A 140000-nucleotide genomic window follows, 5' to 3' on the forward strand; every position below is an offset into this window, starting at 1 on the left:
TACAAAAAAAAAAATAAAAAAGAAAACAAAAAAAAAAAAAAAGAAAAAGAGATAGAAGAGAGAGAAAAAAAAATAGAAAAAATTAGAAAAAAAAAAAGTCGAAGAAAAAACGAGGAAAAAACGAAAAAGAAAAAATATAAAAAAAATAAAAAGAAAAAAAATGATAGTGTTTTTGACAAGACTAAATATGTAGTGCATTTATGTTTTTATGTTTTTATGAATACAGATCACTAAGTAAAAGTGAATACAACAGCTGTGAATCAAATACAACAGCTAAATGGTACTGTATTTATATTTTATATGAATACAAACTATTGATAAAATCGAATACAGCGGGCGTAAATTGAATACAGCGGCTATAAATGGTAATTATGTAAAATATGGCTATGAAAGATGAGTTTTCCAGCAAAATGTAGCTATTTTTGAAAGATCCTCTACCTATATTAGAAGAGCCACAATTTATCGATATAAATTATAGATATATAGATATTGATATAGATTATAGATATAGATATAGATATAGATATAGATATAGATATTTTCTTTGGAAAAGGATTGAAAATATTTTTGAATTATCTGAATGGAGCACAAATATCCTTTGTTAGCTTTTTAAAAATACTAGTTTAGATGTATGCGCTTCGCGCGTGTACCTCACTTTATTTAGTTGAAACGTTAGAATATTTGTTTAAATAATAAAGATGAATACAATAATTAAATTCAACATCTTTTGGAGAATCTATTTAATTAAACTTTACTTTTACCAAAAAAAATTCTCAAAGCTGATTGACATTCATCTACCACCTGTAAACTGCAACAAAACAATACGATGATAGAGTCATCAAAACAATGTAATTAAATCTAACCTTTGCACAAAAATTTTCTCAAAGTCGTCTGACACTCATCTACTATCTGTAAATTATAACAAAATAATACGACAATAGAGATATCAAATAATACAACTAAACTTTACCTTTACACAAAAAAAAAAAAAACTCAGAATAGGGATATAAAAACAATACAATTAAACATAACTTTTACTTAAAAAAATTCCTCAAAGCCGACCGACATTCATCTACCACCTGTAAATTCATCTGCGGCCTATAAACTATAATAAAATAATATAATAGTGATCACAAAGCTTCAGTTTTGATGAAATAATTCTTGTCTGGGGAAAAATTTTGACACTAAAAAATAACTTGAATGAAAACAAAGAAGATATATATATATATACATATATATATATATATATGTATATATATATGTATATATATATACACACACACGTTGAATTCTATTATGTTGATAAAAATAGTCTAGTAAAAAAAATTACAACAACTAATGCCTTGTTAAAATAGGTAAGAAAGATTAATTTACCTAAATTAAAGAATATTACTTGAGTTTTATACCTAAACCAATTTTATTCATAATAAATCCTACATTTAAAAGGACTCATAAATTAAATTAGTTAACCTAATAAAATTAAATAATAATTTCAAAAAATAGTGAAAAGATAATTTTATCTATTAAGGAGATTTTTTAATGAAGGATAAAAAGTTTAAATCACTTTCTAAGGGTTTTCACACTTTTAATATATTATAGATATAGATATAGATTATAGATATAGATAGATTATAAATTATAGATTATAGATATAGATATAGATTATAGATTATAGATATAAATTATAGATTAATGAAATAGCCTTCCAGTATATTTAGGATCGATTTTTAATATCATAATTAAAAAAATTTAATATGATTGGTCTTTATTATTATTCCATATATTATTTATTAGTATTAAAATAATATAAGTTCCAAATAAACTAAACTTTACTTATAGGAAATTTAGTCTTTTTTCCTTTTATTTTCTAGACACTAAAGTTCCGTTTTTAATTTGGTTCAATTTTGTATTATACTTTATTAATCTGAGTTTTAGCTTTCTTTTTCCTTTCTAATTTCGGAGGTTAAAGTTGGATTTTAAATTTGGTTCTATTTTGTCTTCTTTCTTTTTTTTTATTTCAATTCAAGTAATGAAATAGAAAGTCTTATTTTAAGAGTATTTTTCTATCCTATTTTAGGAAAAATATTAATTGATTCTTCTTCCATATATTTTAAGAGTCCCACATATTTTAGGAGTTTAGTTAATATAATAAAAATAATTAAATAATAAATTAAAAAAATAGCGAAAAGATAATTTTATCTAAAGGAGAGTCTTTTAATGAATGACAAAAAGTTCAAATCACTTTTCTAAAAGTCCTCACACTTTTAACATATTATAGATATAGATATAAATATAGATATAGATTCCTTTGTTAACTATTTAGTTAAAAAATGTCCCTCTCTCTAACGAAATACCATCAAATACACTACATAGAATAAAATTATCACATGTTCAATCCGCGTCAGCGTTCACATGTCAAATCACCTGTTTAAATATATCAATAATTTATTGATCTAGCCATTTTAAAGGAGTAAATCAAATACACGTTATTACCCATAATTGCACGTAATTAGAAAAAATCTAAGCACTGAAGAGCATTTCTCAGTTGTCTTTCTTACTCTAAATATTTGATATTTTTGAGCCAAATATTTAACGAAAATGTATTTTTTAGTAAAAACTAAGAAAGGATATTTTTGCTGCATTACAGATAGTTCAAGGATATTTTTTATCCTTTTTCGTATTTTTTAATTGTGATCTTCTTTTACGTGAATTTATTGCACTTAAATCGAGGGTCTTTTGAAAAAAGACTTTGCACCTCCATGAGATAGTAATAAAATTTACGTACTCTATCCTCTCTTAGATTTCATTTATCGAATTTCACTAAATATGTTATTATAATAATTTATATCGTTTAAATTGATCAGAATGTATAAATATGTTTGACATTATTTATATTCAGAAGTTAAACTATTATGCTATGTATGTTCGTCATAAAGAGGTCGTTTGGTTTGAAGACAATTTATGTTGGAAATAATTATGTTGAGATTATTGTCATGTGATTAGTTATTCTGCTATTATTTTCTTTAGTGACGATTTGAATTGTGATACAAAAAATAATATGAATTGCAATCTTTTAAAAATATATTGGTTATTTACAAAAATACCTTTCACCTTATTAGGTTAATTATTTTTATGTGTATTACTACAATTTTTTTTGTATGTTCAATTATGTGCTAATATATTAGATTCATGCATATTTGTTTAAATATATTTTTCTTATAAGTGAAAATCAATATATACACACACATAGAGCTGTCTTTTTTAACCAATGATGTGGTTGCATAATGTTCATGGGAATTTTTATGTTGTAAGCGGTTGAAAGTTTTGAGATTCTGAAAAATGTCGATTTTAAAAGATATCAAAATAATTCATCAATTACTTTGCAGGTTGTAATTTATCATTTATCTTCAAATTTTGTGTTATGCCTTCTTTTTTTTTTTTTTTTTTGGAGGGAGGAGGAAGAGTTTCATTCATAATTTAAAATTTATATTTTTTTCTTTTTTTCTTTAATAACATTAAAAAACAGTAAACTTATAACAATTCTCTCTTTATTTTATTTTTTTGGTAATTACTCTTTTATTAATCACCAAAAGTGTGAATCATTACAATGCTAATCTAAACCTACACAACTCGCTTCTTAGGTTTTAATTGCTAATCAATGATCATACTAAAAGCTACATCTGTCTAATTATTCCTTAAAGGCTTAGTAGCTCGCATACAACAAATACAAGCGATTTACCTTGCTATAGTGTCTACCGTGCACTCCTTCTTTTGAAAAGCTCTTGCATTTCTTTCCTTCCATAGAACATATACAAATTCTGCATACATCAATTTCCACAACTATGGTTGGTGGCTCTTCCCTTTACTCCTGCGAATGATCCAATAATACATAGAACCCCAGGTGGATAGATGAAGTTGGCTATGATGTAACAAATTTAACAGTCGCAACCAAAGTGCATTAGCAAACCTGCATTCTATAAATAAGTGGTCCCGTGATTCATTTAGTTGCTTGCACATGATACATATAGGATCAGCCTATACATGTCATTACAACAATCTATCCACCGTTAAAAGCCTATTCTTTAGCCGCAACCAAGTAGTGAAAATTTCTTTGGGCCTTGCTAAGTTGCGGCAAGTGATGGCTCTCCAATCCACCTTTGGAAATGTACCCAACAACTTCAAATATGCTTGCTTAATGATACTGATTTTGGTTCCTGGAATATGTTGCATCAGGTGTAAATCACAATTTGCCCCAAGTGCCTTTCTGACCATCCAACTAACCTGAGTAGGAACAACTAAATTTTTCAGGTTGTGCCCCTTTATATAATAGCTATGCACCTATTTAATTCATAACTTGTCTTTCTTTTGTTCAATATTCCAGCATAGTTCAGAATTGTAGCTTTATTCCACAGCTTAAGGCTGATCAGATTCATCCCTCCTACTACCTTAGGCAAGCACATTTTCTCCCATAAAATAAGTGCTCTTTTGGTAATGACATTTACTCCAGATCATATATAACTTCTACAATATGCTTTAATTGTTTTCATCACTTTTGCTACAATTATAAATGATTGAGCCCAATAGGCTTGAACTTCAAAGATTATTGACCTTACAAGATAAACTCTTCCTGAATAAGAGAGTTTTTCTATTGTTCATGAAGAGACTTTAGTCACAATCTGCTCAATTAAAGGCTGCCACTGTAGTAGATTAATCTTCTTAGTAGACAAAGGCACTTCTAAATACTTGAAATAAAGGTCACCATAGATGTATCCAAGCGCTTGTTATATTTTAGCCTTTATTGTATCTTTCACCCCCTCCAAAGTATAGAACACTCTTGGCCTGATTAGCTTGTAGCCCAGACGCTTCAGTAAATATTGTAAATCTGTCATGTAGCAGTTTAATAGAAGTATATTATCCTTTAGCAAACATAAGTAAGTCATCTGCAAAGTTTAAGTGAGTGATTTCAATTTGCTACACATAGGGTGATTTAAATTATTTCTGATGTTCCAGATCATTGAGGTTCCTACTTAGGTATTCTATTACTATGGAAAACAGGTATGGCGACATCAAGTTACCTTGCCTTAGTCCACTGGCTTCCTTAAAAGGCTTGGTTAGCTCTCCATTAATTAAAAAGGAGTAAGAAACCATAGTGACATATTACATCACCCACTTAAACAAATTTCTGAGGAAATTCAAGACAATCCATAACCTGCTTCAAATAGTGTCAGTCTACAGTGTTATATGCCTTCTGAATATCTACCTTAAACATGCATCTAGGTGACATTTTTTCTGTTGCAGGATTTAACTAACTCATGTGCTAATATTATATGCACTTCTTCTTCCTGGAATAAATCATGCATGTGCTTCTGAAATTACTGCAGCAATCATTTTTTGAATTCTGAGAGATAACACTTTAGCTATCAGTTTGTACACCATAGAACAACAAGCTATAAGTCTATACTTTTTAATGGTTGTAGGATTCTTCACTTTAGGAAGAAGGGTAACTGTAGTACAGTTAACTGCTCTACATAATTTTCCTATTCGGAAGAAACTCTTTACTACTGATAACACATCTTTGTTGGTCATTCGCCAGGCTTTTTTTGAAGAAAACAACATTGAAATCATCCACCCCCTGTGCCCTATCATCACCTATTAAATACAAGCCTTTGTATATTTCTTGATCAGTTACATTAGTGCATAGTTCAACCTTTTGCTGCTGAGATAGTGTAGACCCTTTTTCATAATACTTTTACTAACAATTGCAGTGTTTTGCAATGCAGTACCCATTAGAGATTTGTAAAGATCAATAATCTTATTTTTTATATCTTCAGGCTCTCCTAGTTTATTACCTCTCCACGAAGTGAGCTCCATTATTGATTCTTATTCCTCCTATATCTTATTACAGTTGAGAATTATTTGGTGTTAGAGTCTCCTAGATTGATCCATGAAGCCCTTGACTTTTGGTGCACAATGCTTTCTTCAATATGGTTCCCTTTCTCCAGGCTAAACAATAATTCTTTCTCTTCCAAGGCCAAAGAATCTGAGTATTGAGTGGATATCATTTGTTGAATGACCTGCAGCTTTTCTCTTATATGAATTACCTTGATTGTCGCATGTCTATATTGAGTGTTATTCAGCTCTTTCAAAGCAGATTTTAATCCTTTCAGCTTAATCCAAAGTTTTTGTAGAGTGCACTGCTGAGGTTCTTCTTGCCAGTGACTTTGAATTAACTCTATAAACTTCTCATGCTCAACCTATACATTGAAGAAACTAAATAGGACTTTGGTAGGCACTGATACAGTGTGAAAGTTCAAGATCATAGGTGAATGATCTGATATGAAAGAAATCTGATAATCTATCAATAAATGCCCATAAGTAGTCATTCAATCATCATTGTCCAACACTCTATATTTTCTGTTACAAATTCTTTGGGTTCCCATTTGCTTATTTGACCATGAATATTGCTCACTTTTTCAAGTCACCTCAGTGAGAAATAGATCCTGCATATAGTTTTCAAAATCAACAATTTCAGCTCTGGTAACAGGGTATCCATGCAGTCTATCTTGACAGTGGAGTAGGGCATTAAAATCATCCAAAATTAGCCAAGGTTTGTCTATCCGTCTTGCTATAAGCCTAAGCTATGCCCATAGAGACTTTCTTAGCTCCATAGTGTTAAAGTCATATACTACTGTCATATAACATTCTACCTTTTTGTCTATACTTGTAACATGATAATGAATATACTGAAAGTCTTGAGCAAGTTGATTAATCTTGTACACATTATCATCCCATAACATTTATATTCTTCCATCCATAGCATTATTGTAATTATACAACATACTCCAGCCAAATACTATTTTTGAGCTATATTTGTAGCGTTCTGAATCTTTACTCTAATTTCTATCATTTCCACCAGCTTTATATATTTTTTCTTTTTATATATTTACTAAGTTCTTTCTATTTATAACGTTTATTGATTCCCCTGATGTTCCAAGTCATCACAATTTTTCAGTTACAAAATTGACTAAAAATTTCTTAAATCAATCATGAGTAGTTCAAGTTAAAGTCTAAAACTAAAACAAAAAAATTCTTACTTATCTACAAGTCATGAAATGTATATTAATGCTATATAGAATTTAGATACATGGCTTGACCACGATAATTCTTGAAAAATTTATTTCATATCTAATGGTTCATTCTATTTATGCAAAATAATCCAGTAGTGTAATATAATGATGCACCACATAAACTAAAAGCATTGTGTCATTTCTCTTCTGGCCAACTAGCTTTATTTTTTGATTGAAATTTTAAGTATATTCTTTTTTATATATATGAAAGAAGTTAGAAAGTATAATATGTTTTATATAGTTCTAAGATATGTTAATTTCTTTTGTAAATAAATATTTTAATTTTATGTCTAATAATTTCAAACACGGTTTTTCTTTCAGTGCAAATTAGAACAAAGATCATTCTATATCTAATTGCTTATTCATATATTTTTTATACTAATAATTGAATAGTGCGTATATGTTAGTTTCAAGTATGCAATGTACCTCTATTTGGAGTGTATAATTAAGATGGATTCGTTCACATGCTCTACTTATTTATTTTATTTGGCTTTTTGCTACAATGCGTATAAAATAATCGAAAAATCTAAAGATCTAACTCCTTTTTTTTTTTGTATCAATATTGAGAAAAATATGATAATTATAATCTTATGTGTAGTTCGTACTTATAACCTCAACAAACCTAAAGCTATGAATGTGAAGATCCAAGTATAATTTAGTTCAACCCAATACCATGTAGGAATGTTAAAGTAATAATGAAAGAATTTGGAGGATAATTTTGTCATTTTATAATTTTATCTCAAGATAAATTATGTTGAGATTATTATGCCACAAAAAGGAGCATAACTTATTATGGTAAGAGTAAATTTTATTAATTTTGAGATAAATTATTCTGAACTTGACAACTAAACAAGACAATAAAATTTTTATTCCTAATTAATTATTTTATTCCGAAACTATCTGTTCTAATATCTTACCCCAACTAACCCCCTAAGATTAAAATTTTGACTACTCTATTTTAATTAAAATATTATTTTTTATATAAGTGATTATAAGGAGGGGTTGCTTACGTGTTCCGCACGTGTGTATCATGTTAGTCAATTATAAATATATATAAGAAGGATAAATTAGCTAGTTTAATTATTGTATATATATAACTATACTTTCAAAACAATGAAAGAAAAAAATTACAATAAAAAAATATTCTTAAACAAACGTGGATGGAATTATTTTTGAATGTACAAAAATGAGCAAAAGTAAGAAAGAAAGGTGTGAAACTAAAATTTGGTCAACTTCATATAACACTATAAGTCAATTCAAATAAGAAATGACAAATTGTTAAATTCATCAATAATATATAAGGTATAGTGTTAGCCGAACCTACAATAGACACAAAGTAGAAAACTATCCTCGACATTCCTCCTCTATGATCCACAAGTTATGTCTCAAACCATAGCATTAATTTGTTGAATTCGTTAAGAATATGCACAAACATAATTAATTTATTTTGTCATTATTGTTGTATAGTGATCCAATAACCTATAATATTTTTTAAGTAAAATTATACTACCATGCTGATTTCTAAAATTCTAATAGCATAATATACGTGGACTTTTGTAAAAAGATAAAATTGATTAATAATGGTAATAGACTAACTTGAACGAATGCTTGATGTAAAAATCTGATTCTACATTTAGTATATGAATCAAAAAGAAAGAAAAAAGAAATACTCTCTCCGTTCAATTTATGGCGTAGTTTTTGAATTTTAAAATTCAAATGATTAAATTTTACCTTTACATAAAAAAAAATCGTCAAATTTCAATCAAATATTCTATCTACCACTTGTATTAAACAGAAAAACATCATATAGTAACATAACATAAATTATAATATGATCGCGTTACTAGAACAATATGATTAAATATAATTTTTACAACACAATCAAATTATAAATTGTATTCAAATTAAATACATACATTAGGAACCAAAAATAAATATAAACAAAACTAGGCAATGTATTACAAAAAAATTGTGAAAAGGGACATATATAAATTGTATCATAGAATTCATTATAAATTAAAATAGCATAATTGAGAGTCGGTTGCTAAAATAAAGAATCGCATTCATATTAAAATAGAAAAGAAAAAGTAAAATAAGTAAAAGACCTTAATTTATTTATTTTTTTTGTAAAAAAATAAACCAAAATCTAACTAACTAACGCTAGAATACAAAAGAAATTAATAAAGTAAGTGAAGACTCCAATCAAAAGAACCTAACTAACTATAATGCTAAAATACGCAAGAAAATAATAAAATAAGTAAAAGACCCCCAACCTCCTAAAAAACTTTAACTAATGAATGCCTTGTTAAAATAGGTAAGGAAAATTAATTTACCCAAATTGAAGAATATTACATGAATTTTATACCTAAATTAATTATATTCTTAATAAATCCTATATTTAAAAGGACTCATAAATTAAATTAGTTAATCTAATAAAATTAAATAATAATTTAAAAAAAATAGTGAAAATATAATTTTGTGAGATTTTTAATGAAGTATAAAAAATTTAAATAACTTTTTAAGGGTTTTAACACTTTTAATATATTACAATTTATATATATATATATATAGATAGATTATACATATAGATGTATTGTTATATGTATAACGTGTTATCTGAAATACTTTTTTTTTTCTTAAAAAAATCAAAGTCATAAAAGTTTATTATACAAATAAATATTAATATATTGGAATCAAATAAACTATAACTATCAGTGTACATTTCGCAAAATATCAATATCAAAATTCAAAATATTTAACTATACTGATTTTGACTTAATATGCTACTGATATAACAATTTTAAAAAATCAAATTTCAAAATCACCGTATCAAAATTTTAAATCTATATAAAATACAAAAGAGAAACATGAATACGCTGATGTGGCGCCTCTCTATGACTAACATTGTTATTTATCTTTTTTCTCCATTTTTGAGCTTTTTTCCATATATAATATCTATAAAATTTGTTGAAAAAAGAAGAAATCCTCATTTGTTTAATTCCTCGGGGGTTTCATTTATTTCATTAATACACCCACATATTCATCATTAAGTTTAGATAATAATGTTTCAGTAACCTGATAGAATTAATATTCCACCAACCTAATTATTCACGCCTTTTTAATACCCACTTATCTCTCCTTATAAAATCTCATTATTTTGATCATTATGACTTAAAAAATAATGGCAACAATTAAACAAAAAAAAAAAAACTCAAACTTCTTACCTATGAATAAAAAAACCAATATCATTTGGTTTCAATTACACAATCCTCTTCAAAAGATTTACAAGACGATAGGAAAAGAATTTTGTGCAAAACATTCGCAATTGTTTTTCAAAAATTGAATTAATTGCCCCAAAGAAAAAAGATGAATACGAGGATGATAGAAGGTCGAATTTATTGCGCCAAAGAAAAAAAATGAATATGAGGATAAAAAGAAGATACTCATAATAAAGGGTCTGTTGATGAAGTTAAAGATGACGAGTTTGATAGACACCTAATGACAAGAGAGTGTTTAGCAATTTTTTGTTCTCAAATAGCACATATGATACAACAGTATGATAGTTCTATTCTTTTTCCCTTCTTATTTTTTCTTTCTTAGAAATACTTTATATAATATACCCTCAATAGATTTTTAAGTAGAAGTATTGAGATAGCATAAGATATAAAAGAAAGAGGAGAAGATTTTGCATAAATTTTGAAGCAAAATTGGAGATTTTACCGATTTTAGGAGAAAAATCAGGACAAATGAAGAAACAAAAAGAGGTAAAAATGAAACAGAAAAGAAATACGAATAAGATACGTTTTACCTTCTGTTGTTACCTTCATGATTTATGTTCTATAAATAACTACCATTCTTTCTCTATTTTATTGCTTTTTTATTTTCATTTTTAAAATTTTTAAATTAAAAATATATTTTAAGTAAAGAATATTATGATTGTGTTTGAATTGACTTAATTTTAAGTAATTTTAATTTTTAAATATTTTTTTTTATTTTAATAGCACTTGATAGAGCTAAAAAAAATGCTAGACACCTTTAAATAAAAAATATATAAAAATAAGTCAAAAATCAAAAGTAGAGTCTCTCCTATTTATGATTTTTAGCTTATATAAGCTATGTTTTAAAAGTTCATCTAAACATCCTCCATATTTTAACTTATGGCATATATTAAATGTGTTTACATAATACAAATATGTACAAAAATGTAAAACCAGCTGCATATATATATTAACAGAAAAAAGATACTCCCCCGTTTGAAAATGAATGACCTACTTTTTTTTAGTTCGTTTAAAGAAAATGATCCTTTCCATTCTTTGACAATATTTTAATTTCAATTTTTCACATGACATGTTTAGAACCATAAGATTAAAGAATATTTTGATATATTTGACACAACTTTAACTTAAGGTGATAAAATTTAAAGTATTCTTTATTTTTTAAAACTTGTTAAGTTAAAGTAGATATTTTTTTTTAAATAAGGAGAATATAATAATAAAACAGCTAATTTCACCTAAATTTAATATTTGGCGAAATTTGATATAATGATGAAAAGTTTAAAACTAGAGGAGAATAATGCAAAACATATTTTGATGTGAAAAATAATTAATGTGGCACTATTATCAGGGAGAATATGTCATAGCCGCCGAATTTTATAATGACTGCAATTTTAAAAATTTTAAAAATTAAATCAATCAAATATAAATTAGTTATTTATCTCTGATGGTTATTGTCCTTTATATTTTCATAAGATTATATTATGATTATAATCTTTTGCTTTATTTTTATAAAAGTAAAAAAATAAATTCATAATATAATCTTAATTTGATTAGGTAAAATTTAAATCAAAAACTTGTATTTTAATTTATTATTTTAAAATAAAGTTGAAGAGATTTTAGTTATTATAAATATTTAAAAACAAAAAGCAAATAAAGTATTTATAATTCATGTATTTGAAGTGTTTAATAACCGCACAAAACGCGAGCCTATTTACTAGTATCATGAGTACTATATAAGACGATGTTCTAAAACAACGAGGTGTCCGATTCTTCAAAATTCCATTATCCCACCACGTGTCCTCTTGCTAAACACTGAGGTCAAAGCTCAAAACAAACAGTGAAAGCCGCCTCCTATCACGTGCCTCTCACGTGGTTTCCGTTGCTTCCTAGGACCACGACAAAGCGCCGTCAACAAACGGCGACTAACGCCGTTGAATATCTCTCCACCCACACCAATAACTGTTGTCTCTTTCTAAAACAAACCACGCGTCAATGTACCAAACGGTGGGCCCCACAAAGCAAACTCAGCTTGTTACAACCCTGACACGTTGAAAGGTGGTCTTCAAAAGCTTTTTCAAAAAGCACATTAATTAATTAAACAGGGTGTCTTTTATTAATCATGTTTATCATATTATTGTATTGACTAATTTGCCCCTTATGATGTGGAGTAATTACGAGATTGACATCGGTGGACCTAAGGGGTTTTGGTGAGTGAATGACTTTTTGTGTAGATAAGTAATCTCGTTTTCCATTTCAACATCACTCACTAAAGGATTCATCATTTGCTTAAAGTTTCTAGAGAAGTTTACTTGTCATGATGTTTTAGGATTAATAGCTTATTTGAATTTGATTATTTTAGGTGTTTTAAGATTAAAATAATTTAAAAATATTTTTATAATGTTTGAGTAAGATTAAAAAAACATTCGAATATAATAAAAATTAAAAGCCAAACTTTATGCGCGTGTTTGGTACGGAGGATTTTTTTTTTTCTAGAAAATATTTTTAATTTTTCTTTTTTTATGTTTGGTTCGTATGAAATTTTGAAAAATAAAATCTCTAGGAAGCCAGTTTCTTCAAAAAAAGAAGAAATTACTTTTCTAATGTAAATAGAGAAAATAAGTTTTACAAATGACATTTCACATAAAATATATTTTTCACTTATATTTTCATTTAATATACCTCATCTTCACCCACCCAATTCTGTGGCCCCAACCTCCACCATCCCTACCTCCCACAATATTTATCTAGATTGTATATACAATAATACACATATTTTTAATTCTTTTTTACTTATATACTAGACAAAATAAATAAATATAAAAGCTGCTTATCTTTTTAAAAATTAAACATTTTTCTGCAAAACATTTTCTTCATATAGACATCCTAGGACTAAGATGTATAAGTAACTAGTAAAAATTGTTTCTTCCACTTTAGGATTTAGTTTATAGATAACTTGTTCCTTTATTGTATCTATATTTAATTTTCATGTTTAATTGTTGGCTAGAGACTCATCAACATGTATCATATTTTTAATTAGTTGACACTCAAAAAAAGAGTTTTCTTCTTTCTTCCATTGTGTATAATATATTACTTGATTGACTGAACAATGACTAGATACATGTCCACATTCATGATAATTTCATCCTTTGAATTTGAATTAAGATTATGAAAATTCAAATTAGTGTTTCGATTTATTTACCAACAATGACATCGTGGATGATACAGCATCCAATTTTTGACAGTATCATTTTTATTTATAATATATTCTTTCATTAATTTTCTTTTGATGTATAATCTTTTTCTGTACTCTTCTTAATTTGACAAAGGCTGAATAACTTAATAGTACTAGAAACTAAAGGATTATTGTTTAAACATTTTTTTTTTCTAAAAAGAAATATTCTGTAAAATAATTGTTGGACACTATTTTAAAGCCTAAAGACATGGTATGAAAGTGATAGTGCGTCTGAAGGAACATGCACTTTTGAATAAAGTGTAGCTAAAAGTATATAGATAGGTTAAATACAAAAGCATTATATTGGAGAATTTTGAAACTTTTTGATATAAATAAAGTCGAGATATCTTTGTTGTGACTTGTGGTCATCTATTCATCTAATTATCTCTTCTTTTATCCTTGTAGTTATATGATAGTAAATAACTATTGGTGGACATATAAAATTTTATTGGAGGCCGGCTAATGGATAATAGTGGAAACCAGTTGCTATCTAAATAGTTCAAATTAAAGTTTAACTTCCATATTAAACAATAAAGTGTTTCATGAATTTATGGGAATTGAGAGAGCATATGATTTGCTCTTTTAATTTTATACCATGATATACTTGTCGTAAATGTCAACGTGCACTTTTTGTATTAAAGGGCATCAAAATACATAGAGATGATAACTACAAAAGCATTGGATAGTTTTGAATCTTTTGGTATAAATAAAGATTCAACACTTCTTGATAACATCTTATAGTACTTAATAACGGTTATGGTGCAACATATTCGATTTTTTCACATTTTAGAATTCAAATCTTGACTATAAAAAATATTCTGTTAAGAAATTTTTCTTCTTAAATGAATATTTCGCGACATGAATTAATTAATTAAAACTTCGATACAAGTGTCACATCTATGAGCTGCAAAATTAATTAAAAAGAACACTTCTAAATAGTCACCAATTTATTCCCTCCTCATGGTAGTTTTGTGACCATCATTTTAGTGGATAAATTTTATATTGGAGGGCGGCTAATGGATAATACAAATTAAAACAAAAATGGTAGTAAAAAATATGATTCGTGCATAAAAAATTTCTCCTGGTGTTATTTTAATCATTTTTCCTTACCATGTCATAGATTCATAATATTTATTCAATAAACGAAGTACATAGATTCTCTTTAGCAGCATTTTATATGTTTATAGGATGTTTTATTTTAAGTATGATTCTATTGGGCTGTCTTATAATTATATGTTAGGTTGTGGAGTCTGGTTAATATGTGATGTACTGTTATATATTAATGTTCACATTTCAAGTTATTAATATAAATAACCTGTTCGCCCTGAAAATTACCCACGGGTGTTACCATGAAATTAATTCTCTCTCTCTAGTTTTCTTTATCCTCTCCACAAATTTAATGTGTGTGAACTGATAATCGATTCTAACATTATCCTCGTGAGTGCATTTGACTTTTTCAAGAACAAAAAATGGTTCGAAATAATATTAATTTAAATTTGTAAGATAAGTTATGCACTCAAAAAGTCAATAACACGTTCCGTTGACAATAACAATACAATTAGGGAGGAAGTATCACAGTACAGTATATGGAAAAAAAAAAAAAGAAGAAGAGATAAGGATGGCCTGGAATCTCCTTTAAAAAAAAATAAATTGAAATGAGTTTTAAAATTATAAAATAAAAGAAATTCTAATTAACAAAAGAAAATTAAACTTGACTAATGAAAGATTTAGAAATATTTCAAAATGATTCTTGTTTATTTTTTAAAAAGTTACCTTCAAAAATAAATTAAATCACGAATTTTAAATTAAAACCCTCGATATCAAATATCCATCCAGTTTAACCATTACTTCATATTATTTAGCAAAAACGATTACTTTCTTGTTATGTTGAATTATCATTCTATGCGATTTTTTCACCATTAACTAAATAAAAACACATCAAAAATCATTATAATTTTTTTTTTTTTCAAAAATAGCTTTGAGTTTGATTCTTATGCAAATTAGCAAGCAAAAAAAAGAAGCATAATTATCATTTCAACCAAAGAGAAAAAGTATTAATTACTTTACCTCAACCTCAGGTTTGGTAAGTGGTCCTTAAACCTCTTTCTATTTTTTTTTTTCAAATTAATAAACAAATCCAAGTCTCAGAATTTCAAAATAAAAAAAATAAAATAAGTGTTAGGTATTTCAGTTTATTATCCTCAAGGGCATTTTAGTCATTAAACAACTCAACAACATAATTAAAATGTAATTAATCAAGAATTAGCTAATCCTATTAAAAAAGTTTTTCCTTAACAGAGACAGGGAAAACGACTTTAGCGTGACCTATACACATAAAATTCCAAAAACAAAAACACAGTGAAGTCTCTTAACCCCCCCACCCCCACCACTTTCTCTGTGTGTAAAAAAATAAATTAGGCCTACATATCTACTTCTATATATAGATGCATGTATAATCTTGAGAATATTTAGTCAAAAAATAACTTTTTTTAGCTTTGCATATGAATGTATAGTCACAAAAATAAAATTTGTGAGCTTAAGGGGGTTTTTCTTCAGTTTCTGTCATCCCAAAAAAGAAAGGTATTTTTTATTTTATTTTTTGTGTTGTTATTTCCTGGAATTACCCAATTGGGGTTTCTAAATTGGGTGACTTTTTAATTGGTAGTGGATCTTTTGTCTGACCAATCTTTGGAAGGGGTAAAGTTTTTGTCTTTAATGCTCTGATTGGGTAAAAGTTTGAATTTTGTGTGAAAGAAGTGTGATTAGGGGAAGTCTGGTAATGGAAATTGTTTGGTTTCTGAGCAAAATGGTTGGTTTATGCATCTTTATTTGACTATTGGGGGTTTGTTTTCTTGTTGAATTCTAATGCTTAATAAGGGATCATGTAAATTTTTGTTTTGTCACACAGTGGAAGCCACTGTTGGGAAATTCTGAGTTAGATATATTTATTCTTGCTTGTGTATTATCATTTGTTTGCAGAATTGAGGTTTAGGTGTAATAATTTAACTGATTTTTAGTTACAGGTGAAGTAATGAGATCCTTTCTTAACTTGTCAAACATCTGTTAATGGACCTTAACTATGACATGATCTGAAACCTGGAAGCTGAGAACTACTAGAAATACCTGCAACCAAAGGAAAAATAGAAAGATGAGCTTTTTTTTTGTGGATCAGATATGTGCTTTTTAGCTTTTCTGATACCTTATCTGTATTGTCTGGTTCTCCTGGGATTTATTCAGTTTGCATCTTAATTCCACTTTACTAATATGGTTCACTTACAATGCGGAAGATAGCTTGCCTACCAAGCCGGTCACTTGAGAAACTAGTTGCTAAAAAAACCCAAGCAGGATTCAGATGTCACATAAGGGAGTTCCATTTTGTCAGTTCTCTGATTACGAACGAGAAAAGCTCTATTGGCTCTCTAAACCAGGATATTATATCATAATTAAAGAAAAAAAACTGATTTTTGTGATGGTCTAGATATTAAAGGAGTAATTGTCTCTTGTCATGTCATTAGAACACAGCGCAGTATACGTCCAGTTCCCTTTATGGGTTTATAGCGAGATGTGGAAGCTGTGGACAATGCTACTGTGTTTGCTCTAAGTTACAAGTTTAAGGTGAAAAAAATGGCAAAACTTGTTTGTTGGGCATGTAGTCCTAGAGAAATTTCTTTATGCATTTGTGCAAACTTGATAATGCATTAGTCTGTGATAAATCATAGCCAGAATTGGCAAATGCTTCAACAGTTGGTTCGCGTTGTAAAAATCTTTAAGAAAAATCAAGTGCCTGAACGTAGTTGGTTGACAAAGTTTCAGATATCATGTAGTTACTTGAAATACCTGTCTTTAGCTCTGTGTAGCACCAAAAAATGAGTTTCGATGTCTGTCCAAGTTGGATTGCTTCTATTATTCAGCTTTGAGAGATATCAACTGTTCCAAACTAACAGTGTCTATACTGTAAAATTTTGAGTAGATCGTAATTACTTGGGGCAAGTCTAATAATGCCTACTATTGCTAAACATGATGGACGGCAGCTGGAGACTGGGTTGCGAATTACCTCACTATCAACTATCCAAATGCAACCATGGTGGCAGGGTTATGGTGGTAATACTATGCCTTTGGCAAGTGAAAATCCCGTTGCCCAGGGCAAATCTGAAGGTAGCAATAAGGAAAAAAAAACAAAGTTCCTAGCCGTGGAATCTGGTATGATCCACATTACATATTACAGTGTGAATGTTTCATCCCTTAGTTTCTACCTGTATCTAATTTATGAATCTATGACACTGCTGGCTTCTGATGATATCCTGAAAAAATGTGAAAACATTAGTTACAAAAATAGAAATGAAGTCTTCTTTCCACTGAAATGTACTCTATTTTGATATTGTAGAGCAGAAATCTATGTCATGCAACCAAATTTAGCTGATTACTTGCAGCTTGAGCTAGAACTAGTCAAGCTCAACGTGTTTCTGCAACTATTGTCCACTTCTTTTCTTATTCTTATATTTTGCTGTAGTCCAGATATTATGCTAGTGAAGATAGGACCAATTATTTGAGTTCCATGCATATTATTCACGGTTGGTCCAGCTATTTATCGTTTCCTGTGTTAGATCTTCACATTCGGAGCACTCCATCTATTATTTGTGTTTTGCCTTAATGTTTTCCTTTCGGAACTGACTTGGTAATCTAATGATGCTGAACCAATAGTTTCATAAGAAGTCTGATTTTTATGTAAATGGTGATAGTCCCATACAACTGCTACACGAGGCCATAAACAAACACCTTACTGCATGACATTTGCCCCTGCTAAGACACCTACTAACTTTGTGCAACTCTATGAAGGGTTCTGGAAATGACTTTGGTCCCAACAAAACAATTAAGGGCTGATACCTGAGATCCAGATGCCCCCCAAAACTTTTCTCTTGTGGTAAGAGCGCAATGCATATGCTATGGGTTCTTGTCCTGTTGCAAACATATCCCTAGTATTTAATTAGAGAAGCCCAGAGGATTGGACCATTACCCACCGAGTTTCGAACCATGTGCCCCTAGCAGGATTTCTCGGTTATTAAAAAAAAGGAAAAGGAGAGGAAGTTCAGTTATGACTTCGAACACTTGTAATGTTTGCATATCTTGTTTGTCAATGGAAGTCAAATGAGGATTCTACTTGAGTTGTCAAACTGAGTAAAGAGGTTCAAATTTAGGCATTTAGGGGATCCATTATGTAGGTTCGTTTTCTCCTTGTTTATGTAAAAGAAACTTAATTTAAGGCTATTTAATTGGGCTGCAAACTACATCAGTTACTACTGCCAGAAGACCAGAGCAAGAGTAATTTTCCGATTGCAAGAACAATCCCAATTAGTAGGGGGACTTGGGGGCGTTTGCTTTTTTAAGATTGAGGAGTCTTTAATTTGGAACACACATCTGAATAATGAGATGTTGTATTTTGATTTGAATACTGGATGGTTAAGGCTTTTTTTATTGGGTACTTAAGCATTTTTACTGTCGCTAAAGTAGGAAATACAAGAGAAAATTGCAGCTAACACAACCAACTATCCAAAAAGGGAAACCAACAACAAGCCAAAGTCCAAATCTCCATGACCTTACCTGAGAAATATAGGAGTACAAATAAGCAAAGAAACCTATCGCAAAACGCAGCAAGAAACAAAAGGACATGGAGCTCTAACAAAATCCTAGTGTCTAATATTGTAAATCCAAGCAATACTCTTGGCACTTTTTGGATAAGGTCAAGTTTTATTGGTAAAGTAACAGAAGGTACAGAGAAAAATATAAAGCAACAACAGAACACTCCTGCCAATGCTATCCTCTTCTCTGCTAACCTTCTGAAAAGTTCTTTGATTTTCCAACCAAATAACATGTACAATCTTTGCCATTGCGGTGACAAAAGAAAGATATGAATTTTAATGTTCCAGACTTAGGAAATTTTGAAAGAACAAACCAAATCAATAGAGAATAAAAAAAGAAAAAATAATTAAAATGCCAGAGGTGACACCACTAACCACTAGAGAAGTGCAATTCTAGAAAAGAAAGAAAAAAACAATATGATGGCCGTAAGTTTTGAACACACAACTCCTAACCTCACTAAGAGAGGTACATCCAATTACCATTGCATTATATGGTACTTTTAAGTTTAAGCCCCACACGTATATATATTTAAGTATTTTTGCAAAAATATAACATTACTATACAAGATATAGAGAGGGGAGAGAGGGAACCCCCGCCTTCTCTTTCCTCCCTCCTCCTCTTCCATCACCCCTGGTAGGCCACTGGATTTAGGGAACTTCTAATGATGAATTATTTGGTGACCTTAACTAGTTTGAGTTTGAGGTGTAGGTGATTGATTGCATATAGTTATCATGAAGTATCTTTACATTTCCATATGTGGTGTAAGGTCTTACCCCACTTCTCCTTATAATAAAAAGGTCTTACCTCTCTTCTATGAATTCCTTCGACTCTATTCAATCTGAAGCTTTATTTCTTTACCCATACTCTGTCTCTGCCAGTGTTTCTCTCTTTGCCTATCCATTTTTTCTTATGGCTCCATGTACTAACAATGTTTATCTTGCTTTTTCGTTTTCCAAACCTTGATTTGCATGTGGCTTTCTATTTGTGATGTGATTTATATTTTCAGGATCAGATGGAAATAGCGAGCAATACAATCAGAACCTCAAGAATATTGCACCCACAACTGCTGTCATCATGGCTGAGCAGCAGAAGGAACTCACAGGTCATTCAGCTGTAAGTCATTTCCTCTTCCCTCTCTCTCTATCCACAACTGATGTGCACAATGACATCTAGCTAGTTGTGCTGGTTGTCATCAGTTGAAATAAAATTGACTGTCCATTCTTTCCATGATTGGCAGTCTAGTATGTTTTGAAAGATTTATTCAGTTACCTATTGTTGCAGATGTTGACGCCGTATCCATATCCAGATATGCAGTATGGGGGAATGATGACTTATGGGGCACCTGTAAGAACAGATCTCTCTAGCGTCTTTTTTCAGATATTGATAGTTATATTCCATCAACTTCGGATTCTGCACTCTCTCTTTTGTCTATGTAGTCAGTGCTAGTGTTATGTTTGTGTTCTCACTTGTCGTCTATAATAGTGAAAAGAAACAGAGCTGTGGCTGCCATTGGATAAGCAGCAGCAACTTTCTTAAGCACTGTCTTTGTCAAGTAGAAATGAGTGCTTTATTCTGTTTTTTTTTTTTTGATGTGAGGGTAATACATTAGTAATGGACTGCTTCCAAGTGATATTTTGTTAATAATGTTTTTGTTATCAAATTGTTACGTTTATTCAAGAGTACTTGTTTGCTTGTAACTCAATGCTATATTTGTATATAATAAATTGCGTTTAGTTCTCACCCTCATTGATTGGTGAAGTTGTATGCATTTGTACATGGTACTAGCCTTTGGCCTTTAGCTTCTGCACTTCTAACTCTATAGTACTCCACAATTGAATTGCAGCTATATCTGAAGGTAAATTATAGGTAAATAAAAACGTTACCTAAAAATGTTGTATGTCGTCAGGTACATCCTCACTTATTCGAAATTCATCATGCCCGAATGCCTTTGCCTCTTGACATGGAAGAGGAACCTGTCTACGTGAACGCGAAACAGTACCATGGTATTTTAAGGCGAAGGCAGATAAGAGCTAAAGCGGAGCTTGAAAGGAAAGCTATTAAAGCGAGAAAGGTATAATCAGTATAGAGAAGTACTTTACCTTCGATCTTTTTTTACCAATGAGGAGCAGAACTGAATTATCATGCTCTGGACATATTCTTCGTATCACCTGAATTTTCAGATTATTGGTATTAGTAAATATGTGAAGTTATAATTGGAAGGCATGCCCAATGTTGCTTCACAATTGGCTTAGTAACTAATATTGTTCCACAGTCTTGTGAAGCTGAACAGTTAATGCTAACAAAGTAATGCTGTCTAATGCTAAGAAAATGAGACTATTAGGAAAGGAAAGTTTGAAATGGGTCGCTAATAGCAGTAAATAGTAGTTTTTTTTTTATAGGAATCTTTGGTCTCCATTTCATTTATTTGGAGCCTTTTTCGTTCAATACTTAATAATTTGTCTTGCAAGACAAATCAAGTTTTCTTCGCTTAAAACTAGACCGACACCGGCACACAATACAAACCTGTAGACAAAGTAAAAAGATAACTAGCAAAACGTGGGTCTAAAGATAACTCTACCATTATACCAACCGGTTGGTGTCACCCATATGAGTAATTTTTTTTTGTTTGAACTCTTTGCTAAGTTCAATGGAGTTTAAGAGATTGTTGGTCTAAAGCTTACATGGCTAGTTCAAGACCCAGATAAAAGGAGAATTGAGCAAAGCTAGTCAAATTATGCTGAAACATGTTGTTTCTGGCTTTACACTGTATGTGAATGCGTCATCTGCTTTAGAACATATGATAAGATGCTGGTTTATACAATAAATTTGTGGTTTTCCGGACAATCATGAATATTTATGGTAGAGACAAGCACCTCTTTATCCTGCATAGAGACTCTTCTAGCTCTGTTAGTTTCAACTCAGATCGTATGGAGTGAAGCTTCTGCGTGTTTGTTTTTTTCTGCTTGTATAACTGGAAGTATGGCCCGATACAATTGAAATGGGGGATGAGAAGCTTTTATAGTTTAAAGTTATCCTGCCTTTTGCTTCCATTTGAAGAGCTCAGTTAGTTTCTCAAGGTCCCGATTGCACTGTGAATGTTACTAGCCTTCATAATAAGGAAAATTTGATGATACATCTTAATGGACAAATACGGTGCTATAAACTGTCGTTGGAAGAATTGACTTAGTTCATGCACATGGAAACGGTGATAACTACATGGAAGTGGATGTATTTGCCTTCCATGAATAATAGCTGAGCTATTGCTATGCAAAAAGAGAAGTCTGAGATTTACAGTAATTGCTGCATGTTGTTTGGAGAGCGGTTTTCCTGGTGATTTATTGTGTGGTTGAGGGAGGCTCTGTTTTACAATATCTCATTCAACTGATGTTCTACAAGGGAACTAAGGGAGGGAGTCGAAATGAGAGAGATTAATGGAACTCTTGAATACTAATTATGTTAATATACATTTGCAAACAATCATCTATTAGAACAATGTGGAATTGAGTTCTGACATCAGTTTTATGTAGAATAGCTACCTTGATTATGACGGTGGTGCAGACACCGTAGAAAAAGAAGAAACAAGGGCAGAGAGAGATAGAGCAGATTAAGTCTTCTTAGGACTTGTGACCAGCTTTCAATATATAGCCACCTTATATATAACCACATCAGTGTGTGACTTCGATTTCTGCTTCATATTAACAAGGTCTAATACATCATCCCCTTAATCTTGCCAACAAATTTCATTTTAGACACTCAAACTATGGCTTGTTCCAACTGAGCACAATGTTTTTGCGTGTGTTCTCAAGTGTCTATTAGCTAGTTAAGTTAATCACAGAAAATTCTTGATAAAAAAAAAAAGTTAATCACATAAAATATATCACCTCCTTTAATTATACACATCCACCTCAAGTGAAACATGCCTGAGATTTTACGCTTTATTGAGTTTAATTAATGCATATAACTAAAGGAGATGACTTATTTTAAGTGGTTAACTTATCTACATAATGGATGCTTGAGAATACATGGAGAAACTTTTTCAAAATTGGGGCTTGAAGTGCCTAATAGGAACACTTTATCATGTGTTCAGTGCTCAATTGGAAGAGGTCATAGTTCGAGTGTCTAAATGAAATTTATTGACTAATTTAAGGGTCCGTCGATGTATTCTATGCTTTTTTCTTGTACTTCTAAAATCAGTCTTATGCTCTGGTTCCAGTGATTCTTTTTTATAAATTTGCTATGTAGCATGGGGATTGCTGAAAGTTTCTGTGCTTGTCAAGACCCCCAAGCTAACAACACACCGTTAATTGTGTCGGAGTAATATTGTTTCTTCATCGTTTAACCATCTGGCATGTTCTTGACATGCTTCAAACATGCCAGATGAGCAGTTGTTACCTGTGTTTTTTCGCTTCCCTTGTAAGGTCAACCTAGGCTTGTAAATTACTCTTGACGCGATGAGCAGTGCCACACTCACAGAGAGTTGGAGAGGGAGAGAGAGAGAGAGAGAGAGAGATTGATATGTTATGTTGGTTTGGTATGTGTTGATGTGTCAAACCACTTTTATTCTCTGTATGGTTTATAAATGTAGTATATGGCCTTCTCAAGGCAAATTTCTATGTTCTGATTTGTTATATCTTGATTTATTGAATTCTAAATCAGTGGGCTAAACTCTCAAGATTTTCTCTAGGATATTATCATTCTTATAGTTTTTTCATATACTGAAGTAGATGAATTCTTGACAGTTTACTCTTATAAGTGCAGAATTAACTTATATGTGATGTTGCGCAAAAGGTGGCTTTTAAGCACTTCTCTTTTACATATGCTGAGTAAGAACATTAGGTCAACAATTCTGTATGCAGATTGCTGCATTTTGGCATTTAGTGCCTATGATATGCTGTCAACGGTTTCAGGGAGGCTTGTTGATTAAACTGACACTGGTTGGTTTGTATTTGTTAGCCATATTTGCATGAATCTCGGCATCAGCACGCTATGAGAAGGGCAAGGGGATCTGGAGGCCGTTTTCTGAATACTAAAAAGCCCAATGACAAGGACCATACACCTGAGGAGACTCAAAAATATGGGGCAACCATTCCAACTCACTCTGGCAACTCATCAGGTTCCGGGAGTTCTGACCAAGGGGGAAAGGAAGGATATACAGTTCAAGATATGCACAAAGGAGACAGACACAGTTTCTCAACTGGCAATGGCCATGGTTCATCTGTGTATTTTGCCCAGAGCGCTGCAAGTGAGCAAGGGAATGGCCACTACAGTCGTGGAAATTGGAGCCTGCTGGTCAATCAGGCTTCTCAGGGGGCAGCATCCAGAAATTAAGAAGCTCCTCTCCGCTGATGGAGGGGTCAGCCCAGCATTTTCTCATGCCATGGGGTCCATTTTTTGCATCGTTCATGCAGGCAATGCTGAAACTACATGCGAGGTGATTTCACCGTGACATGGTCTATGCTCAGGCAATTCATTCTTGGCTTGGTTACTTGTACTATATGAGCGGCGATGGGGAAGAGAAGTGTATATGGCGAGTATGACATGTTACAAATTTGCCATTTATGTGTCTCTCCCCTTGACCTTTTATGTAAATAAAGAAAAATATATTTCAGAATGTAGGACTAGAAGCAGTATGGAATCTGATAATGCTGCAGCATCTTGAATGTGTGTGGCTATTTGTTGGATGAGTTTGTAAAATTGACGTACTGTGGAATTGCTTTTCTGCTGTTTGCTTGATTTCTCAATGAGGATCTGATCCTCTCGACCATTGAAAACTTCTACACCATTGAATGATTATGCCTTTTTATCTATTAAAGGTAAAGTGTGTCATCTAATTCACCCATTGGTCATATTTTTTGGGACAAGTAGGGGGTTTTGGGCTGTAGGTGATGAAAGAGTTTTAAAATGAGGTGTGGGTGACACAAGTCTTAATTAATGAGTGGAGGTGACAATTACTTTATTATTGATTAAGAAAGTTTGGTAAGTTTGAGAATAGCCCATATGTTTTTAAATTTACACTTTGATTTAAATGTTTACCTAATAAAACGGGAAATGTAGGGAGAAAAAAGCGTCTTTTTCTTTTTTCTCATCCATTGTTGTTTTTTCTGTTAGCTATTTTTGTTGTTTATTGTTGTTGCTGCTTTATTCATCATCCTCTGCTTCATTATCATCTTCATCTTCTTCTTGTTGATCATTGTCGTTGTTGTTGTTACCGCTACTGTTGCTATTTGACCAATTTATTAGGTCAAATCTTGTTTCTTACATCATATTCCACTATGGCATTACTTCATAGGAGACTTTGGTAAGTCAAATTATGATTTTTAGTTGAATTTTTCATCTGGGTAACTGCTATTGTGTTGTTTTTCCAACAATGGATAGAACCTGATCATGAATCTGTTTAAACAGATAAATCATTTGTTGCGACAGATGAGACATCTGTTTCAACGGAAGACTGATATGTTGGATTCATGTTTATGGCTTTATATGTCGTAACATGAATTCGTAATATGAATCGAACAGATGAGTCATCTGTTGCAACAAATGATTTATCTGTTTAAACAGATTAGTTATCTGGTGTAACATGATAAATATCTGTTGGAACATATTATAAACCTGTTGCAACAGAACCTGAACTCAATTTTAACAGACGTGTTGTCTATTGCAACAAATTATTAACCTGTTGCAACAAAATCTGAACTCGATTTCAACAAACGGTAAATATCTGTTGCAACATATTAGTAACCTGTTGCGATAAAACCTGAACTCGATTTCAACAGATCGTCGTCTGTTGCAACAGGTAAGTCATCTGTCGCAACAAGTTAATTATCTGTTGCAACATGTTACTCATCTGTTGGAATCAGCTTCAAAGGTGCCTCAGTACTGTAATATTAATCCCAACAGATATATAATTTGTTGCAACATATGATTCACTTGTTACAACAGATGACTCGTCTGTTGAAATTAGCTTTAGGAGCATAACATGAATCCCAATAGGTAAGTAATCTGTTGTGACTGATTACACATCTGTTGGGATTCATTAACGGCACTATGAAATCACCATTAACTTTTTTTAACAAATGACTTTATTTAGGTACCACTAATGAAGGGATCAATAACAATAAGGGTGGATTATCATGGTCAATGGATTGAGAAGAGCAATCGATATGTATGGCGTTGGAACGAGGGTGAAATGCTAGAGACGATAGCTATGACAGTCCAAAGTGATTTCATATGATGATTTTGTGAACTTAATCATTAGTTATTGTGGACTGAATTGTCAATTGAAAGAACTCGTCATCAGCTACATGCACAACTCCTTTGAAAATCAGAGGGTACTGCCTTTCAAGATAACCGATCAGGTTCGGTTGCGTGCTTATCATAGTGATTCATCCAGGCCGATTTAAGGGTGTACGTGGTTGAAAAGACAAGAGAGAATGAGAACCAGAATGTAGAAGAAGAAGAACAACAACAAGACATATTTGATGATAAGTTGGATGATTTGGACATGAATATTTCTGATGATGATCAAACACCTACGCCCGTTGATGTGACCAATACGATGTGCAGTTCTTCTCAATCGGCACAGTCTGGAAATCTTTAAGACGATGTGACCAGCTTTTTTATTGGAATGTCATTCAAGGACAAGAATGAACTATCTACCACTTTGTTTATTTCTTGTTTGAAAAAAGATTTTAGAATAAAGAAGGTGATTAATTCGAGCAGTGTCTGTTGCTTCAAATGTACTAATTCGAACTGCAAGTGGTGCTTGAGAGCGGTGAAGTACGCAAGTTCTGACAGATTCATCATTCATAAACATGAAAAGTATCACACATGTGGTTCGGACCACATCTCGGGCGAAAATCCTCACGCCACGGCAAAAGTTCTCGGTGAATATTTCAGGAGTAGTTTTCCCAATGGCAAAGACCCTACAACAAGAGTTATGTCTAATCAACTCCTTACGGAATTGGGTGTCCTAGTCAGTTATTGAAAGATATATACGACTATGGGGATTGCTAAGGACTTGGTTAGGGGGACACTCGAGCATGGGTATGCAGTCCTGGATGCCTACCGTTATATAATTGAGTCCACAAATTCCAAGAGTAAGACAACATTGCATCTTGATGAAAACGGAAGGTTCAAGTACTTTTTTGTATCCTACGGTGCTTGGATTCAAGATTTTCGATATTTGAGAAAAGGGATAGCCGTCGACGGTACCTTCTTGAAGAGCGGTTATAATGGAGTTCTGCTAGCGGCGGTGGCGTAGGATGCGGAGAATCACATCTTTCCTATTATTTTTTGTGTAGCGGACAAGAAATGTGATGCCTCTTATGGATTTTTTTTTTTAACAACTGTGAAGCTGCGTCGAAGATATCGACGAGTTGTGTTTTGTATCGGATAGGCATCCAAGTATTCCAAAGATGGGTTCATGTTTCTTCACTTCAGCTTACTTTGGTTGTTGCATCAGGCATCTTGGAGAGAACATTCGGACCAACTATCACAATGAAAGGGTAGTGACCCCCTTTTATAGAGCAGCTAAAGCATATAGTAGAGAGGAGTTTTTATACCATTTCAATCAAATAACGAATGTGCATCCCAAGGTAACAGAATTTCTCGTACGTGTCGGTTTTGAGAGATGAACCTGGGCATTCTATCTGGCAGATAGGTACATTCTTATTGATTTAATGTCTTATTAATTTAATATCTTGTTTGAGTTACAAGTTTACTGTGATGCCGTGCTAAGTGATTCTTTTGTATAGGTACAATATTATGATATTAAACATAGTTGAATCGGTGAATTCATTGTTTGTCAATAAAAGAGAATTTCCCATCAAGGCTATGTTTGAAAAAATAATCAAGAAGTCTGGCGAATTTTTTAACGAAAGAGGTGTACAGTTCAAGTGCCCAAAAAAAAAAGATCCCGATTTGTTGTCGAAATCGAAAAAATAATATTAACAAACGTCAGTTTGGGGAATAGGTTATTATCTTATAAAATAGCAGATTACAAATTCAATATCACCGGTCATGGTGATGTTGCCACGTCGATCTTCAATCAAGATCTTGTACGTGTAGAGTTTTTGACTTGGACAAAATACCATGTCCACATGCTATGGCAGCGCTTCACGCTCAATACGGTCATAAATATGGAGCTGGAGTTTATGAGCACTCCTTTTAATATTATTCGATGGAAAAATATGAAATGGCATACAGTGAACATATTACTTCGGTGCCTCCTGAAGAATCTTGGGTTATTCCTGCAGAGCTTATGGGGAGATTAATACCTCCTCTATATATTGACCCAAACACTATCAAACCAGAAAGAAAGCCATATAAAAGGAGTCATAGAGTCGGAGAATCATTTTCATCAAGAAGAAACAAGTGCTTCGTATGTAAGTGCGCTGGCCACAAAAGAACTACATGCCCGAATCATAATCCACTATGGTCATTGTAATTGCAAAAACTTGTATAGTTGTTTGTTGTGGACTTTTATATATTTAACTCATTGTTGTGAACGTAATGTTATCATTTATTATATATAAAATATCTTTTTAATAACTTGTGCATCAATAAAAAAAGGCAAAACATGAACTGTTAAACAATACAGCAGACCACAAGTATTTTCAACAGATTACCCATCTGTGGAAACAGATGGACATTAGCTGAAAGAACACAACACAGTTTCATAAAACTGGAATGTTTTCCTCCAACAGATGATAAATCTGTCGCAACAGATGGATAATCTATTTATAGAAACCCAACCGATGACCAATCTATTCCAACACATGCTCCTTACCTCCAACTGTCGACATGTTAACATATAAAATGTTTAGAAGAAGAAATAGACAGAATGAGAATTGAATAAGAATTAAAAAGTCAAAATCGACTAAAAATAATTTTTTCATTAAACGAAAAATAAAATACATTAGGTATAGATTCGATATAAAAAAATTAAAATACATACGCTAAAAGGAAAAACACATTCTAATTATTATTATAATTATTATCATCATCATCATCATTAATGACAGTCGGCCAATCAACTCGCAGCAGCAGGGTCCTCATCAGCCTCTGCATCTCTCTGAACATCGTCGCTCTCATGGCAACGAACTCCCTCTGCAGGTCATTAACCTGCCTATGAAGTTCCCGCACTTGTCGCGCAGAATAGCAATGTCCCAGACAGGATCAACCATATCTAGAACACGCATGAATTGACAAATATAAAGAAAAGAGTCCAAATGTAATACAACGTATACTACAAACAGGTAGATTTACATCGGAAAAAACCTTACCTCAACGATTAAGGAATATGCTCTTTGAAGAGAAGTTGTTGAAGATGTCACTCGAAAAGAAAAAATGCAAGAAATAAATAAAGTTTAGCAGAATGAAGATTAAGGAGGGACTTATTTATAGAGGATTGAATCTGGATGTGTAAGGACAAAAGGCACGTCTGTTAAGCTCCATTATATTAATTACATTCAAACTGGTGGCATTTTATTTTCTATGAAAAGTCGTGACTTTTTTGTTTACATTAATACTTTTCACCTTTTCAAAACGGTTTTGAGAAGACTTGATAACAGCCGTTATTATGGAGTTGTTGCAATAGATCGTCCATCTGCCGCAACAGATTTACCATCTGTTGCAACATATAGATTATCTGTTGCGATAGATGGACCATATGTTGGGGATGTTTTGATTTCTTCTAACAGCTGATTCATCAGTTGTAATAGATAGAGAATTCAATTTATCATCTATTTTGAATGTGTTAGATCAAAAGTCACGACTCCACCTCTTTTTTAATAGTCATCACAAGTGTGTAAATGAATAAACAATGTATGATCTGTCGCAACAGATTTACAATCTGTTGCAACATATGGATTGTCTGTTACGACAGATAGACCATATGTTGGAGGAGATATTTTGATTTCTTCCAACAGCTGATTCATCAGTTGCAACAGATGGAGATTTTGATTCATCAGCTATTTTGAATGTGTTAAGATAAAAAAGTCACGACTCTTCGCACCTCTTTTTTAATAGTCACCATATGTGTGCAGATGAATAAACAACCCTTTAGTATCTTTAATGGGGTAGGAAAAATAAGGTGCGTGTAATGGATCCACTTTCATGCGTGGGAGTTATGTATTATTAATCAGTCTACCGCGACAGACACACATAAAGTGCAATGATTTTGTTAATGCAGTTTTTTACTGATTAGACACTATCTTTCAAACAAGATCCTGTATTGTACAGTTTAGTTTGATAGGTGCGAACTGATAAGGCCGAAGGGTTTCAAGACGGTGGTGTCGATACCCTGTTATAATTTAATGACGGTCTATGGTCATGTTTTTGTGTCAAGATTGGAGAAGGGTTCAAGTTTTTGGCGGCAATGTAAATATCCAATAGTGTTTGGACCGGTTTTAATGGCTCAATGGACTTCTTGAAAGGCCTCCGAAGCCTCGCACTGTAGCAAACAATGATGGAACCAATAGAAATTTCTCTATTCCAAATTTATATAGATGGATTGTTGGAGGAAACTTTTATACAGCAAAAGGTGCTTGGGAGAATACCTGTGTGGGAAGGAGGAGGTGGAGAAGACCATATATCATCTCAAACCTTGTTTAAGAGGAAACATAGGGGAGCAAGCAAGAAAATTCTAGCAAATCTGGCCAATGAAATTGATATGAGAAATGAAAAAACTGGATGAGCTTTAAATGTGGAAGTGTATCCAAATATAAAAATTCGTCAGTCGTTGAAAAAAAGAAAAATGGTCAACAGGACTGGAGCTGGACACTTTGCTAAAGAATGCAACTAGTGAGCGTGGCCTCAATGAAGACTCTCACAAAGCGCAGGACCAGAACTCTAAGGAAGAAGTTACGTGAGCATAGGAAATTGATACGATTGTCGGTCAGTTGAAACCTGAACCAACTACTCCTAAATTAAAAATACGGGATCAAGCTAAGATAGTAATTTCTTAAGTTAAACTTGCATCCCATGCCTCCTGTTTATGGCTCTGTTCAAGTTGATGGCAGCAGAAACAAAAAGGTCTGAAGTTGGGCAGAAATCATATGCCTTGTTGTTTCCACTGCCTTTAACCTGAACAGAGCCATAAACAGGAGGCATGGGATGCAAGTTTAACTTGAAAAATTGCCACCTTGGCTTGATCCCGTATTTTTAATTTAGAAGTAGTTGGTTCAGGTTTCAACTGGCTGACAATCATATCAATTTCCTGTGCTCGTAAAACTTCTTCCTTAGAGTTCTAGTCCTGCACTTTGTGAGAGCTTTCATTGAGGCCACGCTCACTAGTTGCATTCTCTAGCAAAGTGTCCAGCTCCAGTCCTGTTGACCATTCTTTTCTTTTCAACGGCTGACGAATTTTTATATTTAAATACACTTCCACATTTGAATTTCATCCAGTTTTTCCATTTATCATGTCAATTTCATTGGCCAGATTCACTAGAATTTCCTTGCTCGCTCCCCTGTGTTTCCTCTTAAACAAGGTCTAAGATGATATATGACCTTCTCAACCTCTCCCTTCCCGCACAAGTATTCTCCCAAGCACCTACTGCTGTATAATAGTCTCCCCCAGCAACCCATCCATATAAATTTGGATCAGGGGAATTTCTCTTGGTTCCATCGGTGTTTGCTGCAGTGTGAGGCTTCGGAGGCCTTTCAAGAAGTCCATTGAGCCATTAAAACTGGTCCAATCACTATTGGATATTTACACTGCCGCCAAAAACTTGAACCCTTCCCCAAACCTGACATAAAAACATGAGCATAAACTGTCATTAAATTATAATAGGGTATCGACACCACCTACTTGGTCTCTCAGCCTTACCAGTCCGAACTTAACAATCTTAACTGTAAAATGCCAAATCTTTTTTGAAGAATTAACGCCTAATAGGTAAAGAACAAACTTTCACAAAATCATTGTACTGGATGTGTGTTTTCACGATAGGTTGATCAGTAATACATACCTTTCACATATGAAGTAGTTCCATCTGCAAGTAGCTTATTCCTCCGAACCCATCTTTACTCTGGCCATTAATGCTGGTCGGACAAAAATGGATCCAATATCACTTCTTTTTATCTACAAACAACAGAAATACATTCGATATCAAACAAGAGAAGAAGAAAAAAAATTACAAAAGGGTAACAAAAAATTGAGAAAATCAACAGATGACCAATTTGATACAACAGGTTACCCATCTACTCAACCGATGAGGCATTTATTGCAGCAGATGGATGACATGTTGCAACAGATAGGTCATCTGTTGGAATAAATCAAACCAGCCTTGCTACTGGTTTGATTTCTTCAAATAGTTGCTCCGTCTGTACAAAGGGTAACACAAAATTGAGTGAATCAACAGATGATCAATCTGATGCAACAGATTACCTATCTATTCAATCGATGAGGCATTTTGCAACAGATATAAAAATAACAGTTCATTCATTCATGACTTAAAAGTCATCTTTTCTTCAATTTTCTCAATAAATAGGAAACTGGTAATGGGTAAATCATCAATAGCAATAAATATAAATATTTAATTTAAATGACATACAAAAAAGAAGACGAGATGGAAAGAGCAATAGTGAACCATACCTGTAATGTGAAAAAAAAAGAAGCAAGGGGATCAGAATATCCAGTGCATTTGAGAAAATATATTGATTGGTTGAGATCCGAAAGGATCATCATCTGAAAGAAGAAAGAAAAAGAGGCAAAAAGAAAAGAAAGAGAATTGAGAATAAAAAAGAAAGAGTGATAGATGAGTTTAGTTGTCTTGAGTCTTACTTATGTTATGGATGAACAAGAAAGTATTCTTCTAGATATGGGTTTTAAATATTCATTAATAACTTTTGACTTTTGAGGGGAATGAGGAGACAGTGACATTGAAAAGACCAGATAAGACTACTCGCTCAGGAGATTTTTGAGTTATCTAAGTAATATTTTTTACCGCTTTAGTATTTTAATTTTTTTCTCAGATAGGAAATATCTAAATTGATTTAAAAAAAAGGTCTTAAAACATCTAAGTGCAACAGATAACAATTTCTGTTTGAAAATTTTCAAAGCTCGGTCATTCATCGCAACAGATGCGTAATATGTTGCAACAGATGACTTAATCTGTTTGATTAATTCCAACAGAAAAGAAATCTGTTGCAACAGGTTGAACATTTTCTTTTATAAAATTTCAATTGATTTCACGTATTAGACTAATACCTTTAGGGGTTGTTTGGTAGAGTGTATTGTAAAATATAATGCATGCATTAGTAATACACTCTATTGTGTATTGAAGTGTACAGTGTATTAGTAATACACTCTATTTCCTATGTATTAGTAGTACAAAGACTTTAAATATATGCATTAGCTTATTAAATGACCTTAATACCCCTCAATTTCCCTCTCAAAATATTTCACCATTCCTTTTTCCGCCATTTTATTTTGCACTAGTGAATCTTTTCAAAACATTTCACAATTTTTTTTCCACTATTTGAATTTACAACAATGAATGGTTGATTTAAATAACTATAACATATTTTTGCTTTGCTTTGAGAGTCATTAAAAAGATTTTTAAAAAAATTGAGACTATTTATTAATTTTACGTCTTGTATTTTATTTTTGTTTCGACTATGTTAATCCGTCGACGTAACATTTTTGCGCAAAGACGAAGGTCTTGCAATTAATCCTAAACCTCAATATAGTAGTTCAACAATATTAATTATGATTGAAATAACAAAAGAACTTTGTTGCAAAAAAGTGTACAAAATCAAAAAAAGGTATTTTTGTAAATAAAAATTTCTTTTATAGAAATTATGTAAGATGTATTATTTCTTATACATCAAACCAAACAATGTATAAGAAATAATACATGCATAACTAATACAAGCATAAATAATACAAGTATTACTCATGCAAGCATTACTAATACACTATATTTTGCATTATTCTTATACGCTCTACCAAACGACCCCTAATTGATGAATCTAGGACCAAGGGTGAGTTCTCATAGGGTCAACCACAACTTCAATTGAGTCTTTTGGCAATTGAATGATGAGACGGTATTGCGTTTCTTACGACCAGAGTCGTCGATCGATCACTCTGAGCTGAACCAATTCATACCTCCTTATATGTCAGACTAAGACCCTAATTGATTAATCTAGGACTAAGACCCTAATTGATTAATCTAGGACCATGGGTGAGTTATCATAGGGTCAAATGCAACTTCAATTGAGTCTTTTGGCAATTGAATGATGAGACAGTATTGCGTTCCTCCCAATCAGAGCGTCGATCAATCACTCTAAGCTGAACCGATTCTTACCACCTCATATATTAGACCAATACCTTAAATTGATTAATCTAGGACCAGGGGTGAGTTCTCATACGGTCAACTACAACTTTAATTGAGTCTTTTGGTAATTGAATGATGAGACAGTATTACATTTCTCCCGACCAGAGTTATTGATCGATTACTCTGAGCTGAACCGATTCTTACCACCTCATATGTTAGACTAAGACCCTAATTGATTAATCTAGGACCAGGAGTGAGTTATCATAGGGTCAACTACAACTTCAATTGAGTTATTTGGCAATTGAATGATAAGATGGTATTGCGTTCCTCCCGACCAGAGTCATCGATCGATCAGTCTAAGATGAACCCATTCTGACCACCTCATATGTTAGACCACTACCTTAAATTAATTAATCTAGGACCAGGGGTGAGTTCTCATAGGGTCAACTTGTAATACCCCAAACTTTCGTCAAGCCTAATTTCATCTCTAGAAGATTAAGGGGTGACTTCCAAAGTGAGTAATATTTAAATCATATAGAATTTTCCTAATTTTGAATTTTTATCGTGTGGGAAATTGAGTTAGCTTTCCAACGATACCTATTTCTCCAAAATCCAATACCAGAGTAAAAAGTTAAGGCCATTTTACCGAAAGCTGTCCGAATTGCCCAGGTGCAACAAGCAGGCTGATGAACCGTCGAGCTAGCGACAGACCATCGCCCAAGCTATTGTAGCTAAGACAATGAACCCATATTTTGGCCAAGTACGATGAAAATGCCGACGGACTGTCGAGCTAGCGACGGATCGTCGCCCAAACTGTCGTAGCCGAGCCAGAAAGTTCATGTTGTGGCCAAGTACGACGAAAAGGTCGAAGGGCCGTCAAGCTAGCGACGGACCATCGCCCATACCGTTGTACATTTCCGATCAGCGAATCAAAGCCATTTTTAAAGGGGCTTTTGGGCCTTTTTCCACTCTTTTAACACCCACTTACATCAGATCAAGGCTCATAACTCCCTATTCACCCATAGCATCAAGATTAGGGTTTCTCTCTAAATTAACCCTCAAGAGCAAGATCCAAATTCTTCTTCAAGAAACTTAAGAATCAAAGCATCCCCATCCAAGAACATGCATGAAAAGTCTCCAAGAACTTTCTCAAGGCTTCAAAAGTCATCTTGTCCCATTGAATCAAGCCAAATAAGGTATGTGGGATTTAAACAAGGGTAACTCTTTCACCCTTGTGCCCAAAGGCTTATTTTAATTACAAAATTACTGCAATTTATGAGATTTTCCATGAAATTCAAGATAGGGTTTATTCCCATTACTATTATTTGCAAGATTCTGAGATTTTCCATGAATTAAAAAGTGAATTACATGATTTTGTTTATATTTCCATGCCTATTGCTGAAATTTAAAGATTTTAAGATAATTATGAATAATTGCATTACAAAACATAAATTGTTACGATGTCTTGATATGAGATTGATGTTTGGGTCAATAGACCCCATTTAAAGATTGTTGTTTCAAGATTATTTGTGCTATAAGCACCCTATGACTAGATTTTTTTTTCAGATTTTAGATAAAGATTTGACCTTTTGGTTTAAGCTAAGATGGGAATCCACATATTTCATGCAATTTATGATTTAAAGCAAAGGTAAGCATAATTGTCTTTCATTTTAGACCTTATGCTATGTTTAAGGTGGATTTTCCTAAAAATTTTGAGCCTAAGTATGGGAGTAGTATTTAGCACCGAGTGGGCTTGATTCCAAGGTCTCATGCCCCAGAACTACGAGCTACTATAGGATTCTAATTTACCCCAAGTGGGTTAAGATAGTGATCACTAAAGTTAAGGTTCTATTCCGATGGCAAGGGTAGAACAACTCTCCCCAACGTGGTTAAGACGTTGGAATCATGTCATCTCATATGAAAGTCCCGAAATCCAAGTTCCTAAGTCAAATTCCCTAAGTCCCAAAGTCCTATAATCTCTAAGTTTCAAAAGAAGTCCCTTATTCTCCATAAGATAAAAGTATATGTTTTGAAAGCTATTGTTTTAAGATTTCCTTTGCTTATAAGTTTTGAGAATAATATAGAGAATACAAATTTTAGAACTAAGTGTAATGACTCATGAGATTTATACTATATGCTTCATTATACATGATTTATGAGATTCAGATTTCAGTTTTACTCAAGCTATGTGAGTCATTTATATCAGCATGCATGATTTTATAAAGATTAATAATATTATTTACTTATTGCATACACCCCCATATACTTAGTACATCCTCAAAGTACTGATCCATATATATGTCTGTGTGCTACATTGTCTCATAATGTAGGTTCAGGTGCTCAGTTCCAGCAGTGACAGTGATCTCCGAGTACCTTATCTACACTTCTGCAGTTGGTGAGTCCTCATGGTTTGAGGACCTATTTCCATGATTTCAGTATTGATAGCAGTTGTTTATTGTTTTTATTTCAGTTTGAGTCAGTTGTAGGTTTGTCCCAATGACTCTCTGGTCCCTTAGTAAGTAGAGGCTTGTCGGACTGTTAGTAGAGTTCCAGATGATTAGTATTTTGTTATCCAGATATTGTTTTGAGTTATTTCAGTTCAGATTTAGCATGATATAGTATTATTGTGTTGTTTATTCATCCTAAAGTAAGTGTTAGAAATAGTAGCAGGCCCAAAGGGTTAGCTTAGGGCTACTTGTAGACTTAAGTGTGATATCTTGGAATGAGATTTCGGGGCGTTACAAAACTACAACTTTAATTGAGTCTTTTGGGAATTGAATGATGAGACGGGTATTGCGTTCCCCTCAATCAGAGCCGTCGATCGATCACTCTGAGCTGAACCGATTCTTACCACCTCATATGTTAGACCAATACCTTAATTGACTAATCTCAGACCAGGGTGAGTTCTCATAGGGTCAACTACAACAGATAGCAGCCCCTATTTGATAATTTACAACAGATGGGTAATCTATCGCAACAAATTACATAATTTGTTTGATAATTTACAGCAGATGAGTATCTGATGCAACAGGTTGAATATTTATTTTTATACAATTTTAATTGAGTTCATATACGTAAATTAATTAATCTAGAACCAGGGGTGGGTGAGTTCATAGGGTCAACTACAACTTCAATTGAGTTTTTTGGCAATTGCATGATGAGAGGGTTAAAAATTACGCATATCTTTTATAATTTTAAAATATAATTAAGATCAATTCATACCAAATTAACATTTTCAAAACTTGTAATTCTTTTCCAAAATACAAATCAGCCCATACAAATCATCCATTTGCGAGAAAAATGTTTCATCATTTCAAATCTCGAGTTGTCACTCTTTTCTCTTTGTCACTCAATTATACAGTACAGACAACAACTATAACTACTCAACAAATTGCTCTACCCTTCACAACAAATCAATTTTCTTCTCATTTCTGACCATATAGGTGTTATTTTTGACTTCATTCTTGCTTGTATCAATCGTTTTCTCTATTTTTAGGTAATAGAGTTTGAGAAGAGTTCTATATTTGTTATTTTTTCTAAAAAATAAGGGTTTTTAAGTTAATGACGAAAAAGAAAACTTTTAGTTGTATTGTCTTCGAGAATAGGTTTACAATTTTAAGTTTTGATGGTAAAATCATAGGAAGAACTCGAGAAAATCCTAGTTTCTATCGCAGTGTTCCATTGACTGTCGTGGTATTGTTGGATGGTGTTTGTGGTGGTGGTGGTCGTCGTCGTCTTCATTGTGGCACTGGTGGTGGCTGTTGGTGGTGTTTGTGGTGGCATTGGTTTGTGGTGTTTGTGGTAGCTGTCAGGGGTGCCGGTATTCGTGGTATTTGTGGCATTGATTGGTGGTGTTTGTGGTGGTGGTGGCTATTGGTGTGTCATTATTAGTGGTGTTTGTAATGTATTTTTTAAAATCTATGCATACATTAATTATAATGTAATTTTTGTTTTTCTGTTGTTTGTAGGTAAAACATGTCTCCCAAAAGAAAAGAAAGTCAAAGTGGATCAATATCTGACCACCCCCCAAAAAGGCTACAGTACAGAGGGATTCGGAAAAGCTTCCTGAATAATCTCAGTCAGGGAAACAAAGTGAAGTTTAGGAGAGATATGAAAACAACATTGAGGGAGGTGGAAAAGGGTCTGTAGATGGTGATGAAAAAAATCAAAGTGAGAAAGAGGAGGAATTAGAGAGTGAGAAAGAAAAAAAAAGGATGATCATCAATATGATGATAGTGGATCACCAATGGGGCGTGAATTAATATCTACATCCCAGCATAATCCTGTCAAAACTTTTAGTATTGACAAGTTTCAAGTTACGATGCCAATAAATAACAAAAAAATAGAAGAAGAACTAACTGGTGAAATTGTCCTTAAATGTCAGATGGGGAGTAAATTTATTTGTTTTAGGAAAATTATGAAGGATGAAAACGTAGACGGACTTTTTAAGAAGAGCTGCTTTGGACGCTTTCTTGAGGTGGCTGAGGACGCCTCTGCCCATTTCCTAATGAGGATAGTATATGGTCTTTGCAAGTGCAAGATTAAGTACGTGGGGGGTGATGAAGATTCGAAGAAGGAGGGAAACAAAAAGATAGATGAAATCTGGATCAACTACTGTGGCACGCCGATTTGTTTTGGCTTGCAAGAATTTGCCATAGTGATGGGCTTGAGATGCCATCGTCCAGAAGAAACACCTATCGCCAAGGGAACACCCTGCAAAAGATCCAAGGCAAGAAAATGCAAGGAAAAAATTGATGGGTTGTTTGACATTGCTCGACGTGGCTACAAAGCATTGGATTTATTGATAGATCTCATGGATAAAACTATACCAAAGCAGTACAGGGAGCAATTATGCTTAGTTTGGTTTGCCCATTCGGTTATATTGGCAAGAGACGTCAACAAGGTCATAGAAGATGATTTGTTGGCGCGTGCTGAGGATTTTGATAAATTCAACAATTATCCTTGGGGATATGACAACTTATACTTGACTGTCCAATATTTAATAACAAGCTATCCTCAGGGATGACCACATTATACGGCTTTCCTTGGGCTTTCATGGTAAAATTAATCACTATTTTAACTCATCCATTAAGTTATATTGAATATAGTTAGTTATTATGACTTTTCTTTGCTTGCTTCCTGTTTAAATTTTTTAGGCTTGGGCATTTGAAGCCATTCCTCCCCTCCGAAAGTAGATAATGGATTATCCGAATAAGGTTTCTCATCCAAGGATGTTTAGGTAGTTGGCTGCAAAGAGCAACACCAAAATTAAGGAGGTTGATCTCTTTAACCCTCCAGATGATGCAATACGTCTTCTTCAAGTAAAATAATTTTACTCAATGAAAGATATTAAACAAATGTTATATCTGGTGTAACAGATGTTATATCTGATGCACCAGATGGGACATCTGTTGCGACAGATTACCCATCTTATGCCAACTATTGCAACAGATGAATAATCTATTGCGACAGATGATTTATATCTTGCATCAGATTGTCCATCTATTGCTTTGGTTCTCTGAACCCGACTCCTAACAGATTAACCATCTACTGCAAATTATGCAACAGATGTGTAATCTGATGTAACATTGTTAATATACATCCAGATCATCTATTGCATAACATATAATCCAACAAATTACTCATCTTATGCAACTGGTGCAACAGATTGGTAATCTATTGTGACAGATGATTGATATTTTGCATTAGATTATCCATGTATTGCTATGGTTCTCTAAATCGGACTAAAATAAATTTAAACCATCTAACTACAAACTATGCAACATATTGTTAATCTGTTGCAGAAGTTGACTGTTAAAATGTTAACCCAACTGCGAAAATTATTATATTATATGATTTAAATGTATTTGTCTTTTTTTTGCTAGGTTGCGCATCCATGGATCGTGCCTACTGAGGAGGAGTCATTTATGACTTCTTATATTACTTTAGGTCATGTTGATACTATAACAGACCCAACGCTGGAGTTAATAAGGAAGGAATTGGCTGGAGCAACAACCATAAGAAGAGCAATTAGGCAAGGTCAGCCTAATATTGAGGCTCTTCATGACCAACCTACTAAGGCAGATCCGGGTGCTTCTTCTGGTGGAGTTGTTGGTGTTGGTGACAGGCATGTTAATGCTGCTACCACTCGTGATGATGAGAATGTTGATGCTCAAGAAAAAATAAATATATTTGAAAATACCCTTTTTAACCATTACACGGGTCCCTCTCACCCCTCTCCACCCTCATGTTCTTATTGTGAATACGAAGAGTGTAGGGACAGCTAGGATAAACTCTTTGAAAAAGTAGAGGTTATCTCTAAAGCTGTTGAGGAATTCAAATCCAAGAGGGGTTTCATACCATCCAAGAAGTTGAGGGAGCGATACACTCCTACAGTGTTGGTTAAGAGGAAGAAAAGAGCAATAACCGATGTACTCTTCTGTCAGAAATAAAAAATAATTGCAACTCCTCCCTCTCAAAAAGCTGTTGAAGTTCAGGGGCCATTCAAGAAGGTGGATATATACGCAAAACTTGGCGCCAAAGAGAAGATGGATCTGCGACAGGCCAAGATGCCAAGCCAGGCGCACCAGATGACCCTAGGCCTCCCCCCCAAGACTTCCAGACTATGACAAATATGCATATGTGTTACGAGGACAAGGAAAGATTACTTTTCCTAACCCAGCCTTCTAATCTAATCTACCCTATGAAGAAGAAGCTACGTAACAGATGTGAAATCTATTGCAATAGCTGGGTATTCTAGTGCAACTGGTAATGGTTCTGTTGCAACTTACTATCCATATGTTGCATAAGTTGCGTTGGATTATTGATTTAGAGAACACTATGCAATAGATGGAACATCTTTACAATTACTAACCTATTTAAAAATTGTCTTCTTATATAACAACATGTTGTCAAAATTCTCTGCCTCATGAGGAAAAGACAATTAACGTACCCGAAAGCTTATGACGCTGTCGATAGGATAATGGACCTCGACTTCTGCAAAAAGCTCAAGGATAAGTACGATCAACTCAATAATGTTGCATTAGAATGTGGCGCGAGATTTGATTTATTAGTTTCTACGTTGGACTGGGATGAAGAAGAAATGATAAAATACGTTAGAGGGGAGAGGCCAAATCCACACGGCAAGAGCTGGACCAAGGCAAAGAAGATTCTTGCTGTCATTAGCGTGAACAAAAGATATTATTGGGATGTTGAGATACTCCTCGAGGAGGGAAATATCAAAGTTTATGACTGCAACAAACCTCTCGTCAACTATGTCGATCTTTTTCTACTTGTACAGCCACTGATGGAGATGTTGCCCATCTTATTGAGGGAGAGAAAAATGATGAATCATTTATCAAAGAAAGTGTTGATAAAGAAATCATGGAATTTTGAAGGTCAAAACAAGGGCATGACCCTTCCAAAAAAAGATGTCGGTTATGCGAGCAGCTTGCACGCTCTTTCACAGATCAAATATTTGTTGACCGGTACAAAAATGATCAAGCCAACGACCTTTCTGTGCGACAACGCTGTGGTAAATCTGCAAGAGGTCTGGGCTTATGGGGTACTAACTGGACGCTTGAAGCCTGTGTATATAGAAGAACCTGTGAAATAACTATTTTTTATTTCAAGTCAAACTTCACTTTACTTTAAATTACATGTACATATAGTGACAATAATTTTTTTCTGATGAATGAAAGCTGAGTTCTTTATAATGCAATAGATTGACAATCTGTTGTAAAATATATTCTATCTGTTCTATCAAATAATTTATCTGTTGCAATAGGTTGGTCATCTATTGTATTATGCCGATGTTATTTCTATCTAATCTGAGTCTAATCTGTTGTAACAGCGGGAAGACCTATTTGATAATTTCTAACAGATGACCTAAATTTTACAACATATGCCTAAATTTGTTTGATATTTTACAATAATTACACACTTGAATATCCATATGCTCGACAACACCAAACCAGTAGCAAATACACCACCATAAAAATTTTAGAAATTAGGCTTGAAAATTCAAGTGCCCAACACCATCAAACTAGTAGCAATAATGACAACAATGTAGTATCTTCTTGCTCGATTTTGTTTCTCCTCAGAAGCCTTGACTTTCTTCAATAAACCCCAGATTACACGGTTTGATTGTAAAGGGTGTCGTTCTTTATACTAATCAAAGTAATCGCATCCACCCAATTTCTATAAAAATAAGAACACAATTATAAAACAATTACAAGTCAATAATTAATCAACTAATTAAATAAAAAAAATATTACCTTTGAAATCTTACAAGTAAAAAACCTACGACCTGGATTTTTTTGAGACCAAGAAGTCTTCAATAGAGCATCATGACCGCACTTACAATATCAAAAATTGTTATCACAAAAAAAAATGGAAGATGCGCTCGACATTGTCAAACTCAGTTGGAAAAAATGAAAAAAGGATAAAAAAAAAAGAAAGACCAAATGAAAATAATTTGAAGAATTTGAATAGATAAAAAAGATGACGAAAAAGAAGATTTGGGAATTTAGAATTAAATTTTAGGAAGAAGATGAATCTATAAGACATTGGGGGGGAGGGGGATGACCGTTGATGGCAAAATCAGATGCCAAGTCAGCAAAAAGTGTCAACCTGACACATTTGTGCCTATTTTATTTTACGTGTTTAAAATAAACACTGTCTACTTTGTGCCTATTTTATTTTAGGTGTTTGAACTTAACAATTTTTTTATGTTCAATGAAAGTTGAATTTTTATAATGCAACAGATTTTTTATCCATTGTAACAGATATTCTACCTGTTCTGACATATAATTTATCTGTTGCAATAGGTTGGTCATCTGTTGTATTATGTCGGTGTTTCATGTTTCTAAGTCTATCTATTGCAGTAGTGGAAAGACCTGTTTGATAAATTCAAATAGATTACCTACCTGTTGCAACATATGTTAAATCTGTTCGATATTTTACAACGGATGTTCCATCTGTTGCAACAGATACATTATCAGTTGCAATATTTGAATCTAGTATTTCATTTCAATTAACAATTTCAAATCTAAGGAAAAAATAAAATTCATAGATAAAATAAAATATATCGAAGACTTAAGAAATCAGCTGAAATAAAATCAACGAATAAATGAAATGTAAAAAAATTATTATGGGTACAGATCTCAACAAATACATCAACAATTTAAGTATTGATGCCAAGGATTTCTAAGGAGGGGTGAGGCTATTACTTTGACAGACTCAACTCAAGCTATAAAGATCTACTCAATATGGACAAGTTGTTCTTCATCCGGTGCTATGGAATTCGGCTTTGCTCGTCGTGGATCTTTATTGTCGCTTACGTATGATTTCTATGCTTTCTGTTCTCTGTATTTTCATAAAAAAAGTAGAGTAGCATATTGTCATTGCTGTTCAACAGTAGCTTCTACATCCATTTGGAAAGCCAGAATTGATCAATGCTAATCACGGAGATACAACAAAATGAAAAAGGATAACTCATTTGTTCTAGTAAATCAAACAGGTCTTCACCCTGTTTTAAATTATCCCAAACAAATTATAATTCTGTTGCAACAATGAATCAACTGTTGGGTCAAATTTCTACATGAGGAAGACCTGTATGATAATTTTCAACTAATGAACCATCTGTTGCAACATATAACTCATCTATTGCAGCAGATAGGTCATCTGTTGGTACAAATAAAAATAGTATGAAGAGCTATTTGATTTTCTAAAACAGACTAGACATATGTCATAACAGATCCTTTATCTGGTGTAACAAATTAGTCAACTGTTACAACAGATGTATATATCTGTTTGATAATTTTCAGCAGATGTGTCATACGTTGAAACAAAAATGTATATGTTTGTTAGTTGGAAGACATATATATTTACCTTGTTCAGCTCGTGCTGCTCTTCTTTGGACATTGTACATTGCTCAATGCAACACACGGACAGAGGAGTTGTAATTTCTCTCTTTTGGATGTTTGATAATGCCTTGGAAATCACCTTCCTTCTCCTCTTAGCCTTAATCTCTAATGGAGTGGATGGAAATAAAATCCTCTTTGATAGAATGACACCCCTCTTAGATGTCAATTCCTTTACAAAAGCAGTTAATGCATTAATAAAATTAATCACTACATCATGTTTAGCCTCGTAGTCTTGACATTTGCATGCAGAACATTCGCTGGGAGAGGTAAAATTTGTATAACTAGTATGATCATACTCATAATGGTTTATTTTAAATACTGTAAGAGGAGCATCATTAGCACCAACAACATCACCACTACCACCACCGACAGCTCCATCACCACTAAGGCCATCAATAAAAACAAGTCCACCCTCCAAAATTATTTTTCTTGTAATGGTTGTTGCTCCAAATAATTCCATTTTTATTTGTTGATGACCTTTGGATCCGATAAAGTTTGCACAGACAGTAAAGTAAGAAAAAATGACATCTTCAACTCTCGATTGGTCGGAACTAGCGACAGATGCACAATCTAACATAAATCATTACATATATTAGAATGATGATTAGATCATTCAAAAAAATCATTAATTAAAATAAAAACTTAATTATAATTATACTTATTGCATCCTTCAGGGGGTTGAAGAGATCAATAAATTTTATATTTTTATTAGTTTTGACCGACAACCATCTCAAAATTCTTGGACAGGAAATTTCTTCCTGGTAGTTCACTTGTTGTCTCAAATGAGGAATGATTTAAAACGCCCAAGCCTATAAAATAATGCCAATAAATCAAAACCATTATTGAGTAAACAAATGAATGATGTCATAATAAAAGAAAGAAATGAAACATTTACTATGAAAGCCCATGGAAAGCCATATAAGTTGACTGTCTTTGGCGCTAACGGAGTCAACAAATATTGGACAGTCATTTTGAAGCTTTCATAACTCCAAGGATAGCTTTTAAACACCTCAATATCCTCAGAGAGCTTTATTAAACCAACGCTTATGTTGTTGTTAACGTCTCTCGCCTAAAGAATATTATGTACAAACCAAACCAAACACAATGACTGCTTGTGCTTCTTTGAAAGTTCTTTACCTTTCAACGCTTCTATAAAATTTTTATTTTTGAATCTTCGACCAGTAATGGACACCAGGTCATCACATCACACGACTTGCCTTTACCTTTTTTGGGCGTGGGGGTGTTTTTTTGGGTTAGAATAGGTATAACTTGAGAATGAGGATAACATTTTAATACGGTAACTATGGTAAACTCCTTCCAACCAAAACAAACAGGCATGCCACAGTAATTTATCCACACCTCATCCATCTTATCTTTGTTTTCATACATAAACCTACGCTTAAGAAGTTTATGTACCATTTTTATTTGAAAACGAGCATTGTTTTCCTCTGGCAAATCAAGATATTTTTGAAAGCAGTTGTCCCTAAAATATGCATCCAATTTTTGTTCTCAAAGTATTTTTTTTGAAGGCGTCGAAAGATTTTTCCATGGCTGACTTAATCACGAAACGCCCATTAAATCTGTGGCACCATCGCACTGCATTCTCACAAGATAACGATCAATGCTGAAGGTTTTAACCAACTCTTTGGTGGAAGGGCTATTAGTATTTTTGACCAACTCTTTAGTGGAAGGGTAGCATTTGGATCGTCTCTTTTAAAACATTGCTCCTCGTGTTCATCATATTCTGCCCCTGATTGAGATAACGCTTGAAAAGCAAACTCATAGAGTGGTGGATGTAACCTAGCTGCTTCACTTGTTCCTTTACTTAGACTTGATTCGGCTTTTGTTCTTTTGGGAGCCATATCATCTAAAAATAATATGAACATAAAAAAATATATTATAGTTGATTAATGCATCGTTAAAAGGATACAGTAAATCTAACAAGTAAAATAGTAAATTAATAATTCCACCAGATCACTTATCTGTTGCACCAGGTGGTATATCTGTTGCAACATATAAGAAACCTATTATAATGGATGAGCAATCTATTGCAACAATACAAAATGTATCACTCATTTTTAAAATAGATGAATGGTCTGTGCAACAGATCATACATTATTGCAATATAAGTGATCTGTTGGAACAGTTAAAATAATCTGTTGTAATGAACGAGTAATTTGTTGCAACAATACAAAATATATCACTTATCTGTTAAGAAAAATAAGATATGTAGCAGATCACACATCTGTTGCAACATCATCTATTCAACATATGAGTGACCTGTTGGAATAGTTAAATAACCTGTAGTAATGGCTGACTAATCTGTTGCGATAATACAAAATATATCACTCATCTGTTGAGAAAGATGAATGGTTTGTGCAACAGATCACACATCTGTTGCAATATATGAGTGATCTGTCGGAATAATTAACTAACCTGCAGCAACGGCTGAGTAATCTATTGCTACAATACAAAATATATCACTCATCCATTGAGAAAAATGAATGGTCTGTGCAACAGATCACACATCTGTTGCAACACATGAGTGATCTATTGGAATAATATCAACGGTCAATATTGTTTAGATTTCTTCCAACATTAGGTCGTCTATCGCGGCAGATGAATGATCAGTTGGAAAAATCATGTCTTGGACATGTCCTGTTGGAAGAGTTGATAGAATTTATCCAACAGGAGGTTCATCTATTGCATCAGATCATTAATTCGATGGTTCTTCCATTGCATTAGATGGTTAATCAGTTGCATCAGATTTTTTATCAGATGCTTAATCTGTTGCAACATATGGTTAATCTGTTGCATCAGATAGTTAAATTATTGCATCATATGCTAAATCTATTATATCAAATAATTAATCTGTTACATCAAAATCATAATCAGATGATTCCTCTGGTGCATCAAATGGTTGATTTATTGCATCATCTGACAAATTTGTTGCATCAGATGGTTAATATATTGCACCAGATGGATAATCTGTTGGATAAAACAAAAAAAAGTAGCACGATTTTGTTCAACAGAAAAACAGTAACATCACCATTTTTACCAAGAACAAGAACAGAACAAATCAACCCAAATCGTTGTTTTGTTTTTATAAAACATAAACAACAAAAATCAAACTTAAAAAAATGCAACAAATAACAAAAAATCATAATTCACTTCGAAAAGAGAAGAGAAGAAATACCAGAAATTAGGATTTTGTTCAGACCATATTTCAAATTAAAGCAACAAATATTAAAATTGTTAACCAATACTATAAGAGAAGTTGGTTCAAGTTCCTCGTTTTCTTCAAAACTAAAAAGGCCATAAATTTTTACCTGTGAAAGAAGAAAAGGAACAATAATAAATTTGAAGCTGTTGTGGTTGGAGAGCAAGGCTGTCACGTCAATTGAAGGTTGAAGAATTCAAAGCTGTTGTGGACGGAGAGAAAGGTTGTCACGTCGATTCAAGGTTGAAGTCGAAAAGGAACTCGAAGCCTAACTATTTGTCATCGGATGTTAAAGTTGCTGAGGATTAAAGGAGAAATTTGCAGAACTGTTGGTTGGGAGAGAGTTGAGAGAAGCTGTCAAGAGAGAGGAGAGAGACTGGTTGATTTGGATTGAAGAGGGGTGTGGGTTGGGTTGATTTGTATTTTTGAAAAGATTAGAAAGTTTTAAAAATATTAATCAAGTCCACAATTAACTTAATCAAGTTTCCTAATGATGTGTGACCCTTTAAGTTGGTCAATATAATCAATCCTTCATTCAAGACTTAAAAGACACCTTTCCTTCAATTTTCTCAAGTAAGTGTATTCATGGACTACTTTTAGCTTTTAAAAAGATGGGAAATGTTACGACTTATAACTGAAAGTAAAAGAGCAGCTGAGAGCTGGAGGTCAGTTTTCTTAAAGCTATAAATTTTGCTAGTTTTATAATCAGTTTCGACTAGTAAAGTTGTTGTCATGTGATCAGGTTATGAGTTTTAAGCCCTAGAAAGAATTTATTGTAGAAATTTAATACCTTTGTGATTGATTTTTCTTGAATTCCGCGCATGAATGGGAGCGTTAGTGCATTTGACTGTCCCTTTTTTTTGTTGACAATCACCCTAAAAAATGTATAAAATAGTAGAAAGCAGACTCCTCAAATATCAGCACATCGTTTAGGCGATTGTTTCCTCGCTTATGTAAGGGTTTTATGGGTAGAACTATCTTTGTACTTGTGATGGTATTTGGTAGATTGTATTTTCAAATGTTGCTATTAATGAAAAATGGAAAAAGGTCAAAAATTTATCTAAAATGGATCAAAAATATCCCTCGTTAGTTTTTTAGCTCAAAAATACCCCTCCGTTAAATATTTGGCTAAAAAATATCCCTTCCCTTAACAGAATTTCACCAAGCATGCCAACTAGGTAAAAAAAGCCACGTCACCTTTCATGTGTAATTTTATTTTTTTTTTGATCTCACAAGCTTATTTTTCTACTCCAAAAATTGACTTTTTACTATACAAAAAGGTATTCGATGTTGGCTCAATCAATTTAGCTTTTGATTGAAGACTGAGAATTTGAATTTTTAGTACTAGAAGTTGTGGTTGTATGTCTTTTTCGATGAAAATATGTAGCTACTTTTCTCATTGCCTCAGCTTGTGAAACAGCTAAGAACCCAATTTGCTTCAACAAAGCTTCAGCTAATTTCATCTCCTCTTGTTAAATAGCTTTTGCACATGCCATTAACGTGCGCACGAGTCGTACACCATTGTCTTGCGAGTCGATTAGTACCACCGGCCGAGTTAACTCAACCGGCCGCGACTCGCTTAAATAACCATTATACTGAGTTTGATAACCACCCCAAATACAAATACTTGAAGACGAAGACGACGACACCTCTGTTGTACTGAGTTTGAATCTCTTGCTCTGTGGATTCAATAAGGGACCATCAATTTGGGGGGAAACAACTTTACCTGGAATAACAGTTAGATCTGAATCGAAACAGGAATCGTTATCATAAACTTGAGTTGCTGTTATGAGTGAAGAAGGATGATTATTTGGGGTAAAAGGGTGTTGTAGGTTGAGTTCAAAGATCATAAATTGAAGCCAAGAAGAGAGATCTGAAGGGTTATAATGAACAGTATCATAAGCAAGAAAAGTAAGATTATCAAAAGCAACACGTGTAAGTAAAATTTTACTGTACATGTGGATGGTGTTGTGGTATGGCCACGTGACTTTTTTTTACCTAGATGGCATGCTTGGTGGAATTCTATTAAAGGGAGGGGTATTTTTTATCCAAATATTTAATGGAGGAGTATTTTTGAGCCAAAAAAATAATGAAGAGTATTTTTGATCAATTTTAGATAGTTCAGGGGCATTTTTGACCCTTTTTCGAATGAAAAATGTTGTAATTTTGTAACTGTGCAGGGAAAATGATTTTTAGGAAAATAATTTATTCTTATGGTCTTTACGCAAGTAGGAAAATATTTTCTAAATGCATTTGTATGTTTATTTTAATATAAAATAATGAGAACAAATAGGGTAAGGAAATGGGGTAAGAAAGAAATTTTAAATTTTTTTCAAAAAGTAAATTTAAGAGGAGGTCATAGGGGTGGGGGTCGGGTAGGGGTGGAGGTGGGTTGAGAAAAAAGTTTTGAATTTTCTTAAAAAAATAAATTAAAAAGAAAGTTTGCATTTATTTGCGTGGATGAGGGGGCTAGTAGGGGGTGGGGGATGAAGTAAGAAAAATTTGAAATTTTAGAAGATCACAAATTAATTTTTTTTTTGGGAGGTGGAGGTTGGGGCTAAAAAAAAATTGAAATTTTAATAAAAATAAATAAAAGATATTAACTTTTGATTTTTGAGGGAGAGGGGTGGGTGATTTTGCGGATGGTATGAATATTGTAACTTATTTTTTCTATTTTGATTTAGAAATTTATTTTTCTTAGTTTGAAGTAATTTAATTTTCTAGTGAAAATATTTTTCAAAATTTTTAGTCAAACGATCGTGAGAAAACAGAAAAAAAAAAAATTTAGAAAATATTTTTGTTCATACTGAACACACCTAGTGTTTGTGACACATAATCATTAGGACTTGAAAATGCAACCAAACCTTCCTATAATGTCATTTCGTGCACTATAGCAGCTTGATATTTTTAGAATTGATATTTCATGTCATATTTTTTACTTCTCTATAGATATTCCACCAATAATAGCAATGTTGTTTATTATAATGGTACACTCTTTATAAAATTATCTTTCTATAACAACATATTCAAATATAATAATATTTTATAAGAATTATGGTATGTAAGAAATAAAATACCAAATAATAATTATGGTAATCATTATCAAAGTCAAGCACATGGTAAATTTTAATATAAATATTTAATTTTAAAAAAAATTATATTTAAATATTGCACATCGGTTATATCAATTATTTCATAACTTTACAAGAAAAAGCCTATTAATAATTATTGTTTTTATATTCATACTTTTTCTAATTTTTACGTATTTTATAATAGTTAAAAGAGATTTAAACGTTATATATATATATATATATATATATATATAATAATAATACCTTTCTAGAACAGCCATAAAATTTTAAATTTATAATAATTAAATAAGATTTAAACGTTAAATATCAATATATATAATAACACTTCTCTAGAACAGAAATTTTGAGAGAAATTCACAGTATAATGTTTGAAATCAAACTGTTAGTCTGTCGTATAATAATAAACTACTGTCATATTAATTTGTTTATGTTGACATAGTAGGGAAACAGACCACATCTCCCCTATAGAATATTATTCATGTTTATCCTACATTATATTTTTTGGTCATATCTATCTTTTTTGTTATATTTTAAAAAAGAAATATGGACTGATTTTTTTTAAAAATAATTCATTTATATTTGGTTCATTGGATATTTATAGTCAGTCGATTTAAACAATTTTCATATTATGATCATTTTATAATTTAAATTATTTTAACTCAGATAGTTCAAATACAGTTCATATATTATATTGATACAATTCATATAGCAAATTAATACAGTTCATAAAAAAAATAAAACATTAAATTTTTGGATAAAAATTACATTGTTGTTACATAAAATTTACATTTTTAATATGATGTGCATATAATTTGTATCATTATTGTATATAATATAATATTATATATATATATATATATATATATGTATATATATATATATATGTATGTATGTATGTATGTATATATATATATATATGTGTGTGTGTGTTGTGTGTATGTGTAAAATGCATATAGAAATTATATCTTTATTATATAGAATACATATCTATGTAAGATATATATTAAATTTATATCAGTATTGTATAAAACTGTCAGTAAATAGTCAGAAAATGAAATTAAAATTTAGTGTATTTTCGTGTCAATAATTTCATCCGAAGTGTTATTTATGTCTTCTTTTCTTATATTATCTTCATAATTGTATTTTATTCAAATATACTCCTCGTCCTAGGCAAGGATACATAAAATGTCTAGGGGTAAATTTTACCACTTCTCAAAGTACAAGCATAAATTTGACTTTTTTCTTTAACTACACGAACTGTCAGATATAATGTCTTATTTTTTTCCTACACAAAATATGAATATTTTTTTAACTTAGAGGTGTTTGGAAGTTAGAAGTGTATCAGTGACTTACATTAAGGTGATAAAGAATATGTATGATAGAGCTAAAACGTTCGTTAGAACGGTAAAAGGAAACTCGGAGCATTTCCTTGTTCAATGGGATTGCACCAAAGATAAGCACTTAGCCCATTTTTCTTTTTCGTGGTGATGGATGTATTGACATGATGCATTCAAAATGAAGTGTTTTGATGTATGTTATTTGTAGATGATATGGTATCGATTGATGAGATTCGCAAAGAAATAAATGATAGGTTGAAGGTATAGAGACATACTCTGAAAGCTAAAGAATTTAAATTAAGTAAGACCAAAATGGAGTATCTAAAGTGCAAAAATTCAGTGAGACATTACATGAGGAAAGCGTGGAAGTGCAGCTAGACATAGGCTCTCCCCAAGAGCGACAATTTCAAATATCTTGATTCTATTATTCAGGGTGGTAGAAACATTGACGGTGATGTCACTTGTCGTATTGGTGCGACATGGATGAAATTGAGGTTTGCCTCTGGAGTCTTGTGTAATAAAAAGATACTAGTTGAAACTTAAAGGTATAAAATGGTGATTAGATCAGTGTTGAATAGAATGGTCGTTAAATCAGTATTGTTGTATAAAGCGGAGCGTTGATCAATAAAAAAATTTAATTTTCATGTTCGGAAGATGCATGTCGCAAAAATAGTGATATTGAGATGGATCTGTGAGCATGGTAGGTGTGATAGAATCAGGGGTGACTCAAGGATAATACTAGTAAATCGTTTCTTTAGGCGTTCAAAATTTTGAGGCCTAAGAAAATTTAATATGAATTTTATAATTTTAATTTCACTTAAAATAATATTGAAGATTGTAAAATATAAAAGATAAAAAATTTAATTTAAGAAAAAATAAAAGAACTGTCTACCTTTTATTAAAAATATTTAAAACTTTTTATCAAATCTTCACATTAATAAATAAAGTTTTCACAATAATATTCAAAGTAATACATTGCAAATAAAGGACTAACATCTTATTAGTTAAAATCAGTCCTTGCTTTTATAAATAGTAATATTACTATTTGAAGTTAAATGTTTAATGTCTTCTAAGAGTACTACACTAAAATAAGTAGTACGTAAGAATAAAAAAATGACTATATTATTGATAATTATTTTTTCTCGTATTAAAATGTGGTATTAGTTCACTAATTTTATTAAGACGATGTTGGATAGAATTAGTAAAGAGTTCATCAGATATAAAGTGAGAGTGACCATCGTAATGGACAAGATTAACAAAGTGAGTTTAAGATGATTTGACTCAGACGCATGAGGAGGTGTGAGAGGCTGAATATAGTGGATAGATATGAAAAAGAACAGAGATGATCAGACAAAATATGATACATATTTAGATTGTCGAAAATATGATGTTAGATAAAAACAAATATTATTTTTAGAGTAAATAGTGTCCTATATTGTCATATCAGAAAAATTTTATGATGTGTGAGATATGTCACATCACAAGTGTATGAGGTATGAGGATTTCATTATTTAACAAATATATTATGGTCTCACTTTATTTTAATTACTTCTTTTACTTCACCTATCATTCACCCATCTCATACCCTAACTGCCCCCTCAATCCCTCCCCCGCACCTCAACATAATCTTTATTTGATTAATTTGAAAATTTACTTTTTTTTTATTTAACTGCACACATTTAGATCACACAACAAAGCACAGGAAAAGAATTAGTAATGTTTTGTAAATCATAATGTAATTAATTAATTAAGATAATTATGGAGAAGATTAAGAACAAAAATAAAAAGGAAAATATAGACTTATTTTTTTAATTATTAATTTAAATCTGAGAAAGAATAAACGCTCATAAAAGTAACTTTTGTGTTACTTAACGTGCAATTGAAAATGTCCATGATAACTTGATCATCTTATTAAAAATATCCTTGATAATTTGGTCATTATACTAAAAATATTTATTTTAATTTACTTGGCTAATTTATAAAATTAAGAGAAATTTAGCATGATTTTTCAACATAAAAAAAGATAATTTTTTACACTAAAGTGCCCACTATACATAAGATTCGGAGAAAGATTCCACTATAAGAATGTATTTACACAACTTCACCTAGAATTTTTGTCAATGTTATTTCCAAGGTTTAAATCTTAGAATCCGTGACCTACTGCGATGACAACTTTATTAATTGCTTCAAAACTTTTCTTCTTTTATTTTTAATATAATTTTTATTATTAAATGATTACATATAATATTCAAATTTATAAATTTAAATTATAAATAAATTCTTGATAAAATTTTGTTAAAAGAAATGTCAAGTAAATAAGGATTAAAATAAAGGAATATTTAAAACAAAAATTCATAACGAAAAAACTGATCTAAAAATCAGATGGTAAATTTTATTTTATTTTTGAAATAAAAGTAAATAAATGGAGAAATGAAAAGGAGGATGAGGATTGAGGAGGGCAAAAGTACGCTGAAGGATGATTGAGATGATAGTGGGTCCCACATAAATTTTTTACATAAAAAAAGTACGTGGCAAGTGTGCTTTATGCAGGTGAAAGGTCAAATTACAAATATGCAAAAATATAAGGGCTTACAAGACAACAAATGCATTCAAATATATAGAACTAGAAGTAGGGATTAATAACAAGCGGCCGTCACTCTGTTCCATCCGCCACAGCTCTGTCCCATTCGCCGAGCTGAATATCCTTCTTCGCCGGCGGCCACAGGTAGCACGCCGTCTGTTAACAAAGGTTACTTTCTGTTATGTTTTTTGTTTTCTGTTTTTTTTTTCTTCTGGTGTATGTGTTTTTGGGGTAATCAAAATTGTTATCAGGTAATTGAAAAATTACGGGTTTAGACCGTGAAAATAATTTCTCGGTAACATTGAATCCTTTTTGTCCTTTCATAAACTGCACATAGCAAAAAATTTAGTACATTAAAAAAGAAGTGTTCAATACCAAAAGTGGGGCACTGTAGAGATTATCCCAGTGATGAATCATTTAGTAATCTGAGATGTTATATGGATTGGTGCTCCCTTTTACAAAAAGGTTGAGGAACCGTGTTATTTCAGCAATGTAGATACTAGGCATTCTGAGGGATACGCTTTTTATTTTTAATTCAGTCTGACGGTTTCACAGGATTGGAACTTTTCTCAAAAATTGTCCTATAAATTTTTGAAATAATAATTATTAGCTGAGCAAATAAACTAAGGAAACTCTTTTAAATTTCTGTATCCATTGGTTTCAATGAGTTAATTTTCACTAAAATCTTTGTATTTAGTTTTGATCCCTAAGAAGAATTAGGGGAGACACAGTTGAAGTTAGGCTGGTAGTTTTGGTATTTCATTATGTCTTTAGCTTCAAAGCTGTTGCACTTGATTTATGTGTGTGTGTACTTTCCCCTTAATTGACAAAACCTTTTTTCAGTGGGCCCCTATTGAATTATAATCTGCAGTTTCTGAACTCTGAACACTCATTTTGACTTCTTTTTCTTTAGTTCTCCTTCAAATAGCCATGTTTATATTTATGTTTTAAGGGAAAAAAGCTGGACAAGTTAAGCTTGTATTGTGTGGACTGTGGAGTCCATCCAAAGAAAGGTCTCATAAATTAAGTAAAGCTATTTATTTTTCGAGCAAAGGAAGATGGTGAGTGTCAATAAAAACTATGATTAGATAAAGTATAAGTAATCTAATTATTTAGACGTGGAAATTATATAAGTTATTTTCTAACCATACTTTCTCAAGAGTTAGATTGACTTTTTAAGAAAATGTTATTTGAACTTTTATATTATTGGTGAAGATTCGATTTCCCACCTTTTCTTCTTAATTTTTCAATCCTATTATGTACGGAATCTGGGGAAGCAGTGAGTGTTATCCTGATGCCTATGACGAAATCTGAAGACAAGATTTTAGTCCCTGGTTGTTACACTTTGCTCAATCACCTCGTAGTCTATCATTCTTTGTACAAAATCATCATGGCTTTGCTCCATTATTACTAGATTTCTGTGGATTCAACACACTCCTATTCATGCGAGGCAAGCTGATCGGACACCATTGTCATTAAAAAGAAAAGAAAGAGAAAAAAAAAAGACAATAGGTGCCCATCTGGCCGGGCATCAATAAATGAAGACAGTTGAAACATATTCACCTAGGACTTGCTTACACATTCATGTCAACTTGGATCAATTAACACAAACAATAATAACAATATAAACTTCTATGTTATTGCGCCAACCAGATTCTAGAATTTGATAATTTTCTGGGATTGTATTACATATCAAGTGACTAATAAGAACATTTGCATGTTGAAAAAATATCTAGAAGAGTTGATATTCGACCAAGTGTTTGCTCTCTGCTGAGCCACAATACCTTTTTTCTGACAAATGTTTGCAGGTCTAATTGGTTTCTGATAACTGATAGATGCCATCAGTAGAGACTGAAATTACACTGTACATCCGTACATTTAATATGTTTTCAAGTTATGCGCAACCAAATATCCAGTAGCTATTTCAGACAGCAACGTAGATGTGGATATGGCATATCGGGGTGTATAGGTCGCTGATCACCATCACAGTTTGGCTTGTTCCAGAATTTGTTCCTGTTCAAAGTATAATGAATCCAGAAAATGAGTTTTAGAGACAAGCCATTAACATGCAGGCATGATACTCTTGATAATATCTCTAAATTCCGTTGAGTGATATACTCCCATCGATACCAAGCAGAATTCTTTCTTCTTCACTTCAGGGAGTTATTTTCTCAGATAAAAAGGTCATTAAAATTTCAATTTCAGATGGGAAGCAATTTCCTAGAGAAACGTAGTATAAAGCATATGGAAGTTCAATAGAAACAACAATAGTAGTAGCTTTTGGTTGCAGTGCTGATGTTCCAGAAGCACCAAGCACACTCTTAAGGTAAAATAACCAAAAAGTAAATGGGGATGACTCACCTCTGTGACAAAGAAAGCATGGAATCCATAAGGAACTCTTTTTGGCAATTCAACTACTGCCACAGGCTCCGCGGACATTGTTTTTGCATCAATTACATTCACAGCTGACTTTCTGCATAAATTTATAAGAGAATGGTTCGGTTAAGGTGATTCTGTTTTAAATTTAAGTTAGAAACTTTGAATTTCCTTATAATTTCCTTATGCGCCTAAGAACAAAGATAGGAACGTAATTGACAGATGAAGATAGACCATAGACCATGTGCAAGGGAAACAAGGAGATACACCCACTTCCAATTTTATGTAAATAAAGTCCAAAGAATATTATAACTAAATAGTGAATACTCTCTCCTGTACGCATTTTTCTAGCTATGCTCATATCAATGTGGACAAGAAACAGACAATTGAGCATCATATGACCTTAAAAGCATGTAGCTTCAGTATATTATGGTTGCAAACTTTCTACACACACAATTCTAAGAAGTAGAATACGTTATGCTCTTTAAATTATGCGGGTGCAACTGTTAGACACAGCAAACTTCTTAACTGACTCTTTGCCACTGTCACTTTAAACAGTAGAACAGAAGAAATTTTCCTTATTTCCTAACATTTGGAAGACCACTAATGCAGAATGGTCTTAGTGATGCTCATGATAATGCAAATAAGAGAATGGAAGACAAGGTACCCAGTGTTCTCATCATGTACAAAGAATATCAAGAAGCCATCGTCCTCTTCACATTCTGTATCAGGCTGACTAGGAACAAATACAGCCTCCGAACCAAATCTGCCAGGTCCAAGATCAAATATGCCTTGAACATTTCCTCCAACTTCAAGCTGTGATTTTCCAGTCTTTGGTTCAGCATGCAAATCAAATTTGATGATTCCAGTTACCTTAGCAATGCTGTTCAAAGTGGTTCCATATACATAACGCTGCTTCCTAAATTTCAACAGAGTTACTATTATTAGACCAACAAAAGAGAAAGGCCTACTGATACAACTCTAGGTAAACCACATCAAGCAATCAAAACCAAAGAGGAACATAAAGCTACTACATACGGAAAGCACATCTTAGCACTCATGAACAAAATTACAAGCAGACAGAAGATAAATGAAGGTGTTCATCACCAAGCATTTTATATGACCGATACTTCTGCTACGTTGATTAAATTGCCTGATAATTTTAGGATCCAGCTGACCTGCCAGTGTAGTTCTCATTGATCCTTGGAAAATCAACAGCAGACTCCGATAGTTTCTTCTGTGAAGCTGCACCACTCTTCATGTTAAATCTCATTTCATATCTGTTAAAAAAAAAATGAACAAGGACTGAGACAGATATAAACAAGGTCAATTTAAACAATCTTAGTCAGAGTCTCCTAACAGCTCATTGCAGAAATTCTCAAGCTTTTCTTTAACGGCTCCATTGACCAAGTCTAGGTCTGGATTCATAAGGCGGCAGGTGATCAGCACAACTTCATCTCCCTCCTCCCAAGCGTTGGCTGGAAAAATAATCAAAATGATAAAAGCAGTCAGAATAAAAAAAAGAAGACAATTGAAAGACACAAGATATTGGGAGAATATTCTTCATGATTGAGTTAGTCAAGAGATAATTATGGATGTTGTGTATTCTCATTGATTTTCATTTTTGATAGTAGAATATTTTCATCGCTAGTGTTTTAGTTAAGAATCTTAGTACTAGAAGAAAATTTCTCTATGTTCTTAAAACCAATTTTAACAAAAGTTTCCCCTCTCCTTGCTTTTTGAAATGGTGCTCGAGCCCCTAAAATCTTAGTAGAAGCGTAAGTACTTCTTGCTCACTAGTGGCCATCTAACACCGCACTCGGCTAAAGTTTTTAATAAATCTTTTCTCTTTCCGATCATTCTAATGGCAGAACTTATTTTTCACAACCTTTTCTCTTTCCGATCATTCTAATGGCAGAACTTATCTTTCACAACCCTTTCTGTGCACCTCTTTTTGTTGGACTGTTCCGGCATCACATAACCATATCTCGTCATTAACTTTATTTGGATGTACAGTCTCTTCCTATCAATTTTGACAATTATTCTAGCAACTTTTCAAGAAAGTTATTAAAGAAAACAGAATCAATCAAATTTCCCCAAGGAAGATTCGAACCACGATCAATCGGTTAATCCTCAGCTTCTTCTTCTAGATATTTTTTGTGAATAATCCCTTTACTATATCAGAGTCTGGCATTGAGTTCCTTATATAGACATTGAATTTTTCTTTTGATAATTTGAAAAAAGTCTTCATCTCCTCTTTTTTTCATGGTATCATTGCTCGGATGTTTGAGTCCTTCTCTGAACAACTTCAATAATCGTCCAGCAAGTCTTCTTTACATTGAATTTTTCTGTCGATGATTCGAAAGAAGTCTTCATCTCTCCTTTTTTTCATGGTATCATAGTTCGGATGTTTGAGTCCTTCTCTGAACAACTTCAATAATTGTCCAGCAAGTCTTCTTTACTTTTTTCTTCATTGTACTAGTACGGTTAAGGGCATTGACGACATTGTCCACATCATATTTCCTGTGATTGTTCTTGTAACTTTTTCATCTACTCTACAGTCACCAATTTAAAAGACGCAGTATCGTGAAGATTTCCACCACTGTACCTCCCATGGCTGAGTGATAACAACAACATACCCAGCAAAATCCCACAAGTGACTGGGGAGGGTAAATTGTACGCGAACCTTACCACTACTTCGATGAGGTAGAGAGGCTGGTTCCGGAAGACCCTCGGCTCAAGTATAGCAAATCCAGGTACAAAGAAGAGGAAAACGGCAAAGAAAATATGACAACTAACGAGGGAACAATGTAAAGTCTACCTGAAAATAATAGTCTGCCACAAAATATTCCTATAATCGAAACACAACAACAAACAACAATGATGGATATCTACGGCTAAACCCTAAGCTACCATACTATGGTGCATGACAACACCCCTAACCGACTAACCTTTTAGTCTAGTACGCGTTCTCCACACACCCCCCCCTTCCCACATCTAATCACCTCATCCCAATACTTCTTCCGCCTAACTCTATCTCTCTTCGTACCCACTATATCCAACCTCTCACCTATTGCTTGGACTCCTCGAAAATGTCGACGGATGCATGTTAGATTCTCCAAAAAGGAGTGTATTTTTGAAGTATCTGACACGGGTGCACCATCGAAAGTGAAGATACCGCGGAACTTAGCCTCTCACACCTCCTCACCAGGATGTCTGAACCTCACCTTATCACATGTCCAAACCATCTCAATCTCGCTTCCCTCATCCACTCCTACCTTATCTCGAATAACCTCATTCCTGATTCTATCACATCTAGTATGTCCACACATCCATCTCATCGACATGCATCTTCTGAACATGAGAGTTTTTGATTGGCCAACACTGTGTTCATAAAGCAACGTCGGTCTAACCACCACTCTATAAAACTTACCTTTAAGTTTTGATGGTTATCTTTTTATCACGCAAAACTTCGTAGGCAAGCCTCCACTTCATCCACGGTGCACCAATACGATGAGTGACATCACCGTCTATGAGCCCACTACCCTAGATAATAGAGCCAAGATACTTGAAACAGTTGCACTTGGGGAGAGTCTGTGTCCCCAGATGCACTTCTACGCCTTCCTCATGCAACCCCTCACAGAAATTGCACTCCAGATGCAGCTACGGTTGAGGGATAATAGATTTATTTTCATTGGTGGTATAACCAATTCAAAACACTCCTCTCTTACTTTGTAATGATTACCGACTGACTGGAAGAAAGAATTCCAGCATATATATATATATGGGTGTGTGCGTATATATACGTAAGATATCTTATGTTGCTCGCACCCGAGTCCGAGCAACATAGCTTAATAGGAATCAATTTTGACTGATTAATCTTGTAAAGGAAATAATCTGTCTCACACACACACATATATGAATCTAACCAAATACCCAATCAATCCATATTTCTCAGTCATAGAATGTAGTCAAAGTATCCAAGGTAAGTTTACCAATCAGCTATGGATCCCACACCTATGTCGTGTCGACACGAGTGCTGCAGGGATTGAAAAGTCCATTGCAACATAGCAATTAAGCACTGTATGCATGTGCGATGTACTGGCTAGTTACCAGCTTTTCTGTTAAGGGTAGAGTTATCTTTAAACTTTTCAAGGAAAATACACCACAAAGTTGCTTACCATTATGGAATATGAAGCAATTAGGAAGCTCAAACCACTTGATTAGGGCCTCATTGTTTGCATATCGTGCAAGGACTCCAAATCGAGCCTTTTTAGTAGCATCAAAGGTAAATGCCAGCTTATTGTTTTTCACCATTTCCTGAATAGAAAATTCATAAATAAGATATTTCACATGTGAAAGAATCTGATGATACAGCCCAAAATCTTAATGCAATGGATGGAAAAGCCCAAAACCTTTATAAACTTGTTGAGTTTTGCATTTAGTTACTGCAGTAATTTTAGTTTAACAAATTGTTTAGTTACAAATGAATTTAAATTTTAAATTTTAGATTAGGTTGTTTTAGTTGTTGAGAAATTTTAGATTATTTTGAAATTCAAATTATGCTGATTTTTTTTGTTTTACGTTTAAAGCCCCTCAATGCTCAATAAACTTGTTGAAAGCTTATTGAAAGCTATTGAAAGATTTCAATCCAATGAGAGTCATTTTAACCATCTTTTTGTTGCCCCATCTTTTTTTAAAAAAAAAACAGTGGTATCAGAGCTTCATTGATCATACGGGATCTGTGAATTCTTCCAAAGCACTACCATATCATTTTTAACCCGTAAGGGCCACCTTTTTAACCCGTCAGGGCTACCATTTTTAACCCGTACTTATTTTCAAAGCGTTGGGCTATTTTCAACCAAAAAGATGTCAAACAGCAGTCTCTCATTGAATGCCCCAAAAATTTTCACAGACAAAAATAATCAAATTTGTTCTGTGAAACTCATATCTTGAAATCTATGCTTTATGTGATGTTGCGATGAAAGAAAAATTCTTACAATATTTTATGAAGCCTATGAAAGCTCTTTCAAACAAGACAAGATTGATGATGTTGTTCTTTAAGCACAAAACCAAAAGAAGAAAAAAGAAAGTCCAAATTCAAAAAAGAAAAAGATCAAGAAAAATCCAGATCAATTGCAAGAGCACAAATTGAGGAGGAGCAACTTTTAAATTGCAGTAACTAAAGCAAAGGAGTGTTGAGTTTTGCATTTAGTTACTGCAGTAATTTTAGTTTAACAAATTGTTTAGTTACAATGAATTTAAATTTTAAATTTTAGATTAGGTTGTTTTAGTTGTTGAGAAATTTTAGATTATTTTGAAATTCAAATTATGCTGATTTTTTTGTTTTATGTTGGCTATTTAAAGCCCCTCAATGCTCAATAAACTTATTGAAAGCTGTTGAAAGTTTATTGAAAGATTTCAATCCAGTGAGAGTCATTTTAACCATCTTTTTGCTGCCCCATCTTTTTCTAAAAAAACCAACAAACTCTTTAGGAATAAACTCAACTCTGTCCCTACAATTAACCCGATTATGGATACGAGAATGGGTCTCCTTCTCATTTCTCTCTTTTTCATACGGTATCCCAGCAAGCAAACATTTCTGGGTCCAAGTCTAATGTCACCCCATCTACATCTAAGTCTCGTTGCTATCCATTATCAAATAAATAAATAAAAATTCACATTCTTAGTCAAAAACGAGTTAGGCATACAAGTGAAAGGATGTGTGTTGCAGACCTAAAATGAATAAATAGATAAATGTTGTTTCTAGAGTTTTTGTTTTTTGACCAAGGAATATATTCATCAATAAGGGGAAAAAACTCCCATATACAAGAGGTATACCAAAAAAGGAGAGAGCCTACAAAGTCTTTACAAGTAAATTTTTTTTTTTTACATAAGATGATCGCTCCCACTGTGAATGTTGCTATGTAAGATTGAACACCATACAACAGAAGCTATGAAACCAAAGGGATCTCCACTACACGTGACCATAACCCTATTCTAATTTTTCCAGAATAAGAGAACATATGACCAAGAATGAGAACATGCCACACTATATTTGAGACCTAGACGATCAGGAAACTGAAAGTAGTGTGCTAAAGGGGAACAGAAAATAGTACAACCATTTCGTATTGAATGAACATAGCGATGTCACATAACGTCAGTAACAAAGTGTCACATTCTTTTTAAGGCCTAGATAAAGAGTAACCTAAAGTGAGCAATGAAAAGAAAATAAACCCAGAACGAAAAGAAAACTGCACTTGTCCTAAATTTCTTGGTCAGTGTTAATTAACTAGATTTACGTAACCTAAGATGTAATTCACTGGTTACATGCTTCTTCTGATCATACTTCAGCAGTGTTTAAGAAGTGTCGATTAAAAGATGCATACTTCTTAGATAAGGCAGGTTTCGAAGGTCCTGAAATAGTAAAAATAATAATCCAATATAATCAGAATCACAATTTCTCATTCTTAATTGAATTTGGAAACAAGTATTGCTACCAAATTATAAAGAGAAACGTGTAATTTGGGTTGCCAAATTGGCATTAAAATTGCTCGTGTAATGTTCATGAAACGACGTAACCCAATTGGTAATTTATTGGAGGACTAGCATATAATGGTAGCTATGGCTCTTGTTTCTGCATTCTCAAGCATCAAACTATTGTCAGCAAGGGCGGGTCTAGGGAGTCGGGAGGTGTTCACCCGAACCCTCTCGGCAAAACATTACACTGTATCTATAAGGTAACTTTTTTTTTTTTATTTTTTTATGTATTATAGATTTTGAATCCCCTGAACACAAGACGAGAGGTCGGCTCAGTGGTTTAGGGGGTTCAAAATTTATCTTGAGGTTTCAAGTTCAAATCCTAGACACCACATTTTTATTTTTCGAACCCCTTAAGAGAAAATCCTAGATCTGCCACTGATTGTCAGCTAGTTTTATGCTATATTTTAGTGTGTGTTTTGCACGTTAAAGAAAATCTGCGGTATCCATCTTTGAAATGTTGTGCTACCCATCTTTGAACTTTTGAGTATCTAGACTGATCAAAACTATCTTTTACCCATTCAAGGGACATTAGATTAATTTGTTTCTCTTTAAAAATTTAAGGTATGTATTTCAAAGTTCAATTCGCTTTCTTATAGTTCTTTAAATGCTCAATTGAATACCATAATTTCTCACAACATACTTTGGATACAAGAAGAATAAAAGTAAAGAACATGCATATGTGCTGTATTTCAATATGTAATATCTGTAGAAGCACTAGTGGACATGCAATCATCATGAAGTTCTATTATGAAATATTTGGACAAGCAGTTACCTACGACTGTTTTTTTTTTTTTTATAATCTGCCAACTGTCCTACAACGACTGTTTTTAAAAATTGAAGTCCACAAACTAGAAACCTTTCTGCAGTTCTCTCCTATAGAACTCCAATATGGAGGTGGACTGATGTAACAAAACTAAAACCTCTCTCATTGACTCAACTCTTCAGCCAAAATGTTTGAAGCTTACGTTATTCCCATCACAGAGGAAATCTGATAAATACAAGAGCAATCAATAAATTGCGACAGGTCATATAATTTGTCTCATACCTTCGGACGAAAACACAAAGGAAGATCCATCATGATTGCATAATTTTCAGTAATAGCAAAATCATGCATCATGATAGGCTCTGGTATTGTTATTGGAACCGGGTCCTGCATAATTCCATCCTTCGATATAACCCTATAAGTGATGTAAGGTGGATCGTGAGAGTAGCCAAAGGTAAACATCTCACCTGCATGTAAAATTTCAAAGTCAAACTCTAGTGTGTTCTACCTACACAATGACGGAGAAACTCATACTTTGAACTTGTACTAAAAGATCCAATTTAAGATGTTTTTCTCTCACTTTTGAACACTGAACCTTGAACTAAGATTTAATCAGTCTCACAGATGCACAACATAAGCGCATGACTGGTATCAGAGATAACATAGATTGACAATTGCAGAGTTACATTTAGAGTGAGGACCCTAATCTTGTGGCAACGTACATGGAGAACTGAAGTCTGTATGAACAAATGGACTTACCAGCCTTGGTCTTTACAAAGGGCGATGCAAAAACACCTCTGATTTTTTTTCGCTTTTTCAATATGAAAATGAAAAAAAATGCTCTCTTTCCACCTGCACTACAACCCGAAGTGAACCATGCACCATCTTCGGTTCACCACCCTATCCTTAATTCCAAAATAAGGCTTGCCATGGAATTCAGTTGTTGAATTGGTTTGACGAATTAGTACTGTGTTTGGAAGAAAATAGAATTTTCCTTTTTTGTTTATTGAAAATCAACATCATGACTACCAGATGGGCAAGCCAGGCATTTATATTGGAGGAAGAGAAGTCGGCAAATTAGAAAAGAAGGCTGAACAGATGTCTCAACTAAAGGAGGTTATGCAGTTGCAGGATGCCAGGATTGCAGGTGGTAGTTACAATTATTAGAAGAATACACGTAACGGTAAAAATTTTGAGTTTATAGATGGTGACATGCAGAACTAGGATGATTGCTCTCTTACCAGTTACAGGATCAACTTTTGGATGGGCCGTGAAGGAATGTGTCAATCTTTTGTCATAATCCAGCATGCCAAGTGTTTGAAGATCTCCATCCTCTAGAACTTTAAGTGCATCTGTGTGGTGTACACTCAATATCAAAGCCATAAACTGCAATGTACCTATAATCTAAATCTAAATCCTTGCAGGAAACTGCATTAACAAATAATACTTGTGCTCTGCCCAGACAAGCAAAAACTACAGATCACAATTTCACTGTATAATCGTGCTAGATACGATGAAAAAATGGAGAAGGGGGGAATAGCACCTACTCAAAGGCTTTCACATCAAAATCATAGACAGCTCATCTTTCCGAATTAACAGGTCAAAGAGAGAAGTGTCTTACAAGGTTTATCAGCTTCTGAAAGTGCCAAAAGCTTCCCATGGTGGTATGCTAAAGCTGTATTAGCTGGACAAGGAAACAAATCTTAGTTTCAGTTAGTAACTATCACACAGATTTAATAAATGTTGTTATGACTGAGGAAGTATCCCTTCCATCATAACAAAATTATATCTGGAAAGACTCATGAGGAAAAGATCCATAGACCAACTAAAATTCCAGTCAACCAACCTGTGCCATTTCCATAGGAGATGTCCAATACTTTCAGCTTTGCTCTGAGCATTTGCATATAAACTGTGAACAGACCAAACAGCCCTTTAAGATCTCCAACCTGCATATATAGTATATGCAAATGTTTTATAAAGCATAACATGTGATTGAATGATGCAGTAGTTCCATTGGTTCAGAACAGACAAAACTAACAGCAGAACGTACAATCCAATGGTGTGAAACAATTCCAGGTCATAAACACTATTAGGATGCCAAAATTCCTTTCCTCTAAAATACACGCAGATGGTGACATCTATGACAAAGGCATGCCAGCAAATGTGTCATTTTAACTTCCGGTTATCATAAACTAAACGGAAAAAGGACACAGTTTGCTTTCAGGTAGGATGTCTCCAGTGTAAGAATATTCCTTCAAAGGAACTTCTGTTTTCAGCAGATGAGTTCAAAGGAACTTCTGTTTTCTCACAATTGCTTACTGCAATATTCTTCAATTAGCGCTACCATCATCCTTTTTGTAGTGACGAATCTTTGAATTCTGTACATGACCACACTGAATAGGCTAGGAAAGGAAAGGAATCTTCGTGTGGACAAATAGAGAGGAGAGAGGGCTAGGTCAACCATATGGATAGTGTGATGCAAGGACTGGATAGTCAATGCCCCAAAGTAACACAAAATACCTCAAATGCAAATATAAGTAACAGAATAGTTAACATAGCTAGAAGACTAGAAACTGCGTCACATGAAACATCAACAAACATCTTTAGAAATATTCAGCACTAAATCCAAATGACGAGAGCTTCAACTCTTTCCACCAGATAATTCTACTGACTTATTTCTCCAGCAGAATGGTTTACTCTATGAGTTACTTTTTGATCTATGATCAACTATTATAAAGTCATTATTGCACTATAGAATCACAAACTCAGTCCATCAAAAAAAGTGCTAATAAAAGGAACTTCTTCATTCTTCCTACATTATGATCCTGATAAGTTCATTAATTGAAGCTACATATGCTAAGTCCATTATCCTGTCCACTTTCTGATGTCATCTTTGAGAATTTCACCCCTTTCTATGCTATCCAGCTTGGATGAGAAATCGGCAATGAAATCACATGTAAAGATCAAAATTAAGGAGTCGGAATGAGAGCAGATAATTGTGGTGTCACAAGCTTTGCAAGAGCAGAGAATTTAGGCGCACAAAATAGTTGAAACAGAATTCCACAATACTGTAATTCCTGGAGCATATTTTCAAAATGATGTTATGTCCTAAAGGACAACCCACATTCGAACAACAACATTCCTAGTTCCAAAAAACAAATACAATAATATCTCAACAAAAAATCATACTTTCCAAATAGCATGCAAAATGTCTACTTGTTGAAGCATCCAGAATCTGGCGAAATATTTAAAGAACACAAAAAAGGGAAGAAAAGGAAAGCATCCGTAGTTACAATGAAGTTGCTGAAAACATCTACACGTGTCGAAGTTTTAGCAAAAGCAGCTTCGGTCATTATTACATTAAGCTTGATGGGAACAAAAGTCTAGGATTAACAGTATGAAAAAATGCACACCTTCATAAACTTAGCTCCACCAAAGAACTCTTCTTGCTTTAGACGTGAAGTTCTCACATAACGTGAGACATACGTTGCTTTTCCATCTTTAATGCGTAAGCCATGAATCATGCTGAAAAAAGGCTAAAAGTTTGAGGTTACATTACTTCTTTTCGAGTGAAAGTTATAAAGACGATACTTTTTAAGCTTTAGCATAAGTTATCTAAAACTTAAAGAAAGAAGTAACTGGAAAAATGGAATAGGTAGAACCAGAATAAAAATTATTTCGTCATAATAAACGGCAGCTGGATTATCGATACAATTTGATCTCATTTAGTGCACAGTAGAAAATATTGGGCAGAAAAATCAATAATACTACAAATAATAACAACAATAAAATTAATTATACTAGTATTAGTAATAACAAAATTAAACAAAACAATTGTTGCTGCTTCTTTACCTAGATTCCTATCTAGTTGGAGTCTGCTAATCCCCAGACCCCACTGTGGGAATGTACTGGGTGGGTATGTTGTTGTTGTTGCTGTTGTTGTTGGAGACTGCTATTCAAATTTTTCATGATGGTTAAAAGTTGGCTATACAGATCTTCACTATCCATTTCGCTCTTCATTCTATTCTTCAATAACTTCGGGTCTTTAACACTAGAGGTCCTCCATAATTTCCATGAATATAAGATCTCCAACCAGACTAAAAACTCTTGAACCTGATGTAAGCATATCATCATGACTAACTTTTATAGCTTGTATGAATTTTTTATTTCATTGTGTTCTATTACTAGCTAAGTCCATGGGTTCCAGGAGATACAGATCTTTAGGGACAACTTTCTTACATATGATTTAGGAATATATTTTCCCCTCTTAACACCTTCAATCATCATAATTTCACTCTGGACCAAGGAAAAAATCACTGCTATGAATTGATTGACATAATTTACAAACTAATAGTCCTGATCCACCTCATAATAGAATTCTTAACAAGCAGTTCAGTGTGTTTGTCAAGTAGTAGGGAACTAAAAAAAGAAAGAAAAAGAGGATGAACTTTATAGTCTTGCCATCATAATGCTGAATCCTTCTTCCCTGTTATCATCAAATTCAAATATTCATTTCCTTGTCAATCCTTTTTTTTCCTTTTATAATACAATTCAAGGATTCATATCCTTGCTATCCTAATTCTCAAAAATGGTCAATCCTCTTCTGGTGTATGTAAGGTCGGTCTGTCAAAGAAACTCTATAATGCCCATTTGAATTGTTCAATTATGAATAGAGTACGAGGGAAATTTTTCCAATGTAACAAATGCCAACTGAATTTTTCATTTAGTTTCTCTTCCAAACATTAAGGAATTTAGTTTCTATTCCTACCAGAAAGGGAGCTTAGCTTAGTCAAATAATTGCAGAAATCTATTTGCAAAATCTGGAGACAACATAGAAATGGATAGTTGAGACAAATAAAAACTAGAGTTAATGTGGCACTCGCTGCTTCTTTTTCAAAGAAGCTAGGAAATAATTGATTTTGCTCCAAATTGCAAATTCAAGATATTAAAGGACATACCCATCCCCATCAAACCTGCATATAAATAGAGTATGAATAAGCATCAATGCAATTGCGAAACTCTATTTCAAAAAAAGTTTATCCTAGGACAATATATATTCAGAATAGAAACAAACCAGTGATATCCAGCAACCGGAGCAAACTTTGGATTTGGACCAACTCTAACAAATTCACCATTAAGGCACTCCTGAAATTAAAAGTTCAAATTACTAAGCATCATTAGAGTAAAGTTGATGGCAAAATGCATAGTATGTACAGCCTGAGCAGTAAAATATAACAATATTCCTTATGCTTAAATCCTGGGAGCAATGAAAATAATGGTAAATAAATCTGCTCCTGCGAATGCCAAATCACCACCAACAACAACATACCCAGTGTAGTCTCACGAGTGAGTTTTGGGGAGGGTAGAGAATATGCAGACCATACCCCTACCTTGTAGAGATAGAGAAACTGTTTCAAATAGACTCTTGGAGACTTTTTTCCAACTGGCTTGAAAAAAGGAGTACAAAAATAAGAGCAGCAACAACAACGGAATAATGTAAAATGGGAGTAGTGAAGAAAGAACAATAATGACAAGAAAATAATGCGATAACTAAATCACAAAAAACACAGGTGATAGTCGAAATCAAAGAACAAGAATCTACGAGAATATTGCTAATACCACTGATAAGGAAGAAGGTCCAAGTATGACCACTAATCTTATCCCGCAGAAAAGCGAGAAAACGCTCAACTACCAACTAACTTTCTCTCCTAATCCGGACCTCCAAACCTTTCTATATAAGGCCATGTACTCGGTAAGCTCAAGTTGCCAAATCAGTTACAGAAAATGCAAATAAGGCTCAGAAAAAACATTCACCACATTGCAAACTGAACTTCAATGACATATCCATACCAAACTCTAAGCAATAACATAAATAAATAAATAAATAATCTCCAACAATTCAAAACAGGCAAAAGTACAGATAGAAAAGAAGTACTCCCTCCGTCTCAATTTATTTGGCCTATTTGACTAGACTAAAGAAGCCTTTTATACCTCGTGGTCTTAAATTAAATATCTATAAAATGTGTACTCGCCCATCCCATTTTAGTTGGTCTATCTTACTAAAAATAAACGTGTTACATTAGTTGATCACTCACTAAATTAGGATAGAATTAACTAAATTTTTATTTTATCCCCTACAATCAATATTTTATACATTAAATATGAATAATTACAATTTCAATATCCATTTCTATGCCTAATAAATATATTAATATGGGTAAAGGGTAAAATAGTAAAATTATTCAATTTATGATTTCTTAATGTAAAATGAAATATCACCAACTAAAATGGGAACGAAGGTAGTGTTAAACAATTAAATTAAAATAGTTATATATATATTTTTTTAAAACTGACTAAAAAGGAAAGTAGTTAAATAAATTGAAACGGAGATAGTAGCAGTGAACTGACCGGAAGATGGCCATGTACAAGGAGGTCATTAAGAGGAGGAGTTTCATCAGTAGGTGCAAAATTGCCTTGAAGATAGTGAAGTGGCTTGGATGAATCGTGCACTAACTTAACAATCCCCTTTTCCAATAAGTCTAATGCCTTGGCACTAAATCCCTTTCGTGGCTTCGGGTTCACTAACACAACTCCTCCTTCACTTCTCTCCACTCCATCATCTCCTTCTTCTTTTCTCCCCATTTTTTGATTCTGACGGTATCAACTGACCACTTGTGTTTTGAGTGTATATGTGTGAACGCTCTATATATGTTGATATATTGGACATTGGAGATTTCAGCTTTGTTATTGACGGAGATGCCATGGACACGTTCCCTTGGGTTTGTTTGTTTGTATTCGCGGGGCCTCTTCTCCCACTACCGGCCTAAATTGGAACTAGTATAGTATGACACATTAAAATATTTGACTACAAACTGAGAACATTCCGCTCCTACTTGTCTCATGTTAAAAATATATACGTATATTTTATTTCAAAATATTTAAAAAATTAAAACTAAATTAAATTAATTTTTTCTTTTTACTATTAAATTATATTTTAAAAATATAAATATTATGAAGCTCCTTTATTATTAATGACACACACATATCTATATCTATATCTATATTTATCTACAATCCATAATCTATAGATATATCTATATTAGAAATATTATTTGAACTTTTTATCCTTCATTAAAAGTCTTTACTTCAGAAAAAATCGTCTTTTCATTATGTTTTTCTAATATTAAAAAATTAAAAACTAATCAAATATATTTATGCTAAAATCTTTACTTATTAGAAGTCATTAAAATTAATGACAACTAATACTTTTTTCATTAGTTTAAGAATTCTAAATCAACTAAATTTGATTTTATAAAAATTTTTAAAATTCAAAAAATAAATATAAAAGTGTTAGAATAAGAAAAATTTAAGAAGTACCTAATTTTTAAAAATTTTAACTACGTAATAAGAATGTAATTAAGGATTTTGTAAAAATTTAACTTTAGAAAAAAGGAAAGATTTTAAATATAGAAAAAAAAGAAAAAGAAAAATAACCCTACATTGGCTTTCAAAAGAAGGAAGAATTTTAAATATAAAAAAAATAACCGTACAACAAATATAGTTCAAATTGATGCGTCTCTTTTAACCTTTGGCAGCAAGGGAAAGAGGCACTGAATGACAAACGCAAAAATAATGATCTATCAACCACTTAAAATATATATGTGATTACAATAAAATATATATTTATGTTTATGTTTATGTTATTATATTAAAATATGAAGAATCTTTAAAAAGTGATTTAAACTTTTACACTTTATTAAAAATCTCCGCAATAGATAAAATTCTTTAATTTTAAATGATCAAACATTATACGTGCGAGGCACGTGCAATTAATCTAGTATATTAAAAAAAATTAAAGGATGGATTAGTGACAATACCCTTTTAATTTACGATTTGTCAAGAAATTTGTAAAGGAGAAAGTAAAAAATAATATGGAATGCACGAAATCTTTTTTCTCTTTGGATTTTGCACTCCTAAGTAAATCCTAATATATGTTTATTTTTCAAGAAGCATTTGGGTCATTATTCCTTTTTTGAAACTCCTTTTTAAAAAAAAAAAATACTTTATTTGATAATCAACGCTTGAAATTTAAAAACCACTCGAAATTCAGTGTTTACTTTTACAATACTTCCCTTTTTAATAATTATTGTCCTATTGTTCCGATTTGTATAATATCTCTTTTTTCTTTTGAGGAAAATGTTGGGTTGTGGAATCTGATTAATAAGTGATGTACTGTTATATATTAATGTTCACGCGGTTTAACCTTTTATTCTCATTTCTCTGTGTAACTATATATACTTTGAATCATTAATATAAATAGTCCGTCTACCGTGGAGTTTACTCACGGGTGTTATATAACGCCCCGTATTTTTAAGCTAGAAATTGAATCATCGTTCCTACATGTGTAAGCTCTAATTCCATGATTTATGTTTAGATTCACATGTCATAATCTTTCACCTAGTATATGAAGTGATTATGAGGTGAAAAATATTCATAGAAATGACCTAAAACAAAGTTGAGGTAAGAACCTTTCATTCATCCAAAATTGGATACAGATTCTACAAGTGTCTACTTTGAATGTGTATAACTTTTGATACACATAGAATTTTGCAGCTCAAGACCCACTAAATTGTAGATAATTTAATTAGCTTTCCAACGATACCAATTTCGTCAAAATTCGACAACCGAGCGAAAAGCTATGACATTTTCCGTGTGAGGCAATAAGCCGATGTGATCTTGACGCGTCGTGTCGACTGCGCCTCAACATGAAACCTGACGCGAATTTAAAGTTGTTTTACGCATTATTTCAGTTTCTAATGGGTCTAGGGGCATTGTGGTCACTTTCCCACACCCAAAATTCGTCTGTAACACAGAATTTCAGCCCTAAGAAGCAAAAATTGCCTATTATTCACTCTTTCTCTCAAAAATCAAAACCCTAACTCATCCCCAAAGATCAAGAACTCATCCCTAAGATCAAGAATTTCAAGAAACGGATCAAGATCTGGGTTCCATCTTTCAAATCTTATAATCTAAGGTACGTGAGATTTTCCTAAACTATATGGGCTTGTTGAAAACACATTGAATAAGATTTAAAGTTATAGAAATCATGAAATTTTAAAGGGGTTTTGGAATTATGTTTTCAATCTTGCATTATGAATGCTTTAATGATACTATTGTTTTGGTCTTGAGGCCTTTCCTCCAAATTTGATTTGTAATCTTATATATGTATGTATGAAATTGAGATTTGAGGATTGAATTGAGAGCATAAGCCTATAAACGTCCCTCTCTTGTTGTTAAGCTGCTTGTTTCTATGTGTGTTATAAAATATTCGATTGCATTTTGAGAAAGCATGATATGAATGACTTGATTTTTGATTTATAACTTGATTATGATTTTGAACTTAAGAGGGGACGGTTTATTTGATGTTAAATGTTAAGAGAATTGCTAAAAAAAATTCATGATTTGCCACAAATTTCATGACCATCACATGTTGTTGAAAGGTTGAAAAGAGAGAGTTCATGCATGTGTTCACATGAGTTTAAAGCAAGAGTCCTTTTGAATTTATTGATTGATATGGTGGTCCCAAACTTCATGTTTTGAAAGAAGAGATTATAATATGCTATGAATGGCCTAGAGATGCGACTTGCAAGTCAATGGTATGACGATACCATATAAATGAATGTCATAACAGAGTAAGAGTTTCAGATTTGATTTCAGAGAATACATGTTTTAAAAGAGCTAAAAATAGGCGTAAAGAAGGTTAGGTGGTTGCCTGAAGAAGGCTTGAGTTCAAATAACTCCTAGCCCAAACCCGTGTTTTGCCGATACAGGTTTATTATGTCCCCAAGAGAGACCATGCGCTGGCCTAGTGCCCTGTGGCGTATCAGAGACAGAGACTCCAACCCTTGCGGCAAGCTTGAGTTGGGGGCTTGACTGCCGAGTCAAGGGCAGATTCCATATAGCCCGTGAAATTTCAGAGTTGTAGGGTATGCCACCTAACTCAGAAGTAAGATAAAGAGTGAGTCATGGATTTCAGATAATTGTTCAGAGTTTTTTAAATATGCCCATGTGTTTTTCATATATCTTATATAAAACTGTCTATAAATTGCTCTCACCTATGTTGAATAAAAAAATTTATTTTGGATTGCTCTGCGTACCAGTACTTTGTATTGACCCCCTATATTTCAGGATTTTGAGACACAGTCCTGGGGTTACGTAAGCAGTAGATTGACTTGTCAGAAGTTTGCAGCTGGTGAGCCTCCCTTACTTCGGAAGGCTTGGTTATGAAATTTGATATTGTTATTTTATTTTGATTCATGGTCCGACTGGGGGCCTTGTCCCAAATTTCAGATAGATGTCATTTTCAGTTAGTAGAGATTTCACAAACTGATGTTAGACGTTGTTAGAGGTTTATGATTTTCATTCCAGATTGTTCAGTTGAATTATGATATTGACCATGATCCCGTATTGTTTATATTTCCGTATTTTCCTTCATATTATATGAAAGTGTATATGATTGCCAGATAGAGAAGGGCGCTCGGGCCTTCACGGTTCAGGATGCTCGTCACGGTTAGGGCCTCGGCTCGGATCGTGACATGTTACCACGTAATTCATTCTCATTCATCTCTCTCCTCAAGAACTTTCTCTCTAGTTTTCTTCATCCTTTGCGTGCACGCAAATCGATCCTAACAGAAATACATTGAACAATCAAGCACCACTTCTTCTTCAACTCCAAACTTTAAAAGTTGCTATCTCAAAATTCAATATATAAATAAAGGCTTTTAAGTACTTTTATCGTCTTGTGAGATTGTCTAGATTAATTTTTTTTAAAGTGATTTATAAGCTAAAAATTAAAAGTCAACAACTAATTTTATCCTGTTAACCCTTTTTTATACATATTTTTTAGACAAATACGTCCAAAAAATTAAAATTGCTTAAAAACTAAAAGTACCTAAAATACATTCAATTCAAACACTCTCTTACAATAGCATATTCATTTCACGCTAAAAAACTGAGAAGGATTTGATGCCGTTTAGAAGCACAACATGATGCATATCAGCTCTTAGTACAAAGACGTGCAAGACTTTTCTGCTCCCTCCTATCCTTGACGGATCAATTGAACTACTTCACAGAGAAAAAGAAATTTCAAAACATTATAGAAGCGAACGACTTTAGTGAAAAAATATTAGTAATAGGGGTCACTTTTTCTGAATAATAGGGGTCGGTGGACTTCTCCTTAAAAAAAGTTTGTATTGGTTATAATATTAGGAGAATATTCAATACTGATGGGCTATGATAAATATATAGAAAGACAAAATTGGCTTTTAACTTCTTCTTTTTTTAATATTTAAGAGTTATAAATTAATCAAATATATTTTTGATAATTTTTTTATTAAAAGTCATTAGAATTAATAACAAATAATATTTTTTTCTATTAATTTAATATATATTTATACATTCTTACAAAAAGTAAGATCATACCATGTAACTGGATATTAAGTGAGGTAGAACATATGACAATGATTACAATATTCACGTCTTAGTAGGGTAAACATGAGTTACACCATGACTTTCTTGTCAATTTATGGCCACTAACATGTCAAGATATTCTGCACTTTCATATTATTATTGAAATGCACATACACTCCAAACATATATACCTCCAGAAAACTTGATTTATTACTATGGTCCAGTCACCAGTAGCCTTCTGCTTATAACAGGTACTATGAACATATAGAATTTACAATATATATCACAGAATAGATAATGACAACTGAAAATAGAGTTGCATGTTGTAAGTAGAGTGTCTTGCTGATCTACGCCTCGCAAGTATCTCTCACATTTTGGCTTGTTCTTGTATTTGTTCCTGTACAGACGATGATGAATAGTGAGACCAAGTTTAAACCAAAATGTAAAAAGACAGCAAATTGCAACTCTGCAGAAAGTTAAAAGGAGATAACATTTCTAAATCCTCTCAATTTCACACTCCGATTCGTTCAACAGCAACAAGAATATATGTCAAAGAATGTTATGTTAACTTACCTCTGTGACAAAGAAGGCATGGAATCCATATGGAACTCTTTTGGGTAATTCAACAACTGCCACAGGTTCCGCGGACATTGTTTTCGCATCAATAACATTCACTGATGACTTTCTGCATAGTGTACCAGAGAATGGAATTGGTCATAGAATATTTCAAGTTTCTAGCACAAAATAATGAACCTCAAACTCACAATTGCTCCCCTGAAAGGGAAGGCATTACATTGGGTGGCCATTCACCTAGGGCTGAGACTTTGTTCAACCAAGAAGTCTCCATTTTGAGTATTTGTATCTTAAGGAAATTCAAATAGAGAACCATTTTACATTTATGCATGGAAGATACGTAGTAGGGGCTTTGAAAACTGATGAAAATTTTAATACGTAGAGGAAGATGGATAGTCACATGGTATTCAATGACTTGGAATAAGAATATGACGGAGTACATATCAAATATATTAGTCTTGATAAAAGATTTGTAGGATCAAAGGTGTCACAAGTGTGAGGAGGAATTACAAAGGAGTACTCTACAACTGTGAGCTTATACGAGGGATATGCCTTTTGCCCCTTTTGTTTACCTTAGTTATGAATGAACTAACCAATATAACATGATAATGTGTTTGACTGATCGAATAGAGAGGAATATACATATGACTCTTAACGCTAACTAGTTCAAGACTGCATTGTGTTTGACTGATTGAATGATAGCGTTCTTTCATTTTGATAATGTACTTGTGAAAATTTTGGAGAACTTTCAGCAGGAGGTTGCCTGACAGGACATCTTAAAAGATTTTTTGGACATGCCACAATCTTCAATCATAATTGAAAGTTGCATTTTTGTTCTCTTTCACTTAAACTATGCTTGAAGCAGGACACACTTAGATGAAATCCACATACCTTTCCCGCTTTGTTTCTGCTTAAAACAATAATTCAGCTGAAAGACACTCAAGGTCACATGTTTCGGTCACACAGCGAAAAGGTAGAAGTTATAAAAATTGTAATTTTCCATATGCAATGCAAGGGAGTGGTAGAGGAGTACCTGGTGTTCTCATCATGTACAAACAATATCAAGTAGCCATCGTCCTCTTCACATTCTGTCCCAGGCTGACGGGGAACAAAAATTGCCTCTGAACCAAATCTTCCAGGTCCAAGGTCGAAAATTCCAGGAACATTTCCACCAACTTCAAGCGTTGTTTTTCCAGTTTCCGGTTCCGCATGCAAATCAAATTTGACAACTCCTGTGATCTTGGCAATGTTGTTTAAAATGGTTCCATATACATAGCGTTGCTTCCTAAATTTTGCAAAAGTCACTATCATTACGATAACATAAGAAATGAAAATGAGATGATCAAATCACTAAAATTAACGCAAGAATTCTCTAACACTCTGAACAAAAGATGAAGCAAGAGAGACGGGCAGCAGATGAAGGTGTTCCTATGCAGCATTTTAAAAGCCATTAATCCACATCCTGGATATTTTATGTAGTGCAGGAATTTCAGAATTAAATGAAAAATTTTGTAACAGCTGACCTTCCAGTGTAGTTCTCATTGACCCGTGGAAAATCAACAGCTGACTCTGACAGTTTCTTTTGTGATGCTAGACCATTCTTCATATTGAACCTCATCTCATACCTGACAATTACGAGAAGAATCAAGATAATTGGAATATCTGAAGTCAAATAAGACCATTAGGTTAGAGTTTTCCTACAGCTCATTTGTGAAACCGTCACGCTGTTGTTCTTTTTCAGTTCCATTAATCGCGTCTAGATCTGGATTCTGCAGGCGGCAAGTGATCAAGACCACATCATCTCCCTCCTCCCAAGCATTGGCTGGTCAAGCAACGAAACCAAACTCAGTTTGGATTGGTTAGTAAGACTAAAGCATTTACTTCTTGTGATTCGTTGAAGTTTATGTCTGGTGGTGTCCAATAAGAGGATAAACATATTTGTATTTTTGCAGTCTGTAATAGAAGTTTCTCAAATTCAGGTAGTCATGATGTCTAACAAGACGATCTGAGAAGTGCAAACCATCTACATTGGGTCCTAAAGCGTATCCATCTCTTTGAAGTGAAAATTTGTACACTGATATCTACCTCGTGGCTAGAATTTTGTTCTATTTTCCAATCAAGGGGCATGAACTTCCACATTTCAGATATAAAAATGAAAACAAATTTCATACCATTGTGGAATATGAAGCAGTTAGGCAGCTCGAACCACTTGATTAGGGATTCATTTTTTGCATAGCGTGGAAGAACTCCAAAGCGAGCCTTCTTTGTGGGGTCAAAGCTGTATGCCAGCTGTTTGTTTTTCACCATTTCCTAAGAAATACATAGCCTATTAATCGCACTTTTGTGATTAAATTCGGGAAAAAAAAGAAGCATGAGGGAACTTTTAAGCAGTTGGCTGAACCAAGCAATTCAACTGTCATTCACCTGTAAAGGCATCAAGTGTAAACTCGCAGATTACATGTAATAACTTCCTTATGCATATGGATAGCACATCTCAAAGTTGATCTGATGAATACTGGACTTCAAAGAGCCATAGATTATTCATTAAGTCCTTGAAGATAAGAGTTGAATATCATAATTTACTTGCCATTTGCAAGAAATTCAAAATCATTTAGTTCCATTTTAGCCATTATTTACTTAACCCGTTTGCTTATAAGACAATACCACCATCTCCGAGAACTCAAATTTATAAACAAGAATGATGCTACTTCACTAGAATAACTTCTGTTGTTGTCATCAAGAGAGCGAACCCGAAACTCTACAAGTATAGATCAATAGAAAAAGAAATGGCAAAGATGGCATACCTTAGGTCTGAAGTACAATGGAAGATCCATCATAATTGCATAATTTTCAGTAATAGCAAAGTCGTGCATCATAACAGATGCTGGTATTGTTATTGGAACTGGATCTTGCATGACGCCATCCTTGAAAATGACTCTATATGTAGCGTAAGGTGGTGTCTGCGAGTAGCCAAAAGTAAACATCTCCCCTGCAAGCAAATATTTTCAAGTCAAACTCTGTATTTACATAACAATATATAATTGAATAAATCATCACATATTTTACTCCCCAGCTTTATTTTAGATCCATATTTCGTTGTAAATTTGAACAAAATGCAACCAGACACCTAAGTTCTTTCCCAAATAAAGGCCATGCTACTTGAATCAAGTTAACATCAGTTCCAAAATCCTTGTCATCTCCACAACTACGTAGTTAAGTGTACTTCCATAATATGGTAGTGGGTAGTAACACGATATTTTAAAGGTTCTTACATCTCCACTCAAGTAATGACCTATATTGCATTCAGGAAGCCAGGGTCTGAAATGGGAGGAAGAACCTTGTTCATTTGAGAACAACTCGGAGGATTTTGCAACTAAAGGAAAGGATACATGGAAGTGATGAGCTGATAGCCACAGTTGATGGGTGTTCCTTTTTAAAAGTTTAGGTAACATTCTTTACGAACAAAGGACTGGAACCAATTAAGCAGTCATATTTATTTCCATAATTGGTAGCAGATTCCGACGACTATTCTCTTACCAGTTACAGGGTCAACCTTAGGGTGAGCAGTGAAGGAATGTTGCAACCTTTTATCGTAATCCAGCATGCCAAGCGTTTGCAGATCTCCATCCTCCAGAACTTTAACTACATCTGTGAACAGAATATTCATTTTGTCCATATGAGAAGGAAAACACAGTATACCAATAGTTGGGTTCTTCGATGGCACACAGTCACAAACTTCAACAAACAGCAATCTTACTAAAAGAACAGTCACATAACTGTTTGGCAGCTTGAATGCATATAAGATCATCTCTGGAAATTAGAAAGTTACAGTCGTACATAAAAAATGGAAGGAAGTAATTAACTATAAGATGCCAAAGAATCTTGATAACATATTCAGGTCAGCAAGCATTTAGATGATAGATTGCTTAAGTTTCTCAGTTAATAGATCAAATGGAGAAGCAACTTACATGGTTTATCCCCCTCATGAAGAGCCAAAAGCTTCCCATGGTGATATATCATAGCCGTATTAGCTGAAAGAAGGTGAAAAAAGTTTGTTTCCTCTTCATAATTCTCGCAGAGGTATACAAAAACACACGTATATGCATATCATTCTTCAAGAGATTCAGTTCCTTTACAACAACAAATCTTGTTGCAAAGGTAACCATCAAGATAAAAACAGCATACAACCTCAGACCTTTCAGTCCTACCTGTGCCATGTCCATAGGAAGTGTCCAAAACTTTCAGCTTTTCCCTGAGCTTGTAAATGTATACTGAGAACAACCCGAACAGCCCTTTAAGATCTCCAATCTGCAAATGGAATAGTAAAGACCAAATAATATACAAGGAAATGACTCCTTGACACAGTAATAGCATCAAGTCGAGAACAAGAAAATTAATGGCTTAACATTGAATAAGAATGCGTCCAACATCCAAAAGTAGCTAGCTATTAGGTGAATCCGGGTTAGTGATTGGATATCAGAACCATTCTACAATGTTTTACCGCTCATAACTATTGGGATGTGATTGATTGTGTAATAAATTGTGCAGATTTCTCTCCCTAATTTGTGCTCTCAATTGTGTAGATTTCTCTCCCTAATTTGTGCTCTATTAAATGTATATAATTCTCTAGCTGATTTCTAGTGATTTAGATATCTAGTTACCTTAGTTAGCCTTTCCTTTCCTTGTATATGTATCTATGTAACCTTTGTATAATACATAAGTCTAATACATTACTTCTTCATTTCTCGAACCTTTATGGTATCAAAGCCTTTCTAAACTCCAACGAGTCTTCTCAATCTCTTCCAAGTTTTTTTTTCTTTGTTTCTATGGCATCCATGGTGAATCCAAGTGATTCTACTATCCCTGCTAATAACACCAACCATCTAGTGCAATTTAACCCAAGTTCCCAGCTTCCCCTCAAACTTGCTGGTCAAATGAACTTTGTCATTTGGAAATCGCAGGTCGAATCTCTCATGTTCGGTCATGATCTCTACTGCTATCTCGATGGAACCTTGACAACACCATAAAAAACGATAACCCTCAACAACCAAGAGGTACCCAATCCCAAGTACAAACTCTGGTTTCGCCAAGACCAGTTGATACGCAATGCCTTAATGGCATCTGTTGATCTTACAATCACCTCTGCAATCGCCAAAACTTCCACCTCAAAGCAAGCGTGAGACACACTGCATAACCTGTATGCTAACAAATCACATACAAGGGTTTTTAGTCTCTGAAACTCTCTGGATACCATCCCAAAAAACTCTCGCAGTATGACAAAATACTTGCGCGAGATCAGGAATGTTGCTGATGAACTTGCAACAGTTGGAACTCCTATTCCAGATGATGAACTTGCGGTCAAAATTCTCAGTGGTCTAGGACCGGAGTATGATTCAATTTCAGCAGTTATCCAAGCGCGAGATACACCTATCTCGTATGAGGAACTATACAACAAGCTTCTCAACAGAGAGCTTCTCCTCAAACACAATGAGCCTAATCAGGCCTCAATTACAGCAGCAGTGGCACAGAAACCATTACCAAATAACTTTACTCCCCGCAATAATAAGAGAGTATAACCATGGCGTCCACAACATCCCAATCCGCAAAATGCACAAACCCCATCTCCAAACTGGCATCCAACGAATGCACCAACCACATCACCAAATTGGCATCCAACGACCCTTCGACAAACTCGTCCAGTTTATCAGTTATGTGGTCGCATTGGGCATACTGCCAATGTGTGTCGTTCATGCTCCCACAATCACTTGAGAGCTAGAGCAAACTTTGCTTCCATGCCTTGGATTGTTGATTCAGGAGCATTGCATCATGTGACTGCTGATTCTCAAAATCTTCAACGTCCGGATAACTACATTGGTACGGATGATATTACTATGAGCAACGATAACAAAATCCCTATAACTCACACTGGTCATGTTCAAATAAATAATTCAAATAAAAAGTTTCATCTTTCGAATACTTTGTGTGCACCAGAGATTAAACGTAACCTTATATTTGTGTCTTAATTTTGCAAAGATAATCTGACATCCATAGAATATTTCCCTTTTGATTTTCTTGTGAGGGATTTGAGTACGGGGGCACCATTGGCACGTGGCCAGAATAAAGAAGGACTTTATGAGTGGCTTGTTGGAAGATCCCAATGCAATCTGAGCTACCAATCCTATATGGCAGAATCTCAACAATCTTGGCATAGAAAATTAGGACACCCAAATAAAAGAGTGCTTAAAACACTCTCACATAAGTTTTCAATTCCAATTTCAAATTCTGAAATGTTTGATGATTGTAATTCCTGCTCTTCTAATAAAAGCCATCGACACCCTTTTTCAGAGAATACTCTAGTGAGCAAAAAACCTTTATAAATTATTTTCAGTGATATATGGGGCCCATCACCTGTTTTGTCAATTGACAAAAAATTATATTATGTAATTTTTGTCGATCAATTTACAAAATATATTTGGTTGTACACACTTAAAAATAAAAGTGAGGTCAAAATAGTTTTTTCTAAATTTAAACCCCTTGTTGAAAATTATTTTCATACAAAAATACTCTCACTTTATACTGATGGTGGTAGTGAGTTTGAAGGTCTTAAGTTATTTCTTCACACCACTGGCATTGAGCACCTTGTATCGCCACCATGCACACCACAATGGGTAGCTATGGCTGAACGTAGACATCGGCACATCATTGAAACAGTAAAAACCATTTTACACCAAGCCTCTATGCCTCCAGTATTTTGGTCATTTGCCGGTCAACAAGCCACATTCTTGATTAACAAGCTTCCCACCCACACACTTCATTATGATTCTCCATACCAACGATTATTTGGAGAAATTCCAAATTATCAATCCATTCGTACGTTTGGTTGCCAATGTTATCCATGGCTTAAACCATATGCCAAACACAAACTAGAACCCAAGTCCACCCCTTGTGTTTACTTAGGCTATTCTAATACCCATCACAACCATCAGTGTTATTGATCCTATTTCACAAAGGATATATATTTCACGAGATGTTATTTTTTATGAAAATAAATTTCCTTTTTCTGATATATTTTCATCTATGAAAGACAAAAGGAATTTCAAAATTAGAGTGGGATATCTTGTACAAAGAGTCAAATGACCTTAGTGTCAAGTCTGTGCCTCCAGTGGATTATGAGATTCTCCAGCCAATCAAGGTTGCTCCAGAATTGCCGGCGACACCTCCTACAGGTTTTTCTTCAGGTCCTTCTTTGGCAGCACCGCCAACTCTTGCCGCTGGCTCGGATTGCTCCACACAGCCCATTGTTGTCCCACCTACCACATAACCACTAATCCAGTATCAACGCTGAAATCAGCGCACCCCGACAAACCCTTTATCTTCACCAACTCCAGACCCCTTCTCGTCCATTCCATCTCACAATCATCATCAGTCCTCCACCACAGCTTCTGCACATACTCAATAACCATCCATTCACCGACCTGTTACTCGTTCACAAAATAATATCACCAAACCCAAGCCAGCATTTGATTATATTGCAGTTGCATTAACTAGACCACTTCCTACCACTTATAACCAAGCCCAAAAGAGTGCACACTGGAGAGAAGCGGTGAAACTTGAGTTCGAAGCATTGATGAACAACAAGACGTGGGAGCTTGTACCACCATCCTCTTCTCAAAATGCTGTTAATTGTAAATGGCTCTATCGTATCAAAACCAAATCAGATAGAAGTGTTGATAGGTACAAAATTCTCTAGCTGATTTCTAGTGATTTAGATATCTAGTTACCTTAGTTAGCCTTTCCTTTACTTGTATATATATCTATGTAACCTTTGGATAATACATAAGTCTACTACATTACTTCTTCATCTCTCGAACCTTTAATAACCAGGTTCAGTTAAGAACTACAACAAGAAATATGGAATCATTTTACTTACAAAATTACTATAGTACTAATGTGAAGACAGAATGACAATAGTTGTTTCTTTCCAGTCATTCCATCTTCTAAAGCTGAGTATACAAATAATGATCCCCTTATCTGGGAGATCTCAACTATTCTCTTCCCCCAATTCTTCTACTCTGCTTTCTGATTATCTAATAGAAACCTTTAGAAAAAAAAAATGTTTTCCAAAACTTGCAGATACCAAGAAAGCACAATAATAAATGATGCTAAACAGCCTAAAACTTCGGCAGTATTACTGTTCATCACACCAAGGAAATATTCCAACATTTAATTTGGTAATTTAATGTTTTTTTCTAGTTTTATTGCCTATATCGAAAACATTAGCAAAGCTCTTCACATTCTCCTTCAACTGAGTCCCAACAAACGAAGTAAAATCTCTTCAGTATTCCTTCAGAACATTGTGGACATGCTTGAACTTTTAAGGTTTTCATCCAGTATTCTATATCCTCAGGCTTTTTACATACAGACGGAAGGGACTCTTTCTGTAACTCCTCGTTGCTATAAGATGGAAGTGTTGGGTTCATAGTAAAGAAAGGGTGTGAATGAAAAAATGGAGGGTAAAAGGGTGGAGGAAAGAAGACACTAAAAATGGAAAGTGTACTCCCAAAATGGCAAGTTTACTCTTTCTCCCACTTTGGTGGAAGAAGAGAACTTGAGAGTGTTTATAATGAGAAACACTTACTCCACATGGCAAGTGAGGCAAGAAATAAATGATGCCTCGCGCCATCGTCGTCGCTCGCTCGGCTTTGGATTTGGATTTGGATTTGGAAAATGATCGATCGATGAGATCTATTTTTTTGGATAAAATTTATTTGGAAAAATGCAGTAAAAATTGGATTCAGAACTAATGCGTCAGTTTTTGCACTGTTGCTTCTGTTACAGAAGGTTGCATTGTTTCAGATTGTTGCTTCTGTAACAGAAGATTGCACAGTTTCAGAAAGTTGCAACTCTTCAACCAATGCACTGTTTCAGAAAAATACTGCATTGTTTTAAGTGAATAGACATGCATTTTCAGGAAGAGTCACACACCTCTATTATGAACCAATGCCACATTTTCAAAGGGGCATCTAGTGGCTATATAAACCTGATTTCATCCACAGGTTTATGACATAGAAAATACTGAAATTTTCAGATTACAAAACATTCTTCTTGTCTTAAAAATACTCTAAGTGTGATCATTCAAACCGTGAGTGTGTTCGAAGAATCCGCCTATTTGAGGTACCGCTATAGTCGGATTGAAGGCCATTTTATCCTGGAAGGAAGATTCCATAACCTCGGGTACAGTGAGGGGAATTATTCCTTAAGGAAAGTCCGTGAATTCGGACGACTTGGCCTTAAACATTTTTGTTTCATCTTTATTTTCTGAAAGATAAATACACCTCTTGGAAAGGTCCTTTTGATCTTGTGTTGAGGGTATTTAAAACTTCATTGTGTTCTTGTTCATACTTGAACACGAGTTGAAGTTGTTATTCTGTTATACAGATTCTACGTACCCGTATTGTGGAAGATAACAATCTTAAGGAATAATTTTACAGAATCTGTATTGCTTGTTTTTGGAGATTAAAGCTTAGGCTTTCTACTCCGCTTGAATTTAAATAGTGATTAGCAGACATAAAATCTTCATCACAAGTTAAGGTTCACTCGGTTTATGATTCGAAGTAATAAAAACTTCATCGTTAACTAGAAACAAGAAGAAGAGTTTCAAGTTACTTAACTTTATAAATAGTATTCTAAAAAATACTAAGTTTTCTGTCTTGTGGTGACAGGAAAAATGACAACTGAAAGTCAAAGATAGATGCGACAACGTCTACGGGGGCAAATTATATTGCCTCATCAAGTAGCACAAATGCTCCGCCAACGATGGCATTGGTGGAGAAGCCCGAAAAATTTTCTGGCATCGACTTCAAGCGGTGGCAACAAAAGATGTTCTTTTACCTCACCACTTTATGTCTACAACGGTTCACTAGCGAAGACGCTCCTGAGATGCCAGAGGGAACCTCGGACAAGGAACACTTCGTTATTGTAGAATCTTGGAAACATTCGGATTTTCTTTGCAGGAACTATATTCTGAGTGGTCTCCAAGACGACCTCTATAATGTCTATAGTGGAACCAAGACATCAAAAGAACTGTGGGGGGCACTTGAACGGAAATATAAAACGGAAGATGTGGGAATTAAGAAATTCCTTGTTGCACGGTTCCTGGACTTCAAAATGATTGACAGCAAATCTGTTGTCTCTCAAGTATAGGAGTTGCAAGTCATCATACATGATCTCCTAGTAGAAGGTATATTTTTGAAAGATACCTTAGTTGAACAAATTTAAAATGTTCTTAATACTCACATAAACTGTTTTGTAGGTTTAATAGTGAATGATGTTTTTCAAGTAGCAACGATAGTTGAGAAGCTACCACTTTTGTGGAAAGACTTCAAAAACTACTTAAAGAATAAACGCAAGGAGATGACCGTTGAACATCTTATCGTCCGACTTCGTACTGAAGAGGACAATAAAGTTGCCGAAAGAAGGTCAAAAGGAAATCCTACAATAAATAGAGCCCATATTGTAGAAGATGGCCAAAACAAATCGGAGAAAAGAAAGAAAGTTGAACATAGAAGCAATCAACCCAAGAAAAAGTTCAAGGAAAAATACTTCAATTGTGGCAAAATTGGCCACAAGTCCACAGATTGTCGAGCCCCGAAGAAAGGCAAGAAAAAGGACCAAGCGAACATGATTGAGTCCAACAAAGAATTTGATGATTTGTGTGCTATGTTCATGGAATGCAACTTGGTGGGGAATCCACGCGAATGGTGGATGGATTCTGGTGCCACACGCCATGTTTGCGCAAACAAAGAGTTGTTCTCGTCATTTGCTCCGGCTCAAGCAGAAGAAATGCTTTACATGGCTAACTCCGCTACTGCTAAGGTAGAGGGAACAGGAAAAATTTGCCTAAAGATGACTTCCGGCAAGGTCTTGACACTGAACAATATGCTATATGTTCCGGAGTTACGTAGGAACTTAATTTCTGTTTCACTCCTAGATAAGAACAAATTCAAATGTGTAACCGTTTCTGGGAAAATTGTAGTTAGCAAAGGAGAAATGTATATAGGAAAAGGCTATCTCACGGAGGGCCTTTATAAGATGAATGTAATGACTGTTGAAATGAATAAAAGTTCGAATTCGTCTTATTTGCTTGAGTCTTATGATTTATGGCATGAACGTTTAGGCCATGTTAATTACAAAACGTTACGAAAACTGATTAATTTAGAAGTTTTGCCAAACTTTGAGTGCAATAAATCAAAGTGTCAAACGTGTGTGGAATCGAAGTATGCAAAGCATCCTTATAAGTCCGTTGAAAGGAATTCCAATCCCTTAGACTTAATACACACTGACATTTGTGATATAAAGTCAACACCATCTCATGGTGGGAAAAAGTATTTCATAACTTTTATTGACGATTGCACTAGATATTGTTATGTCTACTTGCTAAATAGTAAGGATGAAGCAATAGATGCGTTTAGGCAATATAAAACTGAAGTTGAAAATCAGTTAAACAAAAAGATCAAAATGATAAGAAGTGATAGGGGCGGAGAATATGAATCTCCCTTTGCGCAAATATGTGTAGAGAATGTAATAATCCATCAAATTACGACCCCGTATTCACCTCAATCTAATGGAATTGCGGAAAGGAAAAACCAAACTTTGAAGGAAATGATGAATGCCTTACTTATAAGTTCTGGTTTACCGCAAAACTTATGGGGGGAGGCTATCCTTATGGCCAATCGTATACTCAACAGAGTTCCCCATAGTAAGACACAATCAATTCCTTACGAAAAACGGAAAGGAAGGAAACCTAACTTAAAATATTTCAAAGTGTTGGGGTGTCTAGCGAAGGTACAAGTTCCTATACCTAAAAGGGTTAAGATAGGACCTAAAACGGTGGACTGCGTGTTCATAGGATATGCTAAAAGTAGTAAAGCATGTCGATTTTTGGTTCATAAATCCGAACATCCGAATATTAGTGAAAATACGGTGATTGAATCAGACAATGCTGAATTCTTTGAAAACATTTACCCGTATAAAATTAGACATAAACAGTTTAGCGGAGGATCTAAACGACCTCGAGATGAACCAAGTGAGGATGTACATAATGAAGAAAATCCAAGAAGCAGTACACGTCAAAGAATGTTAACTTCGTTTGGATCGGATTTTGTAATATTTCTCTTAGAAAAAGAGCCTCAAACATTTAAAGAAGCGATGTCTTCGTCAGACTCATCCTTTTGGAAAGAGGCAGTCAATAGTGAAATAGATTCAATCTTAAGCAACCATACATGGGAATTGGTTGACCTTCCTCCCGGAAATAAGCCTTTAGGTTCTAAATGGATCTTCAAAAGGAAAATGAAGGCGGATGGTACTATTGACAAATACAAGGCAAGACTTGTAGTAAAAGGCTTCAAACAGAAGGAAGGCCTTGATTACTTTGATACATACTCTCCAGTAACAAGGATAACCTCGATTCGAATGTTAATTGCCTTGGCGGCGGTATATGATCTTCAAATCCATCAAATGAATGTGAAAAAACCGCATTCCTAAATGGAGATTTGCAAGAAGAAATTCACATGGAACAACCTGAGGGTTTTGTGGTTCCAGGAAAGGAAAACAAGGTGTGTAAACTCACCAAGTCATTATATGGACTAAAGCAAGCACCAAAACAATGGCATGCGAAGTTTGACCAAACCATGTTGGCAAACGGATTCAAAATAAATGAATGTGATAAATGTGTTTATATTAAAGACACTCCAAATCACTAAGTCATTGTATGTTTATATGTGGATGATATGTTGATCATTAGTAGAGACATTTTTGACATAAATGCAACAAAACGAATGCTCGAGAGCAAGTTTGATATGAAGGACCTTGGAGTTGCAGATGTGATCTTAGGTATAAGAATCCATCGAACTCCACAAGGGTTGGCATTATCACAGTTCATTATATCGAAAAGGTACTTGAAAAGTTCAAGTATATGGAATTCGGTATTGCCAAGACTCCATTGGATGCGAGCTTTGCACTTCGAAAGAATGAAGGTGAAAGTGACTCGCAATTGGAGTACGCAAGAGTATTGAGATGTTTAATATATATAATGAACTGTACACGACCAAACATAGCATGCGCTATCAGTAAATTGAGTCGGTACACGAGTAATCCCAACAAAACTCACTGGATGGCAATGAAAAGAGTTTTGGGGTATCTTAAATACACTCAAAATTATGCTTTGCATTATAATAAATACCCTGCGGTACTTGAAGGATATAGTGATGCAAATTGGATCACCGGATCGAACGAAGTAAAATCCACAAGTGAATATGTATTTACTATTGGTGGAGGAGCAGTTTCTTGAAAATCATCCAAACAGACTTGTATCGCTCGCTCTACAATGGAATCTGAATTTATCGCATTAGATAAAGCCGGTGAAGAAGCAGAATAACTCCGAAATTTCTTGGAAGATATTCCGTATTAGCCCAAGCCAGTGACACCAGTATGTATACACTGTGATAGCCAAGCAGCAATAGGTAGGGCAGAGAGCATGATGTATAACGGTAAATCTCGTCATATAAGACGAAGACATAATACCGTTAGAGAACTTCTCTCTAGTGGAATTATCACTGTAGACTATGTAAAATCGAAGGATAATATGTCGGATCCACTTACAAAAGGCCTATCTAGAGAAGGAGTAGAAAAGACATTTAAGGGAACGGGTTTAAGGCCTAGGACAAGTCAGCATGGCGGTAACTCTACCTAGCAAACTGGAGATCCCAAGAGCTAGGTTCAAGGAGATCAAACAAAGTTGTGTCTGACAGGTTCAACATTGTCAATTACCTAGCCCATTCTCATGATGTAGACAATGTATAGTAAATAAGAATAAGACTTAAGGTGAAAAGTCTTTTAATGATTATCTAAATTTGGCAGATTTGACCAAATAGTTGAATCTACAGGATTGAACGTTTAGAAATCACCTATGTGTGGGCGAAGTGGAAGCTGCTTCAAAGAGAATGTTAGTAAAGGCCTATTCTCTAAGCTCTCATGAAAATCGAGACGTGTTCATGGCTGAAAAGAACAAAACCGTAAGAACCATAAACGGTAAAAGGCTGGTTGTGTGACATATGTTGTCTAGGTGTATATTAAAGATCGACGGTTCAAAGATATCAAATCTACCGATTGACCGAGTGTATCCGATGCATGTTCACTATGGAAAGTTCAAAGGGAAACCCACTTATCCAGATGCAATCAGTCTTTGCTTGATGATCACATACTTGTCCGTAAAAGTTTTACGAAAAATAGCCATTCCCCATTCATGTGGGGGATTGTTGGGTTCATAGTAATGAAAGGGTGTGAATGGAAAAATGGAGAGTAAAAGGGTGAAGGAAAGGAGACGCTAAAAATGGAAAGTGTACTCCCAAAATGGCAAGTTTACTCTTTCTCCCACATTGGTGGAAGAAGAGAACTTGAGAGTGTTTATAATGAGAAACACTTACTCCACATGGCAAGTGAGGCAAGAAATAAATGATGCCTCGTGCCGTCGTCGTCGTCGCTCGCTCGGCTCGGCTCGGCTTCGGATTTGGATTTGGATTTGGATTTGTCAAATGATCGATCGATGAGATCTATCTTTTTGGACAAAATTTATTTGAATTCCGAAGAATGCCAAGGAAAAATGCAGTAAAAAATTTTCTGCACTGTTTCGGCCTCCGTTTATATATATACACGCAGTAACAGTGTTTCAGAACTGATGCGTCTGTTTGAAACTGTTGCACTGTTTCAGATTGTTGCTTTTGTTACAGAAGGTTGCACTGTTTCAGATTGTTGCTTCTGTTACAGAAGATTGCACAGTTTCAGAAAGTTGCAAATCTTCAACGAAAATACACACTGTTTCAGTGAACCAGTGCACTATTTCAGAAAAATACTGCATTGTTTTAAGTGAATAGACATGCATTTTCAGGAAGAGTCACACATCTCTATTATGAACCAATGCCACCTTTTTAAAGAGGCATCTAGTGGTTATATAAACCTAATTTCATCCACAGGTTTATGACATAGAAAATACTGAAATTTTCAGATTACAAAACATTTTTCTTGTCTTAAAAATACTCTAAGTGTGATCATTCAAACCGTGAGTGTGTTCGAAGAATCCACCTATTTGAGGTACCGCTATAGTCGGATTGAAGGCCATTTTATTCTGGGAGGAAGATTCTATAACCTCGGGTACAGTGAGGGGAATTATTCCTTAAGGAAAGTCCGTGAATTCGGACGACTTGGCCTTAAACATTTTTGTTTCATCTTTATTTTCTGAAAGATAAATACACCTCTTGGAAAGGTCCTTTTGATCTTGTGTTGAGGGTATTTAAAACTTCATTGTGTTCTTGTTCATACTTGAACACGAGTTGAAGTTGTTGTTCTGTTATATAGATTCTACGTACCCGTATTGTGGAAGGTAACAGGAAGTTGTGTAAGACTCCGAAGTTCAAATATCCAACCCAGAATCTTAACGCAATGAACGCAGTTTCCCAAAATTTTCATAAACCCCTTTTGGAAGCCCTTAAATGGTTCATGTAGGACAGTTATGTAACTCAATACTCTCTTGATGTGTTACAAGGATTTGGGTTTACACATGGATTTTCATGAAAACTTACTGGTGCGCGAAATGGGCTTACTAAATGTTGGCACAAATATTATGTGAAAGAATTAAGTATCCAACCTAAAACCTTAGAGAAATAGGTGGAGTATCCCAAGACAATAATAAATCCCTGTGATAGTCCACACATAAACCTACCTAGCCATCGAGTACTTTAAGATTATCTGTTCTCTCACATTCAGAACTAAGAATTGGAGAATAATAATTAACATGGGGAGGTTAAATTTTTTAAGAAACGGGAGCAACAAAATGTGATAATCTTGAATATGTGCCTAAAAAGAGTAAAAAGTAGAAGACCACATTCAAATCAAAGCATTTTTTCTACCGCAGGAAACTAAGCGCTTCCTTTTTTCCCTTCATTTCCTTACTTTTGGTAATGATTATTAGACGATAAGATGAGGATAGTAGAGCAGGTCATACAAGAACAAAATGTTACATGTTGATATCCCGAATACTTAGTGAACAATTTCTGCTAGTTTTCTAGATAAAGAATCCTTCATACGATAACATGCTCAATTTATTCTTTAAAAAAACTGACAGAAGATTACATTAAGTTCAAGAAACTTCAAGTGTTTATTGTTTGAAGTTCCATTGAATTAAAGATTGACAGGACAAAATCTGAGAGTAAGAACTTTAAAACAAATGCACACCTTCATAAACTTAGCTCCTCCAAAGAACTCTTCTTGCTTAAGACGTGATGTCCTCACAAAACGCGAGACATATGTTGCTTTTCCATCCTTAATATGCAAGCCATGAATCATGCTGAAGGAAAAACAAAGTTAATCAAGGTAGCTGTTTCCTCTGATGTTATACATATCAAAAGCAGCATGAAACATAGAAATGTAGATACACCAAACAAATTTGTTGTCATTGGAAAAAGGAAAATAAGAAAAGTGAACTAATAAAGAATGACTGGTCACTAATGCTGCATCATTAGACGATTCACAAAATAAATCTTTTCATGGTGGCTGTCTCTTAATTAGCAGACAGAGTAGATAGATAAGAGAATGAAAAAATTTGACCCTGATATTAAGAAATGTCAGTCACAATCATCAAGCATTTTTACTCTGAATATCTAGATACAAGCATATCCATCTGTATACCAAATCTGAATTGCTAATATGACATAGTATTATTGAGTTAAAAGTTTAAAGAGCCACACAAGGTCGACAAACCATAGGAAATGATCAATTAAGAAAAGAGTACAACAACATGAATGTTTTCTTCAAACATTAAAAGATTACGACATGTGAATTCCTTGCCTCGTTATATAAAACCAGATAGTCGATTAATAACATGTGACATAATAATCTATTCCAGTTTCAGGAAAACGAAGACACTGTTGTCGCTCAAAACGAGTGAAAAGAGTACAACACTAGTGGCACTTCCTTTTCAAAATAAATTGGGAAAATTTGGTGAGTACTCTAAATTGAAAAGTCTCTGCAAGAGACGTACCCATCTCCATCAAACCTGCACAGAAAGGAGGTAGGGATGAGTTTAATGCTGGCAATTCTAGACAGAATCTCCATACTATGAAAGAATGAACAAGAATGCTGAATTTTGTTATATAACCTCAGGGATTTTATTTGTTTTGGTGTAGGAAAGGATAAGAATTGAAGGAACGATAAAGTCAGTGATGAAGATTAGAAAATACCAATGATATCCAGCAACTGGAGCAAATTTAGGATTTGGACCAACCCTGACAAACTCACCATTTAGGCACTCCTGTCATACCAAGTTCGTAATGGATTATTAGATATCTTCGAAGCCAACAAGACAAAGCCAGCATAAAAGGCAGACCTTAAAACTTAGACGAAGCCAGCATAAAGGCAGAACTTAAAACTTATGTTACATCAGATATGTTCTCCTTTATACTAGAGATTAAGAAAAGAACGGAAAATGAATCTGTTCATTGCTAATCAGTTTCCATGCAGCAAACATGAATGTATTATGGGGACAAAAGAAAGTCGAGAAAAAACAGAATGAACGAAATATCAACTGATTACTATTTTTATGAAGTAAAGCTTGTTCGTTAATCATCTAACATTTCCTTCCTCGGAGCAAATCAATATTAATTGATTCATTGGTACAGCTGAAGTTCTTGGCCTATTCTCTACTAACAATCGCATACTTAATTGGTCCTTATCATCATGAGCCAATGAGTTATGAAATGAACTCTTGAAAACAGACTGTTGAATTCAGTTACAAAATTCAGTCTCAAAGATGCATACCATGCAATAACCGGAGTCTATTACGCTCCGATACAAGTTAATTTCAACAAGCTTGTTGTTCTAATTGGTTAAAGCATATTTGGTCTCAGTTTTAGTCTAAATTTGCTAACAATTCAACAATTAACTTTACAATTCTCATTTTAGCCTTACAGGCTTTTATAAGCACAAAAACATTCTATTCAAAAGTTCTATAACAAGAAAATTGATGTGGCAAGTTTTGCACCACAAGTTTCATTTCTTTACATCGTGATCATTCAAATTATGTCACATAAATTGAAATCATGAAGGACATAGATTTCTACAAGAATCATAAATTTTCATGATAACCGGATGCCGCTGAAACTTCAGAAGCAACAGTAATGACTAAGTGACATATAAATTTATGAATTTACTATCCCAGATTTAATTCCTAAAGTTTTGCTCCAAATAAAAAAAGGCATAATACATAAGCAATGCACTCAAATACAACCTCAGCTGGCGACTAAGCACTCCAAACCTTAAAAGTACTACACGTTTAAACACCTCAACTCATCTCCATGTTCCGTGTCAATTGAACACTCCAACTTCTTACAACGATTATCTAAACACCTCCAAAATTTATGTGCCATGTTCGCGTTAGATATCCCGATATGCACTCTTAAAAATGCTTAGACGTTTAGCTAAAAAAACAAAAAAAGTAAACTGACCGGAAGATGGCCTTTAACAGGAAGGTCATTAACTGGAGGAGTTTCATCAGTAGGTGCATAATTGCCCTGAAGATAGTGAATTGGCTTGGTGGAGTCATTCATTAATTTGATGATCCCCCATTCTAACCAGTCTATGGCCTTTGCAAACACTCCATTTTGTGGTTTTGGATCCACCACCACCACTCCTCCTTCTATTCTCCCCACTCCATTCTCTTCTTTCCTCCCCATTTTCTCTCTTCCCCTCTTTCTCTCTCTCTCTCACACACACAGCAATGAGGTGCGTAATGCTACGTATATTAGAGAGAGGAAAAAAACTTCAGCCTCATGCACCTCATGTGCATGACTCCTTGGTCTTATTTCTTACAAAAAATAATTTAATTTTAAACCTTTTCATACACTCTCATCTTAACGTGGACTAATTTTAGAGTAACTAATATACTATATGTGACATATTTTTTTTAATTGTTTCAGAAGAAGATCATTTTTCCTTATTTTGATAACTATGTAATAACAATATTTTCATTTTGTTTTTACTGTATTTCACTTAATAAAAAAGGATAATTAAAAAATAAAATTTAAAAGATATAATTTTATAAATTTTACAAAGTCATCACGACTCCATAATTTTATAAACTTTAAAGTATCACAACTCCATATTTGATCATTATTATTAGGTGATTTAGAGATTATGAATTTAAATCATACAAATAATCTCGACTCCATCACCACATAAGCTGGTGGAGATGCTGTTGCCACGTGTCAATATTTGATGGAATGTAGAAAAAGTAATAATATTTAATTTTAAATTTTTCTATAATCATTTTTAATGCTGCTATCCCAAAGATGAGGAATTTTTTTTATTTTTTTTTTTGATAACTGGAATTATCTGCTTTCATTATGGCCACATACTCATTTCGTGAAGTTTCATCTTTTTGGACAGTTTACAAGTAAAACTTAAAAGGAATTTGTGGAGCTTTCCTCTTCCACTTAACCATCTAAACTATTTTTCTTAAAATGATAAAGTATAAGAAGAAAAAAGAAGCTTAATTGAAAAGGAATGAGGGTCTTGGTCTCATGTTATATTTTTTTAAAAAGTAATGTTTACATAAATCTCAATAAATCTGTTTCTGATTACTCTCTATCTTTATTATTTGCTAAATTATAAATAATAGTATCTTATTTTATATGTCTCTACTATTTACTAAATTATAAATAATATTTTGTTTTATAGTTTTAAAATACATAATTAGCATCGGCATACATAATTTTGAAGTTGAAATACATAGTTTTAAACTCAAAAATATAACAATTAATCATTTCATTTTTGCTTGGATATATAATTAACATCTGAATACATAATTTTGATTGAGATCCAAGCATTTCTAAAACTATTGATCAAGATACATAATAAATTAACTAGATCAACGAAAGATACATAATTAAAATTATGTATCCAAAAATTTTATAGGTTTATAGATGTATTCGACTGTTTAAAAAAAAAGATAATTAAATAAAAAGAATAGAGATTTTATGTAGTTTAGTAAAGTTAAATTGTGAGGTTACATATTTTTTTCAAAAAAAAAATAATAATAATAGAAAGAATTTTATATGCTCATGAGCTATTTAAAATAAGTCATTTTTACTCACCGATAATTTTTTTATTAAAAAATTTCATCACAGTTTTCTTGTGGGCCCATATATGCTCTCCAAGTAAAATAACTGAAAAATATCGTTCTTACTAGCAGTTGCTCCAGAAAAAAAAATCTAACTTTACCCTTAAACTATTTGAATAATTACTACTCTTAAACTATTTGAATAAGATAATTTTATCTATTTCAGCATTGAAAAATATTTATTAAACTTAATACACATATTTTAAATCAACTAACTCAATTCTCAGTCTCATAACAACCTATACAACTAACAATACTGACAAAGAATTTATACATTATAAGATAATCACCTACAATAACTATCAATAACTACTCATAAAAAGTGAAACTATTATTAAGCAAACCACATATTAAAACATATTATTAACATGAAATATATAAGCGCGCTACATACTATAACAATATAAAGATTATTTATAATATATCATAGATGTATATAAGTTAAATCCAGACATAAAATTCAAATGAGAGGAAGTGGCTACTTACAGGCAAGTAGCCTTTAACAGGAAGGTCCTTGCAAGGGGGTGTTTCATCAACAGGTGCAAAGTTACCGGATAGAAAATGGCTAGGTCCAATATTTTTTTTGTACATTAATTTCACAATCATTTTTTCTAAAAAATCAATGGCTTTTCCACCAAACTTCTTGTTTGGCTTTGGTTTCACCATCACCCAATCTCCCTCCTTCTCACTTATCTCCATTGCCACTTCCTCTTCTTTCTTTTCCCCCATACCTTAGTACTCACTCTCAAGCTACAAAAAATATGTTTAAAATATGTGGCTATATTAGTGTTTTTGGTATGTGCATGTGCTCTAATTTGTTTCTTTCCTTTTTGTGTCTCAGTTTTTTTTTATTTTTCCACCTTATTTTCTCCTTTTTTTAATTTTATTTTATATGAAAACATTTACTTATAGGGGTGAACTCAAAATTTAAGTTTATAGGTTTTCACAATAATCTCAAGTTAATATATAATGGTAATTGAGTAAATAGTCAAATACTCGTACATATTTATTGAAATGTAGTACTTATATAGAATTTGATAAAAGATAAGTCTACCTGTTTCACATGATTTCACTTGTAAATTGTTATATTATTGATTTAGTACAAAATTAAATAACCAAAAAGAAGATATTCTCTATATGTTAAAAGTATTTTTAGAGCCTGTGATCTTTGATATATCTTCTTCTTCTTCTTTTTAGTTACAAGAGCATAGAATAAAGAATGAAATGATATTTTTAAATTTTCTTAAATGTAGCAAAATATTTTTCAAAATTATATAAAATGAAACTGATAAAATAATATTCAATTTTCCGGTTGAAGTTTGATGAAAGGACAGTTTGTGATGACCGTTTGTCTATTATCTTGGTGTGTATAGTGTAGATGGTGAAGCCACTGGCCACGTCCGTTAGCATTTAAAACCTAACAATTAACAAACAAAAAAAACAGTTTTTGTTATTAAATATAAATAAAGAACAACAAAAATAAATAAAGAGAGGGGACTTTTATTTCTCTTTTGAGTGATGAGAAATCATCTTGATTGATGATACAATGTATAAACCTCCTCTATTTATAAGGGAAAATACTCCTATAGCTTCTGACTAAAAGATAAATACTTCAAATCCTGGTAGATATCAACTAGATCTTGATAGATTTTATTAAATCTTGATAGATCTTATGTATATTCTTGATAAACATTCACTATAATGTAAATACATTTATAACACTCCCCCTTGAATATCTAATTGATAGATAATGTACCCCGTTAAAACCTTACTAGAAAAAATCAGTGGGAAAAAATCTAGAGAAAGAAAAAGAGTACACATCTCTAACAATATGTATTTCGGCTGCCTCATTAAAAGTCTTACAAGAAAAACCCAGGGGACAAAACCTTGAAAGGGAAAAAGAGTACAGCTCCCTAAGAGAACATCAATGAACTTTTGCAGCCCGATCTTGTGCACCATCTTCTTGAAAGTTCAATTGAAGGAGACTTGGTGAATAAATCAGTCAGATTGTCATTTGAACGAATCTGTTGCACGTTAATATCACCATTCTTTTGTAACTCATGTATGCAGAAAAACTTTAATGAAGTGTACTTCGTTCTATCTCCTTTTATGAATCCTCCATTAAGATGTGATATGCATGTTGCATTATCTCTGTATAAAATTGTAGGTACATTATCACATTTCAAACCACATTTTTCTCAAATAAGATGTATCATAGACCTTAACCACACACATTCTCGGTTCACTTCATGAATAACTATTATCTCGGCATGATTCGATGAAGTGGCTACGATAGACTGCTTTGTATATCTCCAAGATAAGCAAGTACCACCACATATGAACACATAGCTTGTTTAAGACGAGCTTTATGCGGGTTAGATAAGTACCCAACATCAGCATGACCAATAAGATCGGGACTGCAATCTTTAGAATAAAACAAGCTCATGCGTTTTATCCTATTCTGATGTCCCCTAGTAGGAGCAGAAATATACCTTGCTAACAAATTGACTAAAAAGGCTATATCGGGCCTTGTACTATTTGCAAGATACTTGAGTGCACCACTTACACTAAGATATGGTACTTCAAAACCAATCTAATTCGGTATATTTCTTATTTCAGCAAATAATTTATTACTTTGAAAACTCTCCAAAAGTTTCAATAATTTTCAAGCTATAAACTTAAAAAATATAAGGATTATCAGTAAGTTTTCCAGAAACTTTTATATTTTGAATACTTAAAGAAGTTTTCATATAAATTTTATCAAGTGACAATATTCAACATTTCATGTGGGACATCTTCAAGTGTCTGGACTGCTAATCAACTAAGTTTTACGCTTACCAAGATGCATCCTTTCATGTTACTTGATAAATGCTTCTACGTCAGCATGCTTAAACTAACGTAGAATTTAGATCCTCGTAATCTTTTACAATATTACGCCAATATTGTATCAAAGATATCTCGATGATTTCTCATTTTGTATCGGTTCACAATGCGACATAACATTTTGAGCTCTCATCACTTCTTTATTTTTAAGTACTTGAACCTCTCATAAGGTTTCATTAAGTGTTATGTCGTAGGCTCTTCAAGAGCACATTACCTTTTTATTATGATTATTTGCTCCTAATTCTTTTCCAGAATTATTTCATTTGGAACCGATTGGTCTACCACGCTTCATGCATGCATAGAATTTGTCCTTTAGGGACACAAAATAGGAGCACTTATAGCTTAAATATGAGATGCTTTAGGCATTTGACTTGAATTATCTCTTGAATGAGAATCTGGTGATAATTCCTGACATATTTCATAGCCGCTTATAATCTCCCCTTTGTGTTAGAAAACTAACATACATCCTCCATCTTCTTTGAGGAATCCATCTTTGTGCATCATGATATATTCATTAATCATATACCATACATCAAAATTATTAGATGAACAACGTGTGGTTTCTGACTCATAACCAATTTTGAGGAGAAATTAATCATAATTTATATGCATACAAGTACTTTTGTATATAATATTTCAAACCAATTCATGAAGCTTTTGTTATCATTAATGGTTTAGTTATTTATCGAAGGCATTCAATATCAAACCATCATTATCAAGATGAATTGTTTTGATTGCATAATCTGAAAGTTATGCTCTTAACTTAATTTTATTGAGTAATTTTAAGCAACTTTATGAATGTCAAACTGCAGGTTGACAACAAATGTACATGTGATCATCTTATTGATGCATCATTTCAACATATCACATGATAGGTGAACTGACCCTTGTTCACCTTTTATACTTTTCAGATTTTAAGGGATCCAATCCCAAAATTAGTTGGTCCAACCAACTTATCATGAGAACAAACACCATTAAAAGTCCACCAAAAACTTTTTAATTCTTCAATATATGTTTAATACTCACTATGAACATCTTTGAGATGTCGCAATCGTTCATGTCAATCTATGAACTTTTATACTAGTAAACTCCAAGTTTATCATAACATGTATTTTTTTCTTTAGTAAATTTCAGATTTACTATTACATGAATAAATTTCAGATTTACTACTTTAGAAGTAGATTTCAAAGTAATTCTTCTCAATTATTCAGCCTTTTTCGGAGGTGAGTTGTGATACCATCGCAATCAAGTGCACGTTTGCATTAATAAGCTTCTCATTCCTCAGGAATGAAATATAATCGTGTTTTAAGCCTATCAAATTTTGATAGTGTATAGCCTATTTCATGATATTGCTAATTCAAGAGCAAATCGAGGTGTGCATATAATGTAGAGAATTTTTTTCTTAACATATCTTTTAGAGTATATCATATATTGCTACCACATTCACTTCAAGAATGGAACAAATTGTCATCTTTCAGACTTATCATATATTGTTACTACACTCACTTCATGGAATAGAGCATATTCAATGAGTCGAATTTCATGACTGTTCACCAAATATCTATTATTTTACCTTAGCCATTATAATATCATCAATGTGGTGCATTGAGATTCAAACTCAACGTCATATCCACATAAAGACATCTTAGGCATAAATCAATGAGACTTAAACCTAATATTTATCATCCCTTTAAATAATATTATTCTTCGAGAATAAATTTTAAAGTATAAATAGTTCCAAATCATTACTTTCCCTCAGTTCCAACAAATTTAGCAATAATTATGTCATTAGTAGCAAATACAAATTATAAATAAGGAGACTTGCTAACTGTAATTTTAAGTTTAGCATACAACGCACAACCGTTATAATAATAATAAATATTTCTCAATCACAATGATGCAATGAAGACAGAATCGATTAACAAATTAATCTTGTCAAAGCACATAATAAATAAATCCATAAGACTATTTTGTTCGATATGTCAAATTAACGACACAAAATTGGCTGTAAGTGATTGTTAATTCATACATATAAAGAATTTTTTTTTTCTTACCTTATTTGGTAGAATTTTGTGCTGATAACATGTTATGAAATTTAAATAAAGAATAACAAGTATAAATAGAGAGAAAAGAAGATTTCTTTATTTCTCGAGATGAGAGATCATCTATCGAGGATACAATGTACAAAATCCCTCTATTTATAGGGAAACTAAAAGACAGATACTTTAAATCTTGATAGATATCAACTAGATTTTATTAGATGTTAATAGATTTTATGTATATTCTTGATAGACATTCACTGTAATGTAAATACATTTATAACAATTTTTTTTTTTTTAATTTAATTAAGTGTTTATCTTCTCATAACAAACTTTCTCTTTCAATACTTGCATTGAAATTCGACTAATACAGTTTCACCTAGGCCACATTAAGCACTAGACTATCTGCCAAATTTTTTTCTCATACCTAAAACTCGAATCCAAAACCTCATATGGAAGGAAAAACCCTATCAACTGACCACATCCTTATGGTTCTCATGACAAACTGACCAACAAAGAGGAATGCACTTTCATTTGGTTTACGCCAATTATCCCAGCTATCGAAAAAAGGAGCTAACGCCCGGCTCCCCCAGTCCCCATGAATTTTCATTCCGTCCTACTCTGTCCCGTTAGACTGTCTTAGGAGTAACTACTGGTCTACTGGGGAGGAGTTAAATTCAGATGTTTCATAACGTCGTTAAAGAGTATTAAAGGGAGGATTCTACTGAATTCAAGCAAATTGAGATAGTATGAATTAATAAATAATTGAGGCATTAATCTATTTAAAAATTATCTAGACTCAAATATGCTGGAGAAAGATGGACTAAATAATATCGTGATGGGTTTAAACATTTTAATTCTAATCAATATCTATGTATATTATAAAGAAGAGGACGAAACACTATAATTAACCAAGTGGCAGCATATAATCTTGCGAAGTATACATATTTAGGATAAGACTAATAATATTGTAATAAAAAATTTAGGACAAAGGTTAATTGTATTGAAATAAAATTTTTGAATTAAAGAATATTAAATATTTGAATTTGGAAAATATATCCTTTATTAATTTATTTTTTTCATTAGTTTAAAAATAGAAACTCATGCTTGAAGAGTTATAGATTTGCTTTGACTCTTTCATAAACTTATATTTTTATAAAATTTAAATGTTATAAAACATATTTAATGGCTGAAGAGTTCTAATAGTCCTTTTACTATTTCAAACTTATTTCTTTTAAAGCTTAAATGTTATAAAGCATAAATGAATATTGTTTGTTAAATGCTATAAAATTACGTCTAAATATCAAATTTCATATGCATTTTGAGTGAAATTGTATTAATATGATAAGCACACTGTTATTTATTTTATTTTTTTTAAGAAAAAAAGAGTATAAAAGAAAATGATAATATTAGAAAAAGGATAAAAAAAATTAACAAACCTAAACAACTTAAATTTCTCACCCACGTAATTCTCCCTCCTCTCCTATATATATATATATATATATATATATATATATTGTTTATTTTAGTTAAAGATTAAAAAAAGTAAAGTTTAAATATAAACCAATTATACGTATGTATTTTGAGTGATATATGTTTAAAATAAGTGTCCTATGTTTCTTATGCTTCAAAATCGCAATTATAAGAATATAAAAGTGTGTATATTTCTTATAAAAATATAACATCACACCGACACATCACACATACACACACATCATACATATTCATGAAATTTTATGTGCATTATGGAATTTTAAAATAATTCTTAGGAGAAGTTTTTTTTTTTTTTTGAAATTGAATAAAAAATAAAATTTTAAAAAAGAATATGAGATAAAATTACACTTCGATAAATGTGGTAATGTTTAATTCGAATTTTTAATTATAACCACTTTATTTTGGAGTCTTCTTTTGATCAACATTTTATTTATTTTATTATGCATAACAAATCTTATCTATTCTAAATTTTATATTTTGAGATAGGAGAGAAGAAAACTCAACTAATTATGTGTAACACATAAGAATTTTTTTTTTTAAAAATTAAATTAGAGAAGAGTAAAGTGATAAAATATAATAGAACAAATATGTAGAGAAAATTGAAGGAAAAGTGTCTTTTAAATCTTGAATGAAGGATTGGTGACATTGACCAACTTAAATGGTCAAACATAATTAGAAAACTTGATTAAGTTAATTGTGGACTTGATTAATATTTTTAAAACTTTTTAATCTTTCCAAAAATACAAATCAACCCACACCCTCTTTAATCCAAATCAACCATCTCTCTCCTCTCTTTCTCTCGACAGATTCTCTCAACTCTCTTCCAACCAACAGTTTGGCAAAATTTCTCCCTTCAATTTTCGACGACTTCAACCTCCGGCAACAAATAGTCGGGCGAGTTTCTTTTCAACTTTCAACCGTTAATCGACGTGAAGGCTTCTCCGACGACAACAACTTCGAGTTCTTCTTCGTCCCATTTCTTCTTTCACAGGTAAGAAATTATGAAGAAACAGAGGAACTTGAGCCAACTACTCTTCTAGTATTGGTTAACAATTTTAATATTTTTTGCTTAAATTTGAAATGTGGACTGAATAAAACCCTAATTTTTGGCATTTCTTCTTCTTATTTTTGAACTGTTGATTTAGATTTATTGATGATTTTTGGTCACCGTTAATGTTCTTAGTGTGTGTATGTGTGATGTGTCAGTGTTGCTTGGTTGATTTGTTATTTGTCTTGATAAAAATGGTGTTGCAACAAATGAAACATCTGATGCAAATGGATGCAAATCAGATGCAACTATAAAAATTGATGCAACAGATGAACAATCTAACAGATTATTCATCTGTTGTGACAGACGACTCCTTTATTTGGAAGAAATCTAAACAATATTGATCCAATAGATAATTCATTTTACAACAGATAAGTGATATATTTCAACAGATCAGTGATCTATTTTATTATTTCCAACGGATTACTCACCCGTTGCAACAGGTTGGTTATATGTTGCAATAGATAACCTGCCTGGTGCAACAGATCAGTGATTTATTTTTACTGTTTCCAACAAATTACTCATCTGTTGCAACAGGTTGGTTATATATTGCAACAGATAACCTGCCAGGTGCAATAGATCAGTGATCTATTTTTACTATTTCTAACGGATTACTCATCCATTGCAACAGGTTGGTTATATGTTGCAATAGATAAACTACCTGGTGCAACAGATGAGTGATCTACTTTTATGGTTTCCAATGGATTACTCATCCGTTGCAACAGGTTGGTTATATGTTGCAACAGATAAACTACCTGGTGCAATAGATTAGTGATCTGTTTTTACTATTTTTAATGAATTATTCATCCGTTGCAACGGGTTGGTTATATGTTGCAATAGATAACCTTCCTGGTGCAAAAGATAAGTGATCTGTTTTTACTATTTCCAATGGATTACACATCTGTTGCAACAGGTTGGTTATATATTACAACAGATAAACTACCTGGTACAACAGACTAGTGATCTATTTTTATTATTTTCAACGGTTTACTCATCCGTTGCAACAGGTCGGTTATATGTTGCAACAGATAATATACCTGGTGCAACAAATATGTGGCCTGCTGGAACTGTTATTTTACTGTTGTGCATGTTAGATTTACTGTTATCCCTTTTTAATGATGCATTAATCAATTATAATCTATTTTATGTTCCTGTTAATTTAAGATAATATGGCTCCCAAAATAAAAGAAATCGAATCAAGTCCAAGTAAAGGAACAAGTGAAGCAGCTCAGCTACATCCACCACTCTATGGGCTTGCTTTACAAGTGTTATCTCAATCAGAAATAGAATATAATGAACACGGGAAGGAGGAATATTTCAAAAGAGATGATCCAAATTCTAATAGCCCTTCCGCTGAAGAGCTAGTCAAAACCTTCAGTATTGATCGTTATCCTATGAGAATGCAGTGCGATGGTGCCATAGATTTAACGGGTGATTTCGTGGTTAAGTCATCCGTGGAAAAATCTTTCGACGCCTTCAAAAAATATTTTGAGAACAAAAATTGGATTCTTATTTCAGAGAAAGCTGCTTTGGGCAATATCTTGATTTGTCGGAGGACAACAATGCTCGTTTCCAGATAAAAATGGTATATGATCTTCTCAAGTGTAGGTTTATGTATGAAAACAAAGATAAGATGGATGAGGTGTGGATAAATTACTGTGACATGCCTGTTTGTTTTGGTTGGAAGGAGTTTGCCATAGTTACCAGACTAAAATGTTATCCTCCTTTTCTTTCTCAAGTTATACCTACTCTAACCCCAAAAAAGCACCTCGCACACCCAAAAAAGGTAAAGACAAGTCGAGTAGTCATAATGACCTGGTGTCCATTGTTGGTCCAAGCTTCAAAAATAAAAATTTGATAGAAACGTTGAAAGGTAAAGGACTTTCAAAGAAGCACAAGCACTCATTGTGTTTGCTTTGGTTTGTATGTAATATTCTTTGGGAGAGAGACGTTAACAACAACATAAGCCTCGGTTTAATAAATCTCTTCTAGGATCTTGAGGCATTTAACAGCTATCTTTGGGGTTATGAAAGCTTCAAAATGACTGTTAAATATTTGTTGACTCCGTTAATGCCAAAGACAATCAACTTATATGGCTTTCCATGGGCCTTCATGATAAATATTTCTTTTATCATGATATGATTCATTATTTTTTATTTAATAATGCTTATGATTTATTGGTGTTATGTTATAGGCTTGGGCATTTGAAGCCATTCCTTATTTGAGACAACAAGTGAACTATCAGGAAGAAGTTTCCTATCCAAGAACCTTGAGATAGTTGTCGGCTAAAATTGATAAAAATATAAATTTTTTTGATCTTTTCAATCCCCCAAAGGAAGCAATAAGTCTAATTCTAATCAAGTTTTTGTTTTAATTAATGATTACTTTAAATGATTTCATCATCATTCTAATATATGTATTGATTTATTTTAGATTATCAATTTGTGGCTTATTCCGACCAATCGAGAGTTAAAGATGCCATTTTTTCTTACTTTACGGTCTGTGTAAACTTCATCGGACCCTAAGGTCATTGATGGAATAAAAATAGAATTATATGGAGCAACAACCTTCATAAGAAAAATAATTTTAAAGGGTGGGCTTGTTGTTGATGATGATGGTACTTATAGTGTTAGTGGTAGTGGTGCTACTGTTGGGGCTAATGATACTCCTCTTACAGTTTTTGAAACAACAAGCCATTATGATTATGATCATACTAGTTATACAGATTTTCTCTAGATTTTGCCACTTCTAGTGAATGTTCTGCATGTAAATGTCAAGACTGCAAGACAAAAAATGATGGAGTGATTAATGCTATTAATGTACTAACTGATTTTATAAAGGAAATGACATCTAAGAGGGGATTCATTCCATCAAAGAGGATTTCATATCTATACACTCCAATAGAGATCAAGGTGGCTAAGAGGAGAAGGAAAGATATTTCCAAAGCATCACCAAGCATCAAAAAAAGCAAAATTATAGCGCCTCTGTCTTTGTCTTGCACTGAAATTATCGTACTGCTCTATTTTACCTATTCGAATTTTTTCCAATATATGATCCATCTATTGCAACATTAGATCCATCTGTTGCAATAGATGGATAATTTATTGTATATCTATAATTAGCATCGATTATTCTAGTTTTCCAGGTGGATGTCACAGCAGAAGCTACTACTGAAGAGCATAATATCACAGTTGATAATCCATCAACTGCTTCCAAAGAAGAAGAAAAAATAGAACCTGTCAGTTCGGAATAACGAAAGAATTACCCGTTTGAAGGGTTCAACATCTCAGATGAAGCTTTAAAAAACTAACAAAGTTGATCAGCGACTATTCAGAATGGATTGCCGATGGGCTGTTAAAGCATCATGCCGGCAGGTACATAAATCAACTTTAAAGATATTGATTTATACAATTCTTGTTGTAAGAACATGACATTAACACATATAAATCATCATGTAGAAAATAAAATGACAAACACTACAAAGTGAACGAATCAAGTCTTGGTTTTGATATGTTCGACTTTATTATTGTACATCTCAGAATGAAGAATTGGTTCTATTTGATGTCACAACCCCACACTTGCTGGACTGATGAGGTTTAAATGCCATACATATTACTATTAATTAATACTTTATTTAATTACATCTGTGAATTATTTTTTTGGTCACGTAATCCAAAATATTTGATAATATGTGCAGCACATCAATGTCATTTTTTACTACCTCCAAAATAATACAAATATGATCATGATCATGACACTTTGGAGTATTTTTGAAGACTAGTCACTAAAGAGCCCTTTTGTCATTTAGTCTATTATTGTAATGTAGTATAAATAGAACATTATAGGGTTTATTTATTAAGTTTCTTAATGATATTGAGAGAACACTCCTCTTAGAGAGAGAGTCCCAAAACCATAACTGGGGCCATATATAGGTGTGGAATCGCTTGTGTGTTGCATTGCTTGATACATTGGTGCTTGGGTGATGGATGCCTCTCTTGTGTCAATTGTAAGAGATAGGTGATTGTAGTGTGCAGTGTTAAGGGTCCAAGAGTGTCATATGTTCTTGGGTTCTTAAGATTATACCTTCATTTGTCTATCTTTCTATCTTTATTTTGTTGTGACCGTTGGTAGTGTTCTTGTTGTGTAACCTTGTAATCGTTCTATTGTTGAAATATTATTGTGTTGTTCGCCCTCTTATTGTTGTTACATTAGTTTGGGTTGGCTTTTTTGGTGTCAAATACACCATTATATCTTGTATTCTTGTTGTTGGTAGTGAATCCGAGAGTGGTCATCAAAAGGGGTCCTCGGTTCTTCAAACTTGTGGACTATTTTGGTGTATATTTGTGTCTTCTTGGTCTCTCTTGTATCATTTGGTATCAAAGAAAGATTTGATTTTGTTCCAACAAAATCAATCTTGGAATTGTTATCTTGAAAATTAAAAAAAAGTGAAAAAGAAGAAAAAAAAAGTTACTGTTCATGTTTTTAGGGTTTTTCAAAAAACTTATTTTTTGAGTGTTTTGCGTGTTTCTATTGGTAGATCCTTGTTCCCTAACACTATTAGAGTCTAGAAATTGAAAATCCCAACAAAAAAGAAGTGTCAAAATAAAAAATCCCCCAAAAAATACTAAACTCGTTTTTGACCCTTGGTCAAATTTTGAGTTTGTGATTTTGTGTTTTTAGTATTAGATTTGTGTTCTCTAATAATATAGGAGTATAGGGTTCGAATTTGAGCTAAATTTGAGGTTATTTGAGACATCCACCATTGTTGATCTTGAGTTTGAAGAAACTTGAACGGTTAATTTTTTGTACCACCACAATGGAACCCGAGGCTTCAAATGCTCATACAATGGACAATAATGCCATCAATCTCATTTTGGCTCGCCTTGAAATTATGTCCCGAGATATGGCTAGGTTGAATATGGGTTTTGAGAAATTAGATACAGATGTGGCATCAATGAGTGGGAGATTAGAACGTATGGAAAGCCAAAGGAGTCGAGCTTTAACCCCTCAAAACATTTCCCCAACTAATACTCCCGAGTCCTTGCATCAAATGCTATATCCACTAATTGCCAAAAATCAAACCAATCTTTACTCCCAAAGCCAAGAACAAGATAGACTAAGCCATCCTCCACTCCACCAAGTCCAATAAGAAGGGCTTGGAACCCAAATACCACCACCAAACTCGAGCCCTTCCATCCAAACTCCACTTGACCAAAGACCTCACTATCCAAATCCAATCCCACCACTATAAGCTCCACTTAACCCAAATTGACCCATCCATGTTGAGGGCTATGGTAGGGGAGGACAACATGATGGTTATGATGATGTTTACTTTAGGGAAGAGAGAATTAGGGGTAGACATGGGGAGTTAGGTCAAGAGGTGAGAGATGGCCACCCAAACTGAGACGTAGGTCTCAATTCCATCAAAGTGAGCCTTTTCATTTTCAAAGGTGAGAATGATCCCGAAGCCTACCTTGTATAGGAGTCATCTTGTGACAAGATCTTCTAATTTAATGATCTCACCGAAGAAAAAAAAGTTGCTATGCTATAGCTCACTTCGAAAGGTATGCTAATACATGGTGGAAGTATGTTAAACGGTTTGGGAATGAGATGATTGGGGGATAACCTCCTCCTTGGTTTTGGTTGAAGAACGGCAAAGGTACTTGCCCGAGACTTATAGGCATGAACTCCTTGTCAAATTGTACAATTTGAGGCAAGGAAGCAAGAGTGTCATGGCTTACTACGATGAATTTCAACAATTGATATTAAAACTTGACCACCGAGGCAAGTAAGTAAGTCATGACATTGTGCGCTTCAAGGTTGGGTTAAATAAGAACATCTCCACTCGCATGATGCTTCATAAATTCGACACAATAGATGGCATCTTCCACGCATCTTTAGAGGTTGAAAGGGATCTCAAAGAGAACTCATTCATAGCTGCCTAACCGGAGGCCACCAAGGCTGTCCAAAAACATCCTCCAAGGTATGAAAGTAAATTGAATTCTACTTCCAATCCCAAGGGGTTTCAACACTTCAAGTGTCAAGGGTGGGGGCACAAGGCTAGTGAGTGCCCAAATTGGAGGAATATAATCCTAAGGGAGGGTAGATTATACTATCTTGTAGAAGAGGTGGGCATTGAATCGATTAAGAATGATGGCAAATCGCAAGATGAAGAGCAAAAGTAAGCCGAAGTGCAAAATGAAGAGTATGTATAAGATGTGTGGCCGCAAGAAGGAGATTATGAAGTTCCTTTATAAAAGAGGTGAGCCCGTGAATTTGTGGTCAAATTCCTCTCAAGATGGAGACGATGGTACAAGTATGATCATAATCATGACACTTTTGAGTGTTTTTGAAGACTAGTCACTAAAGGGCCCTTTTATCATTTATTCTATTATTATAATGTAGTATAAATAGAACATTACAGGGTTTATTTCTTGAGTTGCTTAATAATATTGAGAGAACACTCCTCTTAGAGAGAGAGTCCCAAAACCGTAACTAGGGCCATATACAAGTGTGGAATCACTTGTGTGTTGCATTGCTTAATACATTGGTACTTGGGTGGTGGATGCCTCTCTTGTGTCAATTGTAAGAGATAGGTGATTGTAGTGTGTATTGTTAAGGGTCCAAGAGTGTCATATGTTCTTGGGTTTTTAAGATTATACCTCCTTTTATCTATCTTTCTATCTTTATTTTATTGTGACCGTTGGTAGTGTTCTTGTTGTGTAACCTTGTAATCGTTCTATTGTTGAAATCTTATTGTGTTGTTCACCTTCTTATTATTGTTACATTAGTTTGGGTTAGCTGTTTTGGTGTCAAATACACTATTATATCTTGTATTCTTGTTGTTGGTAGTGAATCCGAGAGTGGTCACCAAAAGGGGTCCTCGGTTCTTTAAACTTATGGAAAGTTTTGGTGCATATTTTGTGTCTTCTTGGTCTCTCTTGTATGATGAAAGAATGCCAAGTTGCAAACACCAGAGGAATACAGATACACGAAAGGCAATTATTTTTACAAAGTTTAGATCAATAATGCCTACGATAGGTATTGTTAACAATAGCTGGAAGTTTCCCGAAATGAGGAATGCTTAATCAATATCATCAAAGGTTTTGACATTCCAGCTGGCTTGCCTTGGAATTTGGTTGACGAAATGTACATTCCAATAAATTGTAGTGATGAATTCCATTGGGTGTTGGCTGGTGTCATTCTAAAAGAGAGGCGCATCCGAGTTTATGACTCGATGTTGCGAAGGAGACGTTTCGAGCCATCGCCTGAGATACAAAAGCTGGCCAAAATATTGCCTACTTACCTTGATATGAGTGGTTTTTTGGACCAAAAGGTTCGTACTGATTGGTCGATGATTGAAGTATACCTAGATAAAATGGGTAATCCATTTGATGTACAATATGTTGAAGGAATTGCTCAACAAACCATTGATAGTCCGTAAGTATTAGTATCATGATTTAGTTTCATAAATTCCACAATGCTTACATGAACTGCAAGATATGGATTATCTATTTTTTTAAAACACAAGGATTACGGTCTTTTTGTTGCTGCTTACATCGAGTATTTGAGCGATGGATTACAAGTACCAAAAAATGAACTTGATGCCGGATTACCCCACAAAATATATGCTGCTCTTTTATAGAAATACACAGAAGCGAGAGCTCAGAAGCCGTACGCAAGTGACATTAAAGATCCACGACGACCAAAGTCGAATTCCATAGCACTGGATGAAGAGCAACTTGTACATATTGATTAGATCTTTATAGCTTGAGTCCGTCAATGTAATAACCTATCCTCCTTAGTTTAACTTATTGATTTATTTGTAGAGTAGATCATTTGTACCCATAATATTTTTTTTACATTTCATTTATTTATTGAATTATTTCATGTAATTTCCCAAGGCTTTGATTTATTTTATGCAGTCTATGAATATAATTTAATCCTTAGTTCTGAACATGTTAATTAAAATGTAATACTAGATTCAAATATTGGAACAGATAATATATCTGCTGCAACAAACATATTTTATTAAACAGATTTAGACATATGCTACAACATGTGGGTCATCTGCTGGAAATTATATAAATCGGTCTTTCTACTTTTTTGATTTGTTCCAACAGATTACCTATCAGTTGCAACAAATAGATATATGTTGTAACATATTATACATATGTTGCGACAGACAGACTGGGAAACATCTTTATAATGCAATAGATGACCAACTTATTCCAACAGATAATCATTCTATCAAAATGAATATTATATCTGTTACAACAGATTTACAATCTACTGTATTATAAAAATTCAATTTTCTCCAGACATAAAAATTATTGTCACTACATGTAAAGTGAAGTGGCTTGAAATAAAAAATTATTATCGTGTTCGTTTTTATCTTTGTACATATTCTTCTTTACACACGGGCTCCAACCATTTAGTTAGGTCATCTGCTGAAAATTATATAACAGGTCTTCTTACTTTTTTGATTTGTTCCAACAGATTACCTATCAGTTGCACCAAATAGATATATGTTGCAACAAATTATATATTTATTGTGATAGACAGACTAAAAAACATCTGCATAATGCAACAGATGACCAACCTATTCCAAAAGATAATAATTCTGTCACAATAGGTATTATATCTGTTACAACAGACATACAATTTGTTGCGTTATAAAAATTCAACTTTCGCCAGACATAAAAATTATTGCCACTATATGTAAAGTGAAGTGGCTTCAAATAAAATATTATTATCGTGTTTGTTTCTGTCTTTGTACATATTCTTCTTCACACACGGGCTCCAACCATTTAGTTAGTACCCCATAAGCCCAGACCTCTTACATATTTCCCACAACGGCGTTGCACATACCGGTCATTTCTGTGTCGATCAGCAAACACTCAATGTATGCAAGCGAGTACGGCCCGCACGCTGCACTGATTTTACTTTTTTGAAGCTGGATGTTGTTATTTCGACCTTCAAAATCCCATGATTCCTTCCTAAAGCCTTTCGCTGGCAAATGATCCATTAGCTTACTCTGCGTCAACAACTTGGGTAACAATTTCAAGAGTGACTTTACGTGGGTTAAAAACATGTCCTCGTTGAAGACATGTAAGTTGCATTCATAAACCTTAATCTTTCCCTCATCGAGTAGTATCTCAATAGTGAGAAAATATTTGACTTCCACGTTCATGACTTCTTTTTGCCTTGGTCCAGCTCTTGCTGTGTGGATATGGCCTCTTCTCTCTAACATATTTAATCATGTCTTCATCCCATTCAAACGTAGGAACTAACTTATTAAATCTTCGGCCACTGGGAATAGCTAGCCTATGGAAACATCGTACCTATTCTTGAAATTATTGTAGAAGTTGAGGTCCAGTATTCTATCGGCATCATCATAAGCATTTGGGTACGCTAATTGCCTGCCCCTCATAAGGTAGAGAATTTCATCAACATACTGTGGTATAAGAAGACAATTTTTAAATAGTTTAGTAATTGTAAATAAGAAAAACACAGTGGAAAGATTCTGTTGCAGAGGATTCTTTGAATCAGTTAACAAATTACCCAGTTAACGCAACTTACGCAACAAATGTGTATTATGTTGCAATAGAATACCCAGATGTTGCAATAAATTACACATCTGTTGCGTAGCTTCTTCTTCATGGAGTACATAGGAAGGCTAGGATAGAAAACGTAAACTTACATTGTCCACGTACCACTCATGCATATTTGCCATATTTGTGAAGTATTTGGCGGCAAATGAATGGATGGTGTATTATTATGGAACCTTTGTCTTGTCATTCATAATTTTATGCAGTTCCTTTTTCTTTTCATAGCCAAGTTTCGCGTATATGTCCACCTTCTTCAGCGGCCCCTGAACTTCAACAACTCTTGGAGCGGGAGGATTTGCATTTTTTTTGTTTTTACAATAGAGAGTATTTGTCTAATGTTTCTTATCTTTCTGCTAATCGCCACTGTAGGAGTGTATGTCTCCCTCAACTTCTTGGATGGTATGACACCCCTCTTAGATTTCAACTGCTTGACAGCTTCAACAATAGCCTCTAGTTTTTTAAGAAGTTTATCCTCTCTGTCCTTACACACTTTGCATTTACAATAAGAACACGAGGGTGAAGTGGTGTGAGAGGGACCACTGTAAGGGTGGAAGGGATCGATGTAGGGGTGAGAGGGAACTGTGCAAGGGGTATTTTCAAACGTATTTATTTTTTCCTGAGAACCAACATGCTCATAATCACGACTGGCAGCAGAGCAGCATTAGGATGGCTGCCACCATCCTCAACAACTTCATCGGCAATACCCCCAGAAGATGCACCTAGATCTGTTGCAGTAGGTTGGTCGTGAAGAGCTTCAACATTAGGCTGACCTTGTCTAACTGCTCTTTTTATGGCTGTTTCTCCAGCCAATTTCTTCTTTATTAACTCCATCGTTAGGTCTGCTTTTGTATCAGCAAGACCTAGAGTAATAAAAGAAGTCATCCCCAACTCCTCGCCAGTAGACACAATCTAAGGATGCACAACCTATAAAAAAAGACAGGAGGCATTTAAATCATATAAAAATAATTTACAGTCAGTTGGGTTACATGTTAACACAACCAACTTATGCAATAGACAATCTAGATGCCACAATAGCTGATCTATATGTCATAATATATTGACAATATATTGCATCAGATTACCCATTTGTTGCATAATTTGTAGTAGATGGGTAATCTGTTAAGTTGAGTTCAGAGAACTAGAGCAACAGATGGTTAATCTGTTGCAAAATATGGATTGTCTGTTGCAATAGATTACCCATATGTTGCACCAGTTACAGTTGATGGGTAATCTGTTACAACGAATGACCCATCTTCCAGAACAGATGGTACCTGTTTCAATATCTTTCTTTGAGGCAAATTATTTTAGTTAAAAAAAGATATACTGCACCAGATTACCCATCTATTGCATCATATTACCCATCTGTTGTATAATTTATAGTAGATGGGTAATTTTTCAAGTCAAATTCAGAGAACCAGAGCAATAGATGGTTAATTTGTTGAGAAATATGGATCGTCTATCATAACAGATTACTAATCTGTTACACCAGTTGCAGTTGACGGGTAATCTGTTGCAACAGATGGCACATCTATTTCAATATCTTTCTTTGAGGCAAATTATTTTAATTGAAAGAAGACATACTGCATCATTCGAAGGGTTAAAGAGATCAGCCTCCTTAATATTTTTTTGGTGGCCTTTGCAGCCAACTACCTAAGGATCCTTGGATGAGAAACCTTATTCGGGTAATCCTTGAACTGCTTTCGAAGGGGAGAAATGACTTCATATGCCCAAGCCTAAAAAATATAAATAGGAAGAAGGCAAAAATAATTCATAATAACTATATTCAATATAAATTAATGGATGAGTAAAAATAGTGATCAATTTTACCATGAAAGCCCAAGAGAAGCCGTATAATGTGATCGTCTTTGGGGATAGCTTTGTCAGTAAATATTCGACAATCAAGTAGTAGCTGTCATATCCCCATGGATAATCATTAAATTTCTCAAAATCATAAGCAAGCACCAATAAATCATCATCTATAACTTTCCTGACGTCTCTTGCCAATAAAACGGAATGGACAAACCAAACTAAGCACAATTTCTCCCTGTAGTGCTTTGGTATATTTTTATCCTCAAGATTTGTCATCAAGTCATCCTCTTTGTAGCCACATCCAACAATGCCCGACAACCCATTTTTTTTTCCCTTGCATTTGTTAGACCTTTGTGGGGTGTTTCCTTGATGAGAGATTCTTTTGGATGATCGCATCTCAAGCCCGGCATGCCACAGTTTATCATCTCCATATAGTTGATCCTGCGCTTGAGAAGACCATATACCATTCTCATTGGGAAACGGAGAGTGTGGTCTGCAGGCAGCTCAAGAAAATTCGCAAAGTAGCACTTGTTAAAAAGTCCATCTTTGTTTTGATTCTTCATAATACTCCTAAGTTCATCTAAATGTTTCTCCAACTGACATTTAAGTACAAGATCACCAGTTACTTTGTTAAGGCTATCTATCAGCATCGCAACTTGAAACTTGTCGATACTAATGATTTTGACTGGATAATGTTGGGATTTCGTTATTAATTCACACCCCATTGGTGAGAAGGAGTTATCATTTTCCTCAGCTTTATTTTTCCCTGACTGAGATTGTTCAGGAAGTTCCTCTGAATCTATCTGTACTCTAGCCCTTTTTGTAGGGTGGTCAGAAGTTGATCCACTTTCAGTTTCTTTTCTTTTGGGAGATATCTTTTAACTACAAACTATAGAAAAATAAAAAATACATTGCATTTGATGTCTGCATAATTTTTTTAAAAAAGGTAAAATAAATTTCAATAAATTACTTTATGCCACATTACTAAAAAAATACTGCAACGGATAACCCATCAGTTAGAACAGATGGAGAATCTGTTTGAAGACCTATTTAATATCTCCCAACAGATCTTTCACCTGTTGCAATAGATGGACCACCAACACTACCACCAATGCCACCAAGACCACCACCAATGCCACCAATACCAACACCAAGACCACCGACACCACCACCAAAAACACAAATAACGATACCACCACCAACATCCACCAACAATACCACAAACACCATCCAATAATACCACGACAGTCAACAAAACACTAAGACAAAAACTAGAATTTTCTCGGGTGCTTCCTTCCTTTTTAGCATCAAAACTCAAAATTGTTAAACCATTCTCAAAGATAATATAACTAAAAGTCTTCTTTTCCATCATTAACTACAAAACCCTTATTTTTAGAATAAATAAAAAATGTAGAACTCTTCTCAAACTCTGTTACCTGTGAAGACAAAAAATGATGGATATAAGCGATAATGAAGTCGAAAATAACAACTATATGGTCGAAAATAGAAAGAAAATCGATCTGTTTTGAAGGGTTGAGCAATATGTTGAGTAATTGTTGTCAGTATTATTGAGAGAGAGAGAGAGAAGAGCGAGAACTTTAGATTTGAAATGAGGAAAGGTTTTTCAGGTAAATGGATAATTTTTATGGGTTGATTTGTAATTTTAGAAAAGAATGACAAGTTTTGAAATTGTTAATTTGGTTTGAATTGATCTTAATTAATTTTTAAAATTTAAAAAGATATTGTTTTTAAAATATTAAGTTAATGAGAATTCATTTCAACTCAGAGTGATCGATCGACGACTCGGGTCGGGATGAATGGAATACCAACATCATGCAATTGCATCGACTCAATTGAAGTGTAGTAGGCCATATGAGCTCATTTATCCCTAGTTCCACCTAAATCAATTAAGGTACTATTTTAACATTAAGTTAATGAGAACTCATTTCAACTTAGAGTGATCGATTGATTACTCGGGTCGGGATGAACGCAATACCAACACCATACAATTGCAAAGACTCAATTAAAGTTGTAGTTGACCCTATGAGCTCATTCATCCCTAGTTCCACCTAAATCAATTGAGGTACTATATTAACATAAAATTAATGAGAACTCATATCAACTCAGATTAATCGATCGATGACTCGGGTCGGGATAAATGCAATACCAACACCATACAATTGGAACGACTCAATTGAAGTTGTAGTTGACCCTATGATCTCATTCATCCCTAGTTTCACCTAAATCAATTTAAGTACTATCTTAACATTAAGTTAATGAGAAATCATTTCAACTCAGAGTGATCGATCGATAACTCAGGTCGGGATGACCGCAATATCAATACCATTCAATTACAAAGACTCAATTGAAGTTGTTGTTGACTCTATGAACTCATTCATCCCTAGTTTCACCTAAATCAATTAAGTTTATATCTTAACATTAAGTTAGTGAAAACTTATTTCAACTCAGAGTGATCGATTGACGACTGGGGTCGCGATAAACGCAATACTAACACCATGCAATTATAACAACTCAATTGAAGTTGTAGTTGACCCTTTGAGCTCATTCATCCCTAGTTTCACCTAAATCAATTTAGTTACTATATTAACATTAAGTTAATGAGAACTCATTTAACTTAGAGTGATCGATTGACGACTCGGGTCGGGATGCCGCAATACCAATACCATGAATTGCAAAGACTCTATTAAAGTTGTTGTTGACCCTATGAACTCATTCATCCCTAGTTACACCTAAATCAATTAAGGTTATATCTAACATTAAGTTCATGAGAACTTATTTCAACTCAGAGTGATCGATCAATGACTCAGCTCGGGATAAATGCAATACCAACACCATGCAATTGCAATGACTCAATTGAAGTTGTAGTTGACCATATAAGCTCATTCATCCCAAGTTTCACCTAAATAAATTTAGGTACTATCTTAACATTAAGTTAATTAGAACTCATTTCAATTCAGAGTGATCGATCGATGGCTCAGGTCGGGATGAATGCAATACCAACACTATGCAATTGCAAAGACTCAATTGAAGTTGTTATTGACCTTATAAACTCATTCATCCCTAGTTACACCTAAATCAATTAAGGTTCTATATTAAAATTAAGTTAATGAGAACTCATTTCAATTTAGAGTGATTAATCGATGACTCGGGTTGGGATAAGTGTAATACCAACACCATACAATTGCAACAACTCAATTGAAGTTGTAGTTGACCCTATGAGCTCATTCATCTCTAGTTACACCTAAATCAATTTAGGTACTATCTTAACATTAAGTTGTTGAGAACTCATTTCAACTTAGAGTGATCGATCGATGACTCAGGTCGGGATGACACAATACCAATACCATATAATTAAAAAAACTCAATTAAAGTTGTTGTTGACCCTATGAACTCATTCATCCCTAGTTCCAACTAAATCAATTATGGTTCTATCTTAAAATTAAGTTAATGAGAACTCATTTCAACTCAAGGTAATCGATCGACGACTCGGGTTGGGATAAACACAATACCAACACCATGCAATTGCAATGACTCAATTAAAGTTGTAGTTGACCCTATGAGCTCATTCATCCCTAGTTCCACTAAATAATTTTAGATAATATCTTAACATTAAGTTAATGAGAACTCATTTCAACTCAGGGTGATCGATTGATGATTCGGGTCGGGATGGATGCAATACCAATACCATGCAATTGCAAAGACTTAATTGAAGTTGTTGTTGACCCTATGAACTCATTCATCCCTAGTTCCACCTAAATAAATTAAGGTTCTATCATAACATTAAGTTAATGAAAACTTATTCATCCCTAGTTCCACCTAAATTAATTTAGGTACTAGCTTAACATTATGTTATGAAAATTTTTTCAACTCAGAGTGATCGACCGATGTCTCGGGTTGAGATGAACGCAATTCCAACACCATACAATTGGAAAGACTCAATTGAAGTTGTAGTTGACCCTATGAACTCATTCATTCATCCCTAGTTCTCCCTAAATCAATTGCAATAAAATCTGTTGCAACAAATGACTGAGCTGTTGGAAATTTTGAAATAGCTATTCATATTTGTTGCAATAGATGTCATATCTGATTTAATTATCAAATATATATTAGCATATGTTGTGATAGATGACTGAGGTTTTGATAATTTTCAAACAAATATTGATATCTGTTGTAACAGATGACATATCTGATTTAATTATCAAATGGACATTTGCATCTGTTATCACAGATGACTGAGTTATTGGAACATTTAAATAGATATTGATATCTATTGTAACAGATGAAATATCTAATTTAATTATCAAATGGACATTTGCATCTGTTGTCATAGATGACTGATTTGATGGAATTTTTAAACAAATATTTATATTTGTTGTAACAAATGACTGTGTTGTTGGAATTTTTAAACAGATACTACTATCTGTTGTAACAGATGACATATCTGCTTGAAAAAACTTTTTGTTCCTTTTAATTTTAAAGCAAGCTTCTGTCTGAGTAGATAAAGTAGTACTACTAAGGGCGATAAAAAATATTTCTTAGAGAACTCAAAAATGAGTTCATTGAGTAGTCTTATCTTGTTTTTTCAACGTCACTAGTCTTCCTAGTGCCCCTCAAATTATTAATGAATAATGAAACCCGCATCTACGTACACAATACATCTAGAATTATCTCATCTCTCCTTCAACTTTATCCCTAAATTTATTTTATTCATCTCTCATCTTTTTCTTTCTCTCCTCTTTAGGGTTATCATAGTCTTTTTTTTCTCTTTTCTTTTCTCTTTCTCATAAAGATCCTTTCGGATCTAAATCGATCCATATCTTTTCTCGACTAAAATTATTGTTTTGATCCCCTTTTGACATTAAGGTATGGTTCACTATTGCTCTTTTATTCTCGTCTTCTTCTTTGCAAGTTATTTATATTTGTTTTTTTAATTTAATTACCATTTACCCATATCATATTTATTTAAAAAATTTGAAGGAACTTTTAAGTGTTGAATAAACAAACCGAGAATTTTTATTACAATAATAAAAAAAAGTCATCTGTTGGGAGAAGTATAAAAGCCTTGTTGGCAGTATTATTTTTTGTATGTATTTTGTTTGGTTTTTTGTTGTTGATGCTGTTATTGAAGTTATTGGTGGGGTTGACGTTGTTAGAACTTGTGGTGTGGTGTTGTTGATGGTGTTGGAACAAAGAATGTATTGTTGATGATGTTGTTGATGGTGTTGGAACAGATGTTATTTCTTTGTTGTTGATGTTATTTATTTGTTGTTTCTTTGTAGTTTATACTGTTGTTGATGTTGCAACAGACGGAGTAACTGTTGGAATAAATCAAACCACCAGCAAGGCTGGTTTGATATATTCCAATAGACTCAATATCTATTGCAATAGACTCCACATTTATTGCAACAGACTCCACATCTGTTGCAATATACTCCACATCTGTTGCAACAGACTCCACATCTGTTGCAACAGACTCTACATCTGATGCAAAAGATGGATAACGTTCTTTCTTTGACGTTATTTTTTTCCTCTTCTTTTTAGATATAAGGAACTGAAATTTGATTAACTTTTGCCCGACCAACATAAGAGGCTGCAGTAAAGCTGGGTTTGGAGGAATAAGCTGTATACAGATAGAACCACTTCATATGTAGGAGGTATGTATTACTGATAATATTATCATCAAAATACACATAGAGTATACTAATTTTGTAAATATTGTTTTTACCGATTAGTCATTGATCATTCAAATAAGATATCTGTAATTTTACAGTTAAGTTTGGTAGGTTTGAACTGATAAGGATAATGGACCATGAATATAGTTCTGATACCCTGTTAAGATTTAATGTCGGTTGTTGCTCATGTTTATGTGTCAAGCATTGTGAAGAAATCTAGTTTTGGTGGCATTATAAAGAGATTCAATAGTGATTAGACTAACTTTTAGGGAGCATTGGACTCTTAGAGGGCCTTCAAAGCTTTCCACTGCTTCAACCAAGAATGAAATCAATATAGTTATTGCCCTAACCTAAATTTATATAGTTGGTTTGCTTGGGGTAATGATTATATGCCATAAGGTGCGGTGGGAGAATTCCTTCGAGGGAAAATGGGTGGTTGATGAAAGGCTAAATTATCTGAGAGCTAATTGAAGAGGATACATAAGGTAGAAAGTAACTTCTAGCAAATCTGACCGATGAAACTATCTTAAAACATGAGAAATATGTATCAAGTGCAAATATGAAATTGTATCCGGTAATGAAAAATCCATCTGTCGTTTCTCTAAGAGAAAAATAGTGTAGATGGTCATTTTTCTAGGGTGCTGCGTCTAGGTAGTGTTGTCGGAATTATCACCTAGATTCTAGATAATAGCAGAAGACCAAGAAATCAGCCTTACGGGCATCGAGGGTTGAAATATTGTATAGTAAGTCTAGAAGACTTGCGCCAACAGCAACTGCAGTTAAAATAAGGTAGAAATATTTTTATTTGCATTCGCATTTTATTTGTTTAACAAACCAAACAAAGATGAACTAAATCTTGCATTCAGTTTGTCCTTTCTATTCCTCCCCTTTTTATCTTCTCACCTTTTTCAGCTCATGTTGTTCTTCTGTGGCCCTTGTACATTGTTCAATAGTTCAAGACAGAGGAGTTGAAATTTTTTTTTTCGGATACTTGAGCAAGATAGAGGAGTTGATAATGCCACTTTTGCTCTGACAAGCATTTCTGCCGACGGTGTAGACTTTTGTATAGCAGATATCTTGTCATCTATATTGGAGAAGAGCAATGAACAGAAAGGCTAAGAGATTGAGCTCATTTTATTTGTCCACTAACTCAGGCAAAGTTTTTTGATATGGTAATGAGCCTAGAGTTATGTAACGTTTGATAGGCTTGGTAGAGTCAGTTTAGATCAAATGTTACGTAACTCCTTGCTTATTAATTTTTCAAATCACTTGAAGGTTGGTTGAGCAAGATGCATTGAGAAACTCTCGATAAAAGTAAGCTATTCAATGGTTGGGACCACATCTTGAGTGTGCATCAACATATTTTGACCTAAAACAAACATAACGGCCCTCCATGTATCCTTTAAGGCTTCTGAAGAAAGTGTTCTAAAGGCCTTCTTCAATGCCACAACTTTGCAGGAGAAACTATTCCTGATAGAGCTCACAAGAGACCAGGAACTCTATACCAACTTCAAAGATGACAACGACAAACTTGAAGACCGAATTGGCAAGCTCAAGGCAAACTTGGAAATTAAAGGGATTCACATACACAACAAGCCTCTGATCTTCTCCAAGGAATGTTGAAAGCATGCTAACGCAATAAACACAATCAATTAATCCATATTGCTAAGGAAGTAATGACACTCAATTTGTCTTTCAATCTCGTTTATGGTTTCGATTAGGTCTACAGCAGTGGACCTAATCAGAACCACAAATAAGAAGGCATGGGATGCAATTTAAAATTCAAAAATTGTTGTCTTTGATTAGATTCCTTACTTTAACTGCAGTTGCTGTTGGCGCAAGTTTTCTAGACTTATTATACATCATTTTAACCCTCGATTCCCATAAGGCTAATTTCTTGTTCTTTTGCTATTTTCTATCTAGGTGATAATTCTGACCACTCTACCTAGTCACATCTCCCTAGCAAAGTGTCCATCTGCATTATTTTTCTTTCAGAGAGACAACAGACGAATTTACATTACCAGATACACTTTCATATTTGCACTTGATTTAGATTTCTCATGTTTTAAGATAATTTCATCAGCCAGGTTCGCTAGAAGTTCCTTGCTACCGTATGTCTCTTCTTCGATTAGCTCTCAGATGATATAGTCTTTCATCAACTCCCCTTTCCCTCGCAGGCATTCTCCTTCGGCTCCTTCTGGCATATAATCATCTTCTCGAACAATCCTTCCATATAAATTTGGGCCAGGAGAATTTCTATTAGTTTTTCGTTCTTGTTTGATGCAGTGCAAGGCTTCAAAGGCCTTCTCAGAGTCTAATACACACTTAAATTTAAGTCCAATCTCTATTGGATCTCTACAATGACATCAAATATTGATCCCTTCTCAAAACTTGACATGCATAAACACGAGCAACAATCGTCAGTAATTCATAACAGGGTATCTGCACCATCTTCATGGGACCCTTAACCTTATCAATTCGAACCTATCAAACTTAACTGTACAATGCAGGATCTTGTTTGAATAATCAGTGCCTAATAGGTTAAAAACTGCATTTACAAAAATATTGTACTTTGTGTGTGTTGTCCCGATGACTTTATCAATAATGCTTAACTCTCACACATGACAGTGGATCCATCTATCTGCATGCACATTATTATTCCTAGATCATCTATGGCTTAAATTGAATAAATAGATGACTAGCAAGTTCTAACAGATGCCACATCTGTTTAAATTGTGAAACAATTGTAAACATCTGTTATGACAAATGATCAATCTATTGCAACATATGACATATCTGTTGGAAAAGAAAACAGATATATCTATATGTTGCAACAGATTATCAATATGTTGTAAGTTATCTGACAGATGTAATATATTTTACAACAGATTACCCATCTTTTAGATTTATTTTAAAGCAATTTTCTTTTCTTTCCAAAATACAATAAAAGAAAAATTTTTGTATTTAGATCCATTTTTTTTAATTTACATATTTGAAAAGTCACTAGTTTTATTAATTAAGGGATATGAATAGTCGTGGCTTTTTGTTTGACTAACCCCTTCCAATTCAATCATTTATAAATAGGTCTCTCCTTACTCGTTCATTCTACTATACTTACAAATATGGCAGATTCAGATTCATTCAAGAAGATTCATATCGAGTCTTCACGGGAGCTTCAAAGGTAGTTTGATGGACTCCAGAGGGATTTGGCCGACTTTGGAGCAAGGTTGAGGAGGACCCTGCTGCTGTCGGATAAAAATTATTCGGTTGACAATAATAATAGTAATAATAATAATAATAGTAATGATAATAATAGTAGTAGTAATAATAATTAGGTTATATTTTTTCTTTTAGCGTATGTATTATTTTCCTCCTTTTGTATATCGGATCTACCCAAGGGATTCAAAAATCTATGTTTGGTGGTCGACTTTAAATTTTTAATTCTTATTTAGTATTTTATTATCATTTTGTTTATTTCTTATTCTCAACATGTCGACGGTTGGTGGTAGGAATTGAGCATTTATGGCAACAGAGGTTAATCTGATGTGACAGATCGATCATATGTTACAACAGACGGTTACTAATAAAAAAGGGTTATTGTTATTGAGAGGGTGACAAGACATGACTTTTTGATTATTTAATATGAAAAATGGTCCATGAATAAGTAATAAGGAAATAAATGATAAACACAATTTATAACCGTAAAAGAACAACTATTTGATATTAATAGCTGATCGTGACTTTTCACCATTTTTATTTTTAAATTTATTTTTTAAAATAATTTATTTAATATATAATTAAAAAAAGTCACGATATTGGATTTATTAATTAACTTGTATGATGATTGTTAAGAAAAAGGTAAACAGTCGTGACTTTTTGTCTAAAACACATTCAACAATGTTGCTGATACATCAAATTTTTCATCTGTTGCGACTGATGTATCAGCTGTTAGAAGAAATCAAAAAAGCCATTAAAACAGATCGCCCATTTGTTGCAACATATGGTATATCTGTTGCAACTGATGGTTTATCCGATTCAATAGATATACAATCTGATGCCAGAACTTAATAAAAATGGTTATTATTTTATTAAAGAAACAGTTATTGAAAAGGTATTTTTTTAAATTTATATAATAATAAAGTCAGCAAATTTGGAATAATGATGTGATGATAATTTTTTTTTAAAAGATAGATTATATGTTACAACAGATATATTATTTGATGCAACTGGTTCTCTATTTGTTGCAACAAATAAGTTATCTGATGCAACAAATATAGAATCTGTTGTCACAACTCAATAAAAATGATTTTTGGAAAGAATTAATTAATAATAATAATCTAAAAAGTCATGACTTATCACAATATTTCTTAATTTAGTTAAAGTCATAACTTTTCACAGTAATAAAAACGTAGTTAATAAATGGAGGTAAACAGTTAGATTATATGTTGCAACAAATAAATTATCTGATGCAACAAGTTCTCTATTTGTCGCAGCAGATGGTATATCTGTTGTCACAGATGAGTTATCTGATGCAATAAATATAGAATCTGTTGTCACAACTCAATAAAAATAGTTCTTGAAAATAACTAATTAATAATAATAATCTGAAAAGTCATGACTTATCGCAATATTTCTTAATTTAATTAAGTCATAACTTTTTACAGTAATAAAAAATGTAATTAATAAATGAAGGTGAACAGTCGCGCCTTTTTGTCACTCATTCAAATTCAATCCTCTATAACTAGGTCCCTCCTTACTCATTCGTTCATTCAACTACGCTCTATTTATTTATTATATCTTGTCTTTCATATTACTCCTTCCACCACGTTCTCTTCCCTGACTCAGGTAAGTTTTTTGCTTGCCAATTTGTAGTATACGTTGTATTACATTCATATATTTTTTTCTTTACTTTTGGTTTTAAGTTTTTTTTCAATTCATATGTGTTCTAGATATGGTTGATCCAGTATGAGACGTTGCTTTTCTGCAAGACGCTGTTAATGAACTTTAGATGCAAGTTCGTGACCTGCAATAGGAACTGGGAGCAGTTAGATCAAGGATGCTCCGTGAGATCCGCAGGCTGAGGAGGCCTTGCTGCTACCGGTCGAAGATTGGCCGGCTGGCGATAGTAATAATAATAATAATCTATATCTATATCTATAATCTATAATCTATAATCTATAATCTATAATCTATAATCTATATCTATAATCTATATCTATAATTTATAATATATTAAAAGCGTGAAGACTCTTAGAAAAGTGATTTGAACTTTTTCCCCTTCTTTAAAAATTCCTACAATAGACCAAATCGTCTTTTCACTCATTTTCTCTAATTATTATACCATTATATTTAAAATATTGACTAGAATTTTAAAAAATTAATGAATCCTAAAATATACTGAGAACTAATATTGATAGGTTTTATTTTTTTCCTTGTATAGGTGAAAAAAAAAAGAGTCCTAAGGTATATTCCGAGAGATAATTTAGGTTGATATAGTTGACAAATACAGGTTAGAAATTTAATCACAAACAGGTTTCTTTGTTTAAGCTTTAGAGTTAACTTGGTATTCTTTTACATAAAGTGCCGCTACGTAAGGAAAATTGCTTAAAATTTGGCATTTATTATTACTTTAGGTTTTGGATTTCTTTTACCAGCTAATGGTATTTATATTAATTTTTTGAAGTTTTCTCTTTAATAACATGAAGTCTGAATACTGTTCATAAATTTGCTTTTACGAATTAAGGTAAATTTTCTATATCTTTAGTTTATTTTGGAAGTTGTAGAATAATAGATGATTTTTTTTGAATGTTATATTCTTTAACGTGAAACTTGGATAGTGTTGATGATTGCAGGGGTAATTTACTTGATTTGAGGTAGATTTTGTACTACATTTTTAAATTTGAGGTAAGGTTTTTAAAATTTGATTTGTTCTTAGAGTTTGATAATAAACTATTGTGTGTTCTTGAAGACAATTTCTAATTGAATTGAGGTAAGTTTTCTAAAGTTTTAATATGTTTGTGAAGTTTACAGTGATAAATTATTATGGTATATGCTTGAAGATCATTGCTAATTGAGACGTTTTCTTTATGATTTTTTTTATTGGACCTTCTCTTTCTATCTTGCCTGATGGGTGAGGGCAGTAGAATAAGATAGATGAGAAGCAATAAAGCGGACATACTTATTTGTTCTTCGTAATGGATTAGTGCTAAGCTGATGTTGTAGGCAAATAACAATTATTAACACGGATTGTAAATCAAGACCTTCCAAAAATAGCACCTTCCAAGTTTTGAATTTTTCATTATTTAGAGTACGAAAAGAAATTTGACTCTTGAAATTTAAACTACGACACATAAATTAAGATAAAGGGATTAGTATATGTTGGAAAAAATGCTACAATATTGATATTGGATAGGAATTAATAATAGTAAGAAAGTTATCACAAACACTGTGTCGTGGCAAGCCACTGCCTTGAAAGCGATTTCGGCCCGACTCCGGTGCAAATCCTTCTAGCCGGTCGCTCCCCAAGGTTCCAAAGCTACTTCCAAATATGTTCACTCATGGCTAGAAGTTTGGAGGTTGAGTAAACCAATTGCCCAAGAGTTGAAAAGAATAGGAAGCCAAGACTAAAACAGAGAATTGATGAGGGAGAGGGTAATTTGTTTTCTATATTTTCTGCATGTTTAGCTCCCAAATGATTCTCCTTAAATAGGTATATCATTTACGTTTATCCATCAGACGAGTTAAAGAAGAGAAAGGAGTTAATGTACGTAATGTAACATTACTCTTTGAATTAATGAGAGAGTTAATAAAGTAACTTTTAAAACTTTCGAATGTTTCTTCTTTCACAAAGTTGCATTTGTAGGAAACCGTCATTTGTATCATATTTATGAAGTATTAACTCTCCCATCCTATCTGAATTACAGATGTTTACACATATTTATTACAGAGAGTTAAAAGAGTTTTAATCTTTGCATTAATTAAGAAGGAATTATCCTTCAGTATATATCATTCAAGTTCAAGTTAATTCAGTGTGCATTAGTGTCTCTCTCTGTCTCTCTCTCTATATATATGTTTTTTTTTATTTATTACATTGTTGTTTGCATGGTGGTGATATTTTTGTTTATTGTGTTGAAACAGATCTTTTGTGAAAGGACTATCAGACTGACCCCGACTTCAATAGTATTGCTACCTATTCGCTTACTAGAGCTATACGATTTCTCCTTCATTTGTTGCCTATTTGACCTCAATTTGTTTGAGACTGTGACGTAGTTATTAGCGTTGTTGTTTTACCTAAATATGAATTGACATAAATTTTTTTTTTTTTTCGTTTAATTGACTAAATAGACAATTGTATCTATGAATATTTTAATCATTTCAATTATGACATGACCCTTGTAGGAAGGTGTGTAGGCCGAGAATTAAGTTAGAATGTAAAGTGTATTATCTTATTGTTATTTTTTCTTGTTGATACTACCTTCTTTTAAATCTCTCTTTGAATTTACACACACTCTACCCTTCCAAACCCTACTTGTGGGTTATACCAAATTTGTTGTTGATGATGGTATAGTCAAACATTAGACATAACAAATATGTTTCGTCCAAATAAATGTAGTAGTTGTTTCTTTAATCATTTTTGATTGAATTGCAGCTATCTAACTACATGCATATTATGTTGAGATATTTAATTACTGGTCTTTCATTGCATATGTGCCAACAAGAGACATAAAGGCAACGTATTCAAGCTAGCTTTTCTTTCACTTGTCTCTGAAATCTTTAGCTTTTGTTTGCTTCCTTCACTGTTCTTGCGTTTCGCTTGGATAATTGTTTTCCTCTGTGAATGGTAGTACTCCATTCAACATTATTTGAGTTAAGGTTTGAATGCTAGTACTTGAGAATTTCTATCCTACTAAATAATGAGGCAATGCAGTAAATTTTGTATTTTCTCCACTACTTTCAAGACGAAGATTAGAAGGTTTGTGAATGCGGCCTCGGAATTCCTTTATTTTTTAACAGTTGGTAATAGATTGCTACTCATCATAGGCAAACAAATCTATGAATTAACTTGATGTTATATCTTTTACAATGGGTAGAACTTTCTTTTTTTTTGGGTTAAATTTTTCCAGTGACTTTGAATGTGTTGTATTTCACCCCAAAGGTTTTAAATTACAACACAAGAATAGAGACTACCCATAAAACAGAATGAGCTTTTAGACAATTATTGCTCATTCTACTACATACAAATAGTAAGTCCTAACTAACATAAAAATTAGCTTTGACTGAAAACATGATTCAAAGTCTAATCACAAGTATTTGGACACCAATAATATTTGAAATTTATTTAGTTGCCAAACTTACTAATTACGTCTGCAAAAGGGAGCTTGCCTTTCCATAACCTTCAAGTGAGAAAAGACACTTTAAAGGGTATAGAAGAGTGTCATACCTTGTTGATAAGAGGATTGGTAGCTTTCCACAACTGGTAGAACTAACTTTGTATTTTGTGAAATGGTGATGAATAATTTCTATTCCTATACACTTTTGTCGATGTAAAGAAAATACTAATATTTGTTCATATGAAATATTTTTTTTCGTGTAAACTAAAGTATTTATTCAACGTACTTTTACATATACCCTCTCCATTTACTTTACTTGTTACGTTTTGCTTTATGAAATTCAGTTTGGCTAAACTTCAGGTGTCTATGTCATTTGATAAAGATAATAAAAAGAAGTAAAAGAAAAATAATAAAAAGTTGACCTAACATTGTCTTTGGATATTAGAAAAATAAAAATAAAATGAGTTTAGAATTGAACAATTAGTATCATGTTAAGACCCTCAACAATTTCAAAAAAGCATACTTATGCTATTCAACAAAATTAGTTTTAGGATTAAAGAATATAATTAATGTATCATTATCATTGGATAAAAATAATGAAAAAGGTATTAGAACTCTTTCATCACCTACAGCCCGCCCCCGCCCCTTCGCCCCCCAAATATGTACATCTAGAATTGGATGAGAGTTTTGGGGAGAAAATTTGAACTAATTTTGAGATCATAATGAAAGTAATTAAATATTGCACATATTTCTATTTGAAACTTTTACATGAAAGCGATAGAAAAACAGTAAAACAAAAATTTAAATTATTTTTGACAATCTGAAATTCTTAAATTGTATATAATAAAATAAGAAAAAAATATGAAAGTAATTAGAAATTGTACATATTACTATTTATAACTTTTAAATGAAAAAGATGGAAGGATAATAGAATAAAAATTTAAATTATTTTAACAATCAGAAATCTTTAAATTGTAAACAATATAATAAAGAAACATAAGGCTTTCTTGCAATTATATAATTATTTTTGCTCATACAAATTTAGTTAGAAGGGCGGGAGGAGGAAGGAGGAGGGGGGGGGGATGAGGTATTAGGATGGGGAGGAAATGGGTGGTGGTAAAGGCGTGTGGGTGTGGGTGAGTGCGGAGTAGATTTTTTTTGATTTTTTTTTTGTGAAATAGAATGATAGTTAAACTTTTTTTAAAGATAATATGATGTAACATGCTTGGACAAAATATTTCTATATAAAATAATTAAAAATAATATTTTAATATTATCCGCACATCGTGCGGGTACGTATAGTAGTGTATATATAAAAGAGATCAATAGTCAATCCTATGTGGCATGCCTTAGAGGTCTTCAAACCTATTTATCTTTTTTGTGGTTTTTAAAGATATTTGTTGAGTTTTTTTCTTATTTTAAATATTCGTGTGTTTAGAGAAAAATCAAAAGTCACCACATTTAAACTCTATTTACTATGTAATTAAAGAAAAAAATATGTTTGAGGTAACTCATCTATTTAATTTCTACAAAATATTTGTAACTCTCAAGCTATTCATGATTTTATATTTATAACCACTAAATATTTAATACAAAAGTTAATGATACCTTATGGTATCCCTTTATTTTTGTGTATATAAATTCATTTTTTTTTTTCATGAAATGCTATCCAAGGTTACCCTTCGTTTTCACTATTATATTCATGCTTTTGTTTGTCTTGAAAAGAAGAAGACTTTTGAATGGTGATAGGCTTGAGAAAGTAGATATCGAGACATTTATGTATTCATTCCATTTTTCTTTCTATAGAAGTTCATATGTTTTATTTGATGCGATTTTACTCAAGGTTATCCTTCTTTTTCACTATGATGTTTATGTTTTTATTCCACCAGAAAAAGAAGAAGATGCTCTTAAATGGTGAGAGACTTGTGGAAGTAGATATCGACAAGAGCTCGAACATTTGATTTCATCTTTCTTTTTATTTTTCAACTAATGATTGAAAATATAATAATATGTGTATTGTCTTATTCCGATATCTATATATGATGCCTCTTAAGTGTTAGGATTTTTGCTCTGATTTTCTTACCAAATTTAAGTTTTACTATTCTTAGAAAGAAAATAAAATTAATACCATAATTACTTTTACTTTTTATGAAAGAAAAATATAAAACTTTTTCATATTTGACAAACCTCTTTCTAAGAGGAAAGGTGTAATACCCCGTATATTTCTGAGCTAGAAAATAAACCATTGTTCCTACGTATGAAACCTCCTATCCTGTGATTCATATTTGAGTACATGACTTACAATGAGTATCCTAGTGAGAAGAGAGCTTATGATGTGTTAAGCATGTTCATAAGAGTCACTTAGAGTAAGGCAAGCTAAGAGCTTTTGAATCCATCAAGTTTTAGTGTTTGATTTCAATATAGTCATCTTTGAATGAGTATAACTTGATGTATATGTGGTATTTTGGCAGATTTAGATCCACCAAATTGTAGAGAATCGAATTAGCTTTCCAACGATACCAATTTTACCAAAATCTAACACCCGAGCAAGAAGTTATGGCTTTGCAAAATGGAGTGCGTCGCTTAACAAATCGCCTAAGGCTATTGCAATGGTTATGCCATAAGTTGTGAGACGCACAACCTAACTTATGTCATAAGTTGTGCGACGCACCACCTAGCTTACGCGATAAGTTGTGCGCCGCATATCTTAAGGCCCAAGTGACGTAAACACCCCCTTTTTGAGTTATTTTAAGGGTAGAATGGGTATTTTCCACTCCTATATAAGCCTATAACACGAGATTTAGACACAATTCAACCAAAATATATTCACTTCTCTCAAAATTCTCTCAAGAACAAGTTAGGATTCTCAATTGGGGATTCAAATAAAGAAAATTTCACCGTAAATCTTTGTAGAATCACATACTAAGGTATGCATAGTGTTCATTCATAGATTCCTTTGGTCCATGAAGCCCAAGGATCAAGTTTTAAACTATATATTATGATATTCATGCTATGGGTTGATTATGTTCATGTGGTTGCTGTTAAATGATTCCCAAGTTGGAATCTTTATGTGTTTTTATGAAAATATGTTAGCATGTGAGTTGAAAACCATGAATTTTAGTTGGTTATGATATGTTAATTTGAGGATTATTCCATGCCTTAAGTCATGCAACCTAAGTGTTTGATAAAATGCATAAGGGACTAAAAATTATGTAATATAGCTCAATTGTGATTTATGTGATGGATTCATATTTTACCCTTATGTTCAAATGACTCCCATGCTATTGATGTGCAATGTAGATGTTTGTTGGAATGCTCATGATATTAGAGTATGAAATTTTGACATTGAGTATATGCATTCCTACCATGTACAAGATTATGTTAACCATGTACTTCATGAAATCCTCAACTTATTGTATTATGGATTGTTGATGTTGGTCATGTATTCAAGAATGTCATATCTTGTCTGTTTTCTTCTATCTAGTCCTGGGGGTATTGTACCCGATAATTTAGTTGTGTGCCTAGAGCCAGTGTCATGTTTTCACGATATCCTCAGTCAAGCCATGTTTAGTATAATTCAGTCAGTCATGTAACTCAAAAAAACTCAGTAATCTCAGAAAGCTCAGTAATTCAGTAATCTCAGCAGTATTCCGTCAGTCAATGGTGCTCAATAAACTTAGTCCAGTTCAATTCAGTTAATCATGTTCAGTTTCTATTCAGATGGAAGTAGGATTTAGCACCAAGTGAACCCAAGAATGAGGACACACACTGATAGTTGAGGGTGTGATCCTTAGAAGCAATCTTTGTGTTCCATAACTATGTAGCCAGCATAGGTTGAGACATCAACACTGATAGATGAGGGTTAATGAGGTGGATTAACATTGTCAAATAAGGGTCCTACCATTCTCTTTTGGAGACACAGCCAGATGAGGGTCACCTACAGCTTGTCTTTACCAGTGGCGCGGTATTGACACCCTTCCAATTGGATTTACAAATTAGACCCCAACTCAGCTATAATGCGTTATTTAGGGCATGTTGATTAGATGACTACTTCCCACAGTCTCAGTCTCAGTAAAAGAACTCAGATAGTTCTTTAGTTTTCAAAACTGTCAGCTACAGTCAACTCAGCACAGTGTAAAACTCAACTAGTTTCATCAGAACCTAGACTGCTAGCTACAATTATTCAGTATCAGTTATATCAGTTATCAGTAACTCATGTTGTCAGTAATCAGACTCAGTAGTCAGTACCATCACTAATTCAGTTATAGGCCCTTATTTATACATTTATTCTCATGTTTATGTTATACAGTCAGTTAGCATTGTTCATGCATTTGAATCCTTTACATTCAGCCTATCTCACATGCATACCAGTACATTCAATCATAATGGCGCATTTGCGCTATGGTGTTTAATTCTATATCATAGGTTTAGAAGCATGAGCTTCAGAGCATCAATAGTATTCTAGTTTCAGCAGTCGGAGTTAGCAGTGAGTCCTCATTCTTCAAGGACATGATTAATACTTTATTTCTTTATTACATAGTTTATTTTAGTATTTGGATTTAGTTGGGGACATGTCCCATCAACTCCTTATTTAGACAGTTTAATTTTAGAGGCTTTTCAGACTACAGTATGTTCAGACAGTTTTGTTTTAGTTTGTTTTGGTATTGATATACTGTACTTTCAGATGTTATGTTTTATCAGTTTTGAACCTTATGGTCTTTCATCCTTTATTTTTGCATTTATACAATATATTATGTAGTATTCAGGTACAGCTATTAGTCATGGGTTAGCTTGTGATCCTTCGAGGTCATGAGCACCGTGTAGCATTTCGGATACTAAATTTGGAGTGTTACAAACTTGGTATCAGAACCTAAGGTTCAATAGTATCCTAGAAAGTCTGAAAGCCTCATTTAGTAGACTCTTGTACATGGGTGTGTTGCAGACCATATTTTTGTGCAGTAGGCTATAAGATGTTTTAGGAACAGTTTCCCTTCTTTCAGTATTCATGTCATGCCAGTGAGCATAATCTCAAGTTAATCTCTCGTTCTAATCCTTTTCTCTTCTGTTTACAGAACATGCTTCCCAAGAAGAGAACTAGAAATCAGTCAGCCCCTTATCATGAAGATCATTTAGGCGAACATATCCCTCATGCAGAGTTCAGAGCTATATTCACTACTCTTGCCTAGTCAGTTGCTGCTCAGAATAAATGATCAGCTATCGTTCCAGCTAACCCAGTGGCCAATTCAGCTGCAACCAGGATTTAGGACTTCACCCGAATGAATCCTCCATCTTTTTTTGGGTCTAAGGCCAATGAAGACCCTCAAGAACTTCTTGATCACGTACAGAAGGTTACGGACATCATGGGGGTTACTTCTAGTGAGAGTACAGAGCTAGCTGCATATCGGTTGGAGGATGTTGCTCACACTTGGTTCAAGCAGTAGAAGTCAGAGAGTTCAGTTGATGTAGAATCCATAGAGTGGAAGGAGTTTGTCACCGCATTCTTAGATAGATTCTTTCCCCCAAGAGTTGAGAGAAGCAAAGGTGTTAGAATTTATCAACCTCAGGCAGGGTAATATGACGGTGAAAGAGTATTCTCTTATGTTTACTCAATTAACCATATATGCTCCCTATGTAGTGGCAGACAGCAGGGCCAAGATGAGTAAGTTTGTTTCTGGGGTAAATAATAGTGTGGTCAATAAGTGCAGGTTTGCGATATTGAATAGTGACATGAACATAGCCAGGCTTATGACCCATGATCAGGAAATAGAAGAGCAAAAGATTAAGATGCGAGAGAAATAGAATAAGAGAGTAAGGATAGGTAGTTTCAACTTTACTCAACCTAAATCAGAAGGAGGGAATCATTCTCAATTCCATCCTAAGTCATTCATTCCATCTTCTTCTTCAGCTAGTGCTCCAGTGCCGAAATTCAAAGAAGGCAATAGAGATAGGGCACTAGGCTCTAAGTCTCAAGGTAGTGTCAGCAATGCCTAAAATAATCCCCTTTGTCAGACTTGTGGTAAGAACCATAAGGGTGTTTGCAAAGCTGGCAGCGATGTCTGTTTCAAATATGGCAAGCCAGGTCACAGAGTTAGGGATTGTCCCCAGTCAGGTTATCAGGGTCAGCAGAATCGTTCCTCAGCCCAGTCCGATTGCCTAAATCAGTAGGGTACCACTTCCAGTGCTACTAGTGGGCAACGCCCAAACAGACTTTATGCTCGCCAGTCCCGATAAGATCAGAAAAATTCTCTTGATGTGGTTATTGGTACGTTATAGATCTTTCATTTGCGTATTTACGCTTTGCTTGATACAGGAAATTTCTTATCTTTCGTTACTCCTTACATAGCAATTGATTTTGAAGTTAGTCCTGAAATTCTAGCAGAGCCCTTTTCAGTATCTACCCCACTAGAAAGAACTATGATAGCACGGTGGGTATACAATAATTGTCCAGTTATGATATTTAGAAAGTTACCTCAGCAGACTTAGTCAAATTAGAGATGACTGATTTTGATATCATTCTCGGCATGGATTGGTTTCATTCCTACTATGCCACAGTCGACTGTAGAAACAGAGTTGTCCAGTTCTAGTTTTTGAATAAACCTGTCCTAGAATAGAGGGGTAGTACTTCAGCTTTAAAAGGTCAGCTTGTTTCCTACCTTCGAGCAAGGAAAATGATATCTAAAGAATGTGTTTATCATCTTGTTCATGTTAAAAACTCTAGCTCTGAGACTCCCAATCTTGAATCAGTCCCAGTCATGAAGAAATATTCGGATGTCTTTCCCAAAGATCTTCTAGGAATTCCTCCCAAAAGGGAAATAAACTTCAGCATTGATATTCTTCCAGATGCTCAGCCTATATCTATCCCACCATATAGAATGGCACCAACAGAACTCAGAGAATTAAAAAAGCGGTTGAAGGATATCTTAGATAAGGGATTTATTAGATCCAGCGTATCTCCGTGGGGTGCACCAGTCTTATTCATGCATAAGAAAAACAGTTCTATCAGAATGTGCATTGATTACCGTGAGCTCAATAAAGTCACGGTCAAGAAAAAGTATCCACTTCCTCGAATTGACGACCTATTTGATCAACTTCAGGGTGTCAGTTATTTCTCAAAAATAGACCTCATATCAGGTTATCATCAGCTCAGAGTCAGAGAATGTGACATTCCAAAAATAGCCTTCCATACTCAGTATGGTCACTTTGAATTCCTAGTTATGTCCTTTGTTCTTACCAATGCCCCAACAGCTTCCGTAGTGAGCATAATCATGCAGACCATCTCAGAATCATGCTTTAGACTCTCAGATATCATCAGTTGTTTGCCAAATTCAGTATGTACAAGTTTTCGCTAAGGTCAGTAGCATTTCTTAGTCATATCATTTATGGTGATGGCATTAGGGTTGATCCTCAAAAGACTGAAGCAGTTAGAAACTGCCCAGACCTGTCTCTCCATCATATATCAAGAGTTTCTTGGGTTTGGCTGGCTATTATAGACGGTTTGCTGAGGGATTTTCTTATATTGCATCTCCTATGTCCAGATTGACTCAGAAGAAAGTAAAGTTTCAGTGGTTAGATCCTTGCGAGAAGAGTTTTCAGGAGTTGAAGACTCGACTCACCTCAGCTCCAGTTTTGGGTTTTCTAGATGGTTCAGATGGGTTCGTAGTGTATTATGATGCATCCAGAGTAGGTTTGGGTTGTGTCCTCATATAGCATGGTAAGGTCATAGCCTACGCCTCCAGACAGCTTAAACCCCATGAGAAGAATTATCTGACTCATGATCTTGAGTTAACAGCCGCAGTGGCAGAGCCAGGATTTTGGTTAAAGGTGTTCATATTATTAGAAAAAGAAACGGGTCATAAAAAAATATTGTAAATCGTATATTGAGGAAGAAGAATCTTTGAACCAAACTAATCATAAAAAACCTAGAGGATAACAAGTTGAAACATATAATATAAATAAAGTCAACAAAGCAAATTTCATTAATAAAAGCTTGATTAGAAAATATAATTACAAGTGCATTCGGCGACGCTTCATCCCTTGAAATGTTTCTATAATACACTCATTAGAAATATTCTTAAATATTCTTTTTTCTACATAAGACACTATGCAACCATCTAAGAATTCATCATCCATTCAATTCCACAAATCATTCTTGATATACTTCATTGCCGAAAAAGCTCTTTCAACTGATGCAGTGGCAATGGGTAGAAGCAAAGCAAACTTCACTAAAAGAAATACAAGAGGATAGGTTAAGTTCTTCTTTGTCTCAACCAACTTTCTTAAAAGTTCCCCAAGTCCGCCTAAATTAGAGAATCTTTTATTAATATCACGAACATCAATAATATAATTAACAAGTTGATTCTCAAGAACCCTCATTTGAACTCATCAAAGTCATCAGGATATAATTTAGCCATCACCAATATCTTTTGGATGTCAAAACTAGAAAATGTATCAATTGGATTCAAGCAAGCTACACCATTAACCAAATCACTTGTCACCTCATTAAAACAGTCATTAAGTTCTTGTGGCTGCCAATCAATAATTTTATAAAACACATCCACACGATAATAGTGTAAAGTAGTATAATCAACTAATTTACATCATGATATCCCTGAGTTAGCATATGGCTCATCGTAATTGGGTAATGGAATACTATGCTTAATACAAAATGCCTCGACCTTTTCTTTGATTGAATCCCAACCAACATTTTTTTAAAATAGGATCCCATTCATTATCTCATCATGCTTGTAGTCTTCTCTTTGCTACTATTACAAGAATCATGGCATTAGCAATATCCTGTTCCTTTTTCTGTAATGACACATTAAGATCATTTGTGATTCCTAAAACATCAGTCATCAAATGCAACAAGAAAATAGTCTCAAAAGTTTGACAACTTCTAAGAAATCCCGATGCGCCAGCTTTTTCTTCCAAAGTACTTGCATTTTCAACAAGAGAATCAAGTACATCAACAATGGAGGAAAAGTTACTAATAAAGTTTCCAAACAACTTGTAGTGAGATCCCCAACGAGTGTCACTAGCTTTAATAAGACTAAGTTCTTGATTCAAACCTCTACCCATTTCTAGCTCACCCATATCTAATGCTTCTTGGAGTTTTTCTTTTTGAGATTCTTGAAATTCATCCATATGTTTAAAGGAAGCCCCCAACACATTCAAAATATTTGAAGTCAATAGTACAAGTTCTCCTACTTGAACACACCTTTTAGAAACCACAACAAGAGTCAATTGAAGTTAATGAGCAAAATAATGAACCGAGTGAGCCGATCTACTTTCTTGTCTAATTAATGTTTTAAGACCACCTAACTCACTTTGCATATTGCTTGCCCCATCATAACATTGCCCTCATACATAAGCTAAAGTTAAAGAATGGTGAGCAAGTACATCCACAATTGCTTTCTTTAGAGATAAAACACTAGTATCTTTAACATGAACAAGTCCAATAAATGCTTCTATCACAAATCCCCTTTTATCAACATATCGTAAACAAATATCCATTTGTTCTTTGCGTGATACGTCTCTTGATTCATCAACCAACAAAGCAAAGAAGTCACCATCTAAATCTTTTATTATAGTTTTGATTGTTTCAATCTTACACGCAGTCACAATATCTTTTTGAATATCATGAGAAATCATTTTATTATTTTTGGAGCTTTTTCTAACACATAAGGTTTAATGTCATCACATCTATCCGCAAGCCAAGAAAGTGATTCAAGAAAATTACCTTTGTTCAAGGATGATTCACTTTCATCATGACCACGAAGTGCTAAACCTTGATTTAGAAGAAATCGGACCACATCGATTGAAGTATTTAACCGAACTCGATATTCATTCTTACTTTTCTCGTCCAACTTGTAAAATGCAGCCTCAATAGATTGTTCTTCCCTCATAAGATCTTCACACTTCCTTTTTGATTGATTATGAATGCTATTTCGAGGACCAATATGTGTTGCAAAGCTATTTTTTCTGTGCCAATTTCTAAATTCCTTTGTCGAAAATGTATTACCACCACCTTGATGAATGCTTTCGCCTTGAAATAAATAACAAGGCAAACAATAAGCTGCATCTGCACTTACACTATATTCCAAGTGGAGTTTTAGAAAGTTTGTTTGAGAAAACTCATGATCTCGAGGCTGGCAAGGATGTTTTGGAATGTATTCCCTTCTTATCTCATCACGAATGTTCGGAGGATAACTCAAAATTGGAGGTTTTTCAGCGGGGTCAGCCTTTAGATCATTTACATCAAATTTTTGTCTCTGAGAAGACTGAGATGGTATTTTTATTTGATCACCATCTTCATTTTGTTGGGATTGATTTTGAGACGTTGAACTTATTTTTGAAACTTTACAAAAATACTTCTCCAAGCTCATTGAAACCTCAAACTAAAATAAAAATCAAGCGCATCACACTTATTATTCAATTTCAACA

The 140000-nt window shown here is 33.5% G+C and overlaps 5 protein-coding genes and 1 non-coding gene across 9 annotated transcripts; 2 read left to right on the forward strand and 4 right to left on the reverse strand.

Annotated features, from left to right (window-relative positions):
* Positions 1–15917: 15917 nt before the first annotated feature.
* LOC107839369 (nuclear transcription factor Y subunit A-1) lies at positions 15918–25083 on the forward strand. 2 transcript variants are annotated; one of them, XM_016682824.2, is made up of 6 exons: positions 15918–16214; positions 17666–17834; positions 20278–20384; positions 20553–20615; positions 21178–21342; positions 24225–25083. In XM_016682824.2, exons 1-6 carry the CDS (start codon positions 16140–16142, stop codon positions 24597–24599), a joined length of 954 nt encoding a protein of 317 aa, XP_016538310.1. In that variant the 5' UTR covers positions 15918–16139; the 3' UTR covers positions 24600–25083. The 2 variants fall into 2 exon arrangements, with proteins under 2 accessions (XP_016538310.1, XP_016538318.1); XM_016682832.2 differs by having other exon boundaries at positions 16010–16214; positions 17605–17834.
* Positions 25084–55102: 30019 nt separating this feature from the next.
* Positions 55103–55219, forward strand: LOC124892543. The gene has a single exon (XR_007050312.1). It is a non-coding gene; the product is annotated as a small nucleolar RNA snoR130 (small nucleolar RNA).
* A 1097-nt stretch (positions 55220–56316) lies between these two features.
* Positions 56317–71179, reverse strand: LOC107839360 (carotenoid 9,10(9',10')-cleavage dioxygenase 1-like). 2 transcript variants are annotated; one of them, NM_001324566.1, is given in 14 exon segments: positions 56581–56715; positions 57064–57175; positions 57746–57997; positions 58257–58358; positions 58439–58556; positions 61260–61398; positions 64667–64851; positions 65626–65736; positions 66006–66068; positions 66231–66330; positions 67798–67909; positions 69343–69357; positions 69459–69529; positions 70793–71053. In NM_001324566.1, coding segments are annotated over 14 exon segments (1644 nt in total). In that variant the 5' UTR covers positions 71027–71053; the 3' UTR covers positions 56581–56685.
* A 4860-nt stretch (positions 71180–76039) lies between these two features.
* Positions 76040–97417, reverse strand: LOC107839349 (carotenoid 9,10(9',10')-cleavage dioxygenase 1). 2 transcript variants are annotated; one of them, XM_016682796.2, is made up of 14 exons: positions 97140–97417; positions 93718–93788; positions 93519–93533; positions 92714–92825; positions 80635–80734; positions 80395–80457; positions 79964–80074; positions 79231–79415; positions 78598–78736; positions 78128–78248; positions 77950–78051; positions 77460–77711; positions 76427–76538; positions 76040–76250 (listed from the first exon to the last, which is right to left on the reverse strand). In XM_016682796.2, exons 1-14 carry the CDS (start codon positions 97380–97382, stop codon positions 76221–76223), a joined length of 1656 nt encoding a protein of 551 aa, XP_016538282.1. In that variant the 5' UTR covers positions 97383–97417; the 3' UTR covers positions 76040–76220. The 2 variants fall into 2 exon arrangements, with proteins under 2 accessions (XP_016538282.1, XP_016538290.1); XM_016682804.2 differs by lacking the exon at positions 97140–97417 and adding an exon at positions 94981–95496.
* Positions 97418–137929: 40512 nt separating this feature from the next.
* Positions 137930–138701, reverse strand: LOC107858571. The gene is made up of 2 exons (XM_016703301.1): positions 138330–138701; positions 137930–138085 (listed from the first exon to the last, which is right to left on the reverse strand). The coding sequence occupies exons 1-2, from the start codon at positions 138699–138701 to the stop codon at positions 137930–137932; spliced, it is 528 nt and encodes a 175-aa protein (XP_016558787.1).
* A 216-nt stretch (positions 138702–138917) lies between these two features.
* On the reverse strand, positions 138918–139942 carry LOC107858564. Its single transcript, XM_016703299.2, has 2 exons — positions 139297–139942; positions 138918–139183 (listed from the first exon to the last, which is right to left on the reverse strand). Exons 1-2 carry the CDS (start codon positions 139940–139942, stop codon positions 138918–138920), a joined length of 912 nt encoding a protein of 303 aa, XP_016558785.2.
* Positions 139943–140000: the final 58 nt, after the last annotated feature.

The sequence above is a fragment of the Capsicum annuum genome, chromosome 1 (genome assembly GCF_002878395.1).
Source record: "Capsicum annuum cultivar UCD-10X-F1 chromosome 1, UCD10Xv1.1, whole genome shotgun sequence".
NCBI lineage: Eukaryota > Viridiplantae > Streptophyta > Magnoliopsida > Solanales > Solanaceae > Capsicum > Capsicum annuum.

What these genes read in the sequence shown, in the direction of transcription:
- LOC107839369 (XM_016682824.2), top strand. Translation starts at nt 16,140, where the DNA reads ATGTATAGTCACAAAAATAAAATTTGTGAGCTTAAGGGGGTTTTTCTT. An exon ending in TGTCATCCCAAAAAAGAAAG is followed by an intron (nt 16,215 to 17,665) that starts GTATTTTTTATT and finishes GATGGACGGCAG; the next exon opens with CTGGAGACTGGGTTGCGAAT. An exon ending in GTTCCTAGCCGTGGAATCTG is followed by an intron (nt 17,835 to 20,277) that starts GTATGATCCACA and finishes TTATATTTTCAG; the next exon opens with GATCAGATGGAAATAGCGAG.
- LOC107839360 (XM_047408673.1), bottom strand. Translation starts at nt 71,026, where the DNA reads ATGGGGAGAAAAGAAGAAGGAGATGATGGAGTGGAGAGAAGTGAAGGA. An exon ending in CCGGTTGCTGGATATCACTG is followed by an intron (nt 67,910 to 69,458) that starts GTTTGTTTCTAT and finishes GCCTTTTTTCAG; the next exon opens with CATGATTCATGGCTTACGCA. An exon ending in CTTTGTGTTTTCGTCCGAAG is followed by an intron (nt 61,399 to 64,666) that starts GTATGAGACAAA and finishes TTTTCTATTCAG; the next exon opens with GAAATGGTGAAAAACAATAA.
- LOC107839349 (XM_016682796.2), bottom strand. Translation starts at nt 97,382, where the DNA reads ATGGGGGAAAAGAAAGAAGAGGAAGTGGCAATGGAGATAAGTGAGAAG. An exon ending in CATTGTACTTCAGACCTAAG is followed by an intron (nt 78,737 to 79,230) that starts GTATGCCATCTT and finishes TGTATTTCTTAG; the next exon opens with GAAATGGTGAAAAACAAACA. An exon ending in GACGGTTTCACAAATGAGCT is followed by an intron (nt 78,052 to 78,127) that starts GTAGGAAAACTC and finishes CGTAATTGTCAG; the next exon opens with GTATGAGATGAGGTTCAATA.
- LOC107858571 (XM_016703301.1), bottom strand. Translation starts at nt 138,701, where the DNA reads ATGGATGAATTTCAAGAATCTCAAAAAGAAAAACTCCAAGAAGCATTA. An exon ending in TTGCTAATGCCATGATTCTT is followed by an intron (nt 138,086 to 138,329) that starts GTAATAGTAGCA and finishes ATTGATTGGCAG; the next exon opens with CCACAAGAACTTAATGACTG.
- LOC107858564 (XM_016703299.2), bottom strand. Translation starts at nt 139,942, where the DNA reads ATGAGCTTGGAGAAGTATTTTTGTAAAGTTTCAAAAATAAGTTCAACG. An exon ending in TGAATCATCCTTGAACAAAG is followed by an intron (nt 139,184 to 139,296) that starts GTAATTTTCTTG and finishes ATATTCAAAAAG; the next exon opens with ATATTGTGACTGCGTGTAAG.